A 144,179-nucleotide genomic window follows, 5' to 3' on the forward strand; every position below is an offset into this window, starting at 1 on the left:
CTTAAGAGACTGTTAAGGTTGTCTACTTTGACCCTTTGATAATGGTTTCTATGTACAGTCATCATCCCTCGGTCAGAGAAGGCAATGGCACCACACTCCAGTACTTTTGCCTGGAAAATCCCATGGACGGAGGAGCCTGGTGGGCTGTAGTCCGTGGGGTCGCTAGAGTCAGACACGACTGAGTGACTTCACTTTCACTTTTCACTTTCACTTTCATGTATTGGAGAAGGAAATGGCAACCCACTCCAGTGTTCTTGCCTGGAGAATCCCAGGGACGGGGAAGCCTGGTGGGCTGCCGTCTATGGGGTCACACAGAGTCGGACACGACTGAAGCAACTTAGCAGCAGCAGCATCCCTTGGTATCCATGCGGGTTGGTTCTAGGAGCCTCAACAGGTACCAAAACCCATGTGGATGTGGCTGGTCAAGTCCTGTGTATGAGATGCTGGAGCACAGTTTGCTGTCTGTGCCACAGTTTCCACACCTGTGGACTCAATCAGTCATTGGTGTGGGTCCTGCAGGTACAGAGGGCTGACTGTAAATGTAAGGAAGGGTGTACAGGCATACTTCCTTTTATTGTGCTTCACAGGCATTCTGTATTTTTTTTTTTCCTGACAAATTGAAGATTCATGGCAACTCTGCATTATCGGATGATGATTATCATTTTGGACAATAAAGTGTTTTTAAGTTAAGGTATGTATATATTTTTTAGACATAATGCTATTGCACACTTAACAAGCTATGGTATAATGTAATATATAACTTTTCCATGCACTGGGAAAGCAGAAATTTCGTGTGACTCACTTTATTGTGATATTCTTATTGTTTTGGTGCTCTGGAATCACAGCTGCAATGTCTCTGGGTATGTGTGTCCATGTGTGTGTGTGTGTGTGAGTGTGTGAATAAATGATATACTTTAAAGTTGACATTTGGATAATAAGTAATACCTTCAGTTCAGTTTAGTTCAGTTGCTCAGTCGTGTCCAACTCTTTGCCACCCCATGAATCGTAGCACGCCAGGCCTCCCTGTCCATCACCAACTCCTGGAGTTCACTCAGACTCACGTCCATCGAGTCAGTGATGCCATCCAGCCATCTCATCCTGGGTCATCCCCTTCTCCTCCTGCCCCCAATCCCTCCCAGCATCAGAGTCTTTTCCAGTGAGTCAACTCTTTGCATGAGGTGGCCCAAGTACGGGAGTTTCAGCTTTAGCATCATTCCTTCCAAAGAAATCCCAGGGCTGATCTCCTTCAGAATGGACTGGTTGGATCTCCTTGAAGTCCAAGGGACTCTCACCTTACCATGATGTAAATTCATATCCTAACCCATGGTTAGTTGGGAGAGTTATTTTCTACTGGATTAAGGGTAGAAGAAGGAGTAAGTTTTTTAACTAATTCCCCTACCCATGCAACCCTCCAAAGCTGAGAATCCTGGCTGCTTCACCACAGTTTAGGAGGTTATTGTTCTTCACTTGGGGTTGATCTTTGGTTACTAGAGGCAACTCACATATCAGCACAAAGAAATGTACTTTGTGATTCTGCCTTTGTGACTAATTTTCTTTTCGATCTTTGTTAATATTATCTAAGTAAAATGTTTAGGGGGATGAATAGAACATAATGCTCTGAGTTCATACCTCCATAAAAAGGTATTTATTAGTATTATGGATTCAAAGGAACAGTGGTTGTTGTCTGCAGTGAGGAAGAATCTGAATTCATGAAATTGGAATGATGTGTCTACTGCTTTTGTGAAAGTGTGTTTCAATACATGCATTCATTACAGGTGGAATTTGTGGTTATATGAGTAAAACAAAAGTCTAACTTAATGCAAACACACTGACACTCAGGAAAGCAGAAAACACTTCAGCTAAAGGCATAATGGGAGAACTTCATAATCCTCAAAGGTGAATCACCTGTAGGCTTTTTGATCCCTCTCTTTGATGTATAACTCTGAGCATTTTCTCAGGAAAGATGCTTCATGCCTTTCAAAGTGGAATGTGAAACATCTAATGTCTTTGTAAGTTCAGCAAAGTACTGTAATCCTTGCAGTGCTGCCTAACTCTATGTGTGAGTTTCATAACTTCTTGTTTTGATTGCTTTCTAGTTTTTAAGGTGTAGTTATCTAATAATATTTAGGACACAGTCACTCTCTGTGTTATTCGCTTCAGTTGTATCTGACTCTTTGCGACCCCGTGGACTGTAGCCTGTCAGGCTCCTCTGTCCATGGGATTCTCCAAGCAAGAATACTGGAGTGAGTTGCCAAGACCTTCTCCAGGGGATCTTCCCAACTCGGGATCAAACCCGGGTCTCCTGCATTGCAAGCAGATTCTTTACCATCTGAGCCACCACGGAAGCCCAGTCACCTTATGCCAGGAACAATTCTAAGGACTTCACCTATATTAATTGCTTTAATCCTCCCAACAAGCCTCTGAAATAGGTCATATTATTATCCCCATGATTCAGAGGAGGATACTGTGAGTGAGCAAATAATTTTTCTAACGGCTGACAATGGAGTAAACATTTGAACATTTGATTTGGCTTCTGATACATCTGCGTGCTCACTTGCTGTTCTGATATTTGCCACCATAGAAATGTCTCTCTTCTTGCTATTTAAACCAACACACGTCTTCTGTTGGCTTTCTTCGCCACCCTGTGGATGACACTGAGAAACAGTACATCGAGTAAATATTTTGCTGAGAATTGGTCTTTTACCTGTTGGTCTACCTTGCGAGGACTTAGTTCTGAAAAACTACCCTGCTAAAACTGCCTATTTTAACTTTATTATTCACGCCTTTATGCCACATTGAGGATTTTTGGTCATACATTTCCTGGCACATGTGTAGGGATACTGGGATCATGAATTCTGCTTTAAGCATCTGCAGAGTGGTAGGAAATTTCACTTTTCACTTGGAGATCACTTAGGTTCCTCTTATACCCCAACCATTATGCTGGGTTGCATTAAATCTGGGTTGCAATAAATGTGAGTTTTTAAAATGGACCCATTTAACTGACCTAACAACCTTGATGATTTACATGAAAATAATGTATTCTAAACTCAAAAATGGAAAGACATTGTTGAGTTTTATTTGCGTTCCACCATACTCATTTTTGAACATGGAAGTACAGTTCAATAAAATAAAGGTAGGACCTGCTCACATGATCTTCATCTCCACTTTGGAATGGTATTTGGATCTCTTGAGAATAAGAATAAACAGCTTCAGAAGCCTAAAAAGATCTGCTCTTCAAGTACTAAAGTAGTCTTTTTACTAACATAAGTAGATTATTTATTTGTTATGTGTGGATTATTTCCTATATCCTCATCATTTCAGCTTTATCATTTGAATTGTTTCTTTAAATAAACATTTCTGAGTGACAAAACAGATCATTACAATGGGGAATGAAATTTAATAGTCTAAAAGCAGTGCCACACAAAAAATACAAAACCAAAAAGCCAAGACATTAACTAAATGGTAGTCAAATATTTGTACTTATAATTATACTAATCAATAGATTGGATAAGAAGGTCTGAGGTGGGCTTTGAAATAAATACATGACGATGAGAAACGAAGTTTCATTTTACTTTGATTACATATATTGTTATAAATTATCATTAAGAAGTGTTTAAAAAATTGGTATAATGTATACCATTTGAATAATTGCTTATGATATGCCTTAAAATAAAGAAAGCTGATATCATTTTGTGGGTTTTTTTCTTTTTACGTTAAAATTATTATGCATAAATTAATCAAGCAGTTATTACCTGACTGTTCATGACAATATAATCCATAATTTTTGTCAGTGAGCAGATATTTAGATAGCACCTTGAATTTTTCTCCTAATTTTGTCTGAATCCAAATTAATAACAAAACTAATCTGTTAAATTTTTATTCTAAATTTGAGAAAATGGTAGCATTATAAAATTAAGAACATACAGACACTTATCAGATTCTTTTATATTGTTTCGGTTTGAAAATTCTTACTTGACTTGATCTGAAAATAATTATAGGATCTTTATCAATATCAAAGTCGGGACCCAATCTTTCAGTAAGTAAAAACTCTTTAAACAAATAAAATCACATAAATCCTTTCCTTCCTTTCTGCCTTCCTTCATATTGGAATATAACTCAACAATAAAAATAAACCACAAATACGGCAACTATGGATAAATATAAAATTATGATACCTGAAAAAAAATCCAGGAAAAAGAGGACATATTCAATACCATATGATTTTATGGGGACAGGGTGTAAATCAGTATTTGAGGATAGGCATAGAGGGAGAGAGTGTGAAGGAGTACAGAGAAACATTGGGAAGTAGTAGTAATGTTTGTATCTTAAATTTTGTTCTAGCCAATGTATTATTTTTTTAATTTTTTATTGGAATATATAGTTGATTTATAGTGTTGTGTTAATTTCAGGTGTACAGCAAAGTGAATCAGTTATACGTATACATACATCTACTCTTTTTAGATTATCTTCCCATATCGGCCATTACAGAATATTGAGAAGAGTTCCTTGTGCTACACAGTAGGTTTCTGCTAGTTTTATTTTATATATCGCAGGGTCTGTTTAAATCCCAATCTCCCATTTTATCCCTCCCTTCCTTATCCCCTTGTGACCATGTTTGTGATCTTTATCTGTGGCTCTATTTCAGTAGAGCACCATGACTTTAAGATTCATTCATTTCTTATTCCACTAAATATTTATTGAGGCTCCCTATTTGCCAGGCCCCTTCTGGATGCCAAGGCAACAGCAGTGGGAAGAGGGGAGAGGGTGCACGTGGTAGGGAAGAAAGAAAAGGGGAAAATCTCAGTCTTCATGGAAATATCTTCTAATGATGAAGAACAGATAATACACTTAGGGAAGTCCCATGGACTGTGAAGAAAAGTGAAGCAGAAGATAGGCATAGGGAGTAACCAGGGATGAAGAGCTGTGGTTCCATTTTTTAATTGACTGATCTTTGAAACTATTACTGTGAATAGATGTCAGTACATAGAATGCTGATTTTAAATACGACCTCTCTCTTTGATGGTAATATTTAAGCAAAGATAGGAGGAAAGATAGGGAAGTGAGTGGAAGGAGATATTCTTGGGTGGAAGAGGGGTCCAGACAGAGGGGGCCACAGGTGCATGAGTCCCACAGGCCAGGTGTATTCTGAAATAGCCAGGATGGCAGCTGGACAGGCAGGTGAAGAATAAGCCCCAATATTATCTAAATCGCTTTTCGTGCAATGTATTCCTTCACATTTATGTTGTAGAAGTCATCCCTTTTATTTGTTTAGTAAGTTAGCCTTCAAGTTCGGTTTTGACTTCCTAGCAGTGGTAAGCTAATGATTTTCAGGAATCTGTGTCTCAATTCCCTCCTTTGCCTACATTTCCCTGACTATGAAGCAAGCCCAGGTTCTGTGGAAAGGTCACTGATGAGAAAACTGCCTTTAAAAGGCTCAGTTGAGGTCTTGTTTTGACCTACCCTGTTGGCCTAGAGAACTCAGGCAGAACTGCTCTCGGAATTCAAGGGACAAGAAGAGGGCCCATGAAGATGGGTCATACGGGTTCATAATCCAGTGTCTTAACTAACATGATGCCAAATCACTCCTTTGGGTTCACTTTTTCACGAGAGTGACTGCGCTCGTGATGTAAATGTCTCTAGGAAATTAAAGAGATTGAAGTCTGCTGCTTTTTTTGAAACTTTTGGTTAAAAAAGAAATCTTTCTCTCAGAAACCTCCAAAAATGGTCCAAAGCGATGATGATTTCAGAAATCTGACATGTATCCGAAAATCTTTCTAGTACTTACAATAAAGCCTTAGTCAAATTATAATTAGTGTGTTGTGTATCATAATGCAAGTCTCCTACATGAGTTTCTAACAGAAGAGTAATGCCCACACTCATTATAGTGATTCTTTCACCATAGCTAACAATCCATATTAGAAACAAAATTTTCCTTGGTATCGTGAACTGTGATCATACAAATACCTTGCATACAGTTTTAAAAAGAGAAGTCCTACCACTGCAGTTGAACGTCTCGGTAGTCTTACTTTTTCTTCAGTATGGGGGATGCTATGACTATTTTTACACCCTATAAGCCCATTAGGAAAAGCAAATCTCTAATGACTTACCTTGAATTATTTAAGGTGAACCCAGGAAAAAAAGCTTCTGCCTGTGTGACGTGGCATTACTGCTGCAGTGAGTCACTCAGCTGTGTTCAACTCTTTGTGACCCCGTGAACCGTAGCCTTCTGGGCTCCTCTGTCCATGGGATTCTCCAGGCAGGCATACTACAGTGGGTTGCCATTTCCTTCTCCAGGCATTACTGCTACCAGGGAGTAAAGTTGAAAGAATGGTGCCAAGGATTTATTTGCTTACTGTGGGAGAGCTGTTTATCTTCAAGTTAAAAACTCATCATTATCTTGGCAAAGCTTATCTATGTAACATATGGAGGAAGAACAACTCTGGGAACAACTTTGCAAATGAACATTAAAAAGTAAGATGTATGGTTGTGGTCTTGAACTGGCCTTGAACATCAGGTCTGTTCCCAGTCTGTGACTAAAGGAGATATGACCATCTTCAGCATTTTCTTATGGGAAAGAAATAGGTTATAACACGTTGAAGTATTGACGAACCTTGACATAACTTCAACATGTTAACTGCCAATTTTATAAGAGCATACTTCAAAATTATTAGGAAAGTTCCCTTGAAGATCTCAGTCTTTAAACAAATAATATGTGGCCTTCCCTGGTGGCTTAAATGGTAAAGAATCTGCCTGCAATGTGGGAGCCCTGGGTTCGATCCCTGTGTCAGGAAGATCCCCTGGAGAAGTGAATGGCAACCCACTCTAGTATTCTTGCCTGGAGAAGCCCCTGGACAGAGGAGCCTGGACAGCTACAGTTCATGGGGTTGCAGAGTTGAACATGACTGAGTGACTAACACTTTCACTTTCACATTTTAGAAAGTTTAGAGAGATGGATAAAAATCACTTGGCGAAATCTAAATCATTTCTTTCCTAATTCCTAATGGACATCACGTTTAACGTGATATGGTTTCCATACTGGTATTCACTTAATGTTCCCCATCCTCCATACATTTGACTACAGCACAGAAATAAGATTGCCTTGAGTATACAAAATAATGATAAAAATGCATTTTTATTTGAAAAGTGTGCGGAAACAATAATTGAATACAGTTCTCGACTGTAATATTTAAACCCACACACCACAAAATCATTGGATGCTCTGATTTCTGAAGCTACTAGAACTTTGGTACAACAAAATAATGACCGGACAGGTCTGTCAGGCACCACAGTCTATTCAAGGGCACAGAGAATAAAAACTCCATGTTTAAGGTTTTAATTTACATTCATAGCACTAGACAAAACAGAGATCTGAGCAGATGACAGACAAAACAATTGAACGTGCTTAGCCTAAAAATGAGGATAATATCACTTAAATGTAGACTGTTGAGATATAGTGAAGCACTTCAGTGTTAGGCCAAAATGTTGTCTACTTTTAACACATTAAGCAGGATAACTTACTTTCCTCAAATAATTTCAGATACAGTCAGTATCTTTTACAAGGTTGTGGACACAAAGCCCTGTTTATACAAGGAGGATTTAGACCAAATTCTAATATCCTATGTAGAATGTAATTGGATTCCTTGAAAGAAATACAAGATGACCTACAGAATGAAATAGAACTCATATTTGTTTTTTCAATAACTTGAAATATATTAAACATTTTCAGTCAAAGACAATGACCAGAGCTGACTACCCATTTCGGGTTTCCGATATCTCTACTAGAATTTAGTGTTTTGTGCCTGCTATAACACTTGTGAACATATGGCTGTGAAAGTATGGCTGTGATATTTTTATTATTCTTAGCTTGGGATAATAGTGTCAGTTTGTGAAATGGAACATAATTTATAAACCAGTTTCTACATATGTTCTCTTTGGAGCCTGAAATGAACCCTGTGAGTTACACAGGATTTATAAGCCTCATATGAGGAGAAGCCATATTTAATGACATGCCCACAGCTCCCAAATTGTTCTATCTGGCTTCTTTCCTTTCTATAATACTAGTCTTCCTCTCAAAGAGTGTTTGAAAAAAATAACCTGGAGAAGATAAGAGTAAGGATAAGCATATGTTATTGCTTTGCTAGGAACAAATAATATTTTGATGTGTCAATAATAGCCATTGGTTAAATAAGGGATCCATTAGGATAAGAACAGACGTGCAGCTCCAACAGAATTTGCCAATGACTGAGTCTACTGAGGGATAAAAGCCATGATTTCCAAGACCTGTTGGAAAGAAAAGGAACTGGGGAACAAATTTAAATAACTAAATTCAAAGATGATTTCTTCGTATTTTTTTTTTCTGCGAAAGATGACATGCTTTTAAATAACCATGTTATTTTGGTACTCATCTTTTTGTTTGTTTGCCTGTTATTCTCACTAAATATGGATTAGAAAATATCTTAAACATAGACTGTTGGTAAAAGCAGCTCTACAGAAAGGCCTTTGTGATGCCACTTCTTAAAAATTAAAGTGAATTTATGAGGAAATTAGATTCAGATAGGATAAATAAAATGGTTCTAAGCATCTCAAATTTTGATGCCAATCATGAAATATTTGGTATTTAAATATTTTTATTAGCTTAGTTCTAAGGGCCTGAACTTCTACTTGGAAGATAAAAATAATAGGTAAATATTTGCCATGCTGCTGGTTTAGTCTCTAAGTCATGTCTGACTCTTGGCAACCCCATAGACTGTAGCCAGCCAGGCTCCTCTGTCCATGGGATTCTCCAGGCAAGAATACTGGAGTGAGTTGCCATTTCCTTCTCAAGGGGATGTTCCCAACCCAGGATTCAAGCCCAGGTCTCCTGCCTTGCAGGCAGATTCTTTACCGACTGAGTTAAAAGGGAAGCCCCAAATATATAACTCTTTCTCTGTTTTTTTTTTTTCCCTACATAAAAATCAACCTTTTAAGTATGGTCTTCTCCATGTTCCCCCATACTTAGAAACTCTTATTTAGACAACTTGAATCTCTAATCTTTCTTTATAGTTCTCACTCAACAGTGTCATCATGGTTGGGTCTCTACCCAAGACCTCCAAGGCAATAAGTTAATAAAATTCCCTGTTCATCTAACAGTTCTACTTTATGAGGCAGGTGTCTCTATAGATTTATACAAAACTGAGACAACACTCAACTCCGAGCATATTCTCTACTTTCCATGTTTAAGAGCTCAGCACTCTTCCCAGAAATAAGCTTATACCGTTCTGGTCAAAGATGAAGAAGAAAATATACCTTTTGGCGAATTCCTAGACAATAGTTTTAAATATAGACAGCATCTTGGTAACTTTAAAAATGATAAAGCTTTCCCTAAAATATTCAAAAACATTAGATATCTTTTAATGCTTTAAAGCTTAGGAGTAGAAGGTAAAGGACAACTTTTCTATTGCTTTGGCTAACATAGCTCACAGATATTCCTTTTAAAAAATTAAGTACGTTAGGAAACTAGAAACTTGATCTCTTTACAATTTGAGTTTTAAACTCTAAAATTGATGGGTGAGGATTCTCCCTCATATTTGTAGTTCCAGGTTATATACCTCACCTAGTTATATCTCTTTACACATATTGCTTCTCCTTCTAGCCAATGCTCCATTGGTGAGAATTGTATGAGCTTCATCAAATTTGTTGATTTGCAATGCACAAAATTTACACTTTAAAGAATACTTCAGCTGTTATTAAAATGTTTTTTAATGTAGTCAGTCCTTCTCTATGGTCAAAGCTTCTCTCTCTCATAAAGGAGACAAGAAAGGGCTGGTAAAAACTCTTGCCCAATTCTTATCAGAATGGGTTGGCAGAGAATAACTTGTACTAGCAACATAACAAAAGCACTCACTGATACACAGAAGGTCCTATCTGGTTAAAAACAACAGGGAAAATATTTACTTTAGTAAAATGCTGGTTTTGAATTATTTGGAGTATGATAGCTGATAATATGCAAATGATGGCAACTTGGCTAGAGTGGTCACTGGCCAGAGTTTTAAAAGTCTTATGTCAAGACCCACAAGTTAAATTTCCAGGATTCACCATTTTTTCTGCCAATCTGTGACTTCTTATCCTCATCACAACAAGACAGACATGTTCTCTCAACTAACCTCTGATACATTTTCCAAAGGATTATTTTTTTTTTATTAAAAGGTAATCTTGTACCTAATCACAGTTAGAGTTTCAAGAAATGTCCATTTCCCAAAAAGTGACCAAGAGATGGTGGTAATAATCTTCAGATTTGAATAATATCTTTATACCCTTTGCTGAAGACATCAAAATAACTTTAGCTGCACTAATGCCTCTGTGAGCCCTTCCTATACCATGGTATTATAGGAAATGAGCTATGTGGCTATAGACAAATTTGGTCATGGAGGTATCCGAGGCACTGTATTAGGACAATGTAAACATCAAACCAGTGTAAACACTTCAGAAATGGTTTCTATATCAGAAAGAACTTCATGTACATTTTAAATAATTCTCCAAAATAAAATATGGTTTACTAAAGCATTTGGGAGATAATAAGTAACACATGTTGCTGTGTGTTAATAATGCAATTCTTCAAAAGCAGTCTTATACTTCATGGCTCCAGATCAATTTAAAATTATAAAATGAATTATATGGAATAAATAATTCTGAAATAATGAAAGAGTAATGGTTACATAGACTTTGGAGTCAAGTCAAACTCAACAGAGAATAAAATATTTTAGATCAAGTATTTATAAGTAGAATACTATTTTAAAATAATTTTCTTGACTGTTTTTAATTTTGTTCCTCTTGATATTATTACCCAATAATTGTTATTTTTATAGGAATAGTTCTATAATTATAGGCATCATCACCCTCTGCTTCATGCTATGGCTATCAAATAATAATCTTAAAATAGTTCCTAAATAAAAAGCTTGTTAAGTAATGGACAGTGACAGAATCTTGGCATAAGCAAATCAATCATATAACTGGAAAATAAATAGAAAAAATAAATATCCAAAATAGAATGCTTCTTGGATTTTAGAAAGTCTAAATATTTCCTATTATGGAAATGCAGGGGACATCAGAATTTGAATCCAAAGGAGAAATTGATCTAATGACCACAAGAATTCACCAAAATTTGCCACATCAATGGTTACATTGGTTTTGCTCATATTCCTTCCAGAGGAAACATCTTTGATGTTAGCTAATATCTAATATCCTTTCAGCACAGGCACTGAGGTCACGAAGAGCATCAGAGGGAAATGCATCATGGGAGGGAATACCCCACCCATGACCAATTTTAGAAGTTGGCATCATGCAGAAATCATAGGACCTGGGCAGTCAACACTGAGATTGTGTTAGTCTGTTAAGGGACTGACTTGAAAGCTTCCAAATTACCTGATTTATGGCACATTTCTAGGTCTTACAGCTGGATATTCCCTTTGATCTGTGTTCCAAAAACTGATTCGTACCAGATGGAGGTTGATAGAGGAGGTTAAAGGTGGGGGACTGGGATTTGGAGTTTCCTACATTTGTAACTTAACAAAAAATATACAGAGTCTAGGTAAGTGCAGTTTAATTGGCAAAATTTTCTACAAAGAGGAACTACCCTTTAGAAAAATCATATACTCATAATAAACAAAGAAAACAGAGTATGATAACTTAGTTATTGATAAACTTGACCAAAACACTTAAATTTAAAAGGAATGGCTTATGTTTATCAGAAGCTAAAATAAAACACCAGTGTAATATTAGACACAGTCATAAGAATAGGCAATGGAAAATGCTTTTGTGATCATTTTTAGAAAGAAAAGACAGCATTACGGGAAAAATAAAGCCATTAACCAAATTTTGGTGAGACAAGATACAGAGATTCATCTCTGCCAACCCCCAAATATAGTTCACCCATAGGTATTTTGCCTCAGGCAAAATAAAAACAGATGCTAAATACACTGCAATATGGCATGAGGTATCATCAACTTTTTTGTGATGAATGACACGAAAATTCAGCGACCATACAATTGATCCATCATTATTCTGAAGTTGTTGATCGACAAAGTGACGCACCTGTGTTTTTACAGTGAATCAAAGCCAGGGGTGGGTGTAGGCTGGAGGGGAGCAATGTGATATAGAGTTTCTAGTACTTCGTAAATTAGAAACTTAGAATTAATAGTCACTTTTTATTTCATATCACCAGCATATTTTATCTAAAAAATTAAGGCTAAATAGTTTTTCTTGCTTTCATAGAGAGATATTTAATAAACAGCAATCTTTAATTTCTCCTTGTGACTATTTATCATGATTTGCTAAGAAATGTGAAATGTGAAGCTGAACGCTACACCAGAAGCTGAACACTAGACCAATTTCTAAAACTGTGCAGGAAATGGAAACCTCTGGGCACTCTCTTAATGCCAACTGATAAGGTCAGCTTCCAATTGGCTTGATTGAAATTTGGCTAAGTAACTCTCCCAGACATCTGTAAGAGACACATTTAATTTCAGTTGTCCAAGTACCTTTTCCCATACCTTCATCTCTCTCTCTGGGCCTTTTTCTTGTCCTCTTGTCATTCACAGTCCTATTCTTGTCTATCTGCCATTTATTAAGAATATACAAATGGCATGATTACACAGTTTCCTACATATTCTCACATGTCTGACATTCATCCTCTTGTAACCTTATCAGAAATGTTGTCATTCTAGCACAGCTTATAGGATATACATAGTAATGTCACTCTAAATGAACCACTTAGAATTCTTTATTGTGTATGCACTTTTAGCTAATATGTCCCCTTCAATGCAAACCTAAAAGTCCAAATCAGATTCTATACAACAAGTAAATCCAACCTTTAAAAAAAAGTCATCCTTCTGTGTTCTCCCTTTAGAAACCTATTCTTGTCCCCAGTGTGACAAGTAATTTTGGTTCTGATGGAAAACCCACTGATATCTGTTCTTCTACACTCTTTTCTATGTTCATCTTCTTTATGAAAAAACAAATTGAGTACCCGTGATGGTACGATGACACTGGGAAATCTTTGATCTTGTTGGGAGGGGCTTCAGGGATTACTGGTCAACTCTTCTGAACACTGCTGACTAGTCAGGTTTTTTAAAATTTCTGGCAGGAAAAGAAAGACATGCCGTTATACACGGTTTACTCAACAACAATGGTGGGGTTTGTCTCTGTTTTTGGAAGTGACGTTTGCCTGGGGTTCTGGATGATCAGAGGCTGGGGTAAAGTCTAACAGGCACATTTCTTCTCTGCTGACTTCTCCCCATCCAGCTTTCCAGAGCTGCTCCCATTGACCGTGTCTGGGATGTGGGTCTTCTCTACACACTGCTCCATTCGTTTCATTATTAAGTCCAGAAGGGTTTCCACAGCTTTTTCCACATCCTGGCCAGTCGCTGCACTTGTTTCAAAATATGGTATGCTAGCATGGAAGAGATGACAAATATTTTTGCAAGGAAGGAACCAGAAAAGATACAACAAGATGTGCCAGTGAGTCACATGTGCGAAAACATGGCTGGCTGAGAGATTGTGAAATAATCACGATTTTGCTGGCTGAGTTGGAAAACATCCTTGGTTTTCCTCAGTGAGTAAAAACTGGTGAGTTGCTTTTTCATGTGGGTGTACCCAGCATTATGGGCAAGGAAACTGCTACAAGAGGTGCTCAGGTACTTGAAGCCAAGCCTCATCACTGACTTTTTAAAAATGAAGAGGGCAAATATGCCAGACTAGTGATCAATGTTGCCATTAAACTATTAGTGTGTTAGTCCCTCAGTCGTGTCCAACTCTTTGCAACCCCATGAACTGTAACCCACCAGCCTCCTCTGTCTGGGATTCTCCAGGCAAGAATACTGGAGTGGGTTGCCATTCCCTTCTCCAGGGGATTTCCTGACCTAGGGATCGAACCCAGGTCTCCCGCATTGCAGGGCAGGTTCTTTACCATCTGAGACACAGAGATAAATTAAAGATAAATTAAAAGTCTAGGAATAGTTGCTAACACACAATAAGCATTCAGTAAATGTGAGTGGTTATTAATGTTAAATAGTTTCATTAAAAGCATCACATATATTCCTCTGGGAGATCTTTTTCATTCATCTGTCATTCCTTAATCAAGGGGATCCATCCGAATATCAGTCTCATGACCTTGCCCCCTAACTGAGCAGCAGTGTGTGAGGTCAGAGGATATTTCCACATAGCTGACTTACCTGTATTTTTCAGCCAGGTCCCGGGCTTGCCGTTCACTGACTTCCCTCTGGTCTGGCAGGTCTGCCTTGTTGCCAATTAATACTATATCTGGATTTTCACAATAAGCATTTGCTTGCAGTTGGCCTTGGAAAGAAAACAGATGGAACCAGCAAGTTAGTTATAAACAAGTGATGTCAAAAGACTGCTCATACTTCAGGGTCCTAATTGAATGGTTCATCTCCAGCTTGACTGTTTACGAGTTAAATTAGCCCAGGTGCTTCACTCCTCCCAGCCACAGTTTCCTCGTCTAGAAAGTGGAGATACTGCCTCACAGGTGGCAGGCTGTGAAGACTAGTAAGAGTGTATATGAAGCACCTGTGTGAACACCTGTCGGTGATCTCCTGCATCTGGGGAAGTGTCCTCTGAGATGAGCACAGATGAGGTGATGTGTGCTCAGCCATGTCCAACCCTTCGAGACCCCACGGACTACAGCCCGCCAGGCTCCTCTGTCCAGGGGATTCTCCAGGCAAGCAGAATGGAGTGGGCTGCCCCTTCCTTCTCCAGGGGATCGTCTCAACCCAGGGACTGAACCTGTGTCCTATGTCTCCTGCATCGGCAGGCAGATTCTGACCACACCCCGTGGAAATGAACATCCGGCAATGTTCACCTGAGTTGAATATACTGCCTTTCAGACCATTTATTCTTCAAATATAAGTGAAGATAAGAGAACATGTCTTAAAGTAGATGTATGTGTGTGCTAAGTCACTTCAGTCGTGTCTGACTCTCTGCGACCCTCTGGACTGCAGCCTGCCAGGCTCCTCTGTCCATGGGGTTCTCCAGGCGAGAATACTGGAGAGGGCTGTCACCTCTTCTTTAGGGCATCTTGCCCCCTCCAAGGGTCAGACACCCGTGTCTCCTATGTCTCCTGCATTAGCAGGCGGTTTCTTCACCACTAATGCCACCCGGGAAGCCCCTTCAAGTAGAGGGGCTGTCTGCCCTTTCCTTCAGGAGGCTGCTACATTTTTCTTTCCTGAAAGCCAAGGTAATGATTCATAAGGGCAGAGCATTTTTGAACCACCACAAATTCATGTAGAAACAATATTAGGACGGGTTATTTGTTTTTCTCTATTTTCCAAAAGAAGGTGGGGCGAGGGGGAGGAGAAGGAAGGGAGGGAGGAAGGAAAGAAATGATTAAAAAAGAAAAACCTTGCCAACCTGTATTTTCAAGGTTATGGGACTATTTTACTGTCTACCTCAAGGCATGCTGAGTGCAACCTTGTTGAGGTCAGAGGAGGAAGTGACTCTGTAACACCAGTTATTTGAATATTAGAAATTAAAGCCTTATCAGAAATGGCAATTAATTACCTTAAATTCCAACAGTATCCTGGAAAATTTTACAATCAAGGGAGCATCGCATCTCATCTACCTTGAAAAATGATGAGTAAATCACTCTGAAAGAACTGAATAGCCTTATTATCTCATCTCCCAGAATCTAATAATAACATTTGGTGTGTTATCTAGTAATATTATCTAATAATAAAAACAAAACATTATCTGTTATCTAATAATAACACTTTAGATAAAGAAATGTAATAATAAAAGAAAATGGAGACAGATCCTAGGATGAACACTCATTTAGAGAAGCAAATAAGTAAGTCAGAATTTGTTGGTATTTTTCTCCACTAGCACAACTGTGTTAGCGAGCTTACATTTAAAGCCATTATATATATAGGTGTATGTATATATATATAAAAGTATTAATTACATGTAATATGAAATAATAAGATATGTATATATTTGAGAATCTACACAGCCAGATACTCAGCCAGGTGCTCTGGGGTATTGCAAGAGAACAAGCAGAACAAGTTTGAACCTTTATAGAGCTCACATTCTAGAGGTGGAAAGAATCAAAAGCACAAGTAAGCAAAGAAAGAAGAAGGGGGTGGCAGAGGATGAGACGGTTGGATGGCACCACCGACTCAGTGGGCGTGAAATTGAGTACTGGCTCCTAGAGGTAATGAAGGGCAGGGAAGCCTGGCATGCTGCAGTCCCTGAGATCACAAAGAGTTGTGTACAAATTAGTGACTGGACAACACAAAACAAAGAAATATATGATATGATATGATCTATATGATGTCAGGTGGGGGCAGTGACCAAATGAAGCAGAAAGTGTCCTAAGCGCACACAGAGTGATGAAGAACGGTTTTAGATGGAGCAGTCAGGAAAGCTTCTCCCAAGAGACAAATGAGGTCTGAACAAGAACTTGAAGGAGGTGAAAGAATTAACACATGGTGTAAATGGGAAAACAGAAATCAAGGCAGGAGGAAACAGAGATCAAAGGCCCCAAGGCAGGACTGCACTTTTCAGGAGAGACCTTTGGCTGGAGGCCAGTGATGGGGGCAGAGTGAGAGTCAACTACAGAGGAAGCGAAGATGATGGTCTTTGCTGTTGTTTAGTTGCTAAGTCGTGTCTGACTCTTTGGGACCCCATGGCCTGCAGCATGCCAGGCTTCTATGATGGCCTTAGAGGTCAGCAAAGGACTCTGGATTTTATTCCAAGTGAAGTGGGAAACCCCAGAAGGACTTGGAGCAGGGGGATAACATGATCAGATCTTTCAAAAAATAGCCCTCTGGCCACAGACAGCCCTGACAACTCTAGAAATAAGTAGTATCAGCTAATGGGATTGCTAGTGTGTCCCAGTGTGTTCAAAACTGGTATTTGTAATCTTAAATATGGTCTTTAGTGCTACATCCATTGTAAAGAAAGGAAAAACGAAATACCACTCTTCTGCCCTGACATACATCACTCTGGCTTTAGTAACTGATTAGGTTAATTTGAAGATTTATTGTGTTTAAATTGCCATGAAAGCTGGAGATTTTTCTATACCAGTCTTTCTTACATCTGAACACTTATCCAAAAAATGTAAAATTTCAATGTGAGCTTACTGTAAAATTTCAATGTGAGCTTATTGACAGACACACTGTACGGTATCTTCATGCGGCTGCTCTGCTCTGAAACAATTTCTCAGTCAACTGACCCCTGAGTTAATTAACTATTTAGTTAACCCATGTGCAAGGGCACACACTGTAGGTGCCAGTGTGCCTACTCAGAAAATGCCGTGCTTTCTCTTTGCCCAGGCTAGACAAAGTAGAAGTGACTGCTGGCTGAGTTGTAAGTCCTTCGAGACTTACTGCAGAAGTGGAATGAATGGCCCATCCTTTGCAATCATAAAGTCCTTACGCATAGGTGGTGATTCGTCTAAGGTGTCAAAGGAAAAATCAATTCCAAGCCCCTCTGGGTGAGCCACACACGAGCCACCACTTTGAAGGTGACCCAGGCAACTCTAAACCTGACTTTTTCTGGTTTCATCTTGTGAGGCCAAGAAGCAGATAGAGCCGTTGGGTCCAAACGTGGCCAACAGAAGTTTTTCAGTCCCACTTACTCATCCAGTTTCTGACATTTAAGAAGCTCTGTTGACTGGTGAGGTCAAACATTAATAAGAAACCCATGGCGTCTCTGAAGAATGCTGTAGTGAGGCTCCGGAATCTGCCAAGAAAACACAGCGGACAGTTCTGAAAGTTAGTCTGCTGGATACTCTGATGACAATACAAACGACACTATGTCCCTTTCAGATATGAACTCTCCATGGCATCCCTCTGGATCATCCTCCCGAGTGGGCGAGTGGGCGGAAAGACTACTGAAGGGTCAGAGGAGACAATCTGGTTGTAGGTTTAAGATCCCGTTGAGGCTTTACGTTCCACAGCAGGCATGCATGCAAGAGTCTGTAACCTTCAATCACACGCTTGCTTACACAGCCTCTTGGAATCCTTCTCTCTTTGGCTCACAGGCATCTTGTGGCCCACGGTTAAAATACAAGGCAATTCAGGACTGAGACTTTAACTTCTACTTTTCAATTTTCCTGTCTGTGGCCAGAAGGAAGCTTAGCACATGGCAGGCTGAAAATGAGTGCCTGTGATTATGTGCAGAGAACCACAACTTGTCAGCAGTTGGAACTAGGGTTCTTTTGTAGGGAAAAACAACGTTGGCCAAAGAACGCTTTTATTCACACTCTTTGGGGATAAAACATGCATGTCTCTTAAGGAGAAGGAAGAAAGTGAAGAAAGGAAGAAGAAAACTTTATGATTAGGGATGTGGAGGGAAGGGCAGAGAGACTTACTCGTTGAGGAGGGAAAGTAAGAACACTCATTTCTAAGGGAGGATTTTGAAGCATACACTTCACCATGTGCAGAGTAAGTACTCGCTCTCTCTTGCTCCAACCCTCCTCACCCCAACATCCTTAGGGAAGATGAAGATGCTCTGAGATCCGCTTCAATGTGTGAATGGGCAAAACCGGAGATGACACACAGGGTCCAGAGAAGCTTTGGGTTATACTGATAAAGAAGTGAAGTTGGCAACTGGTTTTAAGAAAGACACATGACTAAACAGAGAAGCAGATCCTATCCTAAATGTCCTCCTAATTTTTTGGTCACCTATTTTGGCCTATTTGTAGATTCTTGGGTTTCCTCTGGGTTCTATTCTTGATCCCTTCATCCTCTACATACATTCACTGGGTTATCTCGTCTACTTTGCTGGCTCAGTTATCCTGGTGTATATGTTGAACCCCAAGTTTATACGTCTAGATCTTTCCTGCCTTGCTACTTGTATGCGCAATTACTTGTTGGGTATTTCCACTTGGAGGAAACTAAGGTACCAGCAACTTCACATGTTTGAAAGCAAACTCACCCTCTCTATGATTTTTCTATCAATGGCATCACCATCCTCCTTGGGTGCCACAGCCTCCTTCTCCTTCACCTATTATATACAAGCAATCAACAAATATCTCCTGACCCTCTCATTTCTCTCCACGTACCCTGCCACTGGTGGCTTAGAGGTTAAAGCGCCTGCCTCCAATGTGAGAGACCCGGGTTCGATCCCTGGGTCGGGAAGATCCCCTGGAGAAGGAATGGTACCCCACTCCAGTATTCTTGCCTGGAAAATCCCGTGGATGGAGAAGCCTGGTAGGCTACAGTCCATGGGGTCGCAAAGAGTCGGACATGACTGAGTGACTTCACTTCACTTCACCCTGCCACTACTCTAGTTTCAAGGCCATTATCTTCCACCAGGATAATTTCGACAGCATTCTCAACAGGCTTCCTGTCTCCAGTGTTGTTTGGGTCCTCTTGTTCCCCGATTTCTTCCTATTGATTCTATAAATCCTCTGCTAAAAAATGTTAGATGAAGATACCTGGCTCTAAAGATAATGACTGAACTTTTCAATAATCCGCCAAGGCTCTGCATGAACTGACCCTTGCTCCTCTATCCAGCTTTATCTCCTGACTACCCACGGGCATGCTGAGCTTCTTTAAGTTCTTAGAAAGTTCACTCTCTCCCCTGGGCTTTCACCCACGCTGTTATTCCTGTGGGTGACCTTGCCTTCAGGCTTCCTTTACCTCCTACCCCATTAGCCAGGAAAAGATTCACTCATACATTGTGTATGAGTATATATATTTATATATATAAGTATCACTTCCAAAGACTTCCCAACCCGCCATCTGGGTTATGGACTCCTCCTGGTGTACCGGACAGCCCCCAGCCACTCTTTGTTTTCCTGTTACTATCCTGAAGCTTTATTGCAATTGTTGATTTTTCCAGATTCCACCCTAGATAGGCACCTCCAAGAGAAAAGAAGCTGTGTTTTTAACTCGCTATTCATTGCGTTTTCATGACTCTGAAATATTTTTTTTGATGATTAAGTGTTTGCCAGATTTAGAGAAAGAAACAAAGATAGAAAATAGCAAAGCATATGAAATTATTAAGGAGTTAAATGACTTTCAATAGAAACAATACTATTAATATGGAGACACAGAAAAGAGATATTTTAGTTAAGACTATTTATTTCCAAAATAAGATTCTTTAGTAGGATATAATCATGATGATTATGAAATACCAAAAATCTTTCTCTATTTTATCCTTGTGGATTTGTCCCTACCAGTCACTAGAAGCTCCAAGATTATAGTCCTTTTATTGAATGGTTGTTTCTTTCTCTTCGGGGACTATCTGTACTCACAAAACTGTCTCCTGCTCAAACCACAAGAGTGTGGCCAAGTCAGCCACAGTAGTCTGTTCTCTGGCCTCTCTTTAAGTGTGTGTGTGTGTTTCTCTTCTGAGGACAATCTACTGTGCCTTACTGCCCTCTCATTACCACAGCCCATGACAGTTGCTTTAAAATGTGCTTGTTGGATAGATCGCATTGGAGCAAACACTTTTGCATCCATAGCAGCAGAGACAGGACACTTCTGCTCTGAGCCAGGCTCATACCCTGGACCACTCAACCCCAGGACCCTTGTGAGCCCCCGGAGTTTCCAGGGCTTTGTGCCCGTGCTTAGTCGCTCAGTCCTGTCCAATTCTTTGTGACCCCATGGACTGTAGCCCACCAAGCGCCTCTGTCCATGGGATTTCCCAGACAAGAACACTGGGGTGGGCTGCCATTTCCTCCTCCAGGGGATCTTCCCGACCCAGGGATCGAACCCATGTCTCCTGTGTCTCCCGCACTGGCAGGCGGATTCTTCACCACTGCGCCACCAGGGAAGCCTTTCCAGGGTTTACTCCATGAGTAATCTTATTTGTTTCTAGCTCCACCCACCAACCTCATTCTGTCCCCAGAATGTGGAATGCCAGGACCCCATGAATAAACAGATCCCGGGGGCATATGATAGCTCTTGTTCCCTCACTGAGAACTAAGTCTGTGCCCTGCATCCTTTTGGTTTACATAAGGGGTATAATCTTTTTCCTCCTTCCCATAATGTGACTTTTATCAATAACCACTATCTTACTTGGGTTACAGTGCCAGACATCCTTGGGCACAGGCTTGAGGTGTGAGGCATTGTTTATTTTGTTGCTTAGCTACACTTTAATATACAGAACGCAAAATTCTCAAGGGATGAATAACCTTGGTGTTACTAAGACAATCCCTAGTATTTCCATTTCTCTCCTAGAGCAGCTGTCTTAAGGGGACAGATGAGAGAAGCCTGCCATCACGCTAGGCTGACATATCGTGTGCGAAGACATATGGGAACCACATTTTCTCATATTACTTCTTCAAAAATGAATTAAATTGGTCTATAAAACATACATCTTTGTGACAACAAAACTGACATATGAACAGAGATTCTTGTGAGGAACGACTTCAGAGGAACCAGCCGCGTTGAAGGATGCGTGTAAATGGAATTCACAGTCAAAAGAGCTCACAGAGAGGGCCCGGCACCTCTCCTGGCATTTACACTCACTGAAAGTGAGAATGTTTTGGACTCATTTCAAAGACTGAAGTGTTTACAAGCATAAGCATTGTGAGACATGTGATGCAGAATTTGGAGGTATGTGCCTTCTATGTATCTTCTCTGACAACCTATTGCCAATTTTTGTTTCATCTAATATTGAAAAGCTGCACTAGCTTGGGGTCTTCTGTGCTTTGAAAGCTTGGATCTCAAAGAAATGTATTTTCTTCAAATCATGGCATAGCAGCACCAGCTCTAAACAATCAACACTTCTGTCTACCGTGTGTCTCTTGTCTGGGTTGCTGCACCAGAGACAAGGCTGAGAAAACAATCATGGTCTCTGTTCTCATGAAGCTCACAATTGTGTTGGGGTGAGAAGGCCACAAGTGGATTGAAGAACAACCGTTAGAGACAAAAATAAAAGACACGCCTTATCACAAGATGTTGTTGTTCAATCACTAAGTCGTATCCAACTCTCTTGCGATCCCATGGACTGTTGTCTGCCAGGCTCCTTTGCCCACGGGTTTTCCCAGGCAAGAATACTGGAGTGGTTTGCCATTTCCTTTTCCAGGGGAATCTTTCTGACCCAGGGATCGAACCCATGTCTCCTGCATTGGCAGGCAAATTTTTTATCACTGAGCCACCAGAGAAGTCTTATTACAAGGTGGTATATAATTAATTAACTTATTTAGTTAAAGTAACTTAAAGCATGGATGGGCTTCCTGGGTGGCACTAGTGGAAAAGAACCCATCTGCCAATGTAAGAGACACAGGAGACTGGGTTCCATCCCTGGGCAGGGAAAATCCTCTGGACTGCAGTGGATGGCAGTCCACTCGAGAACTTTTGCCTGGAGAACCCCATGAACAGAGGAGCGTGGTGGGCTACAGTCCTTAGGGTCGTCAAGAGTTGGACATGACTGAAGCGACTTAGCATGCATGCAGCCTCCCAAGGCATGGAAGAATAGACACTGTAAGAGTTCAAGAAAGAGGGAGTTTGCTTCAGCTGGGGAGTTTGGAAAAGCCCCACCAGGCACGTGTAATGTGAGCCAGGTCTATTGAAAGGAGAGGCTCAGGAATGGTGGGAAAGGAATAAAACATTCCAGCTGGAGGGTGATGATGTGACCGAAATCATAGTAAAGTCAGTCAAATGGTACAGGATGCGTGGCTGTGTGTAAAGACAGAAAGAGATGAAAAATATATTAATACCCTTTCCTTCAACTCACATTTCAAGTAGGGCTTGTAACAATGTTAATTTCCTACCCCAGTTCAATTAAATTCTGGATTTTTTTTTTTAAATGATCACAAAGTACAAAGACAGGGCATAAGAATCTTCACAGAGATTTCTGAAAATTTGATTTTTTGCAATCTGCACCAAATACACAATTGCTAGTTATGGTTAATTCACTACAGATAATTTATTTTTATTTGTTGATATAGATATCTATTTTGAAACCAGGAGGAGAGCTGCATTTCCTTACATTTTTCAACTTCACATACAGTAATCATATTAAAGTGGCCCATATAATACCACTTCCCAGGAGGCACTAGTGGTAAAGAGTTCATCTGCCAGTGCGGGAGACATAAGAGACATGGGTTCAATCCCTGGGTTGGGAAGAGCCCCTGCCCGAGGAAACAGCAACCCACTCCAGTATTCCTGGCTGGAGAATCCCATAGTCAGAGGAGCCTGGCCTGCTACAGTCCACAGGGTCACAAAGAGTCGGACATGACTAGAGCAACTTAACACACACACATACACACACACACACTGTACAAACACACGTTGACATTAAAGTAAATTTTTCTAAGCTATTTGTAGCTAGAAACAAAATAATTCACTATTACCGCTCTTGTCCTGCAGTGTCCCAAAGCTGAAGATGCACCTTAAATGCTTTCCCTGTTGACCCATTGGGTCCCTGTGTGTTGTAAACCTGAAAGAATACAAATGTTGTTAGTTTATGCTGCTTTGATTTTGTCAGCATTCAAATTCCCTGGGTTCACTCCACGTATTTTTTCTCAATTATTATAGTCAAAGTTCACAGTGGAGAATAAATATTTGCTTTTTTTCTCCTAGAAGTTATCACATATACTCTCACTTTTAAATGTCAAGTATGTTTTCAACACAATTTATGCATCCTGCAAACTTAAATTAGACACCTTCTGTCATTTCCTCAAGGAAGCAGCAAACAGTCGACTAAGGACCCAAGTTCTAGGTTCGAATATCAACTCTTCATTTAACTTCATAGATTCTTACTTTCTTACTGGCAAATTGAGACCCATAATCTCCTATTTTACAGAGTTACTGCAAACTTAAGTGAAATAACACATTTGAAGGAATCTTTAAAACAGTAAAATATTTTACAAGCACTTGAGTATCTTCTACTGTGGATTGGGACTTTCAAAAAGACTTAGCCATGAAATGTATACAGGATTGCTCAATAAGTTTACACAGGCTATTCCAAGTCTTCCCATTTTACCCATTTCTTCAAAGGTTCTTTTTAGAAAAGTTTAAATTTTATAGGTGAGGGCCTTTTGAGTTCTTAATTTAAACCAAGTATAACAATTTTCATATTATCTAGCTCCCTTACGGTTTAGTGAAAATATTTTAAAGGGAAAACTTTGCAAGGACTTCTACCTAGATCTGTGGAGACATATGGGAGGGGAGAAGGCCCAGAAATACCCTGGAGGGTTTGGGAGCAAATTCACTAAAACTACAATACTGACGTTTCAGATAAGGGACAGGACATTCTAAGAAATCATGATTTAACTTCTCAATCCTCATTTTCTTTTTTTTTTCTCCCCAATTCTTGAGGAATGAGTGAATTTATTTTTTAAGAAGGATTTTATTGGAGTATAGTTGCTTTACAACGTTGTATCAGTTTCTAATAGGACAAATAGAGCAAAGCGAATCGGCGTTTGAGGTACGAGGGGGTTTGCCACATGAACCGGGCCGCCGCCGTCTTGGCGCTCGAGAACACCTTGGGCGGCGGCGACTCTGGCTCCGCTTCGTGCCTATGCTCCACGTCTCACATGTCACAATATCCTTACTCCTGTCATTAGCGTCTAGCACAGGGGAAGGAAATGGTTGTGATTCTCACTTTAACTCTCTTATCTTGAAAAATAGCATGGGTTGGTCTCACATTCTGTTCATAAGAAGCTAGTGATTGATGGCTGAGTCTACACGTAAATAAAAAGGCAGCAGGAACTCACAAAGCTCCTGTTCCAGCTATTTGCCAATCATCCTTTTAACCTCTTTCTTAAGCACAGGGAAATGAACACTTTGTTTTTATTGAGAAACTTAGATCAAGAGTTAATGGTTTTAGATAATGAATTCATGTTTTGAAAGATTCCTTAAGAATTCATAGAAAACACACTATATAAGCCCATAAATAATTTATTTTAGTTGCACTCTGTGCTTCTGGAGACAAGTGTCACTGGATTTTTTCTAAGCAAAACGTTATTTAGAGTTGAGACAGTGAAATATAATATTCAAATGGGATCAAAGTGACAGGTTATGAATTTCATGTGATAAAGGACACCTTGCAATGCAATAAACATATTTTCTTAATTCTTATTTTATATATAGGAGGATCAGCAACCGGTTAACAGTATGGTTAAAAACTTACCACACGTTTTTCCCGAAAGTCTATCCCTACTGTCGTGATGAACTTGGGATTGAATTTATTGTCTGTGTATCGATAAAGAAATGTTGTCTTCCCTACCCCTGAATCTCCAAGGGCCAGGAGTTTGATCAGATAATCATAGTCCCCATCGGTCATAGTGATGGTGGTGATGGTGGGCCTGTGTTGAAGGAAAAATAAGCATTTATGATGAACACTGTTTTCTTTTGGCTTCCTTCAAAACAATGTAAATTTAACTTTCAAAGTTATAAGATTGAAATGCCTCTATTCTGTGAAATTCTGAGTTAACTAGTTCAGAGCAGCCTCAGAACTAAGAACTCTTCCATGATTTCACTTAGTGCCTATCTCTTTACATCACGTCAGGTGAAAGGGTTAGCTGCTCAGTCATGTCCGGCTTTTTGCGACCCTATAGACTGTACAAGGCTCCTCTGTCCATGGAATTCTCCAGGCAAGAATGCTGGGGTGGGTTGCCATTCCCTTCTCCAAGGGATCTTCCAGACCCAGGCATCGAACCTGGGTCTCCTGCATTGCAAGCAGATTCTTTACCATTTGAACCACCAGGGAAGCTCTCATGTCAGGTAATATGGAGCAAAAAGCTATGTGATACCCACCATGGATGGCCATTGCCAAGACAATAGTAGAACTTAAAGAGTTACAGCTTTTTTTTTTTTTTTAAACCAGTGTCCCTTCGGATCAGGAGTATGGTGCTAGGAAGATGAGTCACAGGGAGCAGAGAAGTATGTCCAAGACGATGCAGGTGTGTAGAGGGAGGCTGAAATTATATATGAGTGATGGAAGACAAAAACCTAGGGGAATATTGTGCATCTAATCCTGCAGGATGAACTTTCTGTTATGTGAATACAAAATATTCTCTCTTTAATTAAAAAAAATTTAACAACGAAATGACAACCTTTAAAAACATTGATTTGAAGTCATTTCAATAGCCATGTTTTAAAATCTTCTGTTTTGAAATACTGAACCCTCTGTTCTTCAGTGGCAAATCTGCTGTGTTTGGCAAATCTGCTGAATATTTTCTAGGCCTTGGAAAAAGAGGAAGAGCTATTCAGAGGCATAACTATGGTAATTCTGCTAGCATTTCCCCTGAAGGAATATCTCTTGCCATTTCTCCCATTGCCCTAAACAACTGTCTCAGTCTTCATTTCTTCCGTTGTTACAATAATCACAGGCGCTAGATGCCAAGGGTTAATGTTAAATACAGTGGTGACACGAAAACTCCTGCTATATGCTTCTGAATTACACTACCATCCACCAAACACTTGGTGCAGTGTCTGCTGTCCAGGGTAGCAAAATGATTTGCCATTTGGTACAACTGATCTGGGTTATAGAAATGGGTTTGTCATATTCCATGTAGAGAAAGGCTTATGAAGATGTCCCTGGATTAGAAACATTCTCTTCTATTAGGTGATAGGGAGGAATATTCCTCCACTTCTACAGTTCAGAAAACACTGTACTCTTCAGGAGTTCTGAGGTGATCCAAATCAAATGTCAACAACAGGCTATTCCATAAAAATTGCTACATATTTCTAATCACTTTTCTACAAGTAAGAAAATGATGCAATTTAAACAAAACTTTAAAATTTTTATATTGTCATTTCAGCACATGGTAAAACTAAAAGGTTTCAAGCCTTTGGATAAATAACGATGAAAAAAAATTATCATGTAGTTAGCCAGCCAGAATTATTACACCATTTGGAAGATTTACAATGTTTTTACACCAGAATTTTCTAAAATTTGAACTCTACTGATGCTAAATCCTAATAAACGTATTATGGGTGGTGGATATCTATTCTTTAATTAGTGAATGGTTTTTGAGCGTAGGTATTTTGAGAGCTGCCAATTCATATTTCTGTACTAAAGCTTTCCTCTTATAACATCACCCTTTCTCCACTGAGTGAGCCTTTCAGAGTGGATGCTTGCTGAATACAATGCACTCTTTTCCTTTTGTAATATCTATAGAAAGTATAATCACTGCTCAGGAAGAGGTGCTTAGCAACCATCCACAACCAGCCTTCCCTGATACAGGTATCTCCACTATTGATGTGAAATTCTTAGAAAATGTCTGCCCTGATGGACTGTGTAGCAGTGACTAGTTCTGCATTTGGATGGTACTAAATGTCTTATCAGTACTTTCTGGTTGAAGATATTGCTGCTCCTAGTCTTTCAGCCAAATGTGTTGCTAGAGGAGATTGATGCCAAAGATGTATAGTCGTCCCCCCCCACCCCAATTTAAGGTTATCACCACCACCATCACTCTATCTTATTCTCTCTTTCCCTTCCAAACTTGCTCATGCGAAGCTCCTCCAAGGGTGATGAAGTCTGCCTGACTGGTAGAATGGGATAAAACTGTTCATTCTCTTGGGGGAAAAAAAACAGATTAAATTAAAATATTCTTAGATAGTTAAGTAATTAAAGCAAAATTTTTCCCCAGACACAAACCTTGATAATCAGAGGGAAGAAATTGAAGCTACTGGTTACCTAAATACAAGATAAAGTTGAGGGATACTGTGGTTTCCTGGAAAAATGAAAACAGAGTCAAGAAGATACATCAGCACATTTTAAAATTTTGCTTAAAGTCTACTATGTTTTTCACAATATTATTGGTGACAGTGTCACAAAAGGTTAAACCTTGAGCAAATCTAGTTAAATATCTTCAACCTATAGTATCAGGTCCAAAGACGAAAGTTATAAAATTCTTTTACAATTATGTGATTTTCTGAGTCCTAAAATACATGATTTTATTTCAATAATCTATCCCTGGCACAGCAAATATAACACTGCAAAGAAAAATAAAAGCTTGATAAGCCTTCTTTTTCCAAGAACTGGGCTAAAAACAAAGATCTGGGAAGGATCAAAAAGCTGACAAGTTTAGCAGTATTGTTTATTCCTGCACAGTGACTGACAGTATTTGTAGTTCTATGAATCTAAAAGGGAAGAAAAAGCCAGAAGACTGTCATGCTTCAGGAAATGGGTCTGACTCCCTCCCTACATTATCTCTGGGTCACAAACTATAAATATAAAATTACAAAAATTAATTACAAATTATTCTGTAATCTAACTTTTGACATGGCATGCACACACTTAGAAGCCGAACAAAGATGCAAGACAATACAATATAATTTTACATGGTGGAACATGATTAGTTGATAAATGAGTCAAATAGTTGTGCTTTTTAGTTCCAACAAAACGATAGTTTTCATGGACTGCAAATGTCAGAGAAGATTTGTGGAGGAAGGTGAACTTGCATTTAACCTTACAGCATAGGGAGGAATGATGAGAGGAGATTCAGGACCATATTAATTGCCACTTACAGAATGGGACTATCGCTCCTTGCCAGCTACCTGACCTACCAAGAATTTCTGCCCTGACACCAATCTGCATTGCATAGACTGCCTGGGGTTGCCTCCCAATCACATGCTTATTCAGAGTCAACATCCCTAGCTACTGTGGATCAGTTCTATTGCAGCCCACACAGAAAGGTGGAGATTTTGTGGCACTGAGCATAAATTCCACCTGAAATGAATGGGAAACTTGGCACCGTGGAAACAATTTATCCAGTGTCTTCAATAGACTATTAAAGAAACTGACAAAGTGAGCTGAGTATAAGATAGCTTGCCTCCACGTTTCTTTTAAAAATAAATTTTATGACTCAGTTTTTACTGGAGCGGGTAGCCGTTTCCTTCTCCAGGGGATCTTTCCAACCTAGGGATCGAAACCAGCTCTGCCGCATTGCAGGCAGATTCTTTACCATCTGAACCACCAGGGAAGCCCTCACTTCATACATATATATGTATAATTGTTTTGCATTTAGCTTGTATTTTTTTTTAGTTCTTTTGTATTTAGTTTGGTTCCTCTTTTACAATTATGTGATTTCCTGAGTCCTAAAATATATGATTTTATTTCAATAATCTATCCTTGGAACAGCAAATATAACACTGCAAAGAAAAATAAAAGCCTTGATAAGCTTTCTTTTTCCAAAAACTAGGCTAAAAAAATAAAAAGATCTGGGAAGGATCAAAAAGCTGACAAGTTTAGCAGTATTGTTTATTCCTGCACGATGACTGAAAGTATTTGTAGTTCTATGAATCTAAAAGGGAAGAAAAAGCCAGAAGATTGTCGTGCTTCAGGAAATGGGTCTGACTCCTCCCTACATTATCTCTGTGTCACAGACTACACCACAAGAGCCACAAGGTCTTTTAGACACAGAAATAGCAGCGTCTTCCTCAGAGCCTTTCGTGGGACAGTGAGAGGCTGGGAGGAGTAGGGAAAAGAGTTCAAAACACCCATGAGGCTCTGTTTAATGAGGCATCTTAAAGGTAGAAGGAACTCTAAGTAATTATGTGGTCTAGCCTTTAACTTGGGCTTCCCCAGTAAAGTGCAATGCAGTGCAATGCAGGAGACATAGGAGATGAAGGTTCAATCCCTGGGTTGGGAAGATCCCCTGGAGAAGGGCATGGCAACCCACTCCAGTACTCTTGCCTGGAGAATCCCATGGACAGAGGAGCCTGGTGGGCTACAGCCCATGGGGTTGTAGAGTTGGACACAACTGAAGCACCTGAGCACACGTGCACAGCCTTTAATTTACAGATGAGAAATCATGTGTAGGGAAGTTACATAATTTATGGGGTGACAGTTTCTAATAGAGGAAACCCCAAGACTGCTGTTCATGATTTGGAATGGAAAGTGAGTTACAAAGGTAGAAAGTAGAAATATTTTCATTTTATGGGGGAGAGGAGCTTTCTCTGGGAACATGATTTTCATGGTCAGACTATCTCAAATGAGGTTGCCCGTTTGTTCTTTCTCTGTCTCTTTTGACCCTCTTATGTTTCATTCTTGCTCAACATCAATTCTATTAGCTCAGGAATTCACTTTCCTCGACCACTGCTAGAACCACAGAGTCCAGTACAGTGGTTGGTATGTAGGAGGAGCTCAATACACATGTGTGTGCACGCTAAGTCACTTCAGTCCTGTCTGTCTTCACGGCCCCATGGACTGTAGCCCACCAGGCCCCTCTGTCCGTGGAATTTCCCAGACAGGAATACTGGAATGGGTTGCCATTTCCTTCTCCAGGGGATCTTCCCGACCCAGGGATCAAACCTGGGTCCTTTTAAGTCTCCTGTATTGGCAGGTGGGTTCCTCACCACTACTGCCACCTGGGAGAGGGCCAATACATATGTGTTAGTGTGTAAATCTATTTAAGCTTCTCAGAGCCACACCAGTGTGATGATTAACAATATTTATCTTTGAATAGTTGGTGGAAATGGTGTCTCTCCAAGTTCAGAACATGGATTCTCCTTCCTTCCTCACCTATAAAGTGAATATTTAGATGAAATAATGACCTTGTTAGTTTCCATGCCTGGCTTCCTGTGCTTATTTTTCTACTTTAAGTTGCACAAGAGTATAAAAACTTCCTCAAAACAGAATATCTTTAGAGGAACAGTTTCAAATAAACTGGGAAGAGGGAAAGTACAAAGGAACTATAATTTTTGAAAGTGAGATTTGCGTTGGCAGAGAATATATAAACTTGTCTGTTGAAGAGTTCAGAGCTCAGAGAACGGGGCTGCTCCATGAGAGCACCCATTTGTCCATCTAACACCCACTGGCACATTCTGTTTTGCACAATGCTTTGCATGGTTCTGCGGATAAGACTCTGACTTCTCTAGCAAGGAGCTTAACCAATGCGACAGATATGTGTGGATGACTACTACACAGACAGACGGACCCATGCAAACTTAGCTGGTTCCATAAATAACCACTTTAAGAACATCCTGACAAGCTACGACCTTGTGATCTGAACTTATTGAATTCATAGAAACCAACTTAATATTCTTCAGGTACTTCGGAAAGCTTAAAATGGTAGACAAATAAAATATCACTGATATTGCTTTGCATTCAGTGTAGATGGTTTCAATAAAATAAAACTAGCAAGCATAAAACGGACAGCTGTTGAATATTTTCTCATTTATCTTTATTTGATGGGTTTGTGTTGGGCTGCAGTAAGAGCATTTGAGGTCTGGGACTCTCCGAGCAAGCTCTTCATTATCTGAATGATAGCCTGAAGGTGGTTCTCATTAACTGACCTTGAAATACAACTTCCTATAACCACATGCATGTCCAGGATGGTAGAGTTAAATTATGGATGGCTGGGGTACTCTAGGGACCCTCAGCCTTGCATCAGTACAACAGAAGGCATTTTCTGGAAGGAAGAAAGCTGAAGGAGAGGGGGTGCAAATTAAAAACAAACAAACATTCTCTGTAGTGTATTCTATAACATTTTGTTCTTTTAGCAAGTTTTATGAAAGATAATTTTTACTTCCATATTTCCTAAGGGCTATTTAGAATTAATGGATGTGAACCTGTATGGAAGATTCAAACCAAATTGCAAACAAAAATAAACATCAACTTAACTGAACAACTGTTACTTAAGTTGACAGGGGTCAATGTGTCTCCTGGAGCAATCAAATCTATTTTTAAAAAGTGTGTTCATTTTGTTTCATTCTATGGTCAAGGGATATAATATAACAGAGAGAAACCAAGAATTCATTGAGCTCATGCACACTAAAAATAAAGGGCAAAAATTCTAACACAGGTCAGCCTTAAATTGTTTTATTCCTCCATCGATATATCATTATTCTCACAAACTAAGCACACTTCTAAACCAACGAAAACTTTTATTTCTCTAAAATTCTTTTTTCTGTAATATTTTTCCCTTTAGCTTAATTTTGTGGTATCTTTTGAAACTGTATGAATTTCCCTTTTACTTTTTTTTATGAGAACTTCCAAACATATACAAAGTTTGAGAGAATAGTAGTGTACCCCCATGTACTGATTGCCCAGCTTCTAAATTACCAGTACATGGCCAATTTTGTTTCATGTTTACAAAACTCTCCCTTTACCAGGTTACTTTGAAGCAAATTCCAGAGCATCATAACATTTTTTTCATGAATAATTCAATATAAATCTGAAGATGTCTCAACTAAACACTGACATTGTGCTTACTTATAGAGAAGACTGTCAAACATTTGGCTTTCTGCATATTTGATTGTTAGAAGCCATATCCTATACAGTTTTAGCCTGTGTTTCTTTTAAAATGATCAAGGTCAAGTATCTTTTCATATGGTTAAAGGTTATTTGTATTCCTTTTTTTGTGTGAATGGAAGGTTCACATGTCTCGTTCAATTTTTTAAATGGGTTTTTTTCCTTCTATTTTTAGAAGTTATTCATGTCTTTGGGATATTAAAACTTTGCTATTTAAGTTGCAAATACTTTCCCTCATTTGTCTCTTTAGTTTGCTTGTGATATTTATGCCACCCAAAAGATTTTTATTTTTGCTGTTGGTGTTTGGGGGAGGAGAAATCAAATTCTGAACAGCAGGAATTCACTCATGTGTTCTTTGGCTACTTACATGGTTTTAATTTTACGTTTAAATATCTAAATCACCTGGAATTTACCAAAAATATGTTATGAAAAGTGATTCAAACATATTTTTATTGTTGTCCAAATACAACTTATGTACAAATTGAACTTCTCATCACTGATTTATGTACTACTTTTGTCACAAAGTAAAATTTCATACCCAGTTGAGTGTATTCGTAGATTATTCTGTTCCCATAGTCTGACTGTCTCTTCATGCAGCACCAGTTTAAATATGATTATTCATAAAATGTTTAATATCTGAAAAAGTTATCCCTTTCTCATTATTCCTCTTTTCTTAACATCTTTAAATATTAAATTTTCTTATCCCCAAACATATGTCTTCCATGTGGCCAAGTCATCTGTTGTGACTGTCAGGACGACTTTACGGTTTTTCTAATACAAATTTTGGATATTTTTGTTAAGTTCACAATGAAGTATTTTATTTTTTCATTTGCTTTTGTAAGGGATTCATCTGTTACTTTCTGCCTGTTATTGTTTTCTTGTTTTTATGAAGATTCTTGACTTCTTCATATTGGTTTTATTACCCAATGCCTTGCCAAAACTCCTTATTATTTTATTGTTTTTTCAATTCATTATTTTGAATTTTCCAGATGTATAGTTATATCATTGATTAACAGATATACCTTCCTTTCAAATTTTTATGCATCTATTTGTTTTCTCTTATCTTTTTTCATTGGCTGATGCCTCTACTATAAAGGTAAAGAATAGTAAAGATAGTAGACATCCTTGTTTCTGATTTTAGTTAAAAAGTCTCTTGTGTTTTCCCATTAAGGAATATGCTGGCTGTTTTTAACATGAGTGGATATTGAATTTGTCAATTATTCTTTCTTTTTCTATTGAGATGATCTTCCGGTTTTTCTCCTTAGCTTAATTTTATTGATAAATTTCCCTACAGAGCAATACTTTACCTTTCTGAAATAAAAATTTCGCTTGTTCAGGGTGTAATAATTTTTAATGGGCTGTTGGGTTATGTCACTTACACTTTAACTTTTTATCAGTTTTAATAAGTAAGATTTATCCTGTTTTTGTAATAATCTTTGCTTTTGAACTTTACATTGTAATCATTTCATTGAGAGGATATGAAAGTTTTCCTTCTTTTTCTGTACACTAGAGTAGGTTACATATTATGGAGGTTATTTGATCTTTAAATGTTTGAAAGAATTTCCATGTGAAACCATCTTATCTGGGTGATTTGTGTTTTTTTTTTTTTTTTTTAGGGGGAGAGGATTAAATTAGTCTCTATTTCTTCTCTGATAATTGGTCCATTTAATCCTTCTCCAGTAGGATCAATTTTGCAAAGTTATAATTTTGTAGAACATTAATCGTTTCATCCAAAAATTCAAATGTACTTTATGGAGTTGTACAAACTACTCTCATAATGATTTTTAAAATATTCTGTTTTGATAGTCATTTTTCCACCTGACATTTCTAATTCTATATAATTGCACTTATTTGTGTAAGGCTTTAGAAAATCAATGAAAGAAAGTACCAGTCTTATTACCTTGAGTTTATTTTAATTTTCATATTATAGCCCATTGTGCAATAATCTTGTTTTCTACTGTCATTAAATTTCTCTTAGAATGCCCAGCTCTAACCCTACTCTTTCTTTTCAACTCAAATCATATCCACACTTTCCTTGTTCATGAGTTACTACACTTCCCCAACTTTATTCTGGTTTCTCTGTGCCCATAAGGGGCATAGAACTCTGGGGTCAAGATCTAGTAGAGCTTGAAATTCTGGACTTGAAACTGCTAAAACCCAAATTTTCTCAATGAGTATTCTTAAAACCCTGCAGCTTGCCAATAATTCTCACAATCAGGGTCAGGATACAGCTGCTTCCTGGTCTAAGACATTTTTACCTGAATTGAAAGAGCTTTTAAGTCATTCTGTTTACTAATATTGATCCACTTAGATCAATGCTTTTTGTGTGTTTCCCTAACACTGGATCATTAGAGATCAGCTGGAGCCTCCCAAACACAAAGCTATTTTTTCCCCAGTTGTAGCATCATATTGACATCTGTTCTAAATGGAATATTTCTGAAAAGGACATGAGAACAATGGCCTAGCATTATCCCTGGTGCTCACATGTACCCCTGAGTAGATATCAAACCCCTTACTGATACGTGGTTAAAAACACTGTTTAGAAAACATGACTCAAATATCAGGGTAGTTAAAGTAATTCAGGCTTTTGGCTTTAAATGGTCAACAGGAATAAAATAGTACTGCACAAAGCTGCTGTTTCAGATTCAGAGAAACCTCTGAAAGCTTGTACTTATATTTTTTAATGCCGATAAACTGAAATCCCCCTTAACTTCTAAGCCTTCTTGGAAACTTAAATGTTTGCAGTCCCAAAGTGTGTGCAGGGTCACACTTAGGGCACAGCCCTGAAGCTCACGGAAGTTGTCATTGACCTGTCACCTCACCTTGTTGGCACAGGAAAGAACTGGGCGACAGTTTCTCTAGCTCTCATACAATCTCATTTAGCTTCTTGAAATCCTAGACTGAGTGTGTGTGCAGCTTCACAGAGAAGGTGTAGCCCCTTTAGCAGGTCATCTGCATCTCTGAGTTTAGAGGTGGCGGAAGACACAGGCACGTGCCAGGCGTCCTTCTGGATTCCTTTTGGATTTCCCCGTTTGATCTTGCTCTGACCTCATGTCCATCTTTCTTTCCTGACCCTGGTTCTGATGACTTCGGGTACAACACAACATAGAAAAGCAATCGGCTTACACAGACTGCCTAACCAACTCCCACAACTGTGTAAAATTCAATCTGATTAATAAAGCTCATGTTCTGTATCCCTTACAGTCATTCTACTTTTTTGAATGAAAACATTCAAATGCTGTCATGCTAGAGAAGAATCTTGAGAGTCCCTTGGACTGCAAGGAGATCAAACCAGTCGATCCCAAAGGAAATCAGTCCTGAATATTTTGGAAGGACTGATGCTGAAGCTGAAACTCCAATACTTTGGCCACCTGAGGCAAAGAGCTGACTCACTGGGAAAGACCCTGATGCTGAGAAAAATTGGGGCGAGAGGAGAAGGGAGTGACAGGAGGAGATGGTTGGATGGCATCACCGACTCAATGTACTTGAGTTTGAGCAAGCTCCAGGAGATAGTGAAGGACAGGGAAGCCTGGCGTGCTGCAGCCCATGGAATCACAAAGAGTCGGACATGACTGAGCAACTGAACAACGACAACAATTCAAATGCTTGAATGTTGAGAATCTCACTTCAGGTATATGGCTTTTTTTGAGGTTCAGGAAATTGAATAATTGACACACTTATAGTTAAGATAGTATCATGAAAAGTAAACCTATTTCATCTTGGATCTCCTATATATGCTCTGCTTAGTCACCCAGTTGTGTCTGAATCTTTGTGACCCCATGGACTCTAGCCTGCCAGGCTTCTCTGTCCATGGGGATTCTGCAGGCAAGAACACTGGAGTGGGTTGCAATGCCCTCCTCCAGGGGATCTTCCCAACCCAGGGATCGAACCCAGGTCTCCTGCATTGCAGGCAGATTCTTTACCATCTAAGCCTCCAGGGAAGCACTATATAACTTACTACAAACTCATAAATTGTAATTTTGAAAGACAGCCACGTAATTCCCACATTAAGGATTGCTTGGATGTCCTGATAAGCAGCTGAGAGGGTCTCTCAGTGAACCATCCAGTAGCTAAAGTGTTTGTTGTTTATTCCATTGCAGTATTTCTATATCTCCTGCAAGTTAGTTTCAAGTCTTACGGTTATGGCCATTTCCCCCCCAAAATTTACACATATGAGCTAATGTATACATTAGCCTTCACCTCAACATTGATGATTTAAAGGAAGAAGTTGGCTTCTAGCCCAGTTTTCAATATATTAAGCCAATGGGAGAATAATTCTTTTATGGCTTGGAATAAGAGCTTCTGTAGATATTAGTCTTGAGTTTAAGACTTCATGAAATTCAGAAATAGCAATGAGAAACTTCACAGATAGTTTTCTACAATATTACAATGTAGGATTTTATGATTGCTTCTTCAGATAGATAAGAATGACACTAGGGATTTTACCAGTTAACAGAATTTTCATATAAATATGGTAATTTTTACCAAAGAAAGCGATTTGTGACTATGAATAGAAAAATGCCACACACAGGACAACTGCAGCAAAAATAACAAAAATATCAAATAAAAAAGGAATATTTGAGATAATTCAAATGATAATGTCTAAAAAGAGTTATATTACCTCCTTACATACCAGGTATTTTACTAAGAACTAAGTACTAAGGTTTAACACATTTAGTTTTTAACATAACTCAATTTAACACTACAGATTCAACTCAGTCTCTACCAAAATCTAGCTGCCTTTTGGAAGAAAATACAAACTGACCCTAAAATTTATACATAAATGCAAAAGTCATAGAACAGCCAAAATAATCTAAACCAAAGGAGAAAACGTTGGAAGATTCATACCTCCCAATTTCAAAACTTACTACAAAATTATAGTAAATAATATAATGTGGCACTGGCCTCAAAGTAGCCATATAGATCAGTGGAATAGAATTGAGAGTCTAGAAATAAACTTTTACATTTATGGTCATTTGTGGTAAGAAGGCCAAGACAATTCAATGGGGAAAGAATAGTTTTATTTCAACAAATGGTGCCATGGCAACTAGTCAATCACATTCAAAATAATGAATTTGGACTGCTGCCTTATACCATACTCAAAAATTAACAGAAAATGGATCACAGACCTATATGTAAGACCTAAAATTGTGAAATGCTTAAAAGAAAACATAGGACTATTTATTCACAACCTTAAATTGGACAGTGGTTTCTTGGATATAACACCAAAAGTACCAGTAACAAAAAATAGATAAATGAATCTTAGCACAGTTGCAAACTTTTTTCTTCAAGAGACACCATGAGACAAATCAAAATACAACTCCCAGACTGGGCAAGAATAGTTGCAAATCATATTTCTGATAAGGAATTTTAATCCAAACTATAATAAAAAGACAACCCAATTTAAAAATGGACAAAGGATTTGAATAGAGATATTTCTCCAGATATTATTTTCACATGGCCAATGAGCACATGAAAAGATACTAAGGTAGCATTTGTTTCCCTGGAGAAGGGAACGGCAAGTCACTGCAGTATTCTTGCCCGGAGAATTTCATGCACAGAGGACCCTAGCGGGCTACAGCCCGTGGGGTCACAATGAGTCAGACGTGACTGACTGAATAATACTAGCATTAGTTACCAGAAAAGCACAAGTCAAAACCACAGTCAAATGCCACTTCCCACCCACTAGGATGGCTAGGATGGCTATCATAAAAATAGGGACGGCATCAAGTGCTGGTGGAGATGTGGAGAAACGGGGCTCCCATATCACTGGTGGGCATGTAAGACGCCACAGCCACACTGGAAAGCAGTTTGGCATGTTCTCAAACAGTTAAACATACAGTGATCCTGCTGCTGCTGCTGCTAAGTCGCTCCAGTTGTGTTTGACTCTGTGCAACCCCATAGATGGCAGCCCACCAGGCTCCACTGTCCCTGGGATTCTCCAGGCAAGAACACTGGAGTGGGTTGCCATTGCCTTCTCCAATGCATGAAAGTGAAGAGTGAAAGTGAAAAGTGAAAGTGAAGTCGCTCAGTCGTGTCTGACTCTTCAAGACTCCATGGACTGTAGCCCACCAGGCCCCTCCATTCATGGGATTTCCCAGACAAGAGCACTGGAGTGAGTTGCCATTTTCTTCTCCATACAGTGATCCTAAGACCCATCAATCCACTCCTACGTCTGTATTCAAAGAAATGAAAACGTATGTCCACACAAAAAAATTGAAAATAACCCAAATGTCCACCTAAGGATGAACGCATATACACAATGTGGCCTACCCACACAACGGGTTGTTACTCAGCCACAGAAAGAAAAGAAGTACAAAGGCATGTGACCACACTGAGGGACCTCAAAACCAGTATTCTAAGGGAAAGGAGCCAGGAACAAAACGCTACCTGTTTTAAGGTTTTATTTGTATGAAGTGTCCATAATAGGCAAACTCACAGAGACAGAACGCAAACCTGCATGTGTGGGAGATGCAGAGAAGAAGAATGGGGAAATTACTGCTGATGGGTATAAGGATTTGGGGGACAAATGATGAAAATTCTGGATTTAGATATTAATGGTGACACCTCTTCCTGAATATATAAGAGTCCACTGGATTACTTTAAAAGGGGAGACTTTAAGGTATGTGAATTATATTTCAATAAAGCTATTATTTTAAAAACCCAACAGTGTAACACGACTATGTTTTATATTAAAAACTATTGGTTGGGCCTAGTTCCAGTACCACCATCTAGGTAATAATTGATATTTGTTTACAATGAAGCCACTTCCTAGCAAATGTCCTGTGTATTCAGACAGTTCAGTTCACTTCAGTTCAGTCACTCAGTCGTGTCCGACTCTTTGCGACCCCGTGAATTGCAGCACGCCAGGCCTCCCTGTCCATCACCATCTTCCAGAGTTCACTCAGACCCTCGTCCATTGAGTCAGTGATGCCATCCAGCCATCTCATCCTCTGTCGTCCCCTTCTCCTCCTGCCCCCAATCTCTCCCAGCATCAGAGTCTTTTCCAATGAGTCAACTCTTCGCATGAGGTGGCCAAAGTACTGGAGTTTCAGCTTTAGCATCAGTCCTTCCAAAGAAATCCCAGGGCTGATCTCCTTCAGAATGGACTGGTTGGATCTCCTTGCAGTCCAAGGGACTCTCAAGAGTCTTCTCCAACACCACAGTTCAAAAGCATCAATTCTTCGGTGCTCAGCTTTCTTCATAGTCCAACTCTCACATCCATACATGACCAGTGGAAAATTCCATAGCCTTGACTAGATGGACCTTTGTTGGCAAAGTAATGTCTCTGCTTTTCAATATGCTATCTATGTTGGTCATAACTTTTCTTCCAAGGAGTAAGTGTCTTTTAATTTCATGGCTGCAATCACCATCTGCAGTGATTCTGGAGCCCCCCAAAATAAACTCTGACACTGTTTCCACTGTTTCCCCATCTATTTCCCATGAAGTGATGGGACCAGATGCCATGACCTTCGTTTTCTGAATGTCGAGCTTTAAGCCAACTTTTTCACTCTCCTCTTTCACTTTCATCAAGAGGCTTTCTAGTTCCTCTTCACTTTCTGCCATAAGGGTGGTGTCATCTGCGTATCTGAGGTTATTGATATTTCTCCTGGCAATCTTCCAGCTTGTGCTTCTTCCAGTCCAGCATTTCTCATGATGTACTCTGCATAAAAGTTAAATAAGCGGGGTGACAATATACAGCCTTGATGTACTCCTTTTCCTATTTGAAACCAGTCTGTTGTTCCATGTCCAGTTCTAACTGTTGCTACCTGACCTGCATATAGGTTTCTCAAGAGGCAGGTCAGGTAGTTGGTATTCCCATCTCTTTCAGAATTTTCCACAGTTTATTGTGATCCACACCATCAAAGGCTTTGGCATAGTCAATAAAGCAGAAATGGATGTTTTTCTGGAACTCTCTTGCTTTTTTGATGATCCAGCAGATGTTGGCAATTTGATCTCTAGTTCCTCTGCCTTTTCTAAAACCAGCTTGAACATCTGGAAGTTCATGGTTCATGTATTGCTGAAGCCTGGCTTGGAGAATTTTGAGCATTACTTTACTAGCGTGTGAGATGAGTACAATTGTGCAGTTGTTTGAGCATTCTTTGGACAGTAACACCCTTCTAAAGCCTAGGGAAAAGAGCCTGTAGAATATACTCCAGGAATTATATTCCTGAGACCCTGCGATCCTTTTCAGCAACCCAGTCTAGTATAGAAAAACCTAATGGTCAGGAAAGCAGTCAGTTTATCTAATCTGATCCTGTTACAGTTGACAGCAATTTCCTCCTGGTGATCGTCATCAGCAAAGCTTAGCACGCAGTTAGTAGATTCCTTCTCTAGCTGAAACCCATTGTCACAATGCCCTTAATATGGTTTCTGAGCTGTGTGTACTTTTATTCCCTTACATATTCTAAATTTTGCTTCCCTGAAAATTTTCAGGCCCAAATCGTTACTTTACTCACTCTAAACACCACATCACTGGGATGTTGCATAAATATTTGGATCAAATAAATTAAGCTTCAACACTTTTTTGCAATATTTAATATTTGACCTAAAAACCTTTTCTATTTATCTCTATAAACTGACTACATGACTTACTTCTTTAAAGAAGTCATACTTTTTTTTTTTAATGCTCTCCTACACACAGAGTCGGACACGACTGAAGTGACTTAGCAGCAGCAGCAGATGCTTTTAGACAGGACTTCAGCCAAGAAGCAAGAAAAAGAAAAATAAATCCCTGAAATTCTGCAAAGCCTTACATGGAAAGAATCTTTGACATACTACATCTCTTCCAGGCAGGAAACTCTTGTGATGCAATAAATCAGTTTAGGAAGTAAACACAAAGAGGCCAATGCTTTCCCTGAGATCTATCAGCAAGATCAGAAAATAGGGTTTTCCAACTTAGTGGTTCTCAAACTTGGCTGCTTTTAAAATTCCCTTTTGCCTGGGCCACAGCCCAAACCACATAAATCTGAATCCTGATGGTGAGACAAAAGTGTTAGTATTTTTTGATGCTCCTCAAATGGTTCCAATATGCAGCTTCCTTTGAGATCCACTGCTTTACTTTCTAGCCCAGGGACTTCCCACAGCCAGTGAATGACTCCTAATCTGGAAGTAATCTCAGCCTCATCCTACAGTGAGCGGAAGAGTGGACCGCCTTCATAAAGACATCTCTTTTCCTAAGACAGTGACTGGGTAGAAAGATGGTCCTTTCCTACTATAGGTCTCTGCTTCAATGGGCCAGCCAGCACCTGTCACAGAACTGATTCTTTCCCTTATCATGACAAGGACGTGTCATCCTCTATGTCTGAGGTCAATATATCTGTTTTCTCTGTAGAGTTATGTGATGCACGAAAGTATATTAAGTATACACATGTAAATTAAAGTTTCTACTCTTAAACCATGTCTTCATATTTAAAAAAGACATGATTTCCAATTAAAGAGAAGTTTGTTGAATAAGATGTTTTACTAACTTTCCAGTGGAGAAGGAAATGGCAACCCACTCCAGTACTCTTGCCTGGAAAATTCCATGGATGGAGGGGCCTGGTACACTACAGTCCATGGGGTCGCAAAGAGTCAGACACAACCGAGCAACTTCACTTTCTTTCTTTCTTTAGTTCCTTTTGGAGAGGGAAATGGCAACCCACTCCAGTGTTCTTGCTTGGAGAGTCCCATGGATGGGGGTGCCTGGTGGGCTATGGTCTATGGGGTTGCAGAGAGTTGGACATGACTGAGCAACTAACACACACACACAAAGTTTCCAGACTTTGGCCTCATAGTCTTACAAATTGGGTTCATTTTCCAGCTGGTTGCTGCTTTGTGAAAGTCATGCCAAATCGCTACTACTTTGCTTAATTATCTGAGAAAGGACACACTATTCAAAATATCTGCCCACAAAGGCTTCCTCTATGACATGTGAGGAAGCCAAATTAGATCGCATCTAGGCATTCACAGGCACATATCTATGGAAATAAAATGAGGGCCATATTATTACAATTTTTTTTCCCTTAAACACAATTCTAGATAACTCCCAGAGCCATACAGTTCCAAGAATAAGAAAGATTAAAAAGTCCAATGCTTCATTATGGGAAAAAATGTTGCCTGGTCATTATTTTAGCCAATATTTAACAAGATGGGTTTTATTACCTTGATAAATGTGGAAAAAGAGAGATTATATCTACAAAGAATGAAGTGGTCCACGTGTGTGCTCAGATGCTTCAGTCATGTCCAACTCTCTGTGACACCATGGACTGTAGCCCGCCAGGCTCCTCTGTCTGTGGGATTCTCCAGGCAAGACTACTGGAGTGGGTTGCCATGCCCTTCTCCAGGGGATCTTCCCGACCCAAGGATTGAACCTGTGTCTCCTGTATCTGCTACATTGCAGGAAGATTCTTTACCCGCGGAGCCATCTGGGAAGCCCATGGTCCACAGAAAGTGCTCATTTCTCTCTCAAGGGTGCTTTCCACATTAGGTAGATGCTTATGTTAACTGAAATGTCTAAATTGGAATTTTATTTCTGCAATAGATATGATCTGAGGCCGAACAGAAAATTTTTAAAAGGCTATTCCATGTGGTTCTTAATGTGGTTGGGGAGAAAAATCGACAAATATCCAGTCCCTTTCTCTGATAACTTAAATGAAATGAGGTCTACATGGGAAAATCTAGGGCTCTAACTCTGACAGGTGTTGAGAGGAGAGAGAAAAACTCGTGAAGAGGGATATGTAAGTGGAAGCAGACATAATTGGGAGGGCTTCCTAGAAGAGGTGGGTGAGAGCTGGAGTCTGATGGGGAAAGGAGAGAGAGAAGGACTGCGACGAGGGCATTCACTGGTCTTGGAGGCAGCGCGGGCACCCCAGGGCACTGGCTGCAGGAAACTTGGCTTTGGGCTTCCCTGGTGGCTCAGATGGTAAAGAATCTGCCTGCAATGTGGGAGACCTGGGTTCAATCCCTGGGTTGGGAAGACCCCCTGGAGGAGGACATGGCAATCCACTCCAGTATTCTTGCCTGGAGGATCCCCATGGACAGAGGACCCTGATGGGCTCCTGTCCATGCGGTCACAAAGAGTCGGACATGACTGAGCACCTAAGCATGGAAGCAGAAGCAGCTTTCTGGGGACCCTTGGCTGATGTGGTTGGATCTGAAGGATCCAGTGTTGACTGTTAAGTGCTGCAATAGTACAAGATGGAGTTCACAGCCCTTGTTTGCAAGCTCAGTGATCGCTATTTACCAGTGGCTCAGCGGTAAAGAATCTGCCTGCCAATGTAGGCAGTTTGATCTCTGGGTCAGGAATATCCCCTGGAGAAGGAATGGCAACCCACTCTAGTATTCTTACCTAGAAATCCCATGGACAGAGGAACTTGGTGGGCTACAGTCCACGGGGTCACAAAAGAGTCAGACACCACTTAGCAACTAACCACCAACAACAAATAAAATGATGTGGCCACAGGCAAATTATTTAACTCTTTATTCCTAGGACCTTTATCTGAAGCTATAAGTAGGTAAAAATACCTGACTCAATGCATTCAGTCAAGAGGAATTCCCCTTTACTCTAGACTTGCCAAGAAACAGAGAACAATAAAAAAAATGTTTTGATCAATGGCACAAGATAACAAAAACACACAATGAATCATCAACTGACAGGGATCACTTTATAGTCTAACATGAAGTCACCAAATTTCTCAGAACAAAGGTGGTACAGAAGTCCCAAGGAGAAGGCAAGGCTGTATTTTTAAAAGCCAGGTCTTACTGCTTCTTAACAAAGCACTAGATTGATTCAGCCACTTTATCCCTGCTGGAGGTCTGATAAAAAATACAATATGTCAACAGTGAATAATTACAACATTAATGAGCCTATTGTTTACTTCCTGGCAGTAGCCTAATCAACCAACCAACCACATCTTAACCTCACCTAGCATTTTCCAATATCAAAATTTATAATTTGTCTTAGACAACTTTCACCTCCAGCTGCTACTGATGTGAAAAGAAAAGTCATCATTAGCACAAGGACATTTATACCTATCCCGCCTTTTCCTGCTGCTTGGTGTGTTTGTTTTAAATCAGATATTAAAAAAAAATTTATATTGAAGTAGAGCTGCTTTATAAGGTTTTGTTAGTTTCTGAAAGTGAAAGTGAAGTCGCTCAGTCGTGTCAGACTCTTTGCGACCGCATGGACTGTACCCTACCAGGCTCCTCTGTCCATGGGATTTTCCAGGCAATAGTACTGGAGTGGATTGCCATTTCCTTCTCCAGGGGATCTTCCCAAACCAGGGATTGAACCCTGGTCTCCCGCATTGTAGATAGACGTTTTATCGTCTGAGCTACCAGGGAAGTCCCTTGTTAGTTTCTGCTATACAGCAAAGTGAATCAGCTACACAAATACATATATCCCCTCTTTTTAAGATTTTCTTCTCATTTAGGTCACCGCAGGTCACCAAGTGGGGTTTCCTGCGCTATACAGTAGGTTCTCATCTGTTATCTATTTTATATTAATACGTAGTAGGGTATGGGCTCCCTAGGTGGCTCAGCGGGTAAGGAATCTGCTTGCAGCGCAGAAGATGAAGGAGCCAGGGGTTCAATCCCTGGGTTGGGAAGAATCCCATGGACAGAGGAGCCTGGCGGGCCACCGTCCATAGGGTCGCAAAGAGTTGGACACGACTGAAGTGACTGAGCACACACATGTGCACAGTAGTGTACGTGTGTCAAGTCCAATCTTTCAACTCATCCCACTCCCCACATCCCCTGCTTGATAACCATATGTTTGTTCTCCATTTCTGTTACTTGCTTTCTGCTTAGCCAATAAGTTCATCTGTACCATTTTTCTATATTCTACATAGAAGCCATATTATATGATATTTGTTTCTCTTTTTCTTACTTACTTCACTCTGTACCGACAATCTTTAGGTCCATCCACATTTCTGCAAATGGCACAATTGCATTCCTTTTTATGGCTGAGTAATATTCCACTGTATATATGAACCACAACCTGGTATATACATACCACATTTCTGCTTTTATAGACTAATCAGAACAGAGCAGAAGGCAGCCTATTTAGTATCTCACTCAGAGCCCATTAAGGTTCTGACAACAGAGAGGGTCCTAAGACAGCAGCATGCTTCTTGCTTTCTACCATATTCTTCAACTTTAGAGGCAGTGAGCATATTTTGGTTGTTAACAATTTGGGGCTGAGAAAAGGTAAGCATGCAAAAGCATGAGTGGTTTACTGAAATGACACTTATGAAAAGGTTGCTACTCAAAATTTTGCATTATGCTTTGGTCAATTTTTCCTTAAACTGAAAAAGGGACTTCAGTGTGGAGACTGACTCTCTTGACAGCTCCTATCCACAGTAACTGTTCTCACTGTAAGAGTCACAGTTTTAGCAAAGAAATGAAGGTGGAGAGTTGGATTTTTAATAACCTAACACTTGTGATAAGACAGCTCTTCTGAAATTATCTTTGCCTGTATTTTCCAGATTTGACCTAAAGTGATAGGAAAGTTCATGGTTTGCTGTGGGAACACAGACCAGCTTCCATTTTGTCTCTTCTCTGCAAAATCACTTTCCTGGTGCCCATTCCTGCCTGAGGGGAAACATAATTGTATTTTCTTTAAAGATTTACATTTTACTTTCTGGTAATTTTGGACAAAGGGCTCCGGGTGGTACTAATGGTAAACTCACCTGCCAATGCAGGTAAACTTAAGAGATGCAAGTTCGATCTCTGAGTCAGAATATCCCCTGGACGAGCGCACGGCAACCCACTCCAATAATCTAGCTTGAAGAATCCCATGGACAGAGAAGCCTGGCAGGCTACAGTCTATAGCGTTGCACAGAGTCAGACATGACTGAAGCGATTTAGCACACACACATTTTTGGACAAAAGGACAAATATCATAATTCACTATGGTAAGTCAAAACACTGAAAGATAAATGTTAGCATTTTAGGGCGAAAAATCACAATAAGCTCCCTGACGTGCAGAATACATTTGCTGTATCTGACACTGTCTAGTTTATAGAAGGTATGTGCCTTGAAGAAATTCTTGGAAATCGATTTCTGCAACATCAAAGAATGTTCTCCCTATATCGTTTCCATCAAGTTTTTCAAAAGGAAAATTCAAATATATTTCTTTCACTCTCTTGCTTCTTACAGTTCCAGTAACTTTGACCATATAGTCAAACTAAAAGTTTTCCTGCTGAAATTCAAGCCCATTTTGGTAGATTTTATTATTACAATAAGAGGCAAAATTATGAAAGTGAAAAGCTTGCATATTAAATTCCAGGAGTATAACTTTTAGCTACACAGAATAATAAAAGACAGAAATCTGACATTTGCTCTTTCTAAACATGTCTGTTGAATATGCTAAAGTGAATATACACACCATTGTGTGTGACTATTTGTGAAAGTGTTAGTCATGTCTGACTCTATGTGACCCCATGGACTGGATAGAGCCCTCCAGGCTCCTCTGTCCATGGGATTCTCCAGGCAAGAATACTGGAGTGGGTTGCCATTCTCTTCTCCAGGGGATCTTCCTGACCCAGGGATCGAACTGGGGTCTCCTGCACCACAGACAGATTCTTTACTGTTTGAGCCACCAGGGAAGCCCCTAGTCACAGGGAAGTGTCTATTTGGGGGTTTATATTTTAGAAAAAAGTTTGTTCTGCTCTTCTCTGATAATGTTACTCAGCAGCTAATCTTCTAGTTCATATTTACATAATGACAAACAAGAGACTAAGTTCATTACCTTTCCCCTAATGAAGCAAATGATAGCATATACCTTGAAATCTTTCAACATCATCTCAAAGAGTTGAATTTCCCTAGAATCTTAAACAGAAATAGTTTCATAAATCCAAGTACAGGAAATGTGTCATCATTGAATGACTACAAAAGTCAGCAAACGACCCACTGTCTCATGGTAGATAGAATTACATTCTCTTAAGCAACATAAATGTGTAGGATAAAATATGGGGAATGAGTGTAAGAATGCAAGCTGGAATATATGCACACAACCGCTCATGCATACACAAATACACACACACACACAAGAACATCTGTATGCAGTTTCACCAAGCATGGAAGGAAGATCATTAGGCCTGTGTATACACTCCCTAAAAGCCAGTCTTCTATTAATATTCAACTTGATCTAGTTGGAAGATATGTCTGCTTTGAACTATGAAATAAGCCAGAAATATCTAAGATCTAAGATACAAATCTGGGACTTCCCTGGTGGTCCAGTGGTTAAGAATCCGCCTTCTAATGCAGGGGACGCAGGTTTGATCCCCGGTTGGGGAACTAAGAGCCCACGTGCCACAACCACAGAGCCTGTGTGTGGTCTGGAGTCCGTGTGTCACAACTACTGAAGTCTGCATGCCACAATGAAGACCCAGAGCAGCCAATATTTTTTTAAATACAAATTTGATAAAAACAACCAAATTTGAATATTTTTCTGTGCCCATAGTGCAAAGTAGGAGACTGAGATAGTCATTTATGCTGAGAATTTGACAAAATCTATACAACCTATGTAGGAGATATAAGAGACATATTCAGTCCCTAGGTCAGGAAGATCCCCTGGAGGAGGGCAAGGAAACCCACTCCAGTATTCTTGCCTGGAGAATCCCATGGACAGAGGAGCCTGGCGGGCTACAGTCCATGGGGTCGCACAGAGTCAGACACGACTGAAATGGCTTAGCAGGCATGCACGCATACAGCATGCAAAAACATCTCTACCTGTAAAAAGTGGGCCGCGGTCTTACGGACATGACTCCTGGTCTTCTTTACCTGGGAGAAAGGTGGCACTAGTTTCCTGGAGGGACAGAAGAGGACCAAGGACAGAGTGCCCTGTCAAAGGAGCAAGTGGAATGTTCGGGCACTGCATACCATCAGCCTTGTTAAATGAACCCTGACAGATTGCCCAGGTGGAGGCCTTCCAAGGTTGGGCATTAAAAATGGCACAGGATGCTTCAAAGAGAAGATCAAAAAGTTGCCTGGGGATGCTTAGACTCTCTGTGGCCTCTCTGATTCCTGCCTTTGATAAAAACTAGTGCAGCAAACACATTTACAGAAAGTCTGTATGTAGGACATTCACCCCAGGAGAGAGGAAGAGATGAAGGAAGAAAATGGAAGTATGTGTGAGATGGTTTAGAAACAGGGAAAGAGCAGCAACAATGAAGGACTGCGTAAAAAAAATTGAAAGAAGGAGTGTGGGTTTTATTAATAGAATCAAAATGAGACTGCGATGTACTTGTGACCCAGCAACATTCATAAGGATAGGAGGCTGATTTCTCCCACATTCCCTCATTTACCCATTCACTCACTCAGCAAGCATGTACTGGACACCTACTATGTGCTGGGCACTTTGGGTGTTTGTTAGTGGGGATTAAATGAAGTGACCTAACAGGTTCTGCTACTCTCTTCCTCCCAAAACAACTGTAAAAGCTGCAAGCAACGACGGATCTCGGAGGCTCAGCCAGTCGCAGTCTCCCCCTCCGAGTCTATTAATAGCCTCCCCTTTCACTCGCAGAAGGACATTAATCTGCGCAAACTGTATGCTCACTGAAATTAATTAGAGTTTCCTAACTTGTCTCCAGGTCTCCAATTTTGCCTTTGCCCCATCCATCCTCCACAGAACAGGCAGACCTATCTTTTAAACATGTACGTCAGACCATGCCACTCTTCTGCTTAATATTTTCCAATGCCATCCCATCAAACTGAACATAAAACCCAAAGTTCTTTTACCTTACAAAGTGCCGTATGACCTTCCTCTGACCCTCCCCTACCAACTCTTTTTTCCTGAAGGAGCCAAGTTTCATTCCGTCTCAGGACTTTTGCACTGACAGTCTCCACTGCTGCCTTCTTTTTTTTTTTTTTTTTTTGATTGCACTGTGAGGCATGTGTGATCTTAGTTCTCTGACTGGGGATCAAACCCCCACTCCTTGCAATAGAGGCGTGGAGTCTTAACCACTGGACTGCCAGGGAAGTTCCCTGTTCTGCCAGTTTTCACAAGCTGTGTCCTTATCATCACTCAGTTCTCAGTTTAAATGTTTCTTCATCAGAGAGATCTTGGAGGACACCCAAATGTAAAGAAGGCCCCCATTCACTCTCCATGAAAGGTGAAAATGTTAGTCACTCAGTCGTGTCTGCCTCTTTGCAACCCCAAGGACCGTAGCCCGCCAGGCTCCTCTGTCCATGGGATTCTCCAGCAAGAGTTCTGGACTGGGTGGCCATTCCTTCTCCTGGGGATCTTCCTAACCCAGGGATTGAAGCCAGGTCTCCTGCGTTGCAGGCAGATTCTTTACTGTCTGAGCCACCAGGGAAGCCCTTGGCATCACCCTACTTTAATTTGTTGACTAGCTCTTCTGCCCCACTGGTATCTGTCTTCCTGTTTATTGTCACTCACTATTTCCTCTAGAATGCAAGCTCTTAACGGAGCAATGCATTATATTGGCTATTCATTATTGAGGATACATGATAAAAGTAACCTGTACTTCAAATAAGAGCAAGATCATGTTTTCAATGTATAAAAAGGGCTAGTATTTCAGGAAAATTCAAGAAAGCATTATCACCAGAGCATACAGATAATTCACATTATATGTAAACTGAAGAATGAAGTTTGCTACTGAGCCACTGTTTTCACTCTGGACTTGATTCTTGGAAAGAGAATAAATTTAATTGCTCAGTAAGGGATTAGACTCTGGAGGCAGGTCAGCTTGAGGACAAATTTTAGCTACCCTAAACTCTCAGAACTTGTATTACAGGCTTCTTACAGGGGGTTAGGAAACTTTTTACTTAATTTATCCATTTTATGTTTCAACTTCCACATATTTTTAAAATAAGGGTTATGGTTGATCTTCCCTGGGTGATACAATACAAACTGTATCTTGTGTGTTCTCATATCTTTTTTCCCCCATAGTTGTTCAGTAAGTGGCCTCAGTGGACAGTTTTTGAGGTGAATTGAGACTTTCCTGGACCCCAGCATCTGCCCAAGTCACAGTGCCTTAAATTCTCATGAAGTCATGATGAACTAGACATTCATAAAGAGTCTAGTAAAAGAAATAATTTTAACTGGCTTAGGGCAAGAATTAGCCAAGGAAGTATTAATAATATATTAACTAGTTTCCTCATTATTGTTGTTGTTTCGTCACTAAGTTGTGTCCAACTCTTTGCGACCCCATGGACTGCAGAACACCAGGCTTCCCTGTCCTTCACTATCTCCCGGAGTTTGCTTAGACTCATGTCCACTGAGTCAGTGATGCCATTCACCCATCTCATCCTCTGTTGACCCCTTCTCCTCCTGCCCTCAATCTTTCCCAGGTTTAAGTTAACTCATTACTCCCACTGTCACCAAAGCGAATTTTCATTAGTGGTGCACCTGGTAAAAAGAAATGCAAGATATTTTGTTGACTGGATAATGAGAAGGGGGACAAGATTAGAAGAGGACGTACTTGTACCAATGGAAGTCGAGAAGAAACAGTAGAGTAATGTCCATGGGCAGACAGAGGGATACTGAAAACGATGGTGGGGAGGATACAAAGTCAAACCTAACATTCCCCTCCCCTTAGCATTTTGTTCCTCGTTGGCCATACGCATGTCATAACATGTTCTAAATATTTGTATTGTAAATGGGCTCAGCCCACATTTGTTGAGTTCTTTAAGGTTCTGGGGCTTCCCTGGTGGCAGGCTTCCCTGGTGGCTCAGAGGTTAAAGCATCTGCCTGCAAGGCGGGAGACCCGGGTTCAATCCCTGGGTCGGGAAGATCCCCTGGAGAAGGAAATGGCAACCTACTTCAGTATTCTTGCCTGGAGAATCCCATGGACGGAGGAGCCTGGTAGGTTACAGTCCACGGGGTCACAAAGAGTAGGACATGACTGAGCAACTTCACTTTCACTTAAGATTCTAAAAGCTACTGTAAATAAATAAATAAAAGCTACTGTAAATAATTAATTTGGGGAAACTGCTCTGCTCTTTACTGGTGGCATTTAATTAAATCTATAATAATTTGCACTTTTACTAATATACTAAATCTAAAGTTGTGTGTTGAAACAAGATGCAGTAAAATGGTGAGATGTCAAGAGGAGACACCAAATTGCTCATTGCTAGAATTTACGAAGACATACTTGAATAACCTGATTCTAGAAACAAAAGGCGCCATAGGCAAAAGGCTACCGAAAACTCAAATGCAGGTGGCCTGAAGACAGAGGATGAAATGAGGTGGAAAATAGCGTGAGATGATGACAGGACCAAAGAGACTTTACAAACACCCAGCAAGAGAAATACATCATTCTGAGCTTCTAAAGACTGATCTCTCAGTGAAAAGAGGGTTCACTAACAGTAATACACATGAAGAGATAGCAATCCACTGATAGCAAAGCACCCACTGTGGTACTTCTGAAAAAGAGTGAGGAGACTTCAGGCCAGTTCATAAAATAAACAAAACACTAAGAAAATTAATAAAAAATAAGGTGATCGGTTTCCACTTTTTTCTTCTTTCATAGCCTTTAGAGAAAGCTACTTACAGTTTCTTTGATGCTGTCACAGCATTATCCTTTGGAATCTGGGCTGAGACCCAATTCCAAACTGCTGGAATAACTGAAACTGGTTTCATGGATGTCTTTTTTCTTTTTTAAGTAAAGCCACATTGCCATAGACTGCCAAGCATCAAGCTCTCCCTGAAATTCACTGGGTCTTAAAGAATTCTTTTTGAATTCTCATGTTCTTTTTGCTGAATGTTAAAAGATTTTAAGTTTAGTTGCTCTTCTAAAGATGCTTCTACATGAACTGAAGTTGTCAAAATTAAAAGAATTTAAGATCCCACTGCAGCTCCACGGTCTCTGATTCCACAATAACTATGCTTTCAGATTCAGCCCCATGGATGTCTCCACGCTGCCAAAATACCCAGAAAACTGTATACCCTCAGTTGTAAAGGAGAATGTCAAGACAGTTCAATAAACATTTACTGAACATCAGCTACATGTAAGACTTTCAAAAGTGCCATAAATAGGGAGACAGATGAAAGCAGTTAAGCCGGAAACAAAATTCAGTTTCTTCTCCCTGAATCTGTGTCTTAACTGGAAGACATCATTATCTGGAAATGACCGTGAAACAGATATTCACATTGTGTTCTCTGCTACAGAAACTAGAAATCATTTTTGGTCTGCCTCGACACCATGCATTTCATAAAGAAAGAAAGAGAGAGAACATGCTCGGTATGTGCAGGACAAGGTATCCACCCTCTAGTGTTTTAATTCAATTCCTTCATTTAGTCATACATCAAGACATGCATATGATATACATCCAGTTTGAGCAGGAAGATACGGTTCATTAGCAAGAGACGCTGCTTCCTTTCCCGCTAAGCCACAACTGGTCATTATGTTTGTTCAACTTTTAATTTTATAAGCCCGTCACGCTCAGGTGATACAAAGCAGGTGAACCAAAAAAAAAAAAAGCACAAAATCCAGAATGACCTTACAGGATTTAACGGCCATGAAAGAAACCTGGGCCCAGAGGAATCTTTCCTGTTTGGTTTATCTTGGCTGGTTCTCTCAAGAAGGCCTTTTAGCTGAGGTAGTCATCCACTGCGAAACAGAAACTGCTGTTCTGGATCTTTTTCCAAGTTAAAAATAGGAGGTTTTGAATACTGTTAAGAGAACTGGAGTCTCAAAATTAAGCCAGATTGGGAGGTGACCTGAGGGAGACTTTGAGGTCAGACATGGGAGGTGGGAGGGAGGTTCAGAAGGGAGGGGACATATGTGTGTGTGTGGCTGACTCAGGTTGATGTACGGCAGAAACCAGCACAATATTATAAAGCGAGCATCCTCCAATTAAAAATAAATGAATTAGTTAAAAAACAAAACCCAGCTCGTCTACTTACTAGCTCCCCTACTTACTAGCTCCCTGGCTTCTATTTTATTTAACTTGGGTCTCAGATCCTGCCTGTGTAAGAGGGGAGGGGGATCTACAGTGTGGGTAAAGCTCCGGTCTCATCACTTGGCCGAGGAGGAGACAGCAAGTAGGTGGAGGAGGTCCCTTGGTGTAAAGCAGTGCTGGCAACTATTCTTTGCAATTTCTGCATGTCTTTGTAATCAGTGTTGCAAACACTCACTAATAACATTGCTCATTTTGTGCATTAAACCTAAATAATGACTGCATTAAAGGACTTTGTGGTTAATCAACTTGCATTCATCTGAAACACAACATATGAAGTGCTCAAGTGCTAGTAAGAAAGTAGTATAAAATACAATGCTTGCTCTAAAGCACCTACACACTTAAGAAATTATGTTTGGGTGATTGCCAAAACATATTATTAAGTAAAAACAGGAGTATTTATCAATGATCACTGAACTGTACATTTAAAATGAGTGTATTTTTTGTGTGTAAAGTATTCCCCAATTAAAGACAATTGCGGAAAGAAAACTCTGTTGCCCAAGTACAGCCATTAGGGATTTCAGTGAAATTGGTCTGTATTCTGTGACTTGAGTATGGGCAGTTTTAAAACTATCCCAGTTAGATTTTTTTCAAACATGAAAAAAATCGAAAACCAAAAGCAGACAAACAAGATGCTGAGCAATGTGAACAGTGACTTAGGGATGCCAGAGCTAGCAAATAAAATTCAGGACACTGTTAAATTTGAATTTCAGATACAACAGTTAATCTTTTAGTGTAAGTGTATCCCAAATATTACACATTTAACTGGATGTCATGCATTCCTTTGGCAAAGCTAATAGTATGCTAATTTCATACATAAAAAAAGAGACAGAATAGAATATGTGAATCCAATTGTTTAATTACATATTCATAAAATGGATTTGGAAGATTTGCTTCTGGGGAGAAAAAGTAGCCAGGAGACAAGGAAGGGAAAGATACTTTTCACTGTTAACTTTTTGCATCTTTGGAATTTTGAACCGTATGAATGAATTCCATATTTTTAAAACAAAATTATAAAATAAATAATTTCTAATAGGAGTGAAGGCTATATAAGGAGACAAAACTAATACAAATGATACACTTGGAAAACAAAACTAACTGAAATTTGCCCCGATATTTTATTCTATTATACTCTGGCAGTTAGATAAAAGTAGAAAATTAACAACCACTTGTTGAGTTGTCAGGCTATATAATTGGAATTAATATTAGCAAACTCCTGTTGAGTCACATTAATGGAAATTTAATTTAATCCTCACAATAAGCTCTGGGAGTTTTCCAAATGAAAATGCTGAAACAAAGAAACATTAGTGAACTTGCCCAGAACCACACATTTAATGACTGGCAGGCCTGGTGTTTGAATTCAGGTCTGTCCACATCCATAGCCTATAGTTTTTAAGTACAAGGCATCACTGTACTGTCTTCAAGAATATAAATGCCGAGAGTCAGGGCATTTGTATTTGGGCATGAAAATTGATGCAAAAAGGAAAAACAATAAATGAGCATTTTCATATAATAACATCAGCCCCTGAGCTGTGAAACAAGACACCGTGGTTAGTATTGTGCTTCCTTCTAAGTAAAAATGCAGGTATATACTTCACTTGGTGACGTATAATGCAGCCCTTCTGTTCCAGGACAGTTGTTTATGACATTTATGCAAATGTAATTGTACTTAGAATAAAATTGGGACTCCACTTCTTAGATAAACTCTGTGAAATTCTATTTTAGAAGGGAAGCTATTTTTATAATATGGCTGACCCAGATTCTGTTGGTTTTGGACGAGGAAGAAAATGAGATAATCTAGGAGTTTGCTCATCGCCCTTCGGAGTTAGGAGTCTTAATACAAGACATGACTGATGGCCTCTGTGTAGAGGGGCTACTTCGCTAAACGACAAATGGTTTAACTAGCTAACTTAAGTTTCTAATCGAGTCTACCTTTAGCTAATCTAGTGTTTAAAATGTAGGAGTAAACATTTGCCAGGGAGAAGCAGAATGCCACTTCACTTCTCAAACCTGTACTCTTTTCACAGCTTATCAGAGACAGGAATATTTCATTTTCTCATGTGAATGGTTTTTAAAAGATTTCTCCAAAATCTGTTCTGGTCTACACATTCTGTGCATCACCAAGGATCTGCCCACTTTACACTGCAGGATGTGGTGAGCAGGATTAAAGGGTTTATCTGTTAGATATAACAAGTGAAAGCTAATGTTTGGTCTTTGAAAATTAATAGCTTTAAAAACAGTGGATCAGAAACTATCATTCCATTGAGAGGAGAGCCACAGACTCCTTAAACAGCTGTCGGGATTTCTAGCAGATACTGGGTTGGGAGTGCTGGTGAGGCACGGAAGCATCCTCTGCAGTCCAAGTGCAACCAGAGGAGGGCAGCTGAAGGCAAGCCTGACTTCCCCATCGTCCCCCACGTCTGACTTTTCGTTTGTACTTTCTCTCATCACACATTGACTCTTCCGAGCAGCCAGTGCTACAACTCCCAGTCCAGGCTTTTAAAAAGTCAGCTCTGGAATGAACATTTACTATCATGCCCCCAGGGACTCCCCTGGTGGTCCAACGGTTAAGACTTTGCCTTCCAAGGCAAGCGGTGTGTGTTTGATCCTTACCAGGGGAGCTAAGATCCTACAGGCCTTGCAGCCAAATAACCAAAACATTAAAAAAAAATATTGTAACAAATTTATTAAAGACTTCAAAAGAGGTCCACGTTAAAAAAAATATATACAATGCCCCAATGGTGCTATTGGCTGGGTTGTCTCCATCTCCACTTGTCAGTGTTGGTCTCTATCTTTGTAGAGCAATGTTTGTTCCATTATTTAAATATTCTATTTATTTTCTTCTTTATTCCTTAAAAAGTGAGCATTCTCTTGGAAAGAACAAAATTAAAGGATCTGTAGAAAAGGCTAGAGCTACACCAACATTGTGTCTAAAAGGCCATGAGTCACTGAGGATTTTATATCACTCTTACTCCATCAAAACAGATACCCCTCCATCTCCCTACTTTTTCCACCCTTCCCCACACCATGAAATTTATTTGCTTTTTAACATATTTACACATATTTGATTTAGTAGATATTTTCCAGAGTCTATCACGTTCTGGTAAAGCATTACCAGGAATTAATCTGCATAAAACTCAAATAGTTTTCAACAAATCAAATTGCATCTCCATTCAATTGTATTTGTTACATCTAATTGAATCAAGTTTTTTGTTTACTCTTCTTATTTTAAAAATAGAAAAACTGAATTGTTTATATCTTTCATAGATCATAATGTTTAAAAAATGTTTTTCCCTCAGTTTTCTGAAGCCCTTATTTATTTATTTTTCTCTGTAGGTCGGTAGCCTGTTACTACATAAACATCTCCTTACATAGAGTCCAGGGCAAAATTTGTACATTTATTTCTGAATAAGTTCTATGAGTTTTTCCCATTTAATATTTTAATAATATGAAGACCCAACACTCAATATAAAAAATTTCTATGTAAAACTGCTGATAATATAGGGTTATGAAACAGCTGTAAACATTTATTTTCATAAATTCTGACAAGAATTGGGTTAATATTTAAATCAGGACAAATTAAGCTCAGGAATTTGGGCACCAAAAATCGATTCATGGGACTTCCCAGGTGGTCCAGTGGTTAAGAATCTGCCTTCCAATGAAGAGGACAAGGGTTCAATCACTGATCCAGGAACTAAGATCCCATATGACGGGATCCCATAGGGCAACTAAGTCTGAGCAGCTCAACAATAGAGCCTGCGTTCTGCAACTAAGACCCTACTCAATGAAATAAATGATTTTTTAAAAGTCAATTCATGAAATATGTGTGGGAAGCTTTAAATGAGTTTATAAGCTTCTGCTGAGTTTTTTAAACATTTCTTTACTCACTATTTGAGCCTATACTCTATATCTTCCCTCATATCTTACCAGAAAATTCTTAGTGCCAGTGGTAGGATTAATTAATAAATAAAAATGAGCATGGCTATTTAAAAGAGTCAAAGCTTGGACGGTATATTTAGCCTCACAAGCAGCATGATATTTCTAATTAACATCATGTTCTTAAGTGGAATTGTCTGGCGTCGGTTGGAGGCCATGGCCTTCCTCATTCCCTGGCCACCTCATGCTGACTCTCTAATCCACAGGCAAGCACAGATGGCCTCTCTATATATTTTATTATTTTTAAAAAATTTTTAAAATTTATTATATTTTTATTTTTGTAATTGGAGTGTAGTTGTTTTACAGTGTTGTGATTGCTAGTTTTTGCTGTACAGCACAGTGAATCAGCTCTGTGTAAACATACAGCCCCTCCCTGGTGAGCCCCCTCCCAGCCCAGCCCCGACTCCCATCTCACCCCAGGTCATCGGGGAGCGCCGAGCTGAGCTTCCTGGGCCACCGAGCAGCTTCCCTCTAGCGATCTGTTCTGCACATATATGTCAATGCTACTCTCCCAATCCAGCCCACCCTCCCCTTCCCCCACTGTGATTTCAAAGACACCAAAACGGTAACCTCCTCAAATATATCTCCTCCTATAATTTACCAGATAGCTGAGTAACTCCACCATCACTATCATTTCTTCTGAAGTTCTTTAGAACATAAATGTCAGCATAATACTTGTGAGAGTACTGCATTTCATTTCAGCATCCCAGAAATATACAGAACATTCAGATCCCTTTAGAAATCCTCCCTAGAACAACAAAATAGTATTTATGCCTTGGGCTTTCTTGTGAATACACTAGCAATTACATAAAGTCCTTTTCTACATCACTTATAAAACTACCATTAGAAACATTATCTCCTCTGCGCTTGTGCCATAAAGTTACTCTTAGAACTCATAATAGAAAAAGATGTCTCTCTCAATAAATTGTATACTTTTTAAAATTTGACAAGAAAAGCTACGGTGCTCATTATCTTTTCGCCTGGAAGATCCGAGTTCAATTTTTTTGCTTAAATACAATAATCATCAAGTTTCTCTTATTTAAACTATTTACTTCTCTTTAATTCTGAACTATGTGACTCAGTTTTTGCTGGTTCTTAATTCTTCTTTTATCTACTTGACTGCGTTTTTATCACTAACCCTCAACTACTGCAAATCCTTTTATGGAAGGAAGTAAACAGAGTCGATTCTTATCATTCATGGTAGCTTTATTCTATAAAGTCGCTGCCAACACTGAATTAGCAAACAGTGAAGAACTATTCCTACTTTTAGGGAGAATACAGACTGAGGTTCCTGTGAGCCTCTGGTTACAATATTTTCACCAAGTGATTAATACATCACCTTGTTTTATGTGTGTTTCTGTTTAAAGAGGGGCTTCCCAGGTGGCTCAGTGATAAAAAACCCATTTGCCAAGCAGGAGACGTGGGTTCAATCCCCGGGTCAGGCAGATCCCCTGGAGTAGGAAATGGCAACCCACTCCAGGATTCTTGCCTGGAAAATCCCAGGGACAGAGGAGCCTGGCAAGCTACAGTCCATGGGGTCACAAAAGATTTGGCCATGACTAAGCAACTTAACAAAAGCAACGGTTTAAAGAGACCTTATTTAATATAGATTGTTGATTCAACAACCCTGAACTCACAGCTAACAGTGCCCTAACTCATGCCTGAGTGACATTTAACACACATATATTCTTCATAAGACACATCACAGCTTTCTTGAGCTTAGAAACACGAGACAGACGGCCCTTCAGCAATAGCTTGGGAGCTAATTTAAACAGAAAAAGTACCACCTAAATGCACAAAAATGCAAAAAATGTGGCTGTAAATAAACCATGAAAAGGATATTTGTTTACCGTGCGGGAGTTGAGACAAGAAGGGATAGTGCTGACTTCCTTGACCTCATCCGGGAACTTGCACAGAATGTCCGCTAAGTCGGACATGACTGAGCAACTTCACTTTCACTTTTCACTTTCATGCATTGGAGAAGGAAATAGCAACCCATTCCAGTGTTCTTGCTTGGAGAATCCCATGGCCAGAGGAGCCTGGTGGGCTGCCGTCTATGGGGTCACACAGGGTGGACACTACTGAAGCGACTTAGCAGCAGCAGCATATTAGCAACAATCAGAATATTAAATGATTGAGAAGAAAGGAGAGCCCCCCGGTATGGAAACAGGAGCAGGTACTTTTTGGGGACCTCATGGAAATGTGAGAAAGGTAAAGTCAAGAAGAGCAAAGGCAGAGGGGGCAGCTAGAGTCCCACAGGGGACTCGTGTCCCTGGGAAAAGTAGAGAAGAAACAAGATGAGCCTACAAAGGAGCCTGCGTTAACCTACTTCACAAGTTGACTTTTTCCCTATGACTGCTGCTGCTGCTGCTGCTAAGGCGCTTCAGTCGTTCCAACTCTTAGCGACCCCATGGACTGCAGCCCACCAGGCTCCTCCATCCATGGGATTTTCTAGGCAAGAGTACTGGAGTGGGGTGCCATTGCCTTCTCCTTTCCTATCGCAGTGACCCTTTTATTATATCCGTAGTTATATAATATTATATTATATTGCCTTCACAAGTTTGCTTTTTTTCTATAGCAGTGACCCTTTTGTTATATCCATAATATATATTACATAATATTATATTATATTACCTGTCCCAGTAGATTCCTACCCTAAAGGTAGAAGTGCATATCAGGCTATATGACCAAGTATTGCCATGCTAATATGTCTGAAGGAAAAGTAGCTTGGTACATACTTCATTAATTTTGGCCAAATTGTTAGTAAGAGTCGTAGTACCAGCTTCAGAATGGGGACTCCTGTTTCTGGCCTTGATGATGAAAAACAGAATTAAACCAGGAACAGCACACTCCCCTCATCAACCCCTCTATTTTCACAATGCCACCAATGTAGACACCATAGGCAAAAACTGGCAGAAAGGCAGATTGGGAAAGATCCATGTGAATTTTGTAGAACTAGTAGTAAAACAGATCAGTCCATTCTAGTAGGATGTTTCATAGTTAAGTCCTCCAGGGATCAACTATGTAAGAAGTAGCTCTGAATGAAAACTTATTAGCTCGTGAAATGAAAATCCAGCCTGGTTTTCTGCCTATAACTTGACTTGGGGCTAACACTAATTAACCCTCTTGGCTCTTTCATTCATTGAAAATTACTGGGATTACTAGCACCACAGGGCTCCGCAGATATTTCAACTCATGGTTATTTGTCATAGCTGATGGCTGATTCAACGTTTTTTTTCACAAAGTTATCTTCTGTAGATGATATTGATATATAAACAACCTATAACTGTGCACTGTGCTTTATTCATGCACTTGGCTTGGTTCTTGAAATCATACTCTTGTTATTTCAGGACACCCCCCACAACCCCTGCCGGCCCCCTGCCCCCCCACCTCTGATTACTGTGATACTTCTCTGCTCACTGAAGCCATCTCAGGGTAATGGACATGGCTTCTTTTCTTTTTTAAGAAACATTTTTAAGAAATATATTTATTTGGCCATGTTGGGTCTTAGTTGCAGCATGTGGGATCTAGTTCCCTGGCCAGGAGTCAAACCCAGGACCCATATATTGGGAGCATGGAGTCTTAACCCCTGGACCACCAGGGAAGTCCCTGGAAGGGCTTTTCTGATTCTGGAAGCAGTTATACTTCCTGGGCTTCATTTGGACTATGGTCTTAAATCTATTTTAATGCTGCTGCTGCTGCTGCTGCTAAGTCGCTTCAGTAGTGTCCACCCTGTGTGACCCCATAGACGGCAGCCCACCAGGCTCCCCCGTCCCTGGGATTCTCCAGGCAAGAACACTGGAGTGGGTTGCCATTTCCTTCTCCAATGCATGAAAGTGAAAAGTGAAAGTGCTTGGACTGTAGCCCACCAGGCTCCTCTGACCCTGGGATTTTCCAGGCAAGAGTACTGGAGTGGGGTGCCATTGCCTTCTCTGCTATTTGAATGAGCAACTGGCAAACAGATTCCAGCAGAGGAGGAACGTTGCTTTAATATTCATGTTTTTAAAAATTAGCTTATTCTTGATTATCTGAAAGGGGAGAAAATGTATAGCTTGATTTTGGCCTAACTTTACAGAATTCAGAGTTATCTTTCAAAGAAGATTTCATCACTCACCTTTAATATTTCAGGAGAACGGAAATAATCTTTTCTCATATGATACTTAAAGCATTAGAATCAAGTTCAGTTCAGTTCAGTCACTCAGTCACGTCCGACTCTACAACCCCATGAACCACAGCACGCCAGGCCTCCCTGTCCATCACCAACTCCCAGAGTCCACCCAAACTCATGTCCATTGAGTCAGTGATGCCATTCAACCATCTCATCCTCTGTCATCCCCTTCTCCTCCTGCCCTCAATCTTTCCGAGCATCAGGGTCTTTTCCAATGAGTTAGCTCTTCGCATCAGGTGGCCAAAGTATTGGAGTTTCAGCTTCAGCATCAGTCCTTCCAATGAATATTCAGGAGTGATTTCCTTTAGGATGGACTGGTTGGATCTCCTTGCAGTCCAAGGAACTCTCAAGAGTCTTTAACACCACAGTCCAAAATGTCTCTGCTTTTCAATATGCTGTCTAGGTTGATCACAACTTTCCTTCCAAGGAGTAGAATCAAGTAGATTGAGCTAAAAGTTCAAATGTGTCTAATTTCCAAATAAGCCAGTTGGCTTTGCTTTCTTTTGTAATGATTTGACATTGTCCCTGGCCCAGATGATTTGCATCAGGTACACACCAGGGTGGCTTAAATGTTCCTGTTATTCTTACCAGTCCTCAGGTACCATGGCAGTTGTTTAATGTGTTTAATACAAACCCTCAGTCCCTTGGGAAATCAGGAACGGAAACAGGAAAGATGAGTGCAAATACATCCCTGATGCTCTTTCTAAACCCCAAGTCCAAGGTCTCCCTTCAGAATCATCTTCTCAATATAAGGCAGTTTGGCACTGCTAAAACAAAATCATAAATTTTACTGAAAATCTAAAATTATAGCTTCACTATTACCACAAAGCTTTAATAAATATCAACGGGACATGGTGCTAATTTTTTAAAATGTCTTACTGAACCTTAATCACCAGAAAAAGTTTAACCACAAATTCTCATCAGGTTAGATTACTTGCTGACAGAAAGTCCAGTGACAGGGTACAGGCAAATTTGAGGGACAGTGGCTGACTCCATAGATGTTTACAGTTTCTGCTCATGAAAAAAACAATACAAATGCATGGATTTAAGATATTTTTGCCTGAAACTAGCAAATCTAAGGTGAAATTTTTAGTTGCAGCAGCCCTGCAAACTAAGAATATTTTTAAATAAGCATTTTGCGCTTACAAGTAGAGACAGATAAAACTTAATTAATGGCAGTGGGTGTTTTAACATATATGACAGTCAATATTTTGAATTCTGCTCTAGCCCACAGGAAAAAGGAATTCTACCTAGCCTATTTTGAGTTTGAGCCTAGCCCGAGTCTGAGCAAACTCCGAGAATTGGTGATGCACAGGGAAGCCTGGCATACTGTGGTCCACGGGGTCACAAAGAGTCGGACATGACTGAGCAACAGAACTGAACTGAACCTAGCCTATTGATATGTTCTCAGTGGACATTTTTTTTTTTTACATTATCGTGTAAGCTTTGATGGACTTGATAATGCCCTGTATACTGCCATGCTAAAAATTATATGAAAATATCTATATAAATTTCCTTTGAAACATAAAGCTTTATAGAACTCTTTTTCTGAAAAACAAACAAACAAACAAAAAAAACCCTTAAAAACCTCAAGTCCTCATTGAAGAGACTAGAAATTATTTCAATGTATTTGTTTACATGTTCTAAAAGTTCTTCAAAGAAAAACCCATAGAATATTTCTAAAAACGTCAGTAGTTATCTGACACAGGTTTTCCATATAGTAGAATAAATAAGAAACTGCTTACATATTACTGCTTACAAATAAGAGAGTAAACCAGTCTCATTGCAGTTTTCTAAATTTTCTAAAACTGACTTAATTATTTGGGAAATAAGCCAAGTACAGACAGAAAACCAGGACTAAAATTTCCCATGATGAACTTAATAATTTGATTTTAAGGCTATTTCTGCCATAAAAATCTTCTGTAGTCTGATATTTAATCTTTCTTGTTACTTGACAGTGCTTCCAAATATTTTTATGTGGCAAACACTGGATGCAGTTTTGCTTACTATGATCCATAAGGTGTGTTTCTGTCTCTTAGAAAATCAAACAGTTATCTTTGTGTGTGTGTGTGCCCAGTCGTACTTGACTCTTTTCCATCCCATGAACTGTCACCTGCCAAGCTCCTCTATCCACGAACTTCTCCAGGCAAGAGTGCTGGAATGGTTTGCCATTTCCTACTCCAGGGGATCTTCCTGGGGTAGGATCTTCCAGGGATCAAACTGGCATCTCCTACACTGGCAGGCAGATTCTTTACCACTGCACCACCTAGAAAGTCCTTTTGTGTTACCATTGTGGTATCTCTTTGTGGTACCTGTGAATTGTCAAAACGCCTAATTTTGAACCACTTTATTCTATGTAACAAGTCTGTATTTTTAGGCTGGCAGGCTGGAAAGTGAACTGAATAGTAGATGGGTATTTATTTCTGAAGGCAGCAAATCAGAGGATAGTAGTGGTGTTAAGGATTACTCTAAAATTACCAAGATGCAAACAACCAAGAAATCTTTTGCTGTCTATAAGGTTGGCTATTTATTTTGCCTTTGTGGATCTGGAGCTCTTTAAAGAAACTACAGGTTTTATGAACCCACCTCTTATATTAGCAGTTGGCTGAGATTAGCTAAGAAAAAAATGCCACCGTTCCTGTTGGAAAAATACTCAAGGCAGTTACTGTTAACGTGCAGACTAACCAGTGTCTGACGGTTTATCAACTGAGTTTATTTACATTTACTTGTCAGGTTCACCCAGAAGACAGGAAACTAAGAACTTACTGTTAAGGATACACAGGGAAGTGTTTCAAACAGTTTGGTGATCAAGCCTGAAACTCTATGAAAGGACCAATTTCCTTTCCAAGGGTGGAGCCTCTTCCTTTCCAAGAGGCTCTACAGAAAGGCATCCTTTCTTCAAAAGGACCATATTTTCAAAACTAGGGATTTGAATATCTGTTTAACCCAGAGTCTGCCCTAGTAATGGAAGATTTTACATGGCGGTTGCTCCAGGAATTCTGGGCCAGGGTGTCACCATCCACATAGGCTACATTAGCTTTTACTGATCAAGTTATTTTTGCTCCAAATTGTTGCCCTATAACTCTGTTCTTAAGTCTGGAATGTCTAACAGTAGGCATGCCTTTTGGATTTTTGCTACATGTGAAAAAGCAACCGTGGTTACTTGGAAGAGTGATTCATTATCTGTTTTCAGTCATAGCTACTTTAGCAGAAATTAATTCCCCAAAATGATTGGTTAGTAAGCCATTGATTTCCCAGCTTGAAAGCAACACGCTGATACTAGCACTGTAGAAAAGTATCAAAAGAGATAAAAGTGGGCTCTGAGAGAAAAGTAGGCTCTGAGATAAAGTTCTGAGAGAGATCAATTTTACTCATGACCTGTACTAAAAAGAAAATTCTTTGTTCCACCTTCAATAAATGACAAGGAAAAAAGATACAAGGAAACAATCTTCCCTCCTTGATAAAACAGACACATAAAATTATTTGCCTAGACAGAATTTTAGGGGCCGTAGGGAATGTGGCTCAGAGGTTAAAGCATCTGCCTCCAATGTGGGAGACCCGGGTTCGATCCCTGGGTCGGAAGATCCCCTGGAGAAGGAAATGGCAATCCACTCCAGTATTCTTGCCTGGAGAATCCCATGGACAGAGAAGCCTAGTAGGTTACAGTCCATGGGGTCACAAAGAGTCAGACACGACTGAGCGACTTCACCTCACCTTATTTGGCCTTATATAAACTTCATTATTTCTAATTACACAAGAGAAGCTGAGGATATATCATGTCTACAAAAGTTTACAGAAAAGCACCTCTGTTTCTTGCTTAATAAAGGTTCATGATAAAACCTACTATTGTTATGGATTTACTTATAGACCCCATTGCTATCATATGAAGATAGTTCTGGAAACTCACTCCTGGAATGGATATCATAAAAATATTCATTCTTGTTAATTGTAACACCAGTTCATTTCAGATCCAGTTAAACAGGAATATTTTCTGAGTAATCAGAGTTAAGTGATATAAACAAGTTTATTAAGTGCAATAAACAAACAAGAATATATTATTCAAGATTTAGCATATTCAGACTTTTATTAATTAGTACAGTATTTAAAATATATTCTCAGTATCTAGGGGTGCTAAATTCATCAGGCCAAGAGAAAGGCCCTAAATAGATAAAAAACTTTTATTTTTGCCTATATACACCCCTTTCATTGGGACTCTGATTTAGAGTTGACTTTCCTATTGCTCGGGTCACTCAGTTCAGGCTTGCCTTTAAATTGTGCCTGGGGCCAATTTTGGCAATCATGTTAAAAGAAACTAGGTTTATAAAAATTATGGCTAGAATGGGAAAATGTTTGTTTAACTTCTTTCATCCCCTTCACACTCTGACATATAGCCTGTATTCACTAATACAGGCTGAAATTTCAACAAGTAACATGTAAAAATTATTCCAAATAGGAAGCAATTGTAAGAGAATGCAGAATTTGTAAAACTGCACCCATTAAAATCAAAATTATCAAACTTCTCATTTTCTTCCACAATGGCCTGAACTTGAAAATTGGTTCGTTCAGTGGATACATTCTGCAGCTGCTGCTGTTTCAAAGCTGAAAATAAGGATGCCTGTTATCAGTCTCTAATCCAAGATTAAACACCAATGCTAGCTTTCACCCTTGACAATCCTGCCAAAAAGTCATAATTTATAGTGATCTATAAATGTTCATCATAAGTTATACAAAGCATTTTTTGCAATGATATTTGTCTTTTCTTCATGTTTATTGCTATACTACCACACAAGTGGAGAAGGCAAGTGGGAGTCCCCAAACCAAGACCTCTGTGTTCCTAATGCTAGCTTACCTATACTGAAAGCTCAAACAAGAAAGACACTGATATTTCCCAAGAGAATATATGAAATATTGATGAATTTACAGAAGGGGATAATCTAGAAGATTCACAGTTGGGTAACAGCTTGTAAATAATGTAAGTAACCAAATGCTAGAGAACAAAAAGGACTAAAGTCAACATAGTTTTCATTAGAAATCTTGACTGGGGTATTTGTAGACATGGATTATGTGTCTAACTCATAGATGAGTCATGAAAATGTTGTTTAGAAGTCTTCTTTCTCTATCTATAATAATCAGAACACAGATAACTGAGCTATCGGCATATTATGAGAAGGCTTTATAAAAAAAACACATTTGTTCTGAACTAGATGCCTGAAATGATGCATCCGTAACAAAGACGACCTTCAACACCTGCAGAGAAAGAACAGAGAGAATGTCTCAATAGGACAAGTAGTCATGCAGAAGCTTCTCAGGCTGATTAATAATCAGAAATAGTTGCGATGGAGAGTGAGAGGCAGTCAGATGATTGTATAAGGAATGTTCTTAAATGTAGCAACATATTTCCCAAACTGTTTTGAACAATGAAATGGAAAGAGTATTAACATGGGGATGGACAAGGCCTGGGGAAGAGGAAGTGGGAGACAGAGAATAACTTGCCTTAAACTTGGTCAGTGGACACACATTTACAAGTCAATTATGTAACAGTATTTTACATGGGTTGGAAATTTCAAAAGTAATCCTTACTAGATAATTATCCTTTAATTCTTTCAGAACATCGAGATACGTTGTGTTACGCTTTGGTAAGCAGATCCTGAGAGTGGAATTGTCATAAATTCAGACGCAGCAGAGCTGGAACAAAGCTATTGAGTGCAATAAAGCGAATGGCAGTTAACTGTTCTTCGAGTAACATGCGCTGGGCATCAGTTATTGAAGCATGATATTAATGAGCTAAAATCAATAGATTCAATCACTTGAGCACTCTGCTCAGTCTTTTGTTCTATGGTACTAGAACACATTCCTAACCGAGCAATGACATGTCAGTTTTCACAAATAGGGCTGAGAGAGAATATGGGTGAACAGAATCCTAGGGCACAGAAATATTTAAAGTGATTGTCCCACAGACAGGGATAAATGATGCCCGATTCATAAGTAAGAGCTAAAGGCATATTTAATATATCCTCCCAATTTAATAATAATAGCAATTAACATGATTATATATAACCTTACATTTCCCCTAAGTCCTTCCAGAATGTAAATGGCCTTATTAGCCAAAGCCAGTTGGTGCTGACAGAATAGGAAGAAAATCATGACTTCTATCTTAGGGCCACTAAACCTCCCTCTTCCCAGAGCCTCCTTCAGAGATGGCATTAGGTCTTATGGATTTTGGTGATCTCTTGCAGACCAGCACTTCCCAGTTACTATTATCAGTCTGACCTCTCCTAGAAGGTTTAGATTCCTGAAGGCGTTTTCCTGATAAATCCAGCTGAATCACTATAGGTGCCTGAAAGCAGCTGGTCTTCTCCTCCAACGAGCTTCACTTTCTCTTCACCTAATCTCAATTCTGGGAACCGTTCATTCATCTAATGCCTCCTAATGGTTGAGACCATAAAACTTTCTCTTTTCTCCTACAGCTGGCCAATGCCATTCATTAATTATTTCTCTAATCTGACTTCTCTTCTCCAACCTTAACCATCTTTTGAGCTAATTTCAGACCATTTGTATGTCCCACTTCTAACTGCCCTCTACAGTTTTAGCCCCCTTAGGTTTTATCTTCCTCTTTATTACCACAGTACTGTCTTCAAATCACTAACAAACGTTACCAGGTTATACTCAAATTGTCTGCTCATGGATCTACCTCAACAGATTCTAAGCTCTTCAAGAGCAGGAACTATGTCTTACACATCCTTTCAATCAAATAACTAAATATGCTGCTGACACAAAAATAGCACATAATGAGTATTTCTAATAAACAATTCAGATATGTAAAAATTATACCAGAAACTAAGTCACTATTATTAGTTTTAACATGTAGGCAGCTCTCTTTATTATAATAAATAATTTTAAATTTCAACTTTAACATGACTCAGTTCAGTTCAGTCTCTCAGTCGTGTCTGACTCTTTGCGACCCCATGAATCGCCTCCCAGCAACTTGGCATTTTCTCTAAAGTTTATACTCTGCAGGTAGAGTTTGTGTTCTCCAAAGGATGTCAAAAATTCTTGGATTTTTATTTTCATGTTTTGGAGAAAGTGACTGTGCTATAACCTGTTTATGGCAGAAAAGACTAAAAAGCAGTGAACTGTTTTTTAACCCTCTTATTTCAATTTCTACACACTTTTAAAGAACATAATTCCTGAAAAATAAGACAAACATGTTTCTACTGGTAATAAAACATGATGAAACAGAATACATGTCTTTCTTTAAATATATAGTTAACATTTATGAAACCTTGAAATTTACTCTTTTGAATTAGCTTTCTGTTCTCAAGGTGCCAAGCCTATTTCCTTGCTGCTGCTGCTAAGTCGCCTTAGTCGTGTCCGACTCTGTGCGACCCCATAGATGGCAGCCCACCAGGCTCCCCCGTCCCTGGGATTCTCCAGGCAAGAACACTGGAGTGGGTGGCCATTTCCGTTCCCTTAGGTGTCTGCATATTCACTATACTGATTTTAAGAATCTGCTACTCTGGACGAATTGCAGCATACCTCAGTCTTTATTCCACTAAAATCATCTTAATCCAACTCTTTCCAGAATGTAAAGGATAGGAAAAGAGTTTCAGGTCCCATGGGCCTCACATATGAGCTGACTTTAAAAGTCAAAGTGTACTTGGCAAGCGTGAAAATCCAGAAGGAGTCGGAGCCACGAAAACCGCACTTGATTTGCAAAGCGTGTTGGGGACCAGAGAGAAGAGCATTACAGCTCAAAGGAAATTCATCTTCATCACAACTCAGCTATTATCACAGAGCCGTTTCACAGAGAAAACCACACCATAAAACTCAAAGACCTCCCCTACCTCGCACCGGAAATAGATGCTCGCCAGGCTTACCAAGTCTGCAGAGTAGGGCAAGCCTGCAGTGGGTGAAACCATCCCTGTTAGAGGACAAAACACACGCAGGACATGGGGCCTCACCTTCCATTTCTCATCTCGCTCTCACTTTTGTCTAAGCATACTCTTTGCAATCTTAAACGGGATGAGTTCTCACCAAATATGCAAACTTCTGGCGTGGGAAGAGGGCACCTCCATTAGGAGACTATTCAGGAGCAGTACTAATCATGAGTTCTATATTCTACCTTTGTCTCCTTGGTTTTTCTAGTAGCTAAGTGAAAAAATTATAATCTAACAAGGGGGGTTGGGGAAATTGCAGTGTTTAGGTCAGTTTCAAAATGACTAGCACCTGAAGATGGCTTAGTGCAGTCCTGAGAAAAAAGCAAACCCAAAGTTGCTCATTCCATTTTATTGCTACTATGCAGTCTTCATCAACTAGCATCCTATAGATTTGTTTTTAATTTTTAAATTTTTATATGATTTTTTAAAGTCATTTTCCAGGTAGAGTTATTGCAAAATATTGGCTCTCTTCCCCATGTTGTACGATACATCCTTGAAACTATCTTTCCTTTCAGCCAGTAGTTTGTACCTCCCACTCCCCAATCCTGGTACTGCCCTTCCCCTAATGCAAAACCACTGGTTTGTTCTCTATAACTGTGAGTCTGCATCTTTTTGTTTTATTCACTAGTTTTCTTTGACATGACAGGTTAGTTGTTCAGTTGTGTCTGACTCTTTGCGATCCCATGGACTGTAGCCTGCCAGGCACCTCTGTCCATGGAATTTGCTAGGCAAGAATAGTGGAGTGGGTTGCCATTCCCTTCTCCAGGGGATCTTCCTAAACCAGGGGTCAAACCTGGGTCTCCTGCACTGCAGGAAGATTTTTACCACCAGGGAAACAGCATTTTAGATTTCACATATAAGTGATATGATACAGTATTTATCTTTCTTTGACTTATTTTACTTAGTATAATGCTTTCAGGTCCATCCATGTTGGTGCAAATGGCAAAATTTTGTTCTTTTTTATGGCTGAGTAGTATTCAGTGTGGGCTTCCCCAGTGGTTCAGCGGTAAAGAATCTGCCTGCAATTCAGGAAGATCAGGAGACTCAAATTCTATCCCTGGGTCGGGAAGATCCCTGGAGGAGGGTATGGCAACCCACTCCACTATTCTTGCCTTGAGAATTTCATGGACAGAGGATGCTGGTGGGCTATAGTCCATAGGGTCACAAACAGCTGGACACACCTGAAGTGACTGAGCACAGTATTCCAGAGTGTGTGCGTGTGTGTTTGTGTGTGAGTACCACATCTTCTTAGCATCTCATTTCTAACATAAGATTAAAGAGTAGGGCTTTGTCATATCATGTCATATTTATTTGAATTTGTTTCTACAGGTTTTTAACCCTTAGTTGTAAATACCAGGATATTTTCACTAAAGTGATTTTTTCCTAGGATAGGTTTTGCAGTGTTTTCTGTATTGCTTCTCATAGAATCATTCACCTCCAAGCTCTGAGAGGCAGCCTTTGATAACTGGCATTGCCAACCTTGAAATGATTAAGATCAAAGTTTGAATGAGGGAGGGACGGGGCCGAGACTGGGTGTGATAGTTTCTGCCTGTTTAGTTGTTTTGTTCACTGAAAAAAAAAAAATTAAGAAATTAGCAAATTAGAGGCATTGCTCCAATGCTTCCCAGCATTTGGAAAAAAGATTTCAGAAAATCCGAGGTCTAAGTCAGCTCAAGGAGGCACCTTGGGTGAATAAGAAAGCTCCCAATCTTGGAAAAGTCTTCTACTATTTTAGGCACTAAGAAAGGCCAGGTTTTCTGTTCCCTTTTTGAAAAATCTAGTTTCATTCTATACTATTTAAAAAAATATTTTCACATGTCCAGAAACATATATCAACAGGGCATTGTTTACGAAAATGGTATATTTTGAATCACAGCCCATGAGAGCTGAGCAACTCTTTTAACAAGCTTCTCAGACTCTGAGGACCTTGCCTACATTAGATTGGACAAATGTCACACAGACTCATTTTGCCTTTTCTAATTATTTTCATTCTGGTATATCCCTCAGGTCAGATTTAACACACAGTTTCACTTTTCTGAGCAAGTTAAGAAGAGAGCAACAAGAAAACAAATCAGGTTGACCCCAAGTTCACTATAATTGACAATAAATTTATGGGTTACAGAAAGAAAGCTAAAATAAAATCTTGAATATTTTCTTAAGCCTCTTAAAAAGAAATTTGCCGTCTTTTATAGAATTTAAGTCTTTCTCTTTTTCTTTTTCTCTCTGTGTACATTGTGCATATATATTTATACATATATATATACATCTATATCTATGAATATCTAAACTCATACACATAAATACATCTATACTTATGAATATCTATCTGGATACATAGGTACATAAATGAAAGAGAGGAAAGAAACAAGGGAAAAAGGAAGGTAAGGAACTAAACAGGAAGCAAGAGTTGTAGGTTACCCAGGTCTAGAGCTAGACAATAGGGATATTAAACTAATCAGTCTATTCCTTTTGTTGTACACAGGAGAAAACTGTGCCTTAAGGAAACTAAATGCCATACTCATAGCTTTACCACTCAGCACCAGTATAATTTGATTAATGATGGGCTTCTTAAAGGTTTGATTTAAATCCCACCGATTTATACCTATATCTACCTTTTCTAAAATTGTTCCCCAAATTATGTAAATCTTGATATCTTTGAATATAGTTTTACCTACTAAAAAAGGTTGTTCTTGCATTTCTGAATATTAGACATTTGGTTTCTACGGCATCTACAATTGCTCTATACGAGTGTGTGCAAGCCAACTGCTCAGTCGTGTCTGACCCTCTGCAAGCCCATGGACCGTAGCCCGCCAGTCTCCTTCCTCTGTCCATGGGATTTCCCAGGCAGGAATACTGGAGTGGGTTGCCATTTCCTCCTCCAGGCAACTGCCATATACTATGATGTTATTTACTTTACTTTGATGCTATGTTCTACAACTGTATAAACTAAATTTTCACTGTTATCTCTTAATATGTGATCTACAAAATTTATCAAATATCAAACAAATTGTGCTCTTTCTTGGGTTTGTAGGATTACAGTTTTGAAAGAGAGGTTGAAGATCACTTAGTTCAGCTTCTCAGTACAGATAATTCTCTATAACAAATAAGTCATGGAGTGGACGTCTTAGTTTTCTCAGATAGACCTTATCCCATCTTTGCAATGACTTCCCAGGTGGGCTTCCCTTGTGGCTCAGCTGGTAAAGAATCCACCTGCAACGCGGGAGACCTGGGTTCAGTTCCTGGGTTGGGAAGATCTCCTGGAGAAGGGAAAGGCTACCCACTCCAATATTCTGGCCTGGAGAATTCCATGGACTGTATAGTCCATGGGGTTCCACAGAGTTGGCCACAACTGATTGACTTACACTCACTTCACCCAGGTGGTCTCTCCAGCCTCAATCTGTGCCCTTCTCCAGCCCTGCTTTCCAGTCTCTTCTGTTGTTTTCAGTCCCTAGGCTGTGTCTGATTCTTTGTGACCCCACGGACTGCAGCACGCCAGGCTTCCCTGTCCTTCACCATCTCCCAGAGTTTGCTCAAACTCATGTCCATCGAGTTGGTGGTGCCATCCAACCATCTCATCCTCTGTTGCCCCCCTTCTCCTGCCTTCTATCTTTCCCAGCATCAGGGTCTTTTCCAATGAGTTGGCTCTTCACATCAGGTGGCCAAAGTACTGGAAATTCAGCTTCTTTTCAACAGACAATATCTAAACAATAGCGTTGCCTTCCTTCACTCAGAATAAAAATCAAAAGCCAACATGCTTGCTTTCAAAACCCTCTGTGACCTGCCCTAGTACGACCCTGCCCCCAGGGACACAGACAGCCTTCCTTGCCACTCCTGGAAGTTGCCAGGCAAACTCTTGCTTGTTGATCCTTCAGTCTAGACAGCTCTTCCTCCTTGTAACCACATGGCTCACTCTCGAGCTTCCATAAGACCAACATTCATATGTCACCTTCTCAGTTAGACTTTCCTGGGCACCTGATCTAAAGTTTCAACACTGACTGGGCGTGTCACTGGCACTGTTCGTCCCTTCTCCACTTTACATTCTCGTCTAGTACTTATCTCCAATGTATCACAGATCTAACTCACACATCCATTTATTCTCTAAAGTAAAAGGCAAGTTCTCTGGAGTCCAGGCACTTTCGTGCATTTGGTCCACTTCTGTTCACACAGAGCCCAGAATAAGGCTTGACACTATTAATAAATATTTGTTTAAGAAGTGAACAAGAAATGTAAGTTCTTTTTCTCAACTACACTCACCAGTTGTTTACTTGGAAAAGACAACTTATTTAACAAATTTTGGCTATGTGTTAAACAGCATTTTATTTTCATTACTGATAATCCAGACAAGTTTCTTTCATTTAAGAAGGGCTTATGAGAGAAGGTTAATATTTAAAGAATATGAATAATGATTGCAAAGGGAGTGAAACAAGTTTAGTAATACTCTCAACTCCATTTATGGGGTTTACAATTGGTTTTTATTACGCTTCATGGTGTAGCTACTTCCTACTACTATAGAATAAATGTCAGCTCCATTCTACGCCTAATAATGAGTGAAAAATTACACCCCTTTAGCCACCAACTCCAGAAAGTGACTTACCCTTCATGGGAAACACCTAGTTTGTCCTGTCTGTTTTTACAGTAATTGTTTTCCTGTCTCTCAAAACTGCAATTACTTACTTAAGAGCAGAACCAAGGTTGGTTAACCTACCTTGATGAATCAACTCAAGAAACTGAATTAATTGTGAGCTGAGCTTTATGTGAATAGTTGGTCTATGTTTCATGCTGTCCTGATCTGGAAGACCAAAACTCTAACCCAAAGTCTCCCAGGCTGAAGGTGGGAAAACAGCAGATTTCTGTTTTGAACCACCTGGGGCTTTTGATGGCTTCTATCTTTCCAGAAGTACAGTTAAATATAATGAAAAGCAGTTCAGAAACCAGCAGATAATTTTAATATGAGCTGGTGTGCCAAGGAGCTGAGCAGGTCAATTATATTAGAATTACCTTCCCTATCAGGTAGTCAGATTTCTGTTCCAGAAATGGCCTATGAGAGAGTTGTGGTTTGCTTACATTTGACAGATACCCTTTGATTCCTTCTTGGCATCTTTGAGAACAGGCTTGTCCAGTTTCATTGGCAAGGTTTTGTTCGTTCGAAAGCAAAGATGGCAACATTTATGGGAGGCCACTGTCAGTTCTTAAGCAGAAAAGCCTCCTTAACATTAAACTATCTGCCAAGATCATCTTGTTTTGGTCATTCCTAAAATCCCCTCTTGCCTTCAAGAAGGACTGATTCCCTCCAGGTAGAGGATTAATGATAGGAAACTGTAAAAAATAAGTATATGGGGGAACAGCACAAGGTATGTATGGCTCTCACTTACTACAATTTGGACTTTACAGTAGCTTGAAAATTCAATAAACTGAAATGCCTGAGGCTATACTGCTGAAGTTAACTTTTCTGTTAACTTCAAATTTAGAACTCTATAACTGTGCACATAAAATATATATATATAGATATATGTTTATTTATCTATAATATTACTGAAGATGTGTGACTGTAACTGAATATTGAGAACAGTACATCTTTGAAACAGACTAAAAATCCATAACTATTATTATGTTCAATAATAATTTTGTTGCTAAGAACTCTGAAACTGCATGTTGTTGACTTTGTTTTAATAAGGTGCACAACTGGAATCATACATATCCTTAATTTTAGGTCTCGAAATAAAAAGCAGTAAAATGGTAACCAGTGTGTAACAGCTAGTAGCCAGTGTGATGACTTTGACCAAACTCAGCCTTTTCCTAGAAACAGGCTCCAGCTTCTGCTTAGGGACATTCCACCTGATTCAATAGCTTTCAGATAACGAGATAATGTTGCACGGAGTTGGGAACTCTTGGAAGCTCATTTATTGTGACCAGTTGAACAAACACACGTGTACACACCCTTCTAGGACTGCAATACCCGGATCACAATTCTGAAAGAACAGGTTTAAAAAAAAAAAAAAACTATCAGACAGACTCTTGATTTCTCTGGGGCTATTTCACCTGAGGACGGACAATCCCTTGTCTCGCCTCACGAAATGACTTCTCCTTAAATGAACCTCGAAACACATGATGATGATGAAGAACTGTTATTTCGTTTGTCTTTGAGATACAGATGGAAGGAAACTGACATTGCTAAGCCAGGTTCTTTTTTTCAAAATCCCAACCAGCTGTCTGATCAGCGAGGACCAAAACAAAGACAGTCACCAGCCAGTTTTCTGACGACATCCGCGCCCCCACCACGCCTGCACCAGAATCCCGGGTGGAAGCCGCCGATCCAGGGCGCTCACACCCCGAACCCCGCTCCAGACCCGGGGTCCCTCGCCACCGGCCTACATCTCCCCATCCACGTCTCACTTCCTTTTCGCAGGCGAGCCGCTCAGCAAACCCCCCCCGAGTGGGTGGGAACACATTCCAGCAATAACAGCCCGGCTGGCCGCCCCAACTCACCAGCCTGCGAAGTTTTCCTTGGCGAGAGGTGTCGGGTTTCAGAGGTTTCCTTCCCCCTTCCCCAAGCCCTGGAACTCCTGGACACCAGCCACGGCCCGGGGTCTGCCTTCCAGGGCGACGGTCCCGGGCACCGCTCCGATTTTTTTTTTTCTTTTCCCCAACCTGTGGCTCTGGATCGCTCCAACAGCCGGCGGGTCCCCAGCCCCTGCCCGTCGGGACTGCAAGCGGCAGGACTGGAAGCACCACCCCCAAGTCCGCCGAGCCCCGGGATCTGCAGGGCTCGTGTGTGACGAAGGCGTGTCTCCCAGTCCTAAGGCGGACGTGCGGGGCGCACCTCCGGCTAATCCTGCTGGTGACTCAAAGGCGCTCGGTTTCTGCTCCGCGTTCTCGGCTCTGTGGGTCTCCAAGCCCCAGCAGCCAGCTCATTTTGAGTCCTCGATTTTTCGATGTTTTCTTGGGTTTCTCTTTTCCAAAGAGCCCCTGGGCACTGTGAGAACGGCTTCCAGGGCACCGCATTTTCTCCTCGGGGAGGGGAGGTCTTCGTTAACTAGAGACCACGGAGTTGCCAGTGGAGAGAGGCGAGGGGTCTCCGGAAATAAAAGGGCTCGGAAGGAAATCCGTGTTTTAAAAGTTAGGGTCTGTCCATAGGAATCCATTCACCAGTCCAATTGGATTCACCAATCCAATCCAACCCATCCACGCGCCGCCCTCACCTTTGCCCCCTACAGTCATTTCGGAGATCTGCAGCTCAGTCAACAGGGGCTGTGTCTGTGAGATCAGAGGAATTCGAGCAGCACACACACTCACTGAACACGTCTTTATTAAGCACCTACTATCTGGCCACACCCACGATCCTGGCTGGCTCTCCTGAGATCACATCTCAGACTCAGACATCTTCGGTGTTTAGACTGATGGTAGAGACCAAGGTTGAAGACATACAATAGCAACTGATTTTTTTTTTCCCACTGTGAAGAAAGTGAACAAGTTCCAAATGCGTTGCTTGCATGCATGTTGGTGAACAGTGAGGTGATTGCTTAAGTGTTCATTGTTTGACCAGTTCTGACAGCGTACCTTAGAGACAACGGGAGAGGCACTGACATTATCAGCAATGAATCATCTGTGGGAGAAGCGCTGCAGGAGGAATTTAAAACAAAAGAACCTAAAACCCAAACCAAATGCAAGCAAACAATAGCAAAGCTGTGGAGAAGAGGAGTGTTGGAGAAAACATGTGGTTTCACAGGAATCTGTCTATTCTACTAAGAAAATTCGGGAGAAGGTATATTTTCTGTGCCTCAATGTTCTTATCTTGAAAGTGGGGAGAATAAAATGCCTTTGTAGGATTATTGTCAGTAAATGAATTCAGATCAGCAAAGCACATAGATCAGTGGTGTAGTAAAGTCTCTATGGGTGTTCAGTTCAGTTCAGTTCAGTTAGGTGCTCAGTCGTGTCCGACTCTTTGCAACCCCATGAATTGCAGCATGCCAAGCCTCCCTGTGCATCACCAACTCCCGGAGTTCACTCAGACCCATGTCCATCAAGTCAGTGATGCCATCCAGCCATCTCATCCTCTGTCGTCCCCTTCTCCTCCTGCCTCCAATCCCTCCTAGCATCAGAGTCTTTTCCAATGAGTCAACTCTTCGCTTGAGGTGGCCAAAGTACTGGAGTTTCAGCTTTAGCATCATTCATTCCAAAGAACACCCAGGACCGATCTCCTTTAGAATGGACTGGTTGCATCTCCTTGCAGTCCAAAGGGCTCTCAAGAGTCTTCTCCAACACCACAGTTCAAAAGCATCAATTCTTCAGCGCTCAGCTTTTTTCACAGTCCAACTCACATCCATACGTGACTACTGGAAAAACCATAGCCTTGATTAGACGGACCTTTGTTGGCAAAGTAATGTCCCTGCTTTTCAATATGCTATGTAGGTTGGTCATAACTTTCCTTCCAAGGAGTAAGCGTCTTCTGTTGCCTGCACATTATTCTGGTAACAATTATCTACTCCTTTCTCCCAAAGTAAGCTCTGATTTATAAATACTATTCTGATCTACTGGGAACTATTATTGGAGGTTCAGGTTACAGATTTTCAAATATATATGCTGGGAATATATATTTATAGTATAATCTATTTTGCATCAGTAATATCTGTACTGCTGTGTGTGTCTATGGGGCCTGAGAGAGAGAAAAGAAATACATAAACAGTCTTGACTTTATTCTTCTTTCCATAGCATGTTAATTTAAAATGATTCTCTGTACATGATATAAAATGGAGATCCGTATTCTTCACTTAGTTTATGTATTCACTTACTTACTTAATCCTGAGTGAAGTCACTCAGTCGTGCCCAACTCTTTGCAACCCCATGGACAGTAGCGTGCCCCAAGCTCCTCCATCCATGGGATTTTCCAGGCAAGAGTACTAGAGTGGGTTGCCATTTCCTTCTCCAGGGAATCTTCCCGACCCAGGGATCAAACCCAGGTCTCCCGCATTGTAGACAGACGCTTTACCATCTGAGCCACCAGGGAAGTCCAACCAGCTGTTATTTCCCATATTCAACAGCATTGATGGTGCCCTTATCCATATATCATCTCACTGGACTTTCACAATGTTGCTTTGAAAGAGGCAGTTCAGTTCAGTTCAGTTCAGTTCAGTCACTCAGTCATGTCCAACTCTTTGCAACCCCATGAATCACAGCACGCCAGGCCTCCCTGTCCATCACCATCTCCCGGAGTTCATTCAGACTCACGTCCATCGAGTCCGTGATGCCATCCAGCCATCTCATGCTCGGTCGTCCCCTTCTCCTCCTGCCCCCAATCCTTCCCAGCATCAGAGTCTTTTCCAATGAGTCAACTCTTCACATGAGGTGGCCAAAGTACTGGAGTTTCAGCTTTAGCATCATTCCTTCCAAAAAATTCCCAGGGTTGATCTCCTTCAGAATGGACTGGTTGCATCTCCTTGCAGTCCAAGGGATTCTCAAGAGTCTTCTCCAACACCATAGTTCAAAGGCATTAATTCTTCGGTGCTCAGCCTTCTTCACAGCCCAACTCTCACATCCATACATGACCCCTGGAAAAACCATAGCCTTAACTAGACGGATCTTAGTCAGCAAAGTAATGTCTCTGCTTTTGAATATACTATTTAGGTTGATCATAACTTTTCTTCCAAAGAGTAAGTGTCTTTTAATTTCATGGCTGCAGTCACCATCTGCAGTGATTTTGGAGCCCCCCAAAATAAAGTCGGACACTGTTTCTACTGTTTTCCCATCTATTTCCCATGAAGTAATGGGACTGGATGCCATGATCTTCATTTTCTGAAGAGGCAAGGCATCTATCATTTTTTATTGTCCCCATTTTTAAGAATGAAGAAACTGAGGTTGAGAAAGTCCCAACAACGTGCCCAGAATCCCAAAGGTCCAGGAATGTAGGATTCAGATCTGCTGATCCAGAAGTCAAAGCTCACAGTAGTCGGACACCATGCTGCCTGCCTTCTGTTTTAGGGGAAAGTGCCTCCCATTTATCATCTGCTCTCTTTGCCACCATCTCTAAAATGTAAGTGTGTCAGCTGCCTCGTAGGGCTAACTCCTGCAAGGACAACTCTCTAGGAGTCACCTGCTGCACAAGTCCGTGTTTCTAGCCGAGGCTCAGAGGCGCTAGTGTTACACAGGCGTGCTCTTCAGCTATTCCAGAGGGTGGACCTTTCCTTCCCTGTGGGAAGAGGGTTCCAAGGAGGAGACGGCAGTGGGAGAATATGAGCAAAATGGTTCCTGGCCACTTCATGAAGGCCACTTTGACCAAAGACAGAGCAGAATAAAAAACCATGAAAACAATGTGACAGCATCCTGTGATGTAAAAAAAAAAAAAAAAAAAAAAAAAGCCTTTCTGCACCTGGCGCTTGCATAGCACAAATTCAATAGACACAGTTTCTCTCAAGAAGCTTATCACCGAATAAATACACCATGAAGGTAAACAAATAAATGTACCTGGGTGTTAAAAAATGGTTAAACACCTCTCTCTCCCCAGTCTCCTCTGACACAAGAATGAACACATTTGGAGGACTTCCCTGTAGGCCCAGAGGTTAAGGTTTCCAATGCAGGAGGTGTGGATTCGATCCCTGGTTGGGAAGTTAAGATCCCACATGCCTCACAGCCAAAAAACATAAAAGAGAAACAATATTTAACAAATTCAATAAAGACTTTAAAAATGATCTGCATCCAAAATACATTTTTATATGCTATGAAATCATAAAGACAAAGAGGAGAAGAGAAATCAAGAGATAAATAAACTGCAATAGACAGTTTGGAAAAATCTAAGTCAGATGGAAGCTGGGTAACTGAACAGGAAGAAGAGGAGTTGTGTACTGCTTGCCTGTAGGAGGGGTGATGGGTGAGAAGAAACTCCTTGTGTAACCTAAGAGGGTCAAGCCTAGGAGGCAGAAATACCATCAGAGAAGGAGGCCAGCTGGTGGGGTGACACACAGGGATTTGGTTAGATGTCTGTATTCAGAATGTCTGGACCCAAAGTTCATTTCCCCACTGCCATACAATCAACCAATTATACATAAGTCTCTCCATCTGCTCAACTCAGCCTCCAGGAGACTGGAGGTTTATTTTCTGGTGAAAGTAAACAGGAGTATTTTGTGGTTTAACAAGATGAACTGAACACATGCAGTTTTACTCTGCTCCTGTAGAAAATGAATTAAAAACAAGTGGACTTCAACAAAGTAAAAAAAAAATTCAAAATTCAAAATACACTCAAATTTTTACAAATTTGAAAGATGAGTGGATTATAAAGTGGACAGTCCAGGAGTATAATTTTTTGTTAAGCAATTAAACACACCAAGATATGTCATTCTGAGATATTAGCAGCCCAGGAATAAAAAGAACAAAAACATCTTCCAGAAACATAAAGCAGATAACATACAAAAGAAAACAATAAAAATTGTATTGGATTTCTCAAGAGCAATAATGGATCCAGAAGACTCTTTGGGTGCCTTCACAATTTATGAGTGAAACTATTTTGAAATGAGAATTGTGTACCCATACAAAATGTTAGCCAAGTGTGATTAAAATGTGTTTAGACGTGTAAGGAACTGAAAATATAATGCCTTTATTGTGTTTAAGGAAGGATCCCAAAAATAGGCTTATAAATCAAGAAAGAGGAGATGGAACCCAGGAAATGAAGGCCCAACACAGGAGAGAGTGAAGTGAATTCTCCATAACAACAGCCCTAGAGAGAAGCGGAAGAGTGGACTGCAGAGGCGAAGTCTCCTGGAAATAATTATTTCATGGACATGCACACTTGAAACATTCTTGATAATGTCCACGTAGCAGAGACTGAAGAGTTCATCCAGTTCCAGGTTTTCTCTTCTGAGCGTCCCACTGGATTTCAATTCTTAGCCCTTTGCCGGTAGGGAGGCGTGTAACCGAGTTCCAGCCGATGGCATGTGGGCAGTAGTGACCTACACCACTTCTGGGTCGTTCCCATAAAGTGACCTGTGAGATCCTCCATGCTTTCTCTCTTTCCTTATCGGTATCCAGATATAAAGACTCAGTGAAGAGCTCTGAAGCCCTAGAAGACATTAAATGCCCGAGATGAAAGAAATTGAGGCTCTGAATGATCGTGTGGCATAGAAACCCTAACCATCACCCTCTGGGCCATGGCATGAGCAAGAAGCAAACTCACACTGAGATAAGCCACTGAGAGTGTTTGGAGTTGTTTTTTAAAGTAGTTAGACTGTTCTGTTACAGTTTGAAACACCATTTGGGGGCATTTATGAGTCGTTTATGGGCTTTCCAGATGGTGCTAGTGGTAAAGAACCTGCCTGCCAATGCAGGAGACACAGGTTTGATCCCTGGGTCAGGAAGATGCCCTGGAGGAGGGCATGGCACCCAGTATCCTTCCCTGGAGAATCCCATGGAGAGAGGAGCCTGGCAGGCTACCGTCCACAGGGTTGCAAAGAGTTAGACCTGACTAAAGCAACTTAGCATGCATGCATGCATAATTTATACTAGGTACAAAGTATACTAAACAAATTGAAAAAGGATATTAATAACTCCAGGAGAAACAAAAGGTTATGACTAAAGAAAAGTAATATATAGCATTTCATTCAGATGTGAATATAATCAGAATAATGGGAACTCTAACAAGAGAGTAAACATAAGCTATAACTACATGTGAAGTGTGAGTATAGGGAAAAATACATATGTGCAAGAGAACTAAATGCTCAAGTATTATACATAGAGTCAATAAACAGTGTGTTAAATTGCTAAATAAAGAAAGGCAGGATAAGAAAACCTTTTAGAAATACACAAGTAAATATAATAAAAATCCACTGAAAGAGTCAAAGTCAAGAGTTTTTCTGTAGGGATTGAGACTAGGACTTAAGAGGAAATTTGTGCTATTTTTTAAGAATATGAACACCTTTTTTTAAAACTGTGAGATGTTTCTACCTTAGTAAAAATAATATTAAAGTAGTTTTAAAATATACAGAGGAAAACAAAAGACACTTGTCAATAGAGAAAACATTATAATTCATTATTACTTTTATATATTTTTGCATAATAGCCTAAGAGCAGTGGAGAAAGTGAATTTGGGGTGCAGACTGAAGATAGATTTGAGAGGTTTGCACAGTCGTTTATTGACTCAGCAAACATTTATTAAGTAACATGCACCTGATCCTTAGGGCTATCAGGCACTAGAGATGAAGTGGCAAACTTGAAGGAAAAATGTAAGGTACACTAAGAAAGGTACACTGAAATATGGCTTTCCTGGTGGTCAGACGGCAAAGCGTCTGCCTGCAATGCGGGAGACCCGGGTTCGATCGCTGGGTCGGGAAGATCCCCTGGAGAAGGAAATGGCAACCCACTCCAGTATTCTTGCCTGGGAAATCCCATGGACAGAGGAGCATGGTAGGTTACGGTCTATGGGGTCACAAAGAGTCAGACACGACTGAGCGAAACTTCACTTTCCACTTTCACTGAGAAAAGGAGCATTTCAGTTTTAAACAAAACATATATTTGGTTTCTTCTCTCTTGTCCTAGGTGACATGAGCCACTGACTTAGCTTGCCTTTCGTACTTCAAAATCCTCTTATAAAAGGTCCACACTGATGAGGTCAGAGGTTTCCTAACTCGGCCCTCTTCTGGGTCTGAAGTGAAGCCTCTGCCAGGTAGTCATGCTCAGGCTTGCCTCCACCCTCTGCTGACCTGCAGTCCCTATGAGGTCTCTCTAATCACAAATAAAAATCAACCCCGCCCTAGGGTGAGGAGGCCCCACAGTATGATTAAAACTCACAAGACTGGACTCCCAGGCCATGCTAGTTTTCCTGACTACTTTTAAAGACATGATGTCAAGGAATATATATACCTGAATGAATTTTTACTGCCAATTATTTTAAATGTGTAACACATCAAGACCTATTTTAGGCGTTAAAGTGGACCTGTTCACATCATTATATGTATAGCATCTATTCTATGGTGATGTCTTAATTTCCCCACTTCTAATTTCACTTTGACTCAGTTTCTTAAAATGTGAAATGGACATACACTGGAACTTTACATGTAAATTATGTAACAGCCTAATTCTATGTTAAAGAAACATTCTATGGGAAAGGACCAAATGGTTTCATGAATAATGTTTGCATATAGACAAAAAAAAATGCTATAATTATGGGCAAAATTACAATGATAAAACTCTAATCAGAAATAGATTCATATTGATAAAAACTAAGGAGACAAGAAAGAATACAGTGACGACACATATACATACAGATAAATACAGTTATATATCAACATATGTAATTGCACATATGAATGCTGGTATGGTCATTTAAAAGCACATGTGATGTGTGTAGGTATATATGCTTAAAGCTAGCTTTACAGTGAGATAAAAAATAAAATGTCGTATGAGCCTGCCATGTAAATGTAAACAGCCATAGGGTGATTCTGTCATTTTCCCAAAATATCAAAAAACAGTGTTCTTGTTCACAATTTTTGCTGCTTTTTAACTGCAAACATTTCAACTGAGATGCCACATACCCAGGAATAATTTAATCTGTTTTAGATTCCTTTGCTGGCCTTTTAGTAAATTATCAGGTAATCTGTTCAAGCATCCAAACTGACATTGATTGATGTAATTTCAGGTAAATATGTCTTTTTCTCCAAATACTTTTTTGATCAAATTAAAGTTCTTTCATTAATATTCCATTATAAAAGATCTCGAGTGACACCAATATAAGATAAACATCTTTTTTGAGGCATAATCTGGGAAATGATGTGCCTTATGTCTGATCATATTTGATATTAGAAGATAATTTGCAAAAATAACAATTAGCAAATGAAGATTTGGTGATATCCAAGAATCCTATGTTAAATAATTACTTTTTTAAAATTTATTTTTAGTTGGAGTGTAACTGTTTTACAATGTTGCACTGGTTTCTGCTGTACAACAACGTCATTTAGCTATAAGCCTATATATGAATATATCCCCTCCCTCTAACTTCCCTCCTATCCAAAAATGATGCCCAGAGATAAATCCACATACATATGGACACCTTATCTTTGACAAAGGAGGCAAGAATATACAATGGAGTAAAGACAATCTCTTTAACAAGTGGTGCTGGGAAAACTGGTCAACCACTTGTAAAAGAATGAAACTAGATCACTTTCTAACACCGCACACAAAGATAAACTCAAAATGGATTAAAGATCTAAATGTAAGACCAGAAACTATAAAACTCTTAGAGGAGAACATAGGCAAAACACTCTCCGACATAAACCACAGCAGGATCCTCTATGATCCACCTCCCAGAATTCTGGAAATAAAAGCAAAAATAAACAAATGGGATCTAATTAAAATTAAAAGCTTCTGCACAACAAAGGAAAACATAAGCAAAGTGAAAAGACAGCCTTCCGAATGGGAGAAAATAATAGCAAATGAAGCAACTGACAAACAACTAATCTCAAAAATATACAAGCAACTCCTGCAGCTCAATTCCAGAAAAATAAAACGACCCAATCAAAAAATGGGCCAAAGAACTAAATAGACATTTCTCCAAAGAAGACATATGGATGGCTAACAAACACATGAAAAGATGCTCAACATCACTCATTATTAGAGAAATGCAAATCAAAACCACAATGAGGTACCACTTCACACCAGTCAGAATGTCTGCGATCCAAAAATCTGCAAGCAATAAATGCTGGAGAGGGTGTGGAGAGAAGGGAACCCTCCTACACTATTGGTGGGAATGCAAACTAGTACAGCCACTATGGAGAACAGTGTGGAGATTCCTTAAAAAATTGCAAATAGAAATGCCTTATGACCCAGCAATCCCACTGTTGGGCATACACACAGAGGAAACCAGAATTGAAAGAGACACATGTACCCCAATGTTCATCGCAGCACTGTTTATAATAGCCAGGACATGGAAACAACCTAGATGTCCATCAGTAGATGAATGGATAAGAAAGCTGTGGTACATATACACAATGGAGTATTACTCAGCCATTAAAAAGAATATATTTGAATCAGTTCTGATGAGATGGATGAAACTGGAGCCGATTATACAGAGTGAAGTGAGCCAGAAAGAAAAACACCAATACAGTATACTAACACATATATGTGGAATTTAGGAAGATGGCAATGATGACCCTGTATGCAGGACAGCAAAAAAAACACAGATGTGTATAGCGGACTTTTGGACTCAGAGGGAGAGGGAGAGGGTGTGATGATTTGGGAGAATGGCATTGAAACATGTATAATATCATGTAAGAATCGAAATGCCAGTCTATGTCTGATGCAGGATATGACACGCTTGGGGCTGACGCGCGGGGATGACCCAGAGAGATGTTGTGGGGAGGGGGGTGGGAGGGGGGTTCATGTTTGGGAACGCATGTACACCTGTGGTGGATTCATGTCAATCTATGCCAAAACCAATACAGAATTGTAAAGTAAAAATTAAAAATAAATAAATTAATTAATTAAAAAAAAAAACTACATTTTTAAGAAATAGACTGTTTCATTAAATGATCTTAAATTATAATTATATGAAATATTTAATCCATTTTTTATAATCAATATGGCAACAGTTTATATACCTATAATAATTCTATCATATTTATAAGATATATTTAAATTTCTTGCTTCCAAAATAGCATGAAAACTGTAGGTACCTTAGCCTATATAATACCTCCTGAAATATGCATCGCTGCCATAACTACTAAATAGGTCCCGATTCTATGTAAATTCTATACATATTTTATTACTCCTGAAGATTGGGAGAATGGAAGAAATTCTCTGTATCATATAAACTACGTGTTTTGTTAGAACTATTCAACTTATTTTAAAGAAATGGTAAATAATTTATTTTTATAGTCATATATTTAGTGCAAGTCTTAGGAGAGACAATGTTTTTAAAGAACTGGTAAAAGAACACATGATCAGAATGAAGAGACCACAGCTAATAAGAACTTCTCCTTTTCTTGCATTACACTGCCTGTGAAAGTAAAGGGTTAGTTGCGACTCATGGACTGTAGCCCACCAGGCTCCTCTGTCCATGGGATTCTCCAGGCAAGAATACTGGAGTGGGGTGCCATGCCCTTCTCCAGCAGCTCTTCCTGATCCAGGGATCGAACACAGGTCTCCCGCCTTGCAGGCAGATTCTTTACCGTTTGAGCTGCCTGGGAAGCCACTGTCTGTAAAATGTGGTAAGCGTTAGTCCTCTTATAAAGCATTCAAACCCCATTTTTTGTTTGCGGGGTCTTGATTCATGTCTCGGTGAGAGCCCCCTATAGAAACCGAAGGGCTCAGATACTCACGACTGTGGTGGCAGAATGTGAATGTGGGTAGAATGCAGTAACGTGGAGCGGTTCCAATGATGCTGTTCCAATTGCATGATCGAGTGCTTTTAGACTTATAACTCTAGCTCTATGCCAGCATGCCCTGGAGTGGAGACCACAAAATATCAAACCTGGAAAAAGGAATCTTACAACTAGAAGAAATATGAAACTTGTTAATGTACACAAGCGAGGAAGTGAAAAATACATATGGGGATGGATTCAAAAGGTGCTTATACCAGGGAGGAAGGAACACAGTTTTAGAACAGGATGGCTGGTTAATATGGATGTTCAGGATAAAATATACTAATTTGATTAGCTCAGAATGTTTGCATATGTTTTCAGTTTGATGAAATTCAAACCTAGAGTAAGCCCTGCTGCTGCTGCTCCTGCTAAGTCGCTTCAGTCATGTTAATTCAAAGGCCCCCCCCTTGATCTTTCAGAAGGACACTGAACAACTCTGCAAATGCCATGCAGAAGGTCTTCTTTGTACGTTTTCCCAAAAGATCATGTTGCTATTACAATTTCCCAAGGTGATATTGGGGAAACATGATCTTTTCCCGAACAGCAGAAAGTCAACCCTGAGATATCATTAATGTCTGAGTAAAAAGAAAGTCACTGCAATTCAAAGATAGGAGTCAGGGCTGATGCCTTAATCAAATTCAGCTTCACAGTGGGCTCAATAGGAACTCAAATCCATCTCATTTTTCTCTAACCAACAGGTTAAATGTGAAGAAAGCTAATTTGAAGATATTGAAACTATGCAATGCAACCATGGAGAATACTTCCAACTGGATAGTTTTTCCCTGAAAGAATTATGGATATTTGTGTCATTACTAGGAAAGATGCAAAAAAGGTGATTCCTATCACATCTCCACTTGATTCTCTACAATGACCTGTGTTGAAGGTGAATGGGTCTTCAAGAATGTCAATAAACATCTCTACACTTAATCAGATGATTTCAACTGCAACTAATTCAATTACATAGACACAGTTTCTAAGATAGCTTCTTACATGATATACTTGGATGAAAATGTGAAAGTGTTAGTTGCTCAGTCATGTCCAGCTCTTTGTGACCCCATGGACTGTAGCCCGCCAGGCTTCTCTGTCCTTGAGATTCTTCAGGCAAGAATACAAGAGTGGGTTGCCATTTTCTTTTCCAGGAAATCTTCCCAACCCAGGGATTGAACCCAGGTCTTCTGCACTACAGGCAGAGTCTTTAGAGCCAACAGGGAAGCCGATATACTTGGATAGATGACTCTAAGTCATTTATTTACTGAATTACCTGAAAGTCTCTCCAACTGATCCAGATTTAGACAGAGCATTTCTGTTTCTTGTACTTTAAGTCTAAGAGGTTTATGATAAAAGGATTATCTGTAGTAGTGTGCTATATGAACCTTTGGCATCTCCTAGAAGGGAAATCATTTTGGAAGCTTCTATGTGTAAAATCATAGAATGGAAAGTCTTCCCAGCTTCAGGATAAAGTAAGGTGAACAAGCATTCTAAGTCAAAAGGCTTGGCTTTTCCTCCATAGTTGGCCAAAAGACATTTGTGGTGATTCTTCTTTGATTTTTACATGTCAGAAACAGAGGGATTTAAGATAATTCATTCTGCTTATAAAAATTTCATATGTCTGACAATAGTATATGTGTACAAAGAATCAATGTTTGTTTAATGAATCAATAAATAAATGAATTTGTTCACTATCTTGACATCCTTAGCAAGGACATTTTCTCAAAAAGTGGGAGTGGCGGGATGGAGAAGAGTCTCTTTTCCATTCTGATTTTAATATATTTCATCAAATCTTATTTTTCATAACTGAAAAATTAAAAGTTCAAAAAATAGATTTGTAAAAATGATTCAAAGAGCTATATATCAGACTCTCTAAGTGAATGTGATCTGAGATAAAAGCAACCACAGCAAATTAAGGAAACTCCTCGAGGCAGCATGATACAAATGTGTGTATTTTTTTTCAATGAAAATTAGAAACAGAAACTTTGATTCTCTCATTTTAGTTATCATCAACTTATGCTACAATTAAAAGTAAACATATTGGCAACTCTCCTACTATGTAACACAAGATAAATAAATCACAGAAATGCTTTGGCTATTCCTGGGCACCCTCAGCCTTGCTGCATCTCATTAGTTAATCTGTAACAATCAGAAACGCCCCACTTGCACTTGATTATCTAAGATCTTTTAACACTGGTCATCACCCTTTGCAATCTACTTTCTCCAACTCAGAGCAAGTGGTTACAAGTTTTCTATCTCTTCTTCCTCCTTGAGACTTTCATTGTAAAGACAAAACTATTATCATTTATACTTCTGTTTTACAGTTAGGAATTAAAATGAAATATTTGCTTAAATAATTCATTCAATTGTTAATAACCACCCAATAAGTTAGAGGGAAAATTTAATATGTAAAACCACATATGGCCATTCCTCAGTTATTGGGGGATAAATATATTTACAGATAGAAAAAGAACAAAGATAAAGGTTTTTGATACCACTGGAAATTGGTAAAATATCTCAAAGTTGAATACAGTTCCTGACCCCATAACTCAATGACCCTGTGATTTATGGAGTTGCAACTACTATTGTATGCAAGTTAATTTTGATTTGATATTGGCTTCTTGCTTTCAATATGCCCCTATGGAGCCATAAAGCATTTGAAGTCGGACACGACTGACGCAACTTAGCAGCAGCAGCAATGACCTCCCAATACTCTTACTGGTACAATTGATGGGTTTTAGCTAAGACAGGTAACTACTAAATCTGCTTCTCCACAGTAACTCCGAAAGGGCTTGCTGCTTACACCTCTGCTTGTTATTATAATGCTTTATTTTACAGTGTTAACAGAGACTATGAATAGTTTCATTTCTACTGCTGAGTTTCTGTTTTTACAAAAACAATTAATTATAGTCAATAAACCAGTTGAAGAAAGCAAGGGATTATATATTCAAATTTAATAAATACAAACACTCAGTGTATGGCAAAAACCACTACAATATTATAAAGTAATTAGCCTCCAATTAAAATATATAAATTAATTTTTAAAAAGAGATGAGATTTATTTAGCTGATAAATTAAAAATACTAAGTAGAATATCAAATTCTTTCAAGCATTTATATGTTTAACCTTGAAAATTAAAAATCACACTTTTGGATTTCACTAGCTAGAATAACTATCTCATCTATTTATTTGCTGATCCTCAAAATAAAACGCTTTGTCTCCACTTTGTCTTTTTAGGTGTCCCTGTTTAATGTATATTTCTTCATTCGATTAATATCTTCCTACAATTTTAAAAATTGCATCATTTGACTGAATATCTGCCCTGATTATCATGGTACTGACAAGAAGGAAAGGTTTGACTTTTAACAGATACTTTTGTTCGATAGTTCTTATTAAATTTCTTTCTTCAAAATATTGTGATTTTTTAAAAATCTGTTGCTGCTGCTGCTGCTGCTGCTAAGTCGCTTCAGCCGTGTCTGACTCTGTGCGACCCCATAGACGGCAGCCCACCAGGCTCCCCTGTCCCTGGGATTCTCCAGGCAAGAACACTGGAGTGGGTTGCCATTTCCTTCTCCAATGGATGAAAGTGAAAAGTGAAAAGTGAAAGTGAAGTCGCTCAGGTGGTAATAAAATATAATATGGTTGGTTCTAGGACCCATGTGATAACCATGCTTATTTTCTTGAGTCCTCAGTATTGTTTTTGACCATTAAAAACGTGTTCTTTCCTGAAAACATGAAGCATTCTATTCTATACCTTAGCTTAGCTGATTTATCCATTGAATTAAAACTATAATCTTCTTTTATGACTGTAGTGATCCTAGTTCTAAGATAATTCAGTTCCCTAAAGCCATAACTGATGACAATTTTTGTACCCAGTGACTAATGTGTAGTCAAAAATGTGGACTATATTTTTTTAAAGTTAACATTTTAATCCAAAAAAGGTAACTGCCACTGATTTATCCTTTGGCACATAAATATTTTTAAATGCGTAGCAATTTACACTGTGAAATTCTACAGTATATTGGACATAAGAATGCTGTTACTAACTGAAACTGTCACCTGTGACTGCGCAGTTCCAACAGTTCTTAACTTACTCAGAATAAGCTTCGTGAAGTTCGTCAGTGAGTGGTGGTAGTTTAGTCTCTCATTCGTGTCCGACTCTTTGCAACCCTGAGGTCTGTAGCCCACCAGGCTCCCCCGTCCCTGGGATTCTCCAGGCAAGAACACAGGAGTGGGTTGCCATTTCCTTCTCCAATGCATGAAAGTGAAAAGTGAAAGTGAAGTCGCTCAGTCGTGTCCGACTCTTAGCGACCCAGTGAACTGCAGCCCACCAGGCTCCTCCATCCATGGGATTTTCCAGGCAAGAGTATTGGAGTGGAGTGACATTGCCTTCTCCGAAGCTTAATGAGCCCAAAGGATCAGTGAGGACTGACAGTAACACGACACTTATGTCATTTCTGCATAAAAACGCTGCGGTTACAAAGTAGGATGTAACCCTCCCAGCCTCCCCTTAGTGTTTATTAGTACTAAATAGTTAAGTCCTGTGTCCCTAATGCTTTGCTTATGGTTAGTTTGGATTTGGCACCTATTTTATATTTTTCACCTATTTGTGTCTGTTTATACCCCAACTTTCTTTATAAAGATGATAGTTTTTTATATAAGTGCATTAAAATCCCATAATAAAAATAAATTGAAATCAATAAATATAAAAAAGGGTCATAAAGTTGAATAGACACTTTATAAAAAGAGAAAAATCCAAATATCCAGTAAACATGAAAAGTTGCTCAACCTCATTAGCCAGCAAAGAAATGCAAATTAAACCATAATGAAATTCAACTGTGCATCTATGAGTATGAATAAAACCAAATACCAGGTGTTGGTGAGGGCGTGGGGCAAATGAAATGCTTGTTTATTGCTAGTGGAAGTGTAAATTGGTTTGACTATTTTGGAAAACTAAACTTGGGCAGAGATATATATGATATATGATTTAAATATTTGATTTGTAGAACTTTGGGCTTCCCTGGTGGCTCAAACAGTAAAGAATTTGCCTGCAATGTGGGAGACCTGGGTTCAGTCCCTGGGTTAGGTGAATTCCCCTGGAGGAGGGCATGGCAACCCACTCCAATATTCTTGCCTGGAGAATCCCCATGGACAGAGGAGACTGATGGGCTACAGTCCATGTGGTTGCAAAGAGTTGGACACGACTGAGCGACTAAGCACACAGAACTCTGTAACATGTTCACCAGAAGTCTTTTACAAGAGCTACTTGTAGTATTAATAATTGCAAACTGAAAACAACTTAAATGTTCATTAATAATAACATAAAAAATTAAACATCATCAACTCAACAGACATGAGTTAGAGCAAACTCCAGGATCAGGGAAGACTGACATGCTGCAGTTCATGGGGTCGCAAACAGTCGGACTCGACTGAGTGAATGAACAACAACAAAAACCTAAAGTTACTTGTGTTCATAAAACGGAATGTTACACATCAATGGGGACAGAGTGCTTTTACCTGAAATATTAGTGAATCATGCAGGCATAATGCTGCAAAAGAAAATCCAGCCACAAAACAATATATATGTTGAATATGTATATATTCAAAGGCAGGCAAAATTGATCTATAGAGTTAGCCGTCAAGATAGTGGTTATCTCATCGGGGTTGATGGCAGTGGCTAAGAAGAGACTGGAGAGAAATTCTAGGGCTGTTCCAGCTCTTCATTTGTGTGCTGGTTACAGGATGCATTTGTTCCGTGATCACACATACAATTTGTACACATTTCTGCACGCACTCTGTCCAGCCGTAAAATTATCTTACAAGATAAATTAACAACAAAGGAAAACTGAAATTAGATTATGGTGAAAAAGAGAATGTGAGTGGATGAAGTCAGAAGTTAGCCTAGCACAGAAAAATACCTTCTCTAACGTTTGTTAGAGACTATAAAGTCAATATCATCCATTATGTCCATAAAAACAAACCTGTTGCTTAAGAGACACCTCCCATTCATATAACTAAGATCTCTGTTCCCTTGCATAGCCAATGATCTTGGCTGTGTAATAAGCTATGGTTTCCAGAATACTTTGATAGTAAAATACCACAATGAATTGGTTTAGGGTGGTTTCTTAAAACAGCTATCAGTGTAGAAAGATGGTATTAATAGGAAATTAAGCAGTTTTACAGGCAAATGAGGGGTTTTTTGCTGACTAAGGTCCGTCTAGTCAAGGCTGTGGTTTTTCCAGTGGTCATGTATGGATGTGAGAGTTGGACTGTGAAGAAGGCTGAGCGCTGAAGAATTGATACTTTTGAACTGTGGTGTTGGAGAAGACTCTTGAGAGTCCCTTGGACTGCAAGGAGATCCAACCAGTCCATTCTGAAGATCAACCCTGGGATTTCTTTGGAAGGAATGATGCTAAAGCTGAAACTCCAGTACTTTGGCCACCTCATGCGAAGAGTTGACTCATTGGAAAAGACTTTGATGCTGGGAGGGATTGGAGGCAGGAGGAGAAGGGGACGACCGAGGATGAGATGGCTGGATGGTATCACTGACTCGATGGACGTGAGTCTGAGTGAACTCCGGGAGTTGGTGATGGACAGGGAGGCCTGGCGTGCTGTGATTCATGGGGTCGCAAAGAGTCAGACACGACTGAGCGACTGAACTGAACTGAACTGAGGGGTTTTTTGCAAGCTTAATCTAGTTGAGGAGATGGTTTTAGAGCAAGGAATTGATAGACTGTATCAATTGTAGATTTTGATAAGCCCTAAGGCAAATGGATGTCAGACTGTATCTCCCCAGGAGTACATGGACAGCAGCCATTATATTGCTGGTTACATGAGAATCCGTGGGTTTTAGCCATTACATAAAAGTGATATACTGTTATGAAAGCCGAGAAACTTGTAAGGGTGTGTGTCTGATAGAAAGGTTATCCATTTCTGCTCAAGGTTAGACCAAGGCAGGCTCCTCGGTAAGCCGTTTGAGGCTCTTCCCTACTATACAGTCATCACATTCCGGAAGTTCCACTTCATGATGCATTAATCCAATATTTAGGGGAAAAAAATTATGTACGTGTGATCCATGCATTTTCAATGGAAACACTACTACCCATAAGTGGGTGAAATTCATTCTTGGAGAGTGAAATAATCTTATTCTTTGTATGTATAAGACGTAGATGTACATACAGCATATACACAGATACTACATATCTGTGGTATTAAAATTTCATGGTGGGGGGCAATTAAGGGGGAAAAACAACTGAAAAGGCTTCTTGGATTGGGGTGGGGGTATGAAACAAAGGTTAAGAAAAACTGATGTGATCAAAAGCCATACACAAAACAATAGCAGCTTCCTTTCTCCAGCCCTGATTCACAGCTATTTAAATATTTAAACTTCCACCATAACCTCATTCAGTATCATTTAATATAAATAATTTATAATGTATTGATACACTCTCAAAATGAATAAGTTAACTACATTAAATGTAGGACCATGTCTAGTAAAAAGATGAATTTGGGTTTAGAATATTAATATTTTGGCTTGGTTGTTGTTCTATTAATGTCCGTCCTGTGTTGGGAAAGTAAAAATCATGTTATACTGCTTAACAACCCCTGTCTTTTTATGGTCTGCAGTAGGAGGGAGTAGATACAGCTCACTCAAGATGTGTATCTTGTGGTTGTTAAAAATAAAAAGTAGACAGAGGGTAATATGCTCTGGAGCACTGAAGTGGAATCACTGAAATTAATTTCTTAAAATTAAAAAAAAAAAAAGAAAGTCCTCAATGTAACTGGTGAAACAATGCAAAAGCATATAAAGCCATAAATTCCCTTACTCCATTTTGTCTTACACCCTTGAGTTAATCAAACGTATTTCCACAAACTATTTTCCCCTACTTTATTGAGATATAATTGCCATATAACATTGAATAAGTTTAAGGTGTACAATGAAATAATCGTATATATGTGTATATTGCAAATTGATTACCACAATAAAGTCAGTTAATAGAGCAATCACCTCACATAGTTACAATCGTGTGTGTGCGGTGAGAGCTTTTAAAATCTACTCTCTTAGATAACGTTCAGATCTACAAACAGTATTGTGAACTATATTCACGTACTGTACATTACCCTACCTTACATCCCCAGAAACGGATTCATGTTATACCTGGAAATTTGTATCCTCTGGCCACCTTTCTCATCCCTCACCCTCCAGCTCTTGCCCCTGATGCCTGCTCTCTGTCTGTGAATCAGGGTTTTAAACTTTATTTACTTTTATTTCTGGCTGTGCTTGGGTGCTGGTTGCAGCACTCGGGTTTCTCTAATGATGGTGAGTGGGGGCTACTCTTTAGCTGCTGTGCACAGACTCTCCACTGCACAGGCTTCTCTCATTGCAGAGATTGGGCTCAAGGACACATGGGCTCAGCAGTTGCGGCTCCTGGCCTCTTGAGCACAGGCTCAACAGCTGTTGTGCACAGGCTTGGTTGCTCCGCGGCATGTGGGATCTTCTCAGATCAGGGACTGAACCCGCGTCTCCTGCATTGGCAGGCAGATTCTTTGCCATTGAGCCACCAGAGAAGCCCCAACTTTTTCAGATTCCACATAAGTGAGATCATACGTGTCTTTTTATTTTGGACCTGTTTCACTAGGCATAATGTCCTCAAGTTTCATCCATGTTGCTGCAGATGGTGGAATTTCCTTCTCTTATGGCTGAGTAATATTCTGTTGTGTGTGTATCACATTTATTTATCCATTCTTGCCTCAATGGATACATAGATAGCTTCCGTGTCTTGGCTATTGTAAATAGCACTGCAGTGAACATGGGGTGCAGATATCTCATCAAGAGAGTGATTTCATTTCGTTCGGTTATATGCTCAGAAGTGGAATTGCTGGATCACATGTTAGTCCTCGTTTTAATTTCTTGAGGAACCTCTATAACTTTTTCATAGTGACTGCACCAGTTTGCATTCTCACCAGCCTGGCACAAGGCTTCCCTTTTCTCCACTTCCTCACCAGCTCCTGTTATCTCTTGGCCTTTTCATAATGGCCATTCCAATGTGCATGAGATGATATCTCATGGTTTTCATCTGCATTTCCCTGATGATTAGTGATGTTGAGCACTTTGTCATATACCTGTTGGCCATTAGAATATCTTCTTTGGAAGAATGTCTATTCAGGTCCTTTGCCCATGTATAGTTGAATTATTTGGTATTCATGGTATTGATTTGTAAAAGTTCCTTATATAATTTGGATGTTAATTCCTTATCAGATATGTGGTTTGCAAATATTTTCTCCCATCCTGTAGGTTGTCTTTTCACCTTGTGGCTCACTTTTTACTTAGTCTGATGTAGTCCTACTGGATTACTTCGCTCTTGCTGTGTGTGTTTTGGATATCATATCCATAAAATCACTGCAAAGGCTAATGTCAAAGAGCCCTTTCTCTGTTTGTTTTTCCTAGGAGTTTTATGGTTTCAAGTCTCATTTTTTTTTGTTTTTAATCCATTTTGAGTAAATTTCAATAAGTAGTAAAAGGAATGTGGTCCACTGGAGAAGGGAATGGCAAACCACTTCAATATGAAAAGGCAAAATGATAGGATACTGAAAGAGGAACTCCCCAGGTCAGTAGGTGCCCAATATGCTACTGGAGATCAGTGCAGAAATAACTTCAGAAAGAATGAAGGGATGGAGCCAAAGCAAAAACAACACCCAGCTGTGGATGTGACTGGTGATAGAAGCAAGGTCCGATGCTGTAAAGAGCAATATTGCAGAGGAACCTGGAATGTCAGGTCCATGAATCAAGGCAAATTGGAAGTGGTCAAACAAGAGATGGCAAGAGTGAATGTCGACATTCTAGGAATCAGTGAACTAAAATGGACTGGAATGGGTGAATTTAACTCAGACAACCATTATATCTACTACTGCGGGCAGGAATCCCTCAGAAGAAATGGAGTAGCCATCATGGTCAACAAAAGAGTCAGAAATGCAGTACAGTACTTGGATGCAATCTCAAAAACAACAGAATGATCTCTGTTCGTTTCCGAGGCAAACCATTCAATATCACGGTAATCCAAGTCTATGCCCCAACCAGTAACGCTGAAGAAGCTGAAGTTGAACGGTTCTATGAAGACCTAAGAGACCTTTTAGAACTAACACCCAAAAAAGGTGTCCTTTTGATTATAGGGGACTGGAATGCAAAAGTAGGAAGTCAAGAAACACCTGGAGTAACAGGCAAATTTGGCCTTGGAATCCAGAATGAAGCAGGGCAAAGACTAATAGAGTTTCACCAAGAAAATGCACTGGTCATAGCAAACACCCTCTTCCAACAACACAAGAGAAGACTCTACACATGGACATCACCAGATGGTCAACACCAAAATCAGATTGATTATATTCTTTGCAGCCAAAGATGGAGAAGCTCTACACAGTCAACAAAAACAAGACCAGGAGCTGACTGTGGCTCAGATCATGAACTCCTTATTACCAAATTCAGACTCAAATTGAAGAAAGTAGGGAAAATCGCTAGACCATTCAGGTATGACCTAAATCAAATCCCTTATGATTATACAGTGGAAGTGAGAAATAGATTTCAGGGACTAGATCTGATAGATAGAGTGCCTGATGAACTATGGAATGAGGTTCGTGACATTGTACAGGAGACAGGGATCAAGACCATCCCCATGGAAAAGAAATGCAAAAAAGCAAAATGGCTGTCTGGAGAGGCCTTAAAAATAGCTGTGAAAAGAAGAGAAGTGAAAAGCAAAGGAGAAAAGGAAAGATACAAGCGTCTGAATGCAGAGTTCCAAAGAATAGCAAGAAGAGATAAGAAAGCCTTCTTCAGCGATCAATGCAAAGAAATAGAGGAAAAGAACAGAATGGGAAAGACTAGAGATCTCTTCAAAAAAATTAGAGATACCAAGGGAACATTTCATGCAAAGATGGGCTCAATAAAGGACAGAAATTGTATGGACCTAACACAAGCAGAAGATATTAAGAAGAGGTGGCAAGAATACACAGAAGAACTGTACAAAAAAGATCTTCATGACCCAGATAATCACAATGGTATGATCACTCATCTAGAGCCAGACATCCTGGAATGTGAAGTCAAGTGGGCCTTAGAAAGCATCACTACGAACAAAGCTAGTGGAGGTGATGGAATTCCACTTGAGCTATTTCAAATCCTGAAAGATGATGCTGTGAAAGTGCTGCACTCAATATGCCAGCAAATTTGGAAAACTCAGCAATGGGCCACAGGACTGGAAAAGGTCAGTTTTCATTCGAATCCCAAAGAAAGGCAATGCCAAAGAATGCTCAAACTACCGCACAATTGCACTCATCTCACATGCTAGTAAAGTAATGCTCAAAATTCTCCAAGCCAGGCTTCAGCAATATGTGAACCGTGAACTCCCTGATGTTCAAGCTGATTTTAGAAAAGGCAGAGGAACCAGAGATCAAATTGTCAACATCCGCTGGATCATGGAAAAAGCAAGAGAGTTCCAGAAAAACCTCTATTTCTGCTTTCTTGACTATGCCAAAGCCTTTGACTGTGTGGATCACAATAAACTGTGGAAAATTCTGAAAGAGATGGGAATACCAGACCACCTGACCTGCCTCTTGAGAAATCTGTATGCAGGTCAGGAAGCAACAGTTAGAACCGGACATGGAACAACAGACTGGTTCCAAATAGGAAAAGGAGTACGTCCAGGCTGTATATTGTCATCCTGCTTATTTAACTTATATGCAGAGTACATCATGAGAAATGCTGGACTGGAAGAAACACAAGCTGGAATCAAGATTGCCGGGAGAAATATCAATAACCTCAGATATGCAGATGACACCACCCTTATGGTAGAAAGTGAAGAGGAACTAAAAAGCCTCTTGATGAAAGTAAAAGAGGAGAGTGAAAAAGCTGGCTTAAAGCTCAACATTCAGAAAATGAAGATCATGGCATCCGATCCCATCACTTCATGGGAAATAGACAGGGAAACAGTGGAAACAGTGTCAGACTTTATATTTTTGGGCTCCAAAATCACTGCAGATGGTGACTGCAGCCATGAAATTAAAAGACGCATTCTCCTTGGAAGGAAAGTTATGACCAACCTAGATAGCATATTCAAAAGCAGAGACATTACTTTGCTGACTAAGGTCCATCTAGTCAAGGCTATGGTTTTTCCAGGGGTCATGTTGGACTGTGAAGAAGGCTGAGCACCGAAGAATTGATGCTTTTGAACTGTGGTGTTGGAGAAGACTCTTGAGAGTCCCTTGGACTGCAAGGAGATCCAAACAGTCCATTCTGAAGGAGATCAGCCCTGGGATTTCTTTGGAAGGAATGATGCTAAAGCTGAAACTCCAGTACTTTGGCCACCTCATGTGAAGAGTTGACTCATTGGAAAAGACTCTGATGCTGGGAGGAATTGAGGACAAGAGGAGAAGGGGACGACTGAGGATGAGATGGCTGGATGGCATCACTGACTCGATGGGTGTGAGTCTGAGTGAACTCAGGGAGTTGGTGATGGACAGGGAGGCCTGGCATGCTGCGATTCATGGGGTCGCAAAGAGTCGGACATGACTGAGCAACTGAACTGAACTGAGTAAAAGGAAAAAGTACAATTTCATTCTTTTGAATGTGAATATCCAATTTTCCCAGTGCCATTTATTGAAAAAACTGTCTTTTCTCTACTAGGTATTTTGACTGTCTTTTCAAATATTAGTTGACCCTTATACGTATACAGAAGCTTCCTAATGTTCATATACAGGTTTTTTTTTTAAAAAAGGTTAGTTACGATAAATAAATCTGGATCATAAATTTTGGTCTATAACTGCTTTCCCAGTACAGTATCAAAGTTGATTAGCTGCTGCTATAAACTAGTTGCCAAATAAGCCATGGGCCTAAAACACGTAATATCTGACCCTTTACAAAGAAAGTTTTTTGTCCCAAACGAATAATAATAATTTCTTGTTTATTTATTTCATGCAAGACTAAATCCAGTACAATGTTATTATAAGAGAATGTGTAATTAGATGAAAAGAGACTCACAATGCATATGAACCAAGCAATTGGAAACAATATACATGGTAGAAGTCAATTTCAGAGAAAATATGAAATGCTGCTGTTGCTGCTAAGTCGCTTCAGTCGTGTCCGACTCTGTGCGACCTCATAGACGGCAGCCCACCAGGCTCCACAGTCCCTGGGATTCTCCAGGCAAAAACACTGGAGTGGGTAAAATATGCAATATATATAGAGAGATGTATATCTGTGTTTATAGTTAGTTAAATAGATAGATACATAGATGGCAGTATGTGGGTCGCTGTGCTTGGAACTGAAGGAGCTCAACTGTCGGACAAGTTCCATTTCTGACCCAGCTAATTACCAATTGTGTTTAAACAGATAAGTTACCCAACTTTTCTGCTCCATTTCTTTTTTTTACACACTGCAGATAATCAAATATAGATAGCTCCCCCCGCTTCCTTCCAAAAATTGATTTAAGGTAATTAGCATCACAATATCCACCCCTTATGGTGATTTAATTATAAAATAAAACACAGAAAAGTTGTAACATGATATCTAGAAAGTAAAAAGACATACTATATTTAAAAATGTTCCTCTTATCTCAGTTTCAAATAGACAACAGAAGAGACAAGAAACTCCTAACATTTCTTTTTCAATAATTCGATGGCTTGGAGAAAGGAGTAAAGAAAACCTTTTCAAAGTCTGGGCCATTCTTTCCCACAGTAAAAGACAAGGACCACAGAGTCCCAGAGAAAAAGGCCACAACTGAGAGCAGCATGAGAAAAGGGTATGAATATATTTCTAGGCCGAAATATATTTCCTCTCCGAATTCTGCCAATTAAGACCTGACTGCAGATGATGACACAGGAGCTATGCTTCTCGTTTGTTCTAGTCCCCGTTTCCATCAAGAAATGGTTAAAAAACAATCTTGTTAATAGTTTGAATTGCCACTATTTTGTATATTCATATTGCATGTAGGTATACATTTATATACATACAAGCTGTATATTGTCACCCTGCTTGTTTAACTTATATGCAGAGGAAATGCCAGGCTGGATGAAGCACAAGCTGGGACCAAGACTGCTGGGAGAAATATCAACAACCTCAGATATGCAGATGACACCACTCTAATGGCAGAAAGCAAAGGGGAACTAAAGAGCCTCTTGATGAGGGTGGAAGATGAGCATGAAAAACCTGGCTTAAAACTCAACATTCAAAAAACTACTATCATGGCATCCAGTCCCATCACTTCATGGCAAAAAAAAAAAAAAGAGGGGGGTAAATTGGAAACAGTGACAGACTTTATTTTCATGGGCTCCAAAATCACTGCAGATACTGATTGCAGCCATGAAATTAAGACTCTTGCTCCTTGGAAGGAAAGCTGTGACAAACCTTGACAGCATATCAAAGAGCAGAGACATCACTTTGCCAACAAAGGTCCATCCAGTCAAAGCTATGGTTTTTCCAGTAGTCATGTATGGATGTGAGAGTTGAACCATGAAGAAGGTTGAGCATCAGAGAATTGATGCTTTTGAATTGTGGTGCTGGAGAAGACTCTAGAGAGTCTCTTGGATTGCAAGGAGATTAAACCAGTCAATTCTAAAGGAAATCAACCCTGAATATTCATTGGAAGGACTGATGCTGAAGCTGAAGCTCCAATACTTTGGCCACCTGATGCGAAGAACCAACTCATTGGAAAAGACCCTGATGCTGGGAAAGATTGAAGGCAGGAGGAAAAGAGGGCAACAGCGGATGACATGGTTGGATAGCATCCTCTGTCTAAATGGACATGAGTTTGAGCAAACTCTGGGAGATAATGAAGGACAGGGAAGCCTGGTGTGCTGTAGTCCATGGGGTCGAAAAGAGTTTGACATGACTTAGTAACTGAACAACAACAACAAAGTTATATATGTGTATCCACATGTATATATACACACATATGTGTATTTTTTCCTAACACTAAATCCTTTTTCATTTTTTCCTTACATCATTAGAATTAAGGAAGTTATTGACCAACGTAATTCTCAAAAATGTCCTTGTTACTTAATTTGGAGACACAGAAACTCAAAATTTGAAAGCAATCATCTAGGTCAGAATTTTCCAAACTCTCTCCCTAGAAACTGTATATGAGCAGTACGAATTGTGTGCAAGTGTAAGAAGGCTTCCTTAGGCAAACCACTTTGGGAAACACTGCTTCTGCTACTGCCTCCTCAAATTCACAATGAGCACAAGAACATTAAAGTGTCTGCAATAACCAAACCCTTCCATCCTATGGAGCCTGTCTTATCCGAGGTAACAAAGCTTCTTACTCATAGCCTCCTTTTTTTTTTTTTTCATCTTCTAGATGCATTCTTTCCAAAACATCCGTAAGTCTTCATCTAGTTTAATTCACTCATTCTAGATAGAAGGAAATGTCATTGTGTATGACAAAAAAAGGAGAAGGAGAAGGTGGCATCAGAGGTTGAGATGGTAGGATGGCATCACTGATGCAATGGACATGAACTTGGACAAACTCCAGGAGATGGTGAGGGAGAGGGAGGCCTGGCATGCTGCAGTCCATGGGGTCGCAAAGAGCCAGACATGACTGGGCAACTGAACAACCACATGACAGAAAGCTGAACTTAGAAACTTCTGTCCTCAGTTCATTTGTTTGTCAACCATTGACATAAATGTTTTCTAGATCCCAAAGTCCTGTTGAATACATGTTTATCTTCTCTCGATCCCCAAACTCTGAAAGATGGCAATGAAGGAATTAGAAAGGTATGAATCCATAAGGACAAGAGGAAGAGAAAGGAGCAACAGCTATTTTGACAGCAGTAAGCAGAAGTGTGCTACCCACCTTAGCAGAGTGGTGGAAACCCACCAAGTCCCTGCATGGGGGTAACAGGGAAACACAGAGGAGGGTGACAGATTCATTGGAGGCAACGCGGAACCAAGCTGACACGTAAGGATTGAGTGAACTATGTAGAACCTTCTCTCGGGGTCAACAAAGCACAGGAAGGCTAGCTGAAAAGTAATAAAATCTCGAAAGTGTTACTTACTCAGTCTTTGCAACCCCATGGACTGTAGCCCTCCAGGTGCCTCTGTCCATGGGATTTCCCAGGCAAGAATACTGGAGTGGGCTGCTGTTTCCTTCTCTATGGGCTCCTCCTGCCCCAGGCATAGAACCCAGGCTTCCTGCATTGCGGGTGGATTCATTGCTGCCTGAGTCACCAGGGAAGGCCAATAAAACAACCTAGATTCTAATAATTATTCACTTTTCCATAGGAAATGCACTAGCTTCAGGTCACCACCACTAAGCACGAACTACATGAGAAAAATGGACCAGTGCTGGGGACACAAGATTACTGAGCAGTAAGATCTACATGAAAGCCATGATTCTTGGTCTTAAAGTTTATTATAGTTTACAACTGGAGCAGTTCAAGGAGCTCACAAACCTTTGCTGGCTTTTTAAGATAATGATTTACTTAGTCTAGTGAGTACCTACAAACTTTGTGAGATCCCTAGTTTGAATTTCAAAATTATATTAATTCAAAGAAATTGCATAATCTCTGTATTCCCTTGTTCCCCTTTTATATAAAAAGAATAACAACGACCACTTCATAGAGTTGCATGCCTGAAAATATTTTGATGGATATTTGTGATAAATATATATATATATAAGAGAAAGCACAGTATTTCCTAGAATTAAGTTTTGTTCAACTAGATTTATCAGGAGCCTAATAAGTGAGAGGCCTTACAATGGAATCTGAACGTTTAATCTTACTGAAAGTGAATGGGGAATAGATTACAAACGGTGGATCCATTCATGAGTCCCTATATTCTTGTGCCAAATGTATCAAATTGTAACTTTAATTATGTACAGTTTATTTTATGTCAATGAAACATCAGTAAAGCTGTCTGAAAAAAGCAACATAAACATACAACTAGGCTTTTTAAATAGCAACCCCTTCAAGGAGACACCTTTGCCAACAAAGGTCCGTCCAGTCAAGGCTATGGTTTTTCCAGTAGTCATGTATGGATATGAGAGTTGGACTATAAAGAAAGCTGAGCACTGAAGAACTGATGCTTTTGAACTGTGGTGCTGGAGAAGACTCTTGAGAGTCCCTTGGACTGCAAGGAGATCCAATAGTCCATCCTAAAGGAGATCAGTCCTGAATTGGAAGAACTGGTTTTGAAGCTGAAACTCCAATACTTTGGTCACCTGATGCAAAGAGCTGACTCATTTGAAAAGACCCTGATGCTGGAAAAGATTGAAGGCAGGAGGAGAAGGGGACGACAGAGGATAAGATGGTTGGATGGCATCACCGACTCAATGGACACGAGTTTGAATAAACTCCGGGAGTTGGTGATGGACAGGGAGGCCTGATGTGCTTCAGTCCATGGGGTTGGAAAGAGACGGACACGACTGAGAGACTGAACTGAACTAAAAGGAGACACCGTCATCTTTTTATTTAGCTCCTTCCCCCTCTACTCTGTCTCCCCCAATGTGGAGTGCCTTGTAAGTACTGGTTCTCCTATTTTATACTTTATTTTATACAAGATGTTTACTTGTTCTCATGTGGTATATTTTCAATAATGTTTTCAGATCAGTATTTTTCAAACAACTTAGACAAATGTTGAAAAGATGGACAAAAACAAAATTATGGTTAGATTCTTAACTAATAGGAAAACCTAATTTTTTAAGCTGTTTCAAAATCAGTATGATCCAAAAATAATTATCTGTACATGAATAGGCAGGAGTGTGCTCTACACAACGATAAGAAAGATAGCTGGGATGCTGTACCAACTCGCGGAGGGCAGTTGTGCGGAAGGATCGCCTAGGACACAAGCTCATAAGAAATAACTGCTCAGAGACGGGGACTATTTGTTAACACAGCGTTACTGATCTTAACCAGACGAGTACAAAGAATGTATAGCACCTTAAGTTGCAAACGATGCACAAATTTTAAGTATTCATCATGGCATAATATGTAACCAATTTTATTTGTCCTTGCTCCAATTATAACCGAGACTCCTCTGGCTTTTTACTAGCTTTTATCAACATTTAACATGCAGATACTGCAAATTTCGCTTCTATTTTGAAAGGCACTGGGGACGATAAAAGACCAAGCCTAGTACCATGTATGTCTACATTCAGAGAGAGATATCCTTTGAGGTGATGAAATAATAGGCAAACTTTAAGGTCTCATTTACTTTCTGAGCACTTTATCCCCCTAGTTCAGACATGAGTGGTTTTCACAGCATGTGTCTTGCCAGCACGGACTTATCCCATTTTCAGAACTCATCTGTGAGTGCAAGTGAAGATAAAGGACTTTGGTAAACTTGGTCTGTCCCCTACTGAGTGTTCAAGAACAAAACTAACAAGACCTTGCAAAAATGGGGCTTGTTCCCTACTGAGTGTTCAAGAACAAAACTATTACACTACTAACAAGACCTTGCGGGTGGTACTTGAATCTCACAAAGGTATCATCACTGACACATATTCACCAGGAATAAGATGAGCTTGTTTCCATAGCTGGCTGTCAAATGATATGCCTATTGACATAGTTAAGAAATTAGCTGGTTTTGTCAAAAGTTGAGGGTTAGTGGTAGAAGTCAAGATATTGTGGTCACCCCTGCAAAGCCCCAGGTTCCTGAGGAGGTTGCATTTTTAGGATAAAAAAGATAAGGACTTGTACAAAGCCTGCCTAACCCTTCTCTTCTGCTGCCTACTCCTGCATGATAAGTTCAACCCTCAAAACAGAGGATTATCCTCAAAACCAGTGCCCCTTAACATTTGGAAACCTTTTTGTTTTGAATACTGACATCGCACATAATGGGCTATGTCTCAAAGCAGGACAAGAACAGTTAAATGAAAACTAAAAGCCAGTTAATTTAAATAAACCTCAGAAAATGGTTCAGAATTTCAGAATAAGCTTACCATACTTAACAGCTCAAACCTACTCATGTTTGTTTGTAAGAGATTTAGAATTTTTATTTCTGATATTGAGCTGGTCAATATTGATGTGATTCTCTGGTTTTTTTTTTTTTAATGTTATTTTGTTTTCTAGTCTTTAACAGTTTTAAAATGGTGCTGAAAGTGAAAGTGTTAGTCTCTCAGTTGTGTCCAACTCTTTGTGACCCCATGGATAATAGCCCACCAGGACAGACTCCTCTGTCCATGGGATTCTCCAAGCAAGAATACTGAAGTGGGTTGCCATTCCCTTCTTCAGGAGATCTTCCCGACTCAGGTATCAAACTTGGGTCTCCTGCATTGCAGGCCGATTCTTTACTGTTTGAGCCACCAGCAAAGCACTTAGAGACTCATATTTCCTACCCATGTAACCATTCCAGCTTGATAGCAGCTAACATCCTGAAAGTTAATCCAACTATGCCATTATACATCCAAAAGATGTTATAAAATTATATATATATAGTCCTCAGTTCAGTTCAGTCGCTCAGTCATGTCCGACTCTGCAACTCCATGAACTGCAGTGCACCAGGCCTGCCTGTCCATCACCAACTCCCGGAGTCCTCCCAAACCCATGTCCATTGAGTCAGGGGTGCCATCCAACCATCTCATCCTCTGTCACCCCCTCTCCTCTTGCCCTCAATCTTTCCCAGCATCAGGGTCTTTTCAAATGAGTCAGTTCTTCGCACCAGGTGGCCAAAGTATTGGGGCTTCAGCTTCAACATCAGTCCTTCCAATGAATACCCAGGACTGATCTCCTTTAGGATGGACTGGTTGGATATTTATATTCCATGTTTGTTATCTTCTATTGTGTGTGTGCTTAGTCACTCAGTTGCGATCAACTTTTTCTGCAATCCCAGGAACTATATAGCCCACCAGGCTCCTCTGTCCATGGAATTCTCCAGGCAAGAATACTGGAATGGGTAGCTATCCCCGTCTCTAGGGGATCTTTACGACCCAGGGATCGAACCCATATCTCCTGCACTGCAGGCAGATTCTTTTCTACCTTAGCCCCTAGGGAAGCCCATCTTCTTCCATAGGTTTAAAAATTTCAAAGCTTTTGATTACTATATCATCATTAAATTTTAACAATTCTTCCTTCTATTTGTTCCTGTCAACAAATTCATTATCAGTTTCTATCCATAGTTGTTAAGGTTTTTTTTTTTTCTATTTTTAAGAGTATGATAATATTGAGACAGTAGATTCACCATTCTTGGTGTGTAATTCTGGAAACTTTGGTAAATGTCATTTAGTCACTACCTCTGTCAGATACAGAACAGTTCCATCATCTCAAGAAAATCCTCCATGCTCCCTGACCCCAACCTCTCACCAATTACTGATATGATTTTTGTCCCTATAGTTTTGCCTTTTCAAGAATTTCAAATAAATGGAATCATATGTTCAATCGTCTTTGAGTGCAGTTTCTTTCAGTTAGCTTAATATGTAAGTGTGGGTTTCTAAAGTCATGTTCTACCATGTCTCAAAATTTGGTTTCAGTCTTACAGCATTAAATATATACTTTGGCCTCATTTTCATTATCTGATGTTTCTTATCTAGTAATTTCTAATGTAAATTTCTCACATAAATGAAATCAATTTCCTCAAAGTCTGTCAGAGCAAATCCTTTTCCACTTAGTATCTTTGCTTAGGTTTCTTTCCCCTCTGGATACCAAACCCACCACCTTGACTAGTTCAAATCCTTCATGTATTCCTATAGCACAAAAGTCCTGCCATCTCAAATAGTTTTCTCTAAAAATTACTGATGATAACAAGCCCTATGTTGAATGGACTGATCATAGGATACCTGGATTGTTTCAATTTTATTTGTGTTTTCTCCCCTGCCAGAATGTAAAGTCCCTGAGATCAAGAGATTCTAGCATGAGAAGGATTACATATTAAGACCAATTATAGTACAGTCAAAGCTATGTTTTTTCCAGTAGTCAGGTATGTAGCTCAGTCAGTAAAGAATCCACCGGCAATGCAGGAGTCCACCTTCAATGCAGGAGACCCGGGTTCGACTCCTGGGCCCGGAAGATTCCCTGAAGAAGGAAATGGCAACCCACTCCAGTACACTTGCCTGGAAAATCCCATAGACGGAGGAGCCTGGCTGGCTAGTCCATGGGGTCACAAGAGTCAGACATGACTTAGCAACTAAACTACTGGTATGGATGTGAGAGTTGGACCATAAAGAAGGCTGAGTGCTGAAGAATTAAGGGACACTTAAAGGACACTCAAGGGTCCCTGGAGGACCAGTGGTTAGGACTCCATGCTTTCACTGCTGAGGACCTGAGTTCAATCCCTATTTGGGGAACTAAGATCCCATAATCTGTAGAGCGAAGCAAAATAAAAGAAGATGACACTGAGGTATTGAAGGAAAGTAGGGAACCAGTTATATCTTCATAAACTTGAAGTTTGGTGTTCAAATAGAGTGGGATATTATACAAATTCACCAAAGAGAGGGCAAAATGAATAGGCTAGGGTTTTTGCTTTTTGGTTTTTGTAATTTTTTTAAAAAAAATAATAGGTTTAATTGGTGTGGCTTTGAGGAACTGATGAAGAGTGGATTTACCGCAATCAACCATCATTGATTCATTGATTGCAGGATCAATCCTGGTGACTTCTTGTTTTCCCTAGAGTTAGGAACTAGAAGGAAACTGACTAGCTCCTAATTGAGAAGCAGAGGCCTGCAAAATAGGTATTAAAGTGAATATTATCTCTTGATGTAAAGACTGCAAAATGGAACTTGAAATTTTCTATGAGATCCATGAGAGACAACTTCAACTAATCAATCCAAAGAAAAGTCACAAGTCAGCATTAGCTGTCAATTGCCCCCCTCAGATTCAAGGAAAACTCATATTTGCTTCACAGTGGCCAACAGGCAAGGGTGTCCAAAATGAAGCATACAGATTCAGCTATTGGAATGTCATGTGCCTTTCATGGGAAGAATTCCAATGTGCAGCTACTTTGTCTTAGTATTAGCAGTCATATGAATCAGTGATTAAAAAGCCACAGGTTCACTGATGACCAGTTAGAGATGGCTATGCTGTTTCTTCATGTAACTACCATCACCCCCAACTCTGTCTACAAATGCTCTCACCCCTTGCCTGTTGGTGGTGGAGGGAGTCAGCCTTTGGACAGATGTCCACCACTCTCCCCTCAGTTGCTGCATCTGAAATAAAGCAAACTTTCCTTTCCATCGAAAAAGAAAAAAAAAAAAGCCACAGATTCTTAAATAATATGTCTAATGCCTTTATTTCAGACAAACATTAATTTCCTACAAATAGGGGCAGGCCAGGGACTCTTTACACCAATTTCAGAATCATTTAGGTGAACAAATTTTAAATATTTTTCAAAATACACAGACTAAGCAGAGACTGCCTCGTGCATGCTAAATCGCTCCAGTCGTGTCCGACTCTTTGTGACGCTATAGATGTAGCCCACCACACTTCTCTGTCCATGGGATTCTCCAGGCAAGAATACTGAAGTGGGTTGCCATTTCCTCTTCCAAGGGATCTTCCTGACCCAGGGATCAAACCCGCGTCTCTTATGTCTCCTGCATGGGCAGGTGGTTCTTCATCACTAGCGCCCCCTGCAGCATGCCCCATCTGCCACTGTTTCAGCCTCTGATAACTTTTCCCCTCTTTGACAGGAGTCTTAGAAATATGTTTCGTTTTCTGCAGATACGTGCAGATGAATACTGTGTTGTTTGGGGTTTCTCTCCCTTTTACGTTTCTTTTTGGCCGCCCTGGGTCTTCTTTGCTGCACAGAGGCTTGCTCCAGTTGTGCCAAGCAGGGGGTACGCTCTGGCTATGGTGCGCAGGCTTCTCTTGGAGGTAAGGTGAAGTCGCTCAGTCGTGTCCGACTCTTTGCGACCCCGTGGACTGTAACCTACTAGGCTTCTCCGTCCATAGGATTCTCCAGGCAAGAATACTGGAGTGGATTGCCATTTCCTTCTCCAGAGGATCTTCCCGACCCAGGGATCGAACCCGGGTCTCCCGCATTGTTGGCAGACGCTTTAACCTCCGAGCCACCAGGGAGAGGCGGCTTGCTTGTTCTGGAGCCGGGCTCTAGGGCCCGCGGGCTTCAGTAGTTGTGGTGCGTGGGCTCAGTAGTTGCAGCCCGAGGGCTTAGTTGCTCTTTGGCATGGGTATCCTCCCGGACCAGGGATCAAACCCATGTTCCCTGCCTTGGCAGGTAGGTTCTTAACCACTAGACCACAAGGGAAGCCTTTAATTGCAGTCTTACTCCTAACACCTTCTCCACGTGTAGCTTACCTTGTAAGTGAGAAACATGTCAAGTGACAGGAAAAGAAGGCATGCTTAATTTTTTTAAAAACACCCAACAGACCTAACAGAAAACAGAGTCTGAACTAGAGAATTATTACGATGATAATTTTCACCGTGATAATTCTTGTAATAATAACTTTGAGTCAGGCATACATTAAAGTTCTTAAAAATATGAATGAGAAAGCAACAGTGTCCAAGAGTGCTGGGTAGGCTGAATTGTTTCCTTTGTTATTTAGATCCTCAGTGCTTTACACTTGAAATCAAAGTGACTAGCTAAACAAGGAGATAAAAAGAAAGATGCTCCTCTAATCAAAGTCTTATATGCCCCCTGCAAAGTAACACACAATAGTCTCCGTGTCACAACAGACTTCATCTCTTTAAGAAGAGATGGGTTCTGAGTTAAGCAGATGACTCAGATACCAAAACGATTCACAGTCCTTGACCTAAGGCTGAGTCCACTGCTTATCTGTACTGGCTGTCAACATTATCTCAAAAATTGTGCTCTCCACGGAGCACAGGATGTGGGCATCAGAAACAAATAAGGAAGCAGCAGCAAAGTGTTTGATATCTCTAAGGAAATCCCACAGCTCGCAAGCAGACTCAGTGGACTGAATACATCATTCACTTTTATCCTGGAGAAGCAGCTAAATCAGATGCTCTATCACAGAGCCACGAAAACAAATGAGCCCACAGCTTCATATGGGGCAACTTTGTCTCAACTTCCGAGAAAGAGGTGCACACTTTTGATGGCGGAGTATTTACTTATTCAATCCATGCATGTGGGGACCTCCATTATATTTTTCCATGGAGTAAAAAAAAAAAAAAAATTAATTGCTTCTCTGAAACATTCTTATGACTCAACATGAAACTCAGTCTTTCGAAACTGATCTTTAGTTCAGAAACTGATGTTTCAAACAACAAGGTAAGGTAACTGTTTAGTGAATAGTGAGTCAGCCTTGAGATTGCCTTCAATTTTATTAATATTTTAAAAATATTATATGCCCCTTGTTTTCAGGGCATGATAGCACAGATCTCTAAAATCACAAACCCAAGCTAGGATCTTCAAGTCATTACTCCTGGATCGTCATCTTTTTAGAGAGGGAGGTCTTCACTCACACTGGGATAAAGACAAACCTCCTCATGGATTCTCCGAAAATAGGGAGGAAATCATTAGCATCTAAGGTTGAGAAAATTGTTTTGTGCTTTGAATCTATACCTGGGATCCTACCCCCAACAATTCTGAATAGAAAGACATAAATTTCTACAAGTGGAGAAAAAGGCAAATGGAGAGTGTTACCATGAAACACTGATAGGGAAAAATGAACCAGCAGGAAAAGAGGTCAGACACTAACAGTATTTCTGTGGTGTTTTTTTTTGTAGAGCCTTTTTGGGAAGGAAAGCCACAGTGACTCCCTCGTCTACCCAAGTTTCTCCTCTTTCTACTTCTCCGACACTTGATGAAAATCCCCCCCTTCCTGCCTGCAACACTGCTTCAAATAAAGTGTCAGGGGTCTGCACGGTGCCTTCTGCACCTGGCGTGGCTTTGTTGACCACTAGCTGCATATTTGAGGGGGTGCCCTTGAGTGGAAGTGAGACCTCCAGAGACCCCTCTCTCAGCTCCATCACATCTGTCTCAACACTGCATACAAACAGCCCATATGAGTCAAAGCTTAAAACAAACAAAAAAACCCACAAAAAACAAAACATTCAAACATATGTGAAAAAGGTATCTACACAGTAAGAGACTCCCATATCTCTTTCACCCAAAGACCCCACTCAAGTTTGGCCTGATGTCCCAAGAACATCTTTTGGACCAGGAGAATCCAACTTCAATCAGGAGTCATGGGCTGCACTTAATTATCACATCTCTGTAATTTTCTTTCATCAGGAGCAGTTCTGCAGCCCTCCTTGGATCTTCATGAACTTGACAGTTCTGAAGAGTACAAAATTCGTTAGCATCTCTCAGTTTGGTTTTGTTTCCTCATAGTTAGATTCAGTTACACCTTCCAAACAGTCACACTTTAATGTACATAGCTTCATGGAGATCCTGTTAAAATGCAGATTCTGATTAAGAAGACTCTGGTGAGCTTCTTGGTTCTGCATTTTTTAAAATTGAAATACAGTTGATGTATATACAATGTTGTTAGTTTCAGGTATATAGTAAAGTGATTTGGTTATATATATTGTACACATATATCTGGAAAAGAATACATCTTTTCCACTATAGATATTACAAGATATTGAATACAGTTCCCTTTGCTGTACAGTGGGTCCTTGTTATTTATCTGGTTCTGCATTTCTAACAAACTCTCAGATCACTGATGGTGCTGACCACACTTGATTAAAAAGAGTCCCTGAGCCACCAGTCAAGAAGAGGAGGCTACACTTAGGGCTGACTACCTCCCCCCGATCAGGACTAATCCTACCATCCTCCATGCTTGGTTACTGCAGTCACACCCACAAGTCCAAACCTTCCAAAGTCACTGATCTCACTACCAGAAACCCCAGCCTCCCTCCCCAAGTGAACTCCCAGACTTATCCTCACCATCATCTTATTGAACAGTTCCATCATCCACACAGTCATTTAAATCTGAAACCAAGAAGTCATCGTTAATTCTTCCCTCTTGTTCTGCTCCCACAGTCAATCTGGCAACAGGATCTAATTCCAAACACCCCAAATCTGTTCACTTCTCCTTGTTTCTGCTGCCCTTCACACACCATGTTATCAGCACTCCGCCCCACATGACTGAAGCTATTCCCCATCTGGTCTCACTGCTCCCTCTCTGCCCCTCTCCCCACAGCCACCAGAGAGAGCTTTGGAAAAGAACATGCCAGATTCTTCTTCTTAAACATCTCTAATGGCTACTTATGATATTTAGGAAAAAAAAAAAAATTCAAGCTCCTTTCTTTTTTTCAAGGATTTGTGTGACTTCTCTCATCTCGTCCTTGCCTGAACACTGGTGGATTTGTTTTTTCTCTGACCAGCCAAGCTTCAAGCTGTTTCAGCCTTAGATAAGCTTCCTCCTGAACTCTGCATAGCTTGCTTGCTACTCTATATTACTCAGACCTCTGCTCAAAAGCCAACCCCTCCGAGGACCTTCTGATTGCCTGATCTGAAATCGCCTCCTTGCTCAGTTTCTGTACTTCTCCACCTGCCACTTTTATTTTCATGGTAAACATCATCACCCTGTAAAATTATATTATTGATTTACTTATAGGAGAAGGAACATTGTCAACCAGTTCCAGGAAAATGTACAATCTTGGATCACCGGGTACCAGATGCAAAGGCAGGGACTAAGTCAGTGGGTGAGAGCTAACAGAAAGACTAAGAGGAAAATGACAGTGCTCCCAACGCCAGCTCCTTTCAGTCTTCCAAAGGAAAAAACAACAAACAAATAAAGGAAGAAACTTGGCTCAGCCTAGGAGTAAGACCTCAGTGCACGCTCTCCCTCTCTGGAAATGTCCTTTCTACCTCCCACTGATAACCGTTGCTGGAAGGAAATATACACTCTCTGGAGATATTGTGAGAAGGCACTAAATCAAAGAAAAGGATCCTGTGAACTCTGCTAGGGCCAAGCTTTCTCACACCTTTAACAACGAGGATTCCTGCTTTGTTCTTGTGGTTGGCCAGCCGACAGAAATGGAGGCTCTGCTGTTTAGAGAATCCCACAGTCAAGCTCCTTATTAGTGGAAGGGAAAGGGGCCAGGACACCTGACAGTTGCTTGCTCTTGACGGACACATGTTCTGAAGGAAAATCCATCAGCAGTTCCATCTCCATCTACTCACAGGTCCTAAATCTGGGCTCACTCCCAGGTTTCTGTAGCCCCCCTCCACACTAAAAAACATAGGAGGGACAGTTTCCATAGGAGATAGCACAGGGCGCTCAGCACAAACCCTCGCTAAGCACAAATCTTCTGCAGGTTTCACCCGATCTAGATCAGAGGTCCCAAACCCTAAGGCAGTGGTCCTCACAGAGGGACTGTTTTTGACCCCCTCCCCTCTCCTCTCCAGGGGAGGTTAGCCACAGCTAGAGGCTTCCTGGTTACCACAGCTGGGTGGTAGAGGGTAGACCATTGGCATCCAGTATGTAAAAGTCAGAGAGGCATCTAACCATCTTAACAGTCACTGGACAGCCTTCCAGTTCCCAACAAGACTCCTCTGGCTCAGTATGGCAGCAGTTCTGAGATTCAGAGATCCTGCTGAAAGGTCAGTGGACACAGCTGGACCACAGGAAACGTGAAGCTGGCTGTGGATTCACAGGGCAACACGGGGACAGTGGTGCTCTGGGATACAGCAATATGGGACCAATGAGGACAATTTATGAAGAGAGGAAAGGAATCTGGGTTCTCAGGGGTGATTTATGTCATTGTAACCTGTGTCATTATGGTTTTTTATAAAAGCTGGAAATAAATTTTATAATGTTGAAAACCAATCCAAATTAAAATGCAGAAGCAAAATATTAAAAAAAAAAAAAAGCCACTCCATGAGCCAAAATAAATACATTAGTGGTCTGGATCTGGCCCATGGATTGCTGGTTTGCCATTGCAGATTTGGTACTCTGTTTATTATACAAGAGATGGCTATAATCACACAATTAAGTCTGAGTACCTAGGAGGACAGATAGCAGTTTAAAAATGGGCATTAGTCTGAGCAATAACCAGAGAAAATGCCTACAAGTAAAAAAACTTTAATATAAACAAGAATTAAGTTTAAACAATATCAGGGACTTGATAAGATTATAGAGGATGCTGAGGAGGTAAGCGGGGACCAGAGTCTTAAAACCTACTGGATCTATAGCAGTGGTTCGAGTAGATGATGCCAAGTAGAAGGATGGGGAAAATACAAATAGGTTAATCTCAGAAGAAGGATTGCAAACAGTTGTAAAAGATGCTCAGTTGCCACGATAATCAAATTTATTCAAATTAAAATGAGACAATTTTCCCCACTGAATTTAAAAAGAAAGTACTGCCCTGGTGGCTCAGTGGTAAAAAACCTGCCTGCCAAGCAGGAGACATGGGTTCGATTCCTGGGTCAGAAAGACCCCCTGGAGAAGGAAATGGCAACCCACACCGGTATTCTTGCCTGAGGAATCCCATGGACAGAGGAGCCTGGCATGTTACAGTCCATGGGTCGCAAAGAGTCAGACACAACTTAGTGACTAAACAACTGCCCCATGTGGCCAGGTAAAGAGGAGTGAGAGTGGCACTCCAGTGCCCTCCTGACAAGTAGAAACTTTCTTTGAAATCTAGAATTGAAATCTAAAACTGCCCTCAAACTGAAAATGTGCATACGCTTTCATGAACCAGTCCACGTCTAGGAAATACCTTAAGGAAACAGACAGGTGGATACAGAGGTACATAGAATTCTGTTCTTTGCAACAGGGTTTATCATAGCAAATAATTGGAAATAACCCACATGTCCATTCAGAAAATAAATGATATTAACAATCACCCTGTGGAGTGTTAAACAGCTATCAAAGAGAATGAGATGTCCATATGTGTGGAGAAGATAGTTTATGGTCTTTTTTAAGTAAAAGAAAAGCTCAAAATACTATAAATACATAAAGTAGATGGGAAGGCATGAGAGAAAATGAATGAAAGGAGGCATTGAAGGAAATATTCTCAGCAGTTCATGTTTCTGTTGCTTGACGTTTTTACTGCTTGTTTCTAGGTAGTGAGATAATATTTATTCTGCTTAAAATTCATCATCTATATATTCTGGGTCTTTTCCTATATATTGTAAATATATCTTGCCCCTATAATAAGAAAAAGGAAATAAAAGTTGCTATTAAAGCATAAGATATTATTACTTTCAAGCATAAATCAATCTGAAACATAATATATATTTAAAGGTATAATATCCATACATTATACCCTTGGGGAAATTTCAGTGTACTATTTCTTTATATAAAGTTGTATGTCATGACCTAAAAGATTATTAACACCAGACTTGTTCTGTTAGCAATCAAGAAAATTCAAGTTGATTTATTTGTATCTCTAAAAGTCTGAGAAAGGCATAATTACAGAAAGCAAAACTGCCATCGAGTTAGAAAAAGAGATTTTTTCCCCCTTAATGATGAAAACAAAACAAAACATAAAAACTTATATTTCTAAATTCTAGCAGCATCTACTAACACCAATTTGGAAGTGAGTCATAATTTTGATTTTAAAAAATAAGCATTAGTCTACCATTATAGAAATTTTAAACTTTTAGTTTTTATAACTAGTGCTGAACATAACCTAAACTATTAATTAGAAAACACTTGCAGGTAGAAACCAACTGGAGATGACAATTTTATCTTACTTTTACATGAAAACTGAAGAGAAATTGAACAAAAGATGTTTCCTTATACAACTAATCCTGGGTGTTCTTTGGAGGGAATGATGCTAAAGCTGAAACTCCAGTACTTTGGCCACCTCATGCGCAGAGTTGACTCATTGGAAAAGACTCTGATGCTGGGAGGGATTGGGGGCAGGAAGGAAAGGGGATGACAGAGGATGAGATGGCTGGATGGCATCACTGACTCGATGGACGTGAGTTTGAGTGAACTCCAGGAGTTGGTGATGGACTTGGAGGCCTGGCGTGCTGCGATTCATGGGGTCGCAAAGAGTCAGACACGACTGAGCGACTGAACTGAACTGAGAGACTAGCAGACACAAACACCCACACTCACATCTACCCTCCTCTAACAGAGGCAGCACGAGGGTGGAGTTCAGCCTGAGTAAGCCTCGTTGCCCCATAACCTTGGTTCTCATCCGGGCTCTGCCATAACTAGCTCTTTGATGCCTACATCATCACCTGAAAAATGAGAGAGGCCAGTAACCTGAGAGCTAAGATCCCTTCAATCACTAAACCTCTAAGATTCTATGACCAAATCAGGAAATAAGGTTAATTAGTCCCAGATTCCTTGGAGCTTTCTTTTAGCATCTCTCAGCCTTTGAGAGATGCCTGTATGTTCCACTTGCTCTGAGCTGGTTAGTGATCTCCTGGGCTTCTAATGTTCTTAGGAACTAAGAAATGAATTGCTGATCAATAGAGAGGGGAAATGAACTCTCAATCTGAAATATTAATGGGAAAGACAAGCAGAATGAACAGAGAAATAAGCAGAGTATTCAGCTGCTAGATTACAGAACAGACCAATGATTTACACACGAGAGCCACTTAGGGAGTTTTTAACAAATTGCTCAACTTTATCTTAATCAATTAAATCAGAATCTTTATCTTAAGCAATTAAATCAGAATATTCAGGCTGACAATGACATTGAAACGAGAGTGAAAAATAATAAGACTCCCAGGCACCTCTTTTGCACAGCCAGGACTGAGACTCACAAGACAAGATGATGGTAAGAGTATCATTTGAGAAAGAGAGAAAATAAATCAATTCAGAAATACTCTTATGCAAATAAAGATTTTTTTAAATCTACAAACGTAAAAATCTTAACTCTCCTTGGTTTATGAAGAAACGATATCACTCCTTTAATGAGTCTATTGGGCAACCAGGGTTGAGAATCTCTAGAGCATAAGGAAGTAAGCAATATTTTATAATTTGGTTCCTATTAAATTCCAGACTTCAGTCATTGGAAAATAGGAACAGATAGTCTTTTTTTTTTCTGTTATCATAAATGAGAAAAATAAACTCAAATACTCTGAATGAAGAATGAATGAATTAATGTTTTTGCAGCTTTTAAAAACACTCTGGATCCCAATAAGTAATTCTAAATTCTTAAAGGCCTGTACATATACTTGCACACTCAAAAGCCTGCACACATTTATATAATTTCTTTGCACATACTTTTATAGGGCTGGAAATATGTCTTGAGGTTGCCAGAATTACATATTAGTCACACCAGAAATGAACCAGATAGATAAAATTCTATATCCCCATTTCTGAAATGGAGAAAGGATCGAAAGGCTTCATCTTAGGCTCTGATGTCTTAGAAAATTCTGTCTCTACACCCTTTTCAGGACCAAGTACCACGCGATACAGCTGTTAATACACCTGTGACATGAGTATTGTGTTCATTTTTGATCCACTAGAAAGACTATTCCCTGACGGTAGTTATCTAAACTGCAGATATAAATTTAGAAAGAATGAAAAGAGAAGATTTACAGAGAATACCAGTCTCTGATTGTTTAAAGTATCTGGGAAAGAAGATTATTCCTCAAACCTACTCTCTTTCATCTTTCAATGACTTGATCAGTCAATAGCCACATTTTTCCCATTAGAAGTTGATATGACTAGATTTGGATGATGATAAAGACAGTAAGAATGGCAACAATTTAATTAATAATGTTGAACTTAAAACCAGATTTTGAGGCATTAGTCCCAGAAGGAGAGGTCTTGAGGCTATATTTCAGTGTTATCGACGCAGGCATGTGACAAGGGAGGGACATCATGGTAACATCACGGAGCTGTAACACCAACAAAGTAGAAACTTTTAAAATTTTAAAGAGTCGTTCTGAAGCCCAACTTCCACTCTGATATAAGGATGGAACATTTGGGAAACTGGTGGCAGGAGGGAGATCAGCCTGACGTGCTGCAGTGAGGAACAGAAGGCGTCATTTTGAAAAATAATGCTCAGAGTCTCAGCAATAAATAGCAATAACCAAGAAAGCAAGAAACATGTAGAGCAGCCAGCCATGTAATTCAAAGGAAATCATTATCCCTGTGTCATGTGACCAGATTGCTGGTCATTTGCTTCTATTTCCATTTTTCAGTGTTGTTATTTAGTCACGAAGTCATGTCTGACTCTTTGCGACCCCATGGACTGCAGCCCATCAGGCTCCTCTGTCCATGGGATTCTCCAGGCAAGAGTACTGGAATGGGTTGCCATTTCCTTCTCCACGGAATCTTCCTGACCCAAGGATCAAACTCACGCCTCCCACGTTGGCAGGCAGTTTCTTTACCACTGAGCCACGAATAAAGTCCACATTTTTCATTATTTCACACTAAAAGAAAGTGAAAGTGAAGTCGCTCAGTCATGTCCGACTCTTTGCGACCCCATGGACTGTATAGCCTACCAGGCTCCTCCATCCATGGGATTTTCCAGGCAAGAACACTGGAGTGGGTTGCCATTTCCTTCTCCAGGAGATCTTCCCGACCCAGGGACTGAACCCGGGTCTCCCGCATTGTAGGCAGATGCTTTACCATCTGAGCTACCAGGGAAGTCTCACTAAAAGAAGGAACCACACACACGAACACATTTGGAGGGACAGACAGACGCTGGATGAAAAACAAAGGGAATGCTGGGGACTGGCCTTCCGGAAGCTGCTCCTTCACCCTAAAGGGGCCACCTCTGTTCAACCGAGCTGGTCACTGTCATGGGATATGTTGCCAGGTTCGTGCTTCTTTCAAAAGATATGGGAAGCCAGATATTTATGTGAACTCTCATTAAAATATAGTAAGTAATTCCAATCGTTTTTTTTAACAGTGTATGGATCAAACACATCAGTTTGTGACCTTTCTTGTTTATCTATTTTAGTATTTCCAGACAGAATTCTCCTACATATAAGGCTCAAACCTCATTTCTTAGAAAAGTGTAAAGATGTTTCACTCTATCAGAGCTCACGCCAGAGTTGAATGGCACTTCACCATTCCAGCTTAACGAAGTGAGAAAAGTTAGTTCAGTTCAGTCCGCCTCTTTGTGACCCCATGAATCGCAGCACGCCAGGCCTCCCTGTCCATCACCAACTCCCAGAGTTCACTCAGACTCACGTCCATTGAGTCAGTGATGCCATCCAGCCATCTCATCCTCTGTTGTCCCCTTCTCCTCCTGCCCCCAATCCTTCCCAGCATCAAAGTCTTTTCCAATGAGTCAACTCTTTGCATGAGGTGGGCAAACTACTGGAGTTCCAGCTTCAGCATCATTCCTTCCAAAGAACACCCAGGACTGATCTCCTTCAGAATGGACTGGTTGGATCTCCTTGTTGTCCAAGGGACTCTCAAGAGTCTTCTCCAACACCACAGGTCAAAAGCATCAATTCTTCGGCACTCAGCCTTCTTCACAGTCCAACATGACTACTGGAAAAATCATAGCCTTGACTAGATGGACCTTAGTCGGCAAAGTAATGTCTCTGCTTTTGAATATGTTATCTAGGTTGGTCATGACTTTCTTTCCAAGGAGTAAGCGTCTTTTAATTTCATGGCTGCAGTCTCCATCTGCAGTGATTTTGGAGCCCCCCAAAATAAAGTCTGACACTGTTCCCACTGTTTCTCCATCTATTTCCCATGGAGTGATGGGACCAGATGCCATGATCTTCGTTTTCTGAATGTTGAGCTTTAAGCCAACTTTTTCACTCTCCCCTCTTTCACTTTCATCAAGAGGCTTTTTAGCTCCTCTTTACTTTCTGCCATAAGGGTGGTGTCATCTGCATATCTGAGGTGATTGATATTTCTCCCAGCAATCTTGATTCCAGCTTGTGTTTCTTCCAGTCCAGGGTTTCTCATGATGTACTCTGCATAGAAGTTAAATAAGCAGGGTGACAATATACAGCCTTAATGTACTCTTTTTCCTATTTGGAACCAGTCTGTTGTTCCATGTCCAGTTCTAACTGTTGCTTCCTGGCCTGCATACAGATTTCTCAAGAGGCAGGTCAGGTAGTCTGGTATTCCCATCTCTTTCAGAATTTTCCACAGTTTATTGTGATCCACACAGTCAAAGGCTTTGGCATACTCAAGAAAGCAGAAACAGATGTTTTTCTGGAACTCTCTTGCTTTTTCATGATCCAGAGGATGTTGGCAATTTGATCTCTGGTTCCTCTGCCTTTTCTAAAACCAGCTTGAACATCAGGAATTTCACGGTTCACATATTGCTGAAGCCTGGCTTGGAGAATTTTGAGCATTACTTTACTAACGTGTTTGATACCGCCACTGGAGCTCAAAATTTCGATTATCCTCAACCTTTTACTCAATGAAAATTCAATCCTACTTAAATGTCACTGACAAAGGCACTCAGAAAAATTTGCCAATGTGTTCATTCAGGACTCAGAGTTTATAGAGTTCTTAGAAGGTTAGTGTGTATAGTGATGACATACCCTTATATAGTGCTTCCTGGGTCCCAGGCTCTGTGCTAAGTACTTTGTATGTATTAATTCATTTCATTCTCATAACAGTGACCTGATGTAGATATTACTTTTATCATCTCCCTACAGACAGAGAAACTGAAGCACAAAGATTTAAGTAGCTTGCCTAACTTCTCACACAGCTAGTAAGTGGCAGAACCAGGTATTAAACTCATGCAGTTTGGCTCCAGAGTCCAACATCAATCTGCCAGCTTTTCAAAGTAACAAATATGCATATGACTATGCATCTTTATGTGAACCATGAAAACTACAGCAGAATCTCAGACTATGTGCATTCCTGTAACACAAGCTAGAGGATATAACTATTCTATATTCTGAATGGACTGTTTCAGGACGCCATCTTCTGAGTCCATTATGAACCACTGGCAGTGTTTTCATCCCCAAACACAACACAAGGGAGACTTTACTACTTTATGAAGATATTTGACTTGCTTCCCAGGTGGCACCAGTGGTAAAGAATCCACCTGCCAATTCAGGAGACACAAGAGACGCAGGTTCGATCCCTGCGTCAGGGAGATCCCCTGGAGTAGGATAGGGCAACCCACTCCACTATTCTTGCCTGGAAAATTCCATGGACAGTAGAGCCTGGTGGGCTATCGTTCATGGGGTCACAAGAGTCAGACACGACTGAGTGCATATGCACATTGATTTGCTCACTTGATGTTGTCATTTCAAATATTTCACAAAATCCTAAGGAATAAAAATCAGAAGGGACAGACCACAGAGATCATCTGGTCCAAACTGTCTCTAACTGAGAACTTCAGGAAACTAAATGAGATTTAGGACACCTAGCTCTCCATTAAACACCAAAATTGAGTCAGAATATAGGAGAGTCTTTTTCCTACCATAATAAATGTTGGAGTCATCTCTAGATAATGTTTTAAGACTGTGGGTATGTTACACAAAAACACTTTCAAGAAAAATTGAAATCTTTTTCTTTGTTTAAAATTATGTCTGTTAAGAATATATGCTAATCATCTGGTTCCTTGAAAACATCCAGCTGTTTATTGAATTTTTACCTCTGTATTTTAATATACAAGAAAATCTTAATGTGCTTGTCTTCTGGCATCATGCAAGATTAAACGACTGATGATCTTTATGTAGTTAATATCCAAAATAAAATTCAGGTATGGCCAGAGATCATTCAAAGTATTTGGAAAGAATAATTTTTCACAAATGTACTCTCTTTGAAAATGCTGCAAATAATTCTTGGATTCTGTTTTTAAACACTGTAATTATGGGGACTTCCCTGGAGATCCTGTGGTTAATTTTGCCTTCCAGGGCAGGAGATGTGGGTTTGATCTCTGGCTGGAGAGCTAAGATTCCACATGTCTCATGGTCAAAAACCCAAAACATAAGATAGAAGCAATATTAGAAGAAATGTAATAAAGATTTTTAAAACAACCGTCCACATAAAAACAAATCTTAAAAAACCCTGCTGTAACTAAGTTTCACCTTTACAACTATCCGGTTTATATACCTAATGTCTTTTTTATTTATTTAAAATATGCCATGCTTCATCCATTAATACAGTTCATCTATAAAGATAAGCACTTACAGAATACTTATATATAATACTTTAAAACACACAAATAGTGTGTGTTTCTTTAAAAAACGTTCAAATATTTTTAAATACTTTATTTTCTGACACAGAATGACCAGTGTCACTAGTTCATTCCTCAACTTCATTAATTTTCCTTCAATAAGAAGTTTGCCTCATATTAAGCCATGTCCAAAAAAAGAGCTCAGAAATCTGCCACACTGAGTGAATTGATGGTCAATTAAAACTAGACAGTTTAATAGAAAAAACAATTTATAGCAATTGACCTTAAATTCAATTAAAATAGTCCACTGCTCAAATGTAAAAGCAAAATCTTAGCAAATGTACAATAGACCAGGGTGGGACTGAAGTGTTAATATGAAAAAATCCTGGTAACAGATTGTTTCATTGTGTTTAATTTCAATTCTGCTAATGAAATAGGAAGCAAGCAGAAGGTAATTTGAATTTGAACATGGCCAGTTCTTCTGATATGCTAATTATATTACAGAGATGTTTGATTCAAAAATCCATGAGAAAGACATGAAAGGCCAGTTGTAGTGTGTTTTTTCTAACATTACTCACTTGCAGCATCTTATTTAGATCATAAGTAAAACATCATTGCTATAGCTACTTAGTTCAAATATAAAACATTACTTCCTGTTGGAAAACAGGGGGAAAAAATTTCAAGATAGGACATCTGAAAACTATATTTGGTCAATAATATCATCAAATAAATATGCACGCACACATATTTATGAAGCACAGTGGAATTGTTATTAATTTTCAAATATCTGTTAGTTATTGGGATAATAAGATCTAAACAATGTTCCAAAATTTTACTTCCTTATAATTTAAAAAGAAATCATTGTTATTTAAATGGTAGTCTATATACTGATTTAGAAAAATATTGAACAGTTTGACTGAAAGTGTGCCATAATATGTCTAAATTTATGCTTTTGATACTTAAAAAATTAATACAATATAAGTTAATGCCCTTGGTATGAATATAAAAATAAAACATTTCAATGTTGATATGTTCTTTAGTTCATAATAGTATCTGAGGATGTTACGGATATCATCATACAGAAGAACTGAAAACTTCCTTATAGCTCTAGCCCAGATGATCTACTTCTCTTCAACCTAAAGTTGGAATTAAAATTAACCTTTCCTGCTAAGTGGCTAAGAGCTCCCTTATTGGCAAGAAACCAGGCCCAATGTCTAGAATAAACTTGGCGACTGAACAGGAAGCAAGGTGATTCTCTTCAGCTCTACCTACCATAAAGTTACAGGTAGTAAGGCAGGGGTCTACTGTTCATGTGTGCTCAGAGCTCCGTCCCTTTTAGAAATTAACAACACGGCGGTTATACTTGGGAGTCACTCTTTGCTCACTCTCTGACCACATGGTTCTTGTGGGAAAGAATGGGTACAAGACTCAAAAGCAATGAAATACAATTCCAGAATATTTTTGCATTAGTAGGTAATAAACTTGGGGTAGCTGGTCACTGTCGTGCCCTGACAGATGAGAACTGCTTATCAAGAGTCAACCCAAGGCAACTGAGCTTACGTATGGGGAGAGATGAAATGACCCTAACAACAGTTTCAGAAGGTAACTCCATCCCTCTTTGCAGCTCAGTCTGCTCCTAAACCTTTCGGGACTCCTGCTTTTGTGAGAAACGCTAAATATTCAAAACAATATTTTTATGTCATCTAAAGAGGAAACCCTTCACTTTCAGAGTGTGAAACTAAAGGGAAGATTTTTCTGATCTGGAACTAACACAAGGGACTAAAGAAAAGCTCTATCTCCTTTCTGCTCACTCTTTTTCTATTGAATGTGTATTGTGCATAGCTACTACTCTGTCTTCAAGATTGGGGCTGAAATTTTGAGCTGCACTATTCAGTATATTTACTATATCCTGAAATATGAAATTGTTTTAGGCCTGATGAATTAATCACAGCAAATAAACCTGAGTCAATTTCCAATTAATCAACACCTATGAGCACAAGAGAACTTTTATTAATTTCTGCTGATGCAGAAAGATGTGTTAAAATACAATATTCAGGATTCAAACATCTTGCAATAAATCGTAAGACCACTTTATCATAACTGAAGTGCTTTAATTTAATTTACTTATGAACATACTTCCTCTAGCTGTAGTTGTCAAATCTCAAATACATTGTGTTTAGATAAATACATTTCAGGAATGTTAAAAAATAATTAACTGAAAATGAGGTTCTGTAGTGATTTTTAAATCTCTCAAACTTTTAACATTTCAAATGGCATTGGTTTGTCAAATAATTCAAAGACTATTCTGCTACACTTCCAATGTACGTGTTATGGAGGCAATGCGTGTCTATGTATATCTAAATGTTATTATTCAGCCATGAAAAAGAATGAAATTTTGCCATTTGCAGCAACATGGATGGACTTGGAGGGTATTATGCTAAAGTGAAATAAGTTAGACAGAGAATGACAAATACTAAATGATATCACTTATGTGAGGAATTTAAAAACACAACCACCTAATGAATAGCAAAAAGAAGCAGACTCACAGATACAGGGAACAAACTAGTGGATACCAGTTGGAGAGGGGAGCAATATATGGGTAGGAGATTAAGAGGCATAAACTACTGAGTATAAAATAAGCTACAAGAATGTGCTGTACAATATAAGGAATATAGTGAATATTTTATAACAATGATAAATGGAAAATAATCAGTTGTGAATCACTATGTTCTATATTTGTAACAGATATTATACACCAATTATATAACTTTTTAAGTTTTAGAAAAAGGAAAAATATCATCTAAACTACTCTGGTATTTCATTGGTGTTTCAGATGGTACACTCTTCCTTTGGACAGCTGTATCATCTTGCTGATATGTATATGAAATGGAGTAATGAGTTAGTGTGTCACTAGGGAATTAGGCAGAAATGAAGGTTGAGTCCTGGCCACCCCCAGTGAACTTCCACTTTCACGAGACTAAGATTCACAGATAAGAGAGACAGGCGAGAACAGGTCTGGGGAGGCAGGCAATGTCAAAGGCATGTTGCTGTTGATGTCACTTTATTTCAACAATTCTGAATTGGTTGGAATAATTCACAAAGACTCAAGGGAAGGAATTCGGCTTTTTCATAAAGTTGAAAGCACACATCATGTTGTCTGAGAAAAAGGGACTCGTTTGCAGAGGAGAGAAATGATGGAAAAGTGAAGGCAGAAGAGGAGGAGGAAATATAAAGCAAGAGGCGAAAGCAGAGGAGGAGAAGGAAGAGGCGAATTAGACACAGAAAGGAGGGAAAGAGAACGTGTTTCTGGAAAATGCCAAACAGCGTAGGTTTATAACCCATTTCTGACACCTGGCAGGGACATGCTACTTCACTTTGGGGGCCTCTATAGTCACAAATGTAGGATGGAAAAAAATCTTATTCATTGATCTTCAGTTCAGTTCAGTTCAGTCACTCAGTCGTGTTCAACTCTTTGCGACCCCATGAATCGCAGCACACCAGGCCTCCCTGTCCATCACCAACTCCCCGAGTTCACTCAAACTCATGTCCATCGAGTCGGTGATGCCATCCAGCCATCTCATCCTCTATTGTCCCCTTCTCCTCTTGCCCCCAATCCCTCCCAGCATCAGAGTCTTTTCCAAAGAGTCAACTCTTCACATCAGGTGGCCAAAGTACTGGAGTTGCAGCTTTAGCATCTTCATTCTAAAGAAATCCCGGGGCTGATCTCCTTCAGAATGGACTGGTTGGATCTCCTTTCAATCCAAGAGACTCTCAAGAGCCTTCTCCAACACCACAGTTCAAAAGCATCAGTTCTTTGGCACTCATCTTTCTTCACAGTCCAACTCTCACATCCATACATGACCACTGGAAAAACCATAGTCTTGACTAGACGGACCTTTGTTGGCAAAGTACTGTCTCTGCTTTCAATATGCTATCTAGGTTGGTCATAACTTTCCTTCCAAGGAGTAAGCATGTTTTAATTTCATGGCTGCAATCACCATCCGCAGTGATTTTGAAGCCCCCAAAAATAAAGTCTGACACTGTTTCTACTGTTTTCCCATCTATTTCCCATGAAGTGATGGGACCAGATGCCATGATTTTCGTTTTCTGAATGTTGAGCTTTAAGCCAACTTTTTCACTCTCCTGTTTCACTTTCATCAAGAAGCTTTTTAGCTCCTCTTCACTTTCTGCCATAAGGGCGGTGTCATCTGCATATCTGAGGTTATTGATATTTCTCCCGGCAATCTTGATTCCAGCTTGTGCTTCTTCCAGCCCAGCATTTCTCATGATGTACTCTGCATATAGTTAAATAAGCAGGGTGACAATATACAGCCTTGACGTACTCCTTTTCCTATTTGGAACCAGTCTGTTTTGCCATGTCCAGTTCTAACTGTTGCTTCCTGACCTGCATATAGGTTTCTCAAGAGGCAGGTCAGGTGGTCTGGTATTCTGATCTCTTTCAGAATTTTCCACAGTTTATTGTGATCCACACAGCCAAAGGCTTTGGCATAGTCAATAAAGCAGAAATGTTTTCATCTTAGATTCAGTTTGATCTTAGATTTCTCATAAATAAGGCATTTGAAGCATGTGCTATAGTAGCTGAAACATGGGTGTTCAGAAATATGCCTTCCACTTTTTCCTTGTTGTTAGGCAGTGTCTATAAAATATTCATTAATGCATTTGAACAAGAAATAACTACTGAATACCTCCCATGTTCCCAAAACTGAGAAGACAGCAGGGAAGAAAAAAAATTGACAAATTCTCATAGAGATTACATTCTGATGCAAGAAGACAGTCATAAACAAAATAAATAAACTATAAACATCTTTCTTTGTCTAAGATGGTGTTACCAAGGGAAAAACAGAAAGGGAACGGGAATATAGTTTTTGAAAGAATGGTCAGGCAAAGCCTCTCTGATAAACTGACATTTTAAGAAAAGATCTGAGAGGGACTTCCACTGTGGCCCATAGGTAAGATTCTGCCTTCCAATGCAGGGGATGAGGGTTCAGTCCCTGGTTGGGGAAATGAGATCCCACATCCTCTGGGGCAACTCAGCCCGTGTGGCAACTTAAGACCCGGCACAACCAAAAATGAATGAATAAATAAACCTTTTAAAATGATAATAATAATAAAAAATAATAATAAAATAAAAAAATAAAATGATAATAATAATAAAAGATCTGAGATCATTAAGGGTAAAGAACATTCCAGTCAAATGGAAAAGTCAGTGCAAAGGGCCTGAGGCAGAGATGTGTCTGTTGAGCGACTGAGCAGGCACTGTGGAAATCTGAAATTCAGAAATGACTGGAAGGATGAACAAAGGTGAGGGGAAAAGGATGTGGTTGGAAAGGTGGTTTGGGGTAAGATCATAGAGGTTTCACCTCAGGGGAAGCCATTTGAGGGTTTTCAGTGGGGGCGGGGGGTGATACGATTTAACATGTTTTAAGGGAACCATTCACTGTGGCTGCTGTATTGAAAATGGGATGCAAAAAGGTAAAAGACAGGGAGATTTTAAGTTATTTGATTTCTTGGCTGCCTAGCAGAACCAGACGAGGCATCTCTCCTGTAACCCCTTCATCCCAACTTCTGCCTCGTTGCCTCCATTTATCATATCACTCTTCAGCCAGAGTTTAGCAGTTATTTTCTGGAACATGACTAGATGCGTGTTCCATGATTGGCTCCTTACGGATCACTCTCCCCACCCTCTCCCTCCTCCTTTTTTTTCCTCATATTTTCACGGGGGCAAACATATATGGATAATGTGATTCTGCCTTTATCACAATTTATTGGTTCAGGATCAGGCACAAGACCCACTGTGGTCCGCGGGCTGCTTCCCAAGGGTATCTGTAATTCTGAGAGTGCAGAGTCTGGCTGGTCTCTTGAGGAATGGAGGTATACGCTTGGAACATGTGACTGGCATCACTGTCTCCCACAGGGACTGAAGAGAAAGAATTTGACTTCAAGAGAAAGGGAAGAATAAAACACAAGCCTAGGGGCACAGTTTCCAGGACATTCGTGTGGTTCCCCTTCGTTGTATCCTCACAATAAATTGCCTTTTTGCTCACTGTGAGCTAGAGTTAGTTGCAACTATAAGTAATCAGAAAACTTTAAGAACCTAGTGTGACAACCAAAGGTCTAACAGCACGACAGTGATTGTGCATACATGCACATGTGCTCAGCTGCTAAGTTGTGTCCGACTGTTTGTGACCCCATGGTCTGCAGCCTGCCTGGCTCCTCCGTCCATGGGATTTCCCAGGCAGGAATACTGGAGTGGGTTGCCATTTCTTTCTCCAAGGGGTCTTCCTGACCCAGGGATCGAACCCGGGTCTCCTGTATTGGCAGGTGGATTCTTTACCACTGAGCTGCCAGGGAAGCCTGGGCATACATACATATGCATAAATACATAAACAGAAAAATATATATCTCCATAGGCTACATGTTTAACATTTTCAAGCTGGAAGGAAAATATTTGCTAATTCAGCTACCATATTTGAAATGCTTTTTAGAAATGGATATCAGAGTTGCAAAATCACAGTAGGGGAGGTGATAAAACCCATTCCTCAAACTCTGAAAGGATTGTGGTAGTGATAAACATCAGTTTGGTGTGTTCCCAAAAGTAGTTTAAAATACTATCGCAAGAATCTTATCACTGTTAGCCTAAGAAATCCATTGTGTCAGTTGCACATATAGTTCTAGTTTTCACACAGGATTCGGATACTGTATATTTATCTCATCAATGGAACCAAGCGAAGAACTGTAAAGTATATTTGCAGTTTAAAAAACATGTTGCCCTAGCTATTATTGACTGATTTGTTACAATGGTTTTCTGAACTCACAGAAGAGTCAATATCATTACTACTCAGAAAATGGAGCAAATATAAACAGTGTGTTTTACAATCAAATTTAAAGAATCACTGGAATTTTAATTCTGAAGATCACTGTAGAGGTTTTCCTGGAATTTATATGACAATTAATGACAAAAATATATCAGAATAGCCATAAAGTTGTATCTCACTGGTGTTTAATAAAAGAAGTAGGAAGGGAAGAGCATGGGAAGAAAAATTTCCTGGAGTATTTAAAACAAACTAAATTGTTGTTGCAAAAGAGCATCTTCTTAAATCTCTTGGCATGAAGGGCAAAGAAAGGCTGTGCAATGTTGCTTGAGAGTCTATACACTTAGAGCAAACTTGTGTTTGTATTGTACAGAAAATGAGTGAGAAAAACATTACAATACACTATTGGATTTTTAATTTCTTTTCTTGATTCAGCTTGTACCAGGGCTAAAAACCTGAATTTATGGTCATGACAGTGAAGATTTTAAAACTGTCTCTGTTCTTTCCAATACACTGCTGGAGGACTTTAAAAGAAAAAGGAAAGAAACACAGGGAGACAGTGACCATCTGCAAGCTAAGGAAAGAGGCCAGGGGAAAAAACAACCCTGTTGACCTTGATCTCGATTTCTAGCCTCCAGCACTGCTAGAAAATAGATTTCTGTTATTTAAGTCACCCAGGATATGGTACACTCTTATAGCAGCCCTTGTTGCTACTGTTCACTCGCTCAGTTGTGTACAACTTTTTGCGACCCCAAGGACTGTAGCACACCAGGCTTCCCTGTCCATCACCAACTCCTGAGTTTACTCAAACTCATGTCCATTGAGTCAATGATGCCATCCAACCATCTCATCCTCTGTCGTCCCCTTCTCCTCCCGCCTTCAATCTTTGCCAGCATCAGGGTCTTTTCCAGTGAGTCGGCTGTTCGCATCAGGTGTCCAAAGTGTTGGAGCTTCAGCTTCAGCATCAGTCCTTCCAATGAATACTCAGAGTTGATTTCCTTTAGGATTAACTGGTTTGATCTCCTTGCAGTCCAAGGGACTCTCAAGAGTCTTCTCCAAAACCACAGTTCTAAAGCATCAATTCTTCGGTGCTCAGCTTTCTTTATGGTCCAGCTCTTACATCCATACATGACTACCAGAAAAACCATAGCTTTGAGTATGCAGACCTCTGTCAGCAACGTAATGTCTCTGCTTTTTAATACACTGTCTAGGTTTGTCAGAGCAAACAAACTAATAGAGCGGGTCTGAGATGGGACCCAATAATGTGCCTTTCTAGCGAATTCCTCATGATGCTGACGCTACTGCCCTGAAGAAGCACACCTTGAGGACCACTGATCTAGTCCTCTCAGCTGATGGAAGCTTCTCAGTTCTGGACTTTCATATTTGGCTGTGTATTTGGCTTCATATTTGGCTCTTTTGCTGTGCTGAGCTTGATTTTGACTGTACCTTCAAAACATGAGACCTCAGTCTTGAAATTGTCTGTGCTGTGCCCCACTGAGCAGTGCTGCTTGATGGAACCAGCCCCCTGCCAGTCCCAGGACCTGGGATTCTCAGGGGAAAATAGAAAAAGCTTTCTGTCATGGGTGTTACTTTGTATGTTTCCAAAGCCTCTACTATTGACTTCAACACTACGCAGCGGGGATTATAACTCGGTGTGTGAGAGCTGCACTGTCAGCGAGATCTTCAGGTGACCTGTGTCTTACTCAACAGTGAGAGGGCTTCCCAGGTGGCTCCCGTGGTAAAGCACCTGCCCGCCAATGCAGGAGACACAAGAGATACAGGTTTGATCCCTGGGTTGGAAAGATCTCTTGAAGAAGGAAATGGCAATTCACTCCAGTATTCTTGCCTGGGAAATCCCATGGACAGAGGAGCCTATAGTCCATGCGGTTGCAAAGAGTTGGACATGACTTAGCAACTAAGCATGAACACATGGTGAGAATCAATGCTACAGAATTTTAGAGGAGGGAGAAAGAATTGCTATCTAAAATAGCCTAGAATGACTTCAAGGAAGCCGTCTTAACCCTTGAAAGGCGAGAAGAGTTTACATGTAGAGAAAGTAATGAGAAAGAATGAAGCCAAAGTGAACAGAGCAGAGAGGTAAGAAAGCACAAGCTCCATCCAAGGACCATACATAGACCACCTTCACTGGAAGAATGGAGAGGAGAGAAACAGGGCAGAGAGCTGGGTTAAATCAGAATGGGACAGCCTTAAATAGAATAATGATTTATGGCTAATGGCATCCAGGTATTGAACATTTACTAAAAGCTACACCATAAACTAAGAGGACAGAGTCTTTTATCTCCAGAATGAAGCACATTCACAGCAAGTGGTCAACGAAAACCAGCTGAGTGAAGGGATGTAAAGCTCTACATTACTTGGCTGATGTTCATTAATGACGTGCTCAGGTGTTTCATCCCCTTTTATAAGCTCACAGAAGTGAATTAACTTGTTCAAGTGTCACAGGCAGATTTGTATCTAGAATTGTATGACTCAAAAACCAGTTGCTTTCATCCGAGCAGTGCTCTCTGAGTTAATGTGTTATGTTCTGAGACTGTAAGAAAAGGGAAAATGGGAAGATTTCCAGCAGGGGCAACTGAGGGTTGTGCTATGTAGCCATTTTGGAGAAAAACGATAAATATGGCCTCAAGTGTGTTCAGTTGGAGGTGATGGCCGGAGGCTCAAATGCAAATTCTGGAAGTACCCAGGGAAAGGCAACTACAGCATTTGTGCGATATTAGGAAAAAGATCCCATGGCTTATTGGCCAGAGGTAACCTGTCAACATTTGGCAGAAGATTTTTGAGAAGAAAAAACTATACATAAATTTATAATTCTGAAAAGCTATAAACTGTTATAGCAAATTGGCAGGGGAGGAGATTCTTCACACACACAGACTTCTGTAGTAAGTTTTCCTTGTCCTGTTATTTTGTCTTTTTACCAGAATCAGTAAGTGAAAGTGAGAAATAGACTGAGAGAAAATGCCATTCATTATACCGAAAGACAGAGAAGGCAATGGCACTCCACTCCAGTACTCTTGCCTGGAGGATCCCATGGACAGAGGAGCCTGGTGGGCTGCAGTCCATGGGGTCGCTAAGAGTCAGACACGACTGAGTGACTTCACTTTCTCTTTTCACCTTCATGCATTGGAGAAGGAAATGTCAACCCACTCCAGTGTTCTTGCCTGGAGAATCCCAGGGATGGGGGACCCTGGTGGGCAGCCGTCTATGAGGTTGGACAGAGTCGGACACGACTGAAGTGACTTAGCAACAGCAGTAGCACCAGCAGCAGCATACCGAAAGAAGTACTTAAAAAGCAAATAGTCAATTCCTAATGAAATTTGTGAGGAACTTTGTTTTTGATTATATCATGAAGGAAATAGAGAAATACTATTTTCCATTTAAATCTATTTTTAAAGGGAAAATTAAGACAAATAGCAAATAAATAATGAATGTTAAATACAGTCACCCTAAAGAACCACAGCCAAGAACAGAGGCACAACTTCTTGAGCACACAAATTAATTACTGAAACAAAAGGTAAGTTATCTCCATTCTGCTTACTAAATCTCTCCTAAATTCTTCCAGTTTTTCTTGGAGAACTTTCCACTGAACTTAAGTGCAGCTAGAGCTTAACTATGCAGGTACAGTGGGCTGCAGAAATACTGTTCTGATTTCCAACTCTTAAAAACGTTTTCTCATCAATGCATCTCTAGTAGCATTTTTCCATTCACCACCCGCCCCCATCCCATCCCTAACTGTTCTGTGAGTTCTGTAGCTCCATGTTTTGAATGGTCTCTTCTCCTTTCTTACCATTCAACATTTATCCTTTGTCACTACTGTACTTTAACAGGCCAGAGCTCATATTCTCCAAAGCTATAACAATTATTTTGCCTTATAAAAGGTGTTGTAAATTTAAGAATGTATCTCCCTTCTCCCAAAATGTAAATGAATAAAGAACGCTTCTAAGCACCCTATTTTTATATATATTGTGTTATTGTGATCAGATTCATTTACTCACCAAATAGTCTGTATGTGACTGCTTGGGAGATGGAGTTACTCTGAGCACTGTGGACACAAAAATGAAAAGACTCCAAAGATGTCCACAGTCCAAGAGACAGGCACATAAACTGATAGTTGCAGAATAATGAAGGAGTCCACATAGAGATATGCACAGGGTGTCACGGCAACACCCTCTAGAACCTCTCCTCCAGGAAGAGAAGGAAGTCATCTGCTTTGTTCACTGCTGGTTTCGCAACCTCTTCAAAGCAGCGATGGCACCTGTCTTCTGGGTTGTCCTTTCTATGAGTCATTCAACCACAGAAAGTGGAGCTTTCAAGAAACCAAGGAATAGAGACCAGACACTTGAGCTTTACTGGTCCCTGTTGCCTACAAAAGGCAGGCCCCAGGCTGCTCGCACTCCCCAAAGGTGATTCTACCAAGCCTGATTTTACCCATGGTTGAGGCCTCAGAGAAGGATCAGCTCATTGGTTCTGGGGTGGAATGCAAAGGTGTGTGACGAGTAGTGGAGGGTGGGGGGCTCTGCCTGAAGCCAGGCCTTGCCTGTCTGAGCAGGAAACCATCCCTAGGAGGGGTGGTGCTCTAGCTCATAGCTGACATTATGGGCAACTTTCTTTCCTCATTGGAAATACTGAAAGGCCAGTTTCTCTCTGTTTCCTAAAAACACTGCAGTCAAGAAAATCGATTTGCAAACAAATGGGACTTATACCAAGGGACTCACAAATGCTACATGTCTGCTCTTAATGTCACATCTGACCTATTTTCTGATCAAGCAGCACCTAAGTCTCAGAGCTATGGTCACAGTGTAGTAACTCCGTATCTTTCCCATGAGAAATCATCTGTGGAGATGCCAGAGGATCTCAGCATTTTCCTCAGGTTGCCTTATAGTATCACAGCGCTTCCGAGAATCTGGGACACGGCAAGGCAACCGGACACTCAACAGGGGTATGATGGTGAGTGACTGCGCTGAGGCTGATCAGGCACTCACATGGGTGGTGAGGGTATCAAGAAGAAAGGTGGCGAAGACCAGAAAACGACGAGGTCACCAAGAGGAGGGGTGATGTTCAGGCATTCAGGGAGAGCGGATAACATGAGCAAAAGCTGTGACCGAAGGCAGCATGGCTGATGTGGGAGACATTACAAGTGGTTCTACTGGGGGGTAGTGGGAGCAGAAGATGAATTACACAAGGGTTAAGTTTCAAGGGATTATTAGATTCAATTCACAGTTATTCTGGAGTCAGACTACATGGGGCCCACACATACTAGTGTCTTCCTAAAGGCTAGGATACAAAGCTTGGCAGTTGAAAAAGAAGGCAAGAGTTTATGGATGCCTGGGTTTGTGGGGGTGGGTGGCAAATTCCTAGATCCATTTTCCTTGGCAATATGATGCCAAGAGGACAAAAATTAGGCCAAGAAATTCAGCCTGTTCTCTGGAAGTGTAACGGATGGAATATTGTCAAATTGGCATCAATTCCAGCCTCAAGAAAAAGGTCTAAAGTGCAACTGCTACATTCCATCATTTAGCTAATGGGAGCTTGAGGATGTGCCAGACATCATTTCTGGGTTTTGCACGATTTCAGAACTGCTTCATGCTGACACTGTTGTCATGGCGTCTTCCGGGTAAGGGCTGTGCAAAAGGAGAATGGCAGACACACTCCCCAAGGTAAGCCTGGGTGAAAAGCGAAGTGCCCACCCCAGGGCCAGGGCCTCTGAAGATGCACTGGAAATGACAGAGACCAAGCTCCTCCCAAGATGCAAGAGCAATGACAGCCAGCCCCCAGAAACACACAAATTCTTTTGTATTTATTCATTCAAACTCTGAGCAGATATCTGTTATACTCACGGTGCTCCTAAGGCACAGATCTAGGCCCTGGGGATGCAACAGTGAACAAAACACAAGGAGCCTTCGATGGAGTGAGAGGGGACTGACAATGTACAAACGACTACAAACTGTCAGATGGAAGTCAGTGCTGGGAAAATAAAATAATAAAGCAGGCTATGAAGATAAAGAATGGCAGGAAGAAGATGCTATTTGAGGATCCTGATCAATTACTAACCAGTGTTTCTTCATTATAAAATGGAAATGAACATAGAAATGAATAGTCTCAATTCCTCCAAGTCACAACAAGGAATGAATGCAACAGAATTATGCAAAGCTCTGCCATCTCTCTGGAATATAGCAAGTAGTGAATAGTCAGCAGCTTACATAATGATTGAGGTTGAGACCATTGGGGTAGTTAAGTTCTCCTAGAACTTAGAAGTCTGTCAAACATCTTGCATTCAGGTTTGGTTTCACGTCTTAAAATCTACATAGCCTTAGTCAGTTAACCCAGTTTACCTCTCTGGGTCTCTGTTTTCTTGTCTGTAAAGCGAAATAATAATGGAACCTTCCTTGTGGAGTTTTGGAAGGATTAATGAGGCAACACATCCAAAGCATCTCGCTCTGAGTTGGTCATATAGAAGAGATGCTTGCTATAATTTATCTATTAATATAGTAACCCCTTGAGGAAGTGTTCCCAGTATAAAAATCAACTTTACAGGATTATAATTACTTCTGAATGATAATCCATGATTTTTTTCTGATAGCACTCACTTTTTTTGAGGGGGAGAGGTGGAGAGTAGAGTGCTGATTGAGAATATATTTGGCAGAGACACTTTGTGTGCATTTTAGTTATTCATTTATATAGTTTCTTTTTTCCAAACTTTCTATTTTGTATTGTGATATAGCTCATTGGGTTTTCCTAGTGGCTCAGTGGTAAGGAATTCACCTGCCATTGTGTGAGATGCAGGTTCTATCCCTGGGTCAGGAAGAGCCCCTGGAGAAGGTTATGGCAACTCACTCTAGTATTCTTGCCTGGGAAAGCCCAAGGATGGAGGAGCCTGGTGGGCGACAGTCTACGGGATTGCAGAAGATTCAGACACAGCTTAGCAACCACACAACAACAGATGATTAACAATGTTGTGACAGTTCTGGGATTCAGGCATACATGCACATGTGTTCATTCTCCCTCGAACTCCCCTCCCATCCAGGCTGCCACAACATACAGTTTCTTTTAAAGATTCCTCTGGTTACCATTTGAAGAAAATGAAGATGGTAGAAAAAAAATAGAAGGTATATTTCCTACTAGTCAAAAGTTAAATTCATTGACCCTTTCTGGCTTTAGGAAGCAGCATAATAAAGCAGGTAATAATCCTGCTTTATTATCTGTACCCTCTGCTACAAGTGTGCATTCTCATGTAAGAAATCTTTTTTTGTGTGTATCTGCAACAATTAAGACAGAGTCAAGTGCTTAGGGCTTCCCAGCTGGTGCTAGCGCTAAAGAACCTGCCTGCCAATGCAAGAGACATAAGAGACAGGGGTTCGATCCCTGGGTTGGGAAGATCCCCTGGAGAAGGAAATGGCAACCCACTCCAGTATTCTTGCCTGGAGAATCCCATGGACGGAGGAGCCTGGCGGGCTACAGTCCATGGGGTCTCAAAGAGTCGGACACGACTGAGCGACTTCACTTCACCTCACGGAGACAGAGCAGAGGCCATCACACTGAGCCACACTTGTACAGGAAAGAACTGGAGCTCACCACTCTGGCAATACCCCTTCCCTTTCCCGGGAGGAGCCTCCACCAGCTGTTTCCTTGGCCTGGGGAGAATCAGGCCAAAGTCATCTCCACTCTTGGTGCAGTCACCCCCTCTGCCTTTTCAGCTCCCTCCCCAAGGCAGCATGCTGTGTGTGCTGAGCTTCCAGGTAGCAAAGGCAAGCTGTATGAAGAAATGGGCAAACAAATGAAAACAGTAAGAATCACATATATTTAAGTATATGGGATGGGACAACATCTAGCCTAGTGATTCTACACAGTATGGCTGTGTGCTCAGTCACTCAGTCGTGTCCAACTCTCTGGGACCCCATGGATGGTAGCCCACCAGGCTCCTCTGTCCATGGGATTTTTCAAGGCAGGAATACTGGAGTGTGTTGCCATATCCTTCTCCAGGGGATCTTCCTGACCCAGGGAGCAAACCCTTGTCTCTTGTATCTCCTATAACGGCAGGCATCAGATTCTTTACCACTAGCGCCACCTGGGAAGCCCATACACAGTATGTCCTTATTAAAAGCGTGTTAAATAGTGAAATCAGTAGAAGTATTCCTTACTAACTATGTGGGCTTCCCTGAAAGGTCAGCTGGTAAAGAATCTGCCTGCAATGCAGGAGACCCTGGTTCGATCCCTGGGTTGGGAAGATCTGCTGGAGAAGGGATAGGCCACTCTAATATTCTCAGGCTTCCCTCGTGGTTCAGCTGGTAAAGAATCCACCTGCAATGTCGGAGACCTGGATTTGATCCCTGGGTTGGAAAGATCTCCTGAAGAATGGAATGGTTACCCACTCCAGCATTCTGGCCTGGAGAATTCCATGGACTGTGTAGTCCATGGGGTTGAAAAGAGTTGTACACGACTGAGCAACTTTCACTTTACTAAGTATGCAACAAATTGAATATAAAATATAATACATTGATATTAAATTGCAATAATTAAGGAGAACTGGGTTTAGAGCAAGGATTTTAACTGTCCTATTTCAATATAAGTAGTTAAATGCAAAACATCTCTTATTCTCAGACTCCAAGTCTATTTGAAGTTTGGATGCATACAATTTTTAAATGAAACATCTTACATTTTGATTCAAATTGCTGCATGAAAATGTGGGAACAATCAATAAGGATAAGCCCAGAGGCCAATGCAGAATTAAGGATGAGCCACCAAAACAGTCTTTTCTCCAGCAAAGGAAGGAGAGTTCTAATTCCCAGGCATCATTTGCACATGCTGTTATTCACAGATGAATAAAGCGTGCCACTTTGTTAGTCACCCCCCTGGGTCCATAGCACGTAAGCACAGAGAGGAAATGGTCCAAGAACCATTGGCATCCAACCCATGATGCATTATGTTACTAAATATCTGGCATGGCAATTGGCTAAATCTCACCAGCCAGCTGCCAAATGTCATTTAACAAAGCAGTACCCATCCAGGACCTCTATGTGACTATACTGATAATATTATCACTGGAGGTGAAGAGACACACTCTCTAAAGAAACTCATCATTAGAAATAAACATGGCAGCTCATCAAAAAGCAAAAGCATCACGAAGAAATTAGAGGCGCTTTTGAATAAATCAATGTGTTTGTGCGGATTTGCATGTATGTCAATGAATGTGTGCAAATGAGCAAGTCTTTACTCCATCAAGTAATATGGATGATATGTTTTTATTGATTAAATTAGTGACTAGACTTCCTCAACACCATAAACGAAGTAAATATTTATTCTTGCCAGCAGTCTTCAGATCACAATGTCCTGGGCTGCTGGTTTTAGTCTATCCTTCTATTTTAGGAAAACTGAGTGAAGATTTATCCCCTGTCTGGCTTCTTCACAAGTAGAAATATCCTTTGTCACTTTGCCAAACATAGATCTGATGTGATGTTTTAAAGAGAGACTGTAAGAGTTCCTTTAAAGAACTTTTATCTTCTTATTTTGCATGGTCTGCTGGGGCAATCTCACCCTCTCCACATACACACACACCCCTCAACTATAATCTCCACCCTATGATACCTACTTTATGCTTCTAAACCAGATCTCTCACTTCAACTCCAAATTCATGCTACTCGACACTTTAAACATGAAATCTGTCCAATACTGAGCTCATTGTCTCTGTACTCTTGGAAATGTTTACCTTACTCTGTCATCTCATTGTGAATGGCACAAGAACCTTAAATATTTCTATGTCTCCTTTAACTTCTGAATTAATTCCTTTAAAAATTGATGTTGATCTTTATCTGCAAAATAACTCTCTTTTCAGTCCCTTCTCGGCCCACCTGTCACTGCCGTATCCTGGACTCAGCACCTTTTGCAAAGTGACAATATCACATAATGGACTTCCTCGTGTGGTTTTACTGAAGTCTTCTCCACTCTGATGCTGCACCGGACATTTAAAATATACATCTGGCCAGGCCTAGCCACAGCTGAATAGTCTTCAGTTTAACAAGAAAGTGACAGAACTTATGTGAGGAAAACCTTAGAGACTTTGCTCCCAAATTTAATATATAAATTTAATTCAATTCTAATTAGAGCCCAAAAAAAGATTTTTGAATCAGATCAACTAATGCTAACATTTATATAGAATAATAAGAGTGAATAAAATTTTGAAAAATAATGTTAAAAAAGGTATAAGCCTTGCCCTTTCTTCAGATAGCAGAAAGTACTGTAAGGCTGTGCTTAAAATACATACTATGGGAATAGGAACAGAAAAAATAATCAATGAAACAGATTTGAGAATCCAGAAAAAGATCTCAGAATATAGAAGAATTTTGAAGGTGATAGCAAACTCTAGGAGACATTGGAGGACAGGGGAGCCTGGTGTGCTATGGTCCATGGGATCGCAAAGGGTTGGACACGACTTAGCAACTGAATGGCAACAACGAGGCTGTGTTGAAATATTTTGGTGTAATGAAGAAAAGAGCAGCTTACTTAATGAGTAATGTGGCCCAACATACATAATATACAAAAATAAATGCCACATGAATTAGAGACTTAATTAAAATAAATAACACCACAAAATTGTGAAAGAGCATGTCATTAAATACATGTACAGTGTAGGAGAAAAAAAAAATACCTTCTTAACCACAACCAGAAACACCAATGTTAGAAATGAAAAGATAACATATAAACATTAAATCTTTTGTATGGCAAAATATACCATTATTAAAATTCATCAGACAAAATAGATTTTGAATAAATATTACTATCACAGACTATAGACAAAGAGCTCTCAAAAATTAACAAGAAAAAATTATACAACTACACTGGGCAAAAACTGGAAAGCTAGTCCCAAAAGATGAAATCCAAATGGTGGGTGAATAGGAGAAATTGTGCTCTACTGTAATAATGAGGTGACTATAATGTTAAAATTAATACACAATGGATCATCCAGAAGGAAAAAGAACTACATCATCCAGTGCTGTAAAAGCTGTGTAACAAAAGGTGTCCTCATGTACTGCTAGCAGATATGTGTACTGTTATAACCGCCTGAGAGTATAATATGGAAATTTAATAAAATCAAGTATTCACCCTAGAAATAGAAACTGGCTTGTAAGAATATATAGGTATGTGTATGTGTGTATCTATGGGCTTCCCAGGTGGCTCAGTGAGTAAAGAACCTGCCTGTCGATGCAGGAGACTCAGGAAGATCCCCGGAGAAGGGAATGACAACCCACTCCAGTGTTCTTGCCTGGAGAATCCCCATGGACAGAGGAGCCCGGCGGGCTACAGTCCACAGGGTCACGAAGAGTCGGATATGACTAAAGCAACTGAGCATGCACACACGCATAAGTATATATAAGCTGGAGGGAAAGAAAAGCCATCACAATAGGTGAACAGATGAATTAAGTCAACATGGAAAATATGATATTCACATTTCATGAAGCCTTGAAAATGTAAGCTAGTTTGGAGGAGCGTCAAAGAGGCATGAAGTGAGAAAAGCAAGATGCAGAAAAGGATAGAAAACATGAGTAAATTCTTTTCAAACAATGACAACTCCATCTATGTGTGCTTTTATCCATTTGTATATGATTATATGAATCATGAGAAAGTGAAGCTTAGATTAGATTGTTAACATTGCCTGCCCTGGGGGTAGTTTGCTGATGAGAATATAAGAGACAAGAGGCAAAGATGAAATCAAATATAGAAACCCCGTGGGTGTTCACGTTCAGTGTATACGAAAAGAATATTTACTTTGGGTGTAGGAAAGAGAATGTAAAAGTTCGCAATGGCTCTTTATTGACTTGAGGCAATCATTCTTTTTTTAATTTCAAGATTGTTTGCCCTTCAAGGCTCTTCACTGTTTGACCATCACCTATTATTACAGCATCACAGTTCTCCCATCTCCACTAACACCTTCATGCTTTATCCATAGGGAACATTTTTCCATTCCTATAACATGCTTCTCTCTCTAACCCCACCTTTACTTTGGATTTACTGTTAAAACGATTTCCCCTTTATCTACCTGATGAGTTTCACCTCCTCCAGGGTAGCCATCTAGCCACCAGACACCTTTCTTGTCTGCAGGCGCTCCTACTGGGCGGTGCTGTGGTTGGTGCTGGCCTGACTTCTCTGTGTCTCTACCGGCTTGGGATTCTTGGCAGAAAGGGTCATCTCCTATTTATCATTATGTTCCTGATCATCATTTAATTTTTCACTAGCTCCCTCAACCCAGGAATTCCCTGAAATGATTCTAGGTTACTTTAATGGAGCAAAACATTCCATTACAATTTGATTCCTCTATATGGATTCCCTGGTGCCTCACATGGTTAAGAATCTGCCTGCAATGCAGGAAACCTGAGTTCCATCCCTGGGTTGGGAAGATCCCCTAGAGGAGGGCATGGCAAACTACTCCAGTATTCTTGCCTGGAGAATCCCCATGGACAGAGGAGCCTGGCAGGCTATAGTCCATGGGGTTGCAAAGAGTTGGACACAACTAAGCGACTAAGCTTACCCATACAATAATAGCAACATTCTACATGCAGAGCATGGCAATCGTGGTGATCTTGTGTGCTCTTTGGTGAATTGTGGGAAGCAAGCAAAAGAACCAAAGTCTGACTTCCACATGTCGAGGACTGACCAGATGGAACAAAATGAGTGTACATTAAATAAGAAAAAAATGGAAGATAAACAACCTTTGCTGACTTCATGGTATTCAGGGTCATTATCTAAAACACAAAAATAAAATGATTGTCTCACTGTGTTGGTGAACACCTTGATACCAACAGGTCCTACTTATATTATTTTTAGTTGTATCTTGTTTGAAAGACCATTAATCAGTCACCATCTACTGGTGGTTCTCTTGAAAATATAGGGAGTTAAATAGCTATTGCAATCAAATGCCTTCACGGCCATTATCTCACAGGAGGATTACACTATGACCTCTAACCATTTAGAACAGCTGGTGACTCCTGAAAAGTCAATACCGCCTACCGTACGTCGGTGTGAGCCACTGGGTAAACCTTCATTGTGGGTAGAGTTATTTGCCCTTCCGGATTATTTACCCATGTGCAAACCTGCTTGGGGAGTATTAGAGCAAACATTTCAGAGGAAAAATGGAAAAAGTACTTTGTGTTTCATTTTCTTTAGGCAATATGTTAAAAGTCTTGGACAAAAAATAATCCTTGGCTTTCAAGATGGGAAAAATCTTTGTGATAGACTGAGGTGTTCCCATCTTCTCTGTTTAAGTTTAGAGTCCAAATTTGTATTCATTCACAACTTAAGCAAACTGGATAGTCTTCAAAGGCTTCTTATCAGCTGTGGCCAAATGCCTACATTCTCATCATTTAGTACTATTAAAAGAAGAGCCCAAAGTGATCCAGTAGCAACCTTCTAAAGAAGCCATTAGGAAAGTCACATTACGATGCATTAGTTAGTGATGATTTAGCTCCATGATTCACATTAAAAATTCCCTCTGCAGGCATCACTTCTTCACTTTAGAATGAGTACCAGAAATGACATTTCAGAACCAACAAGCTGAGTTTATTCTCTCCGGGGAACCACACACAAACTACCAGAGGGCATATAAAATAAGAGTCAGTCACCTGCACATCCCTTATTGGAGATTTCTAGCATTTCATGCACTACTTAGATGTCTGGAGGCATACTTCATGAATCTGTATGCAGAGTAGGACACAACTAAAATGGAAAGGACAGAAACATAGACACTTAGACACTAGTACTTATTTAACCTAACCCCTTCTTTTTATGAGAGTTGGACGATAAAGAAAGCTGAGTGCCGAAAAATTAATGCTTTAGAACTGTAATGTTGGAGAAAACTCTTGAGAGTCCCTTGGACTGCAAGGAGAGCCAACCAGTCCATCCTGAAGGAAATCAGTCCTGAATATTCATTGGAAGGACTGATGCTGTAATAGTTGAGCAAGATTCAACCAAAGGTGAACTGACCTCTGGGGTTGTGGGTTCTGTTGATTGACAGCTGCATGACTTGAGGGGAATCTCTGTTCTCTTTGGATGTTGGTTTACTCATCGGTAAAGTGGATGGTTTCCTAAAGGAAATCAGTCCTGAATGTTCAGTGGAAGGGCTGATGTTGAAGCTGAAACTCCAATACTTTGGCCACCTGATGTGAAGAACTGACTCACTGGAAAAGACCCTGATGCTGGGAAAGATGGAAGGTGGGAGGAAAAAGGGTTGACAGAGGATGAGATGGTTGGATGGCATCACCATCTCAATGGACATAAGTTTGAGTAAACTCTGGGAGTTGGTGATGGACAGGGAAGCCTGGTGTGCTGCAGACCAAGGGGTCACAAAGAATCAGACATGACTGAGTGACTGACCTGAACTTCATTTTATAGGCTTCCCTGGTGGTTTAGCTGGTAAAGAATCTGCCTGCAATGGGGGAGACCTGGGTTCAATCCCTGGGTTGCGAAGATCCCCTGGAGAAGGGAACAGCTACCCATAGTACTCTGGCCTGGAGAATCCCAGGTCCGTGGGATCACAAAGATTTGGGCACCGATTGACTGACTTTCACTTCACTTCATTTTATAAATGGAAAAAATACTGACAGCTGGACACATTGAATTATCTGCTCACTTCTTAGGGCGGTTAAGGGCAAGGCAAGAACGGAACCCAGTTCTTCCAAAACTTAATCTGTTGTTTATTGCATAAGCCTGCCAGCTTCAATTCTACCTGCTATGTAACCTCTGTAAGCTAGACATATAGGGTCATCACTGCCCTTTTATTCTCCAATAATGACCCCATTTGTAACATTCCAATGGTGCTTTGCTTTATATTTGCTTTTATTATTTGCAGCTTCTGGTAATCTCTGGAGGGTTACCATAAAGATGATGAAATTGAATGAAGTCCTGTGTTACTTCCTGCAGCTATTTCAAATCTGGAACTGAACTCAAGGAACTCGTCGGTTTACTGAGTCTAAAACTGGCAATTCCAGAGATGTGTGACTGTTGCTCACTAATACTGAAAATGAGCCACAACAAAAACATCTGTGTTTTGTAG

General features: G+C 40.0%; 1 protein-coding gene across 1 annotated transcript; it reads right to left on the bottom strand.

The window, feature by feature from the left end:
- Positions 1-7,113: 7,113 nt before the first annotated feature.
- RAB27B (RAB27B, member RAS oncogene family) lies at positions 7,114-75,823 on the bottom strand. The gene is made up of 6 exons (XM_040264449.1): positions 75,589-75,823; positions 25,084-25,258; positions 23,303-23,388; positions 17,630-17,733; positions 14,208-14,331; positions 7,114-13,426 (listed from the first exon to the last, which is right to left on the bottom strand). Exons 2-6 carry the CDS (start codon positions 25,234-25,236, stop codon positions 13,237-13,239), a joined length of 657 nt encoding a protein of 218 aa, XP_040120383.1. The 5' UTR covers positions 25,237-25,258; positions 75,589-75,823; the 3' UTR covers positions 7,114-13,236.
- Between the last annotated feature and the right edge of the window lie 68,356 nt (positions 75,824-144,179).

Source organism: Oryx dammah, unplaced genomic scaffold, assembly GCF_014754425.2.
Source record: "Oryx dammah isolate SB20612 unplaced genomic scaffold, SCBI_Odam_1.1 HiC_scaffold_22, whole genome shotgun sequence".
NCBI classification, from domain to species: Eukaryota; Metazoa; Chordata; class Mammalia; order Artiodactyla; family Bovidae; genus Oryx; species Oryx dammah.

Bases quoted from the DNA above. Each gene is read 5' to 3' on its own strand.
- RAB27B (XM_040264449.1), bottom strand. From the start codon at position 25,236: ATGACCGATGGGGACTATGATTATCTGATCAAACTCCTGGCCCTTGGA. The intron at 14,332-17,629 runs GTAAGTGGGACT...TTTCTTTCCAAG, and splicing joins AAATGTCAGAAACTGGATGA to GCCAACTGCAAGCAAATGCT. The intron at 13,427-14,207 runs GTAAGTCAGCTA...CTTCCATGCTAG, and splicing joins GACCTGGCTGAAAAATACAG to CATACCATATTTTGAAACAA.